Source organism: Pipistrellus hanaki (assembly GCF_964339955.1).
Source record: "Pipistrellus hanaki genome assembly, chromosome: X".
NCBI lineage: Eukaryota > Metazoa > Chordata > Mammalia > Chiroptera > Vespertilionidae > Pipistrellus > Pipistrellus hanaki.
This window is the reverse complement of record NC_140524.1, coordinates 76309908-76443826: the sequence shown is the minus strand read 5'-3', so window position 1 is coordinate 76443826 and position 133919 is coordinate 76309908. Positions and strand designations below refer to the sequence as shown.

The 133919-nt window shown below is 37.9% G+C and overlaps 2 protein-coding genes and 3 pseudogenes across 7 annotated transcripts; 3 read left to right on the top strand and 2 right to left on the bottom strand.

Moving 5' to 3' along the window:
* Positions 1–23780: 23780 nt before the first annotated feature.
* Positions 23781–100066, bottom strand: LOC311614653 (putative P2Y purinoceptor 10). Its single transcript, XM_084869743.1, has 2 exons — positions 99984–100066; positions 23781–25211 (listed from the first exon to the last, which is right to left on the bottom strand). The coding sequence occupies exon 2, from the start codon at positions 25164–25166 to the stop codon at positions 24216–24218; it is 951 nt and encodes a 316-aa protein (XP_084725869.1). The 5' UTR covers positions 25167–25211; positions 99984–100066; the 3' UTR covers positions 23781–24215.
* On the bottom strand, positions 75378–100107 carry P2RY10 (P2Y receptor family member 10). 3 transcript variants are annotated; one of them, XM_084869732.1, is made up of 3 exons: positions 99984–100107; positions 99685–99850; positions 75379–76471 (listed from the first exon to the last, which is right to left on the bottom strand). In XM_084869732.1, the coding sequence occupies exon 3, from the start codon at positions 76420–76422 to the stop codon at positions 75442–75444; it is 981 nt and encodes a 326-aa protein (XP_084725858.1). In that variant the 5' UTR covers positions 76423–76471; positions 99685–99850; positions 99984–100107; the 3' UTR covers positions 75379–75441. The 3 variants fall into 3 exon arrangements, with proteins under 3 accessions (XP_084725859.1, XP_084725858.1, XP_084725857.1); XM_084869733.1 differs by lacking the exons at positions 99685–99850; positions 99984–100107 and adding an exon at positions 85876–86023 and having other exon boundaries at positions 75378–76471; XM_084869731.1 differs by lacking the exon at positions 99685–99850 and having other exon boundaries at positions 75380–76471; positions 99984–100094.
* LOC311614860 (SPARC-like protein 1) lies at positions 85316–85936 on the top strand (annotated as a pseudogene). Its single transcript has one exon. The product of its transcript is annotated as an SPARC-like protein 1 (transcript).
* On the top strand, positions 86141–86801 carry LOC311614857 (SPARC-like protein 1; annotated as a pseudogene). Its single transcript has one exon. The product of its transcript is annotated as an SPARC-like protein 1 (transcript).
* A 22988-nt stretch (positions 100108–123095) lies between the features above and the next one.
* On the top strand, positions 123096–132242 carry LOC311614856 (large ribosomal subunit protein bL19m-like; annotated as a pseudogene). Its single transcript has 2 exons — positions 123096–123216; positions 131758–132242. The product of its transcript is annotated as a large ribosomal subunit protein bL19m-like (transcript).
* The last annotated feature ends 1677 nt before the right edge of the window (positions 132243–133919 follow it).

Sequence of the window (133919 nt, the reverse complement as noted above, 5' to 3'; positions counted from 1 at the left end):
AAACAATAATATACAACCTATTTATTTATGGAGCCCTCTGCTTAAGCTAGGTGACCTCTGGACCCTGCCATAGTTAGTGGACCATTGCAATCTAAACTGTGACCTTTTCTCACAGCTCCTAAGTTGGTGTGTTTAGGTACCAAAGTGGATATTCCTTATTTAAGGATATCCCTTAGATAGATCCCAATAAAGAAGTCAAGATGTGGTAGACTTTTACCTGGAGTATTCTTCTATGTACAAAACTCCGAACTCCTGACATTGAAATAAATACCCTGCTTTTAAAGAGGAATTTGGAGAGACTAAACTGGCCTCCCACTTCCTATTCACTCACTCTGCACTCCCCTGAGGCCCTGTAAAAAGGAAGTGTAGGTAAGCTCCCATTTCCTCTTAGTGGTCAGGGTGGATTGAGTGAAAAGAATATGGTTTCCTGTAAACTAGACCCATAGATACAGCCTCTTGAAGATGGTGTCTCAAGGAGCCTCAGAGTCTCAGAACCAACTGCCAAACTGTATTAGGCATCTAACAACCCACCACCACTACCACCAGCAGCACTGCTAGAAGATGAACAGAAGAAAGCTGAAGCAATCTTCAAGATTTGAGTAATATTTATAGATCAGAGCAAGATAATTGTTCAAATAGACCATGCGAGAAAGAAGTATGTTAGTGCAGGTCCAGACTCATGCCAGGGCATATCTATGGGGTGTATCATAGAGATAATCTGTAAGTCTTTCTGCCTCAAAATACTTCCTTGACTAATACATGAAACATCAGTCATTTGCAGGTAAGTGTTCCCTTCTTCCTGAAGTCTAGATTTTCAAATCCTGATGCTCCTAGATATATATTTATATATTCATTCATTGGTGTGAATGAATTTATTAGAATTGGGAAGATGGGTGTACATGGTGAGAGCAAGATATAAAGAAAAACTAAAAAGATCCCAGGATAGGAAAACTGAACTGCCAAAGCAATCTTTAATAATTTTGTACTAGGCTAGTTATGATGAGAACAGTCCTATGCAAGTGGGGTAAAATATAAGGGGGGGAATGTAAATTAATCAAAATCTGCATTAGGTCAGATATGTTTACAATAAAATAAAATATATTGCCCTTGTTTTGTCTTCTTATTCTCTACTCTGAGTTCTAGCATAATATGCAGGTGGTGTTGTGTTTACTAAATAATTTTTCTACTTGATTTTGGTGTGTCTAGAGTTTATTGTGATGTTCTCTCTCCTCACACAACCTTAGCATCATTCAGCAAATATTTATTGAAAACTGTTAAAAGCACACCCGTGGATCAAATATAGTGGGGAAGGGGAGAATGTGGGGAAAACTGTGATAGTGAGCTGCTGGTAAAAGAAAGGGTGTCACCTCCTAGGAGCTTTTTACAATCTAGATAAGACATTATGCAATTGTCGCAAATATAAGGCAACGTGTATGTAATAAGGGCCTAATAATATCATAGCTAGTGCTGCAACATTTCACAGAGGAAGTCAGAGTTCCTGGAGGACTGAGATAATGAGTGAAATTTCAGGATCGAAGTCAGGCAAGTCTTCCAGGAGAAGGAGAGTTTGTGCTGGATCTATTAAGAGTAGATACTGGGGGGTTGGAGGTGGAGGGTGGGATGAGGGCATGCGGCAGGGAGTAGGGAAGGCTGGGGGAAGGTCAATGGGGGGAGGGAAGGACATATATGTACTACTATAAAATAAAATTTTAAAAAGAAAAAGAAGGAAAATAAATAAAAGGAGTATAAAAAATTAAATTAAATTAAAAGAATAGCAGGATTTTGCCAGTCCTGCTTTGCTCAGTGGTTGAGCATTGACCTATGAACCAGGAGGTTACAGTTCAAACCCCAATCAGGGTGTATGCCTGGTTGACAGCTGGATCCCCAGTGTGGCGCATTGATGTTTCTATCTCTCTCCCCCTCTACCTTCCTCTCTGAAATAATAAAGATATATATTTTTAAAAGAATAGCAGGATTTTTCACTATGAGTCTGTCTCTTCTTTTTTAGTTTATTTTGTTCACGATATTTCACATATGAATGCAATCATATGATTTTTGCCTTTGTCTCTGGCAGGATTATTTCACTTAGGTAATGTTTTCTAGGTCCATCTATGCTGTCACACAGGGTAAAATTTCCTTATTTTTTTTAAGGCTAAGTAGTATTCAATTATGTAAATGTACCACAGCTTTTTATCTTGGTTATTGTAAATAATGCTGCAATGAAATCTTTATAATTTTATTAACTAGTGACACCTCAATAAATTCAATAAAAAGAAAAACAAAAAGAATAACAATTTCAGTAAATAAAGAACAGAACAGAAAGATATTCAGATTTCTAAAAACCCATAAATGTCTCTGTTTTGTACAAGCTCACCTTTCAGTATTTTCATTTACTTCCTGTCTAATTCAACCAAATAGCTTTAGGAGACAATCATCACACATTTTGAAACATAACACCTGGTGGTGAAATTTCCTGAGCTAGACTGCACGTGTTTTTCATTTTTAGGACAAAGAACTTTAGCCTGATTAAAATGAAAGGAATACCCCTATAGCAACATTGTTAAATTCCACTACAAATTGGCTAAATAATAATAGTATATTAGAGCTGAAAGGGAATAAGAGTGATGATAAAGTCTAAGCTCTCATTTTAAAGATAAAGAAGATTTTTTAAAAAGAAGTAATAAGGTTCGTGTATCATAGTAAATTAATGATAAAGTGGGGATCTAAACTCAAGTTTCTTTACTTTTAAGATAATATCATCACCAAAGTTATTTCCATCTGGCCAGTCTCAGTACACCTGTGAAATGGGTGATTTAATTATAGTTATATCATCCATGAAAGACATTGTCTTGTTACAGAGGAAAAGTCAAATACAAATAGACTTGAAAGCTACAATAAGTTCTATGATTGTCTTTACACATAAAAGACATTTTGTCTTACTTAGATCTATTTAGATTTTCAGGGGTCCTCAAACTTTTTAAAGTGGGGGCCAGATCACGGTCCCTCAGAGAGCTGGAGGGCCGGACTATATGAACTACTAATCCCTACTGTAACACCTTGGCTGCGCTCACTGCCCAAAAAACCTGGCGGGCAGGATCAGACTCCTGAAAGACAGAAGTCCAGCCCACTTAAGTTAAAGATATAGATCAAAGTGATTTCTTTATCTTTCTCAGTGGTTTAATTGTGAAATGTAAAAAAATATTAAAGTAGAAATAAAGAAAAGTTTTGAACTTTTATTATTGGTTTGAGGAGAGAATTTTTTTAAATTAATGTTTCATTATCACTTAATATTTACCTTATAATTCCAAAATTACTTTTTCAACTAGCTTCTTTGTTGTGTTGTACATCAAATATTACATGGGGCAATACAGATTATCATTAATATAGTTTTTGTAAATATATCCACAACATCAGAACTGCAATTTATCCCCACAGAATTCATGAGTTACTAACCTTCAAAGAAACAGTTTATTCACCCAAGTAAGATAAGATACATAAAAACTGTAAAATATGAAAAGACAGTTTAAGGTAATGATGGAAAATATATATAATATTTCTGTTGAACAATATTCAATTGTGTCTTTCTAAGTTAGGCTGTTCTGGTATTGAGGAAAACCACTTAAAATTACATTTTCGGCAAAGTTATAAGTACTTATAAAATTAGTGTATTAAGTATGTGTGAATCTGAAATCTTACACTAATATAAATACTTTGTGACATTTTCACAGATATGAGACTTAAGTAAACATTAAAAATTATAAAAAAGAAACCAAATAAATAAATACCATGGGTTTCCCTTTCCAATAATCCAATAAGTTTTTATAGTTTTAACTTTTATTGATTGTGATTTAATCACGTTTAGCATTTGTTTAGCACCCTATAATCTGCAAACTGCTTTATGCCTTGTTAAGTGATTATACAGAATTAATACTTTGTCATCAATAGAACATCAGAGTGCTACATTTAACAGATTAAAACATTTTTTTAAAAATTGTTACCTAAATTGTTTTCTTTGAAGAGTACTGTATTTTCCGGCATATAAGATGACTTTTGAAACGAAAAAAAGTCAACCGAAAATCGGGGGTCATCTTATACGCCGAGTATATCCTGAAAATCGTCTGGATATGCCGCTAAACGAATTTTCCAACTCGATCCTGTACCAATCACTGCAAGGCTGCTCGGACCGCCTCTCTAACTCTGGCCAATCCAAGCAGGCTTTTTATGCATGCAAATTATACATGTTCTGTACCCGAAGCTACACTGTGTTCTAGTAAAAAACCTGCTCAGATTGGCCAGAGTCAGAGAGGCGGTCTATTAAAAAAAGAACTGGTTTTGCCTCGGAAGTGGGGGGTAGTCTTATACAGCGAATATAGGCCTAAACCTATGTTTTAACTGTAAAATTAAGGGGTCGTCTTATACGCCGGGAAATACAGTAACTAGGTAAAGCAATAATATACCAATCCTTTAAGTAAGTTATTTTTTATGGAAGAGAAGGGGATTTTATAGTTCGTGATTTGGCAATATGCTAGGCATTATACTACTAGTTTTACAGACTTTATCCTATTCATCTGAACAACCCTGTGTTTTAAGTACTATTTGTTTCTTTCTATAGTTGAAAAAAAAGGCTCAGCATTGTTAAGTAACTTTCCCCAAGTTATACAGCTTTGACAGTCAGGAAATGCTGAGAATTGACTTGGAGTTTTGAAATTAAAATTTCAAGACAGAGAATATCATTGTTGATTCTCAGGCCCTAGTGGTACCTATTGGTAAATGATAATATTGAAACCTAATTATATTAATCTTTAAAAAATATGCAGACAATAAAATAAGAATTTGTAAATGTAGATTTAAGAGATTCACCAGGCCAAGAGAAAAATTCCCATAACCTTGGGATTATGGAAGTATGACATAAGAAGGATTCTCTATTTAGGGGACTCCCACATAGTCATAAGTAGACTATAAAATAACTCCCAATACCACAATTTCAAGCAGTTCCAGAATAGATAACCAAATCCACTCCTTTCTTTGACAAAGTTTTGTTATATCTGATATATTTATCTTTTTCTTTTTGGGGGGATAAGCCTCTGATTTGATCATGAAAGAAAGTGGAATGACAGAATCCCCTTTACAGAAATTTACTGAATCCAGAATGAAAGTAGAAGGAAACTGGCAGAAAGTTGTTTTTCTATTATAGACAAATAACCCAGGGTCCAAATACAAAAATCCAGTTTACTCAAGACCATATTCATTTGCAAAACCAATGTAGTAAAATTTAATTTGTTCATTAAGTTTATTCTTTAGCTAGAAAATAAAGGAAATATTAAATGGCCCAGAACACAGTGTCCAAAATAAGAAATAATTGTGTTATTATGTATTAGAACAAATTTGGGTCCCTAAAGGAGCCTAATTTGCTAATTTGTTATTTTGAAAATGTATAAAGAATCCTATATAATAAAGGGGTAATATGCAAATTGACCCTCACTCCCTCACAATATGGCTGCCTAAGACCAGACCAGCAGGGGTGTTAGTGAAGGACGACCAAACGACTGAACAAGCAGGCTGCATGGGGCGACCAGGCCAGAAGGGGGTTAGTGAGGGATGACCAGGCTGGCAGAGGGGCAGTGTAGAGTGACTAGCCAGCTGGGGACAGTGGGGGCATCCAGGCTGGGGGGGTGGGCAGCTAGTGGCAACCAGACAGGCAAGCAGGTGAGCAATTAGGAGCCAGTGGTCCAGGATTGTGAGAGGGATGTCCAACTGCCATTTAGGCCCAATTCCCAGGATCCCCCAAGGGGTCCCAAATTGGAGAGGGCGCAGCCTGGGCTGAGAGGATCCCCCCCATGCACAAATTTCATGCACTGGGCCTCTAGTATTATATAAAAGCACAGTGTAAGTGTAAATTTGCATTGAATTTCCCAATAAAAGTTAGGACTCAGGGGCATAGAGAAAAGGGGTGCTACTTGGATCAGATCAGAATACAAGGCTGGAATGGCTTTCTTGTTTCTGATTTAAGTCATAATTAGCAATAAAAATTTAGTTAAGTTATATACTTTATTAGATTCTTGGTGATAGAGGATTCAGCTGGAGTCCATAAAAATACCTTGATAGAGTCGTATTCAAATATACACATGTGGACAAAGCCCTACAGAGGAAGAAATATATTTTTCCAAACACAAACTAGAGGGTCACTTATCCCATGCAATATAATACTCAATACACGTATTTTACCCCACAAATGCCCACTCATATACCTGACATTAGGTCTGAAAAGTTATAATAGTATTTCAGGTGTTTCTTTTTGATTCTTCCCCTTCTGTGCCTTTTGCTTTGTTTTTTTTTGTTTATTTCTTTGTTTTGTAAAAGCAAACTCTATTGAGAAGGGTACCATATATAGCTTCACATTCCTTACTTAAAGATTATCAGGTAATTCTCCTCTCAGTAGAGACCCTGGAATGTTCCAGACATCAGTAAAAAAATGATTAAGAGAGATGGGAAGAGTTGTGGAGAATTATTTACCACACAACTTTGCCTTTGGCCAAATGTGCTGAAAACAATAGACTCACAGAGTTTTTAAGTAAAAGGACTCTTAGACATCTTTCTACATATCAGTTTTTAATGGTGAGCTATGCATGGACTTCAGAAGGTCCTGGAATCTCTGAAGCATTTATATTTTCTGTGTGCACTAGTATATGCACCTTAGTGGGGAGTAAGTCTACATTTTAATTTGATTACCAAAAGGGACTGGTACAAAAAAAATGTTAAGAATCACTGGACTGATGAGCACTGCTACTTTAGACTGTCTGCTAGCAGGAAGTGCAGTCAAACAGGAAGGGTACAGCAACTGAAGGTTTTCAGATAGTGATTACCCAAATGTCTACAAACCACTGATCTGTCCAACTTTCTCATTTTATAGGTGAGAAAATTGAAGCCCAGAGAGTATCAAATCTTATATAATATAGAATAATCTGAATAAAGTCAGTAGAAATTTTTAATCTAAGGAGAGATTAGCTCTCTTATTCTGTCTCTATTTTCCTTGATGATTCACTATGGGTCGAAAAGAGAGTACTCAGAGTTTTGGATGCAGCCAAGATACCATTACTTGTATTTGCAAAATACAAAAAGAGGAGAGATGGTTAGAGTACACAAATGTTGAATAACAAGCTTTTGCCATGACATTTAATGAAATTTTAAAACACAGTTTCTTCAGCTTAGAGAATATCTGAAAATGTATGAATTTTTTAGGTGTGTGTGTGGAGAGAGAGAGAGAGAGAGAGAGAGAGAGAGAGAGAGAGAGAGAGAGAGAGAGAGAGAGAGAGAGAGAGAGAGAGATTCTGTATATACATTTTACCTGGAAAAGTTTCTTTTGTCAGGTGGCCACTAAGCTCCCATCCAGGTAGCTTAGTGTTGTTCTTCGATATGCTGCTGTACCCAGACTCCCACGTGAAACCTGAGTTTGGAGTCTGCTAAGTCATCAGGCATGCAGCTAATACGGCCATATGGTTATGGGGAGACAATACTCGAACAAATGGGCCAGTGCAGGTGAGAGAGAGAGAGAGAGAGAGAGAGAGAGAGAGAGAGAGAGAGAGAGAGAGAGGGAGAGGGAGAGGGAGTGGGAGAGGGGGAGGGGGAGGGAGAGGGAGAGGGAGAGGGGGAGAGGGAGAGAGAGAGAGAGAGAGAGAGAGAGAGAGAGAGAGAGAGAGAGAGAGAGAGAAAGTGATCTTTGCTCCCCGTGGTTTTAACAGGGAACATTCCCCAAAATAACCAAGCAAACCCCAAAGCTTTTTTGGGCTTCTTAATCCAAACATCTAGCAAAAAGCACTTGAGTTGTTTCCATGTCTGGACCACCATGAAATATGCTACAATGAATATAATTGTGCATATATCTTCATGAAAAACTATTTTCAAATATTTTGGGTAGATGCCCAGAAGAGGGGTTTCTGGGTCATATGGTAACTCTATTCTTAATATTTTGAGAAAACTCCATACTGTGTTCTATAGTGACTATGCCAGCATATACTCTTACCAACAGTGAATGTGGGTTCCTTTTTCTCTACAACCTATCCAACATTTGTTATTACCTGTCTTGTTGTTAGTAGACATTCTGACAGATGTGAGGTGGTATCTCATTATAGCTTATTTTACACTAATTTTATTTATTTTTATTTTTTGACATTTATCAAAGCAATATTTTTTCTTTTCTTTTTTTACAAAATAATTAGCCATTTATATGCAATAAAAATTAATATTTCAAGAAAATGATTTTAAATATATTATTACATGTAATAAACATTAATATTTCAATAAAAATCTAAATATAATAATATTACCAAAAGTATACTAATGCAGTATAATATTACAAAAGTTGTAAGGAGTATTAAAAATCTGCAAATAACAGGATTACTTCTATTATATTCTAAAATGTTATTTTCTCTGATTCTATTTTAATTCATCAGTTTATGTTGTTAATTATATTCCACAAAGGAATGAGGTTATGTGATATGTATCTTTCTCCGACTGGCTTATTTCACTTAGCATAATGTTCTCCAGGTCCATCCATGCTGTTCCAAATGGTAAGTACAGCTCTTCTTTTTTACAGCAGCATAGTATTCCATTGTGTAGATATAACATTGTTTTTTAATCCACTCATCTGATGATGAGCACTTAGGGTGTTTCCAAATCTTACCTATTGTAAAGTATGCTGCATAGGGGTGCATGTATCCTTTCTGATTGTTGTTTCTGATTTCTTGGGATATATTCCTAGGAGTGGGATCACTGGGTCAAATGGCACTTCCATTTTCAGTTTTTTGAGGAAGCTCCATACTGTTCTCCACAGTGGCTGCACCAGTCTGCATTCCCACCAGCAGTGCACAAGGGTTCTTTTTCCCCACATCCTTGCCAGCACTTGTCCTTTGTTGATTTGTTGATGATAGCCATTCTGACAGGTGTGAGATGGTACTCATTGTTGTTTTTATTTGCATCTTTCAGATGATTAGTGACTTATAGCATGATTTCATATGTCTCTTGGCTTTCTGTACGTCCTCTTTCAAAAATTGTCTATTCAGGTCCTTTGCCCATATTTTATTGGATTATTTATCTTTCTTTTATTAAATTGTATGATTTCCCTGTAAATTTTGGAGATTAAACCCTTATCAGATATAACATTGGAAAATATATTCCCCTATGCACTGTGGGCTTTCTTGTTGTTTTGTCGATGGTTTCTTTTGCTGTGCAGAAGCTCTTTATTTTGATGTAGTTCCATTTGTTTATTTTCTCCTTAGTACTGATTGTCCTAGAAGCTGCATTAGTAAAGATATTGCTATCACATATGTCTGATATTTTGTTGTCTATGGATTCTTCTAAGATTTTTATGGTTTCCTGTATTTTGCTTAAGCCCTTTATCCATTTTGAGTTTATTTTTGTGTATGGTGTAAGTTGGTGGTCTAGTTTCATTTTTTTGCATTTATCTGACCAACTTTCCCAACACAATTTACTGAAGCTACTCTTTTGACTCCATTGTATGCTCTTGCATCCTTTGTCAAATATAAATTGAGCATAGTGGTTTAGGTCCATTTATGGGTTCTCTATTCTATTCCATTGGTCTACATGTCTGTTCTTGTGCCAGTACTAGGCAATTTTGAGAACAGTGGCTTTGTAATACAGCTTGATATCTGGTATTGAGATCTTTCCTACTTTGTACTTCTTTCTCAGGATTGCTGCAGCTTTTTGGGTTTTATTTTATTTTATTATTCCAGATGAATTTTTGGAGAGTTTGTTCTAGATCTTTGAAGTATGTCATTGGTATTTTAATGGGGATTGCATTGAATCTGTAGATTGCTTTGGGTAGTATGGACATTTTAATGATGTTGATTTTAACAATCCATGAACATGGTATATTCTTCCATTTGTTTATGTCTTCCTCTCTCTCTTCTTTTCAACATATAGTATCGAATAGTTTTCTGAGTACAGGTCTTTAACTTCCTTAGTTAAGTTTATTCCTAGGTATCTTAATTTTTTGTTGCAATGGTAAATTGTATTTTTTGTTTCTCTTTCTGTGAGTTCAACATTAATGTATAAAAAAAGCCATAGATTTATGGGTGTTGATTTTGTATCCTGCTACATTGCCAAATTCATTTATTAAGTCTAGTAGGTTTTGTTTTTGTAAATTATTTATTTCTTAAAGTATTAAGAAATAAATTCTATTTAGTCTGTGATTTTCTTATTCTTTTTCACATAGTATTACACATGTCTCCTTTTTCCTCCATTGACCTCTCACCAGCAACCCCTACACCCCAGCACATGTCCCCACCCCATCCCCCAGTGTCTGTGTCCATTACTTATGCTTATATGCATGCATATAAGTCCTTTGGTTGATCTCTTACTGCCTTCCTCCCCGCCCCCCCCCCAACCCTCTCCTGCCTTCTCACTGAAGTATGACAGTCTATTCCATGCTTCTCTATCTCTGGATCTGTTTTTGTTCATCAGTTTATATTGTTCATTATATTCCACAAAGGAGTGAGGTCATGTGATATTTATCTTTCTCTGACTGGCTTATTTCATTTAGCATAATGTTCTCCATGTCCATCCATGCTGTCATGAATGGTAAGAGTTCTTTCTTTTTTACCATGGCTTAGTACTCCATTGTGTAGATGTGCCACTGTACTTTAATACACTCATCTACTGAGGGACACTTAGACTGTTTCCTAATCTTAGCTATTGTATCTATTGTATATTGTGTGGCTATGGATATAAGGGTCCTTTCTGATGGATGTTTATTTCTTAGGATATATTCCTAGAAGTGAAATGAATTTTTTATGATATCCATTTTAAGAGATATGAGATTGTATCTCATTGTAGTTTTTATTTGCATCTCTCAGATTATTAGTGACTTTGATCATGTTTTTATATGTCCCTTAGTATTCTGTATGTCCACTTTGAAAACAGTCTAAGTCCTCTGTCCATTTTTTATGGGAGTGTTCATCTTTCTTTTATTAAGAAGTATAAGTTCTCTATACATTTTGAAGATTAGGCCCTTATTAGATATAATATTGGCAAATATGTTATTCCATGCAGTAGGCTTTCTTGTTGTTGTGTTGATGGTTTCTTTTGTTGAGGATTTTAGCATCTATGTTCATCAGGGATATTACTCTGTGATTCTTTTTCTTTGTAGTGTATTTATCTGGTTTTGGAATTACGATAATGCTGGTCCCTTAAAAAGAGTTTGGAAGTGTGCCTTCTTCTTGGATTTTATGTAATAGTTTGAGGAGTGTATGTGTCAGTTCTTATTTGAATGTTTGGTAAAACTCCCCTTGAAGCGGTCTGGACCTGGGCTTTTGTTTGGTGGGAATTTTTTAAAATTATTTTTATTATTCTTTCTATTTTATCAGTTGTTATTTTATCATTCAGGTTTTCTGATTCAGTTTTTGGAGAGTGTATTTTTTCTAGGAATTTGTCTATTTCATCCACATTGTCCAGTTTGTTGGCATATGGTTATTCATGGTATTTTCTTACAATCCTTTCTATTTCTGTGGTGTCAGTGGTTACTTATCCACTTTTGATTCTAATTTTATTTATTTGTGTCCTCTCTTTTTCTCGATGAGTCTGCCTAACAGTTTATCAATTTTGTTTATCCTTTCTAAGAACCAGCTCTTGGTTTCCTGTAATTTTTTTTTTAGTTTATATGTTCTTTATTTCTGCTCTAATCTTTATTATTTCACTCCTTTTACTTAGTCTGTGATTTTCTTATTCTTTTTCTAGTTCTTTAAGTTGTAGTGCTAAATTGTTTATTGCTATTTTTTCTTGATATTTGAAGTATGCCTATAGTGCTATGAATTTCCCTCTCAGGACTGTTTTTGCTGTGTCCCAGAGATTTGGGGTATTGTGTGTTTATTTTCATTGATTTCCAGGAAAATTTTGATTTCCTTCTTGATCATGTTGGTAACTCATTTATTGTTTAATATCATGCAATTTTGCTTCATGTGTTTGAATAATTTGGAGTGTCTTATTGTTGTTGATTTCACATAGGAAAGTCTGAAATTAAAACTTTCTTACTAAAAGCAGGTCTTGGCAGGTAGTCATATCCTGAACTTGTATCTTCCTTGACCATGGTCAATATTTATCTTAACTGAATTTGTCTATTGTCATTTTGCATGTATAATAACATATCTTTGGATGTCATAATAAGTTCCTTTTTCCAGACCCTTCAAGGCACAATCCTACACTAGAGTAGGAGATCACAAATTCTCTCATGTTATTGTTATCATGTTAATTGTTGACTTTTTACTATTCTGTAACCATCTGTGTAAAGAAGTATGTGTCTATTTGTTTTACTTTTTATCTAATCCCAGAGATGTTCCAGCTTTGCTTTTTCTCACCTTTTTAATCTAACACCAATTAATTTTATGTAACCACCTTACACCTCCTCCTTTATTTGTAATGTATACTGTAAAATAAAGTGCAAAACTGCCATTCTCTGGAGCATTTTATCAATCTGTTCAGATTTTGCTTCCAGGCAGTTGTTCCTAGTTTGGCTCAAATAAACTCATAAAAATTCTTACAGGTTTGCATGTTTCTTACATGGACAGTCTTAAGTATTTACTATCTGGCCCTTTCTAGAAAAAAAAGTTTGCCAATTCCTCAATTAAAGAGACATTCCTTTGAGTTGATAAACAACTTAAGATGTAAGCCAGTGAGGGATGTGGGGGTATAGTTTGCTTGAACAATGATCCAAATCTTGTTATTAATTATTATATTATAATCAGCTGCTTCCAAGAATATGGGAATTCTGATTTGGGAGCTGGGAGCTAGGATCTGAGAAGTACCTAGGAATTCTAGAGATTTTAGAAAAGGGATGAATGGATGGAAGGCAGAAGGAAAATTTGACTAGTGAAAAGACAAAATGAGGATATAGACTGTGAGTAGAGTGATGTAAGAGAAGATTCACTGAAATGCTAAAAGGATGTGGATGAGGAAACCTGCACCCAGGTTTCCTTTATGCGGTTTAAATTACTCTTGATTGTTGATTTTTATATTTTCAACATAATGCTTCCTGCCTTCAGTCAATTTACAAGAAAATGCAAATTTTAATTATTTGAGACTGGTAAAATATCAAACATTGAAAAGAACTTTTGGAAGATGTTCCCCACAACAATTTCATAGCCCTCTCCTCCTTGGTGCTCCAGGTACACATAGTGTACATATTTCTTGTGTTCTGCTCACTGTTCCTACCATAAGATACAGCTCTTGCAAATTTGGACCCAATACTGTGAAATTCCAAGCATGATTTGTAACTCTTCTGTTACCCCACAGCCTTATACTGCTGTTTCCCTAGCTATGGAAAGTTCTCGGCTTCTAGATATCTGTACTCTTCTCTCTGTACCCAAGCACAACTAGATCATTACTTTTTTGTTTCCCCGGGCAACTGAAAAGTAGGAAAACATATTTTGTAGATAATCCATAAAGCTGAAATCAGACAGTACTCTCTTCTAACGGAGGCTCCCTTTACCTGCAGAGTGCCTCAGATCAGACTGCTGTTTTCTTGCTACCAGGCTATAGCTGTCTTTGAAGTAGGGTGAATAGAAAGAACTACAAGCAAGGAGTGCTATGCTGGGCTCTTTCCCTAGCTCTCCCACTAAGTGTATAACCTACTTGTCCCCTACCTCCTGTATGGGGGCTGTTTATGCATCTATAAAAAGAAGGTGTTAGATTACATGATTTTTTCTGAGGCCACTTTCAACTCCACAACTTTCTGAAATGTACTAAATCTTTGAGGCTTTTTTCATCTGTGTTCTCTGGGTGGGTTTGGTTTGGAAGGGCTTCCACTAAGAGCAAATTTTTCCAGCAGTACATAGAGCCCAAGGCATACATTTACCACGCTCCACTACCATCAATCAGTTCAAGCCACAGTCTCTGCAAATTTGGCCCCAGAACTGTGAAATTCCAAGCTTGATGCATAACCCTACATTACTCCCACAGCTGTGAGTTGCTTTCTTTTTCCATTCTTGCAAGTACTCGAGTATAGGGCCTTCCTTTCCACTTCAGGTTTTACCCTTTTTTAGAATCTGAAAACCTCACATATACTTCTAGATCAGAACCACCTTCTTCCTTCCACTGTGTAGCACATTCCTTTAAAACAAAACATCTGAATTTAGGGTCTTGCTTATTGAGTAACTGCAGAAACTCTATAGTTTATACAATATATATAGTTAATTCTAATACAAGTATTTAAGTTCCTATGTAAAGGGCTAAGCTACTGAACTATGCATAATAGTCTCAGACATAACACATTTAATTTCTGGAATTGAAAATATAAGTAAGGTTTTTCTGGAGGAAAAAAAACACATTTTTCTCATTTGTCAAATAGAGATAATAACACCTGTTCCACTCTCAATCCGTAGTTATGTGTCCTCACCTTACCTAATGATGTGAATGCAAATTTAAAAATATTCAGTACTGTACCCTATCTGTATATATAAAAGCTTAAGGGACAGAATGACCAGATTACTAGATGATTGGCCAGTAGCTATGATGAGCATTGACCAACAGGGAAAAGATGCTCAATGCAGGAGTTGCCCCTTGGTGGTCAGTGCTCTCCAATAGTAAGAGTGCCACTCAGCTGAAAGATGGGTGCCAGACTCCGGACTGATGGCTGGCTAGCACAGTTGCAAAAGCACGAACCTCTCCCATGGACACTCCCCCTGCATGCCCCAGCAGTGGCAGTGGCAGGCGCATAGGGGCCAGGATGAGCTGGAGTGGAGCGGTGCCCAACCTGGGTGCAGGCTCCTCCTTGGCCACCTGTCGCTTTGCACACTACTTCATGCTGTGTGGGATTGAAGAGCTGGCAGGTAAGGCTGGGCTGCAGCTGCACAGAGGTCCACTGATCCCTGCAGGCCAGGCTGAGGGACCCCATCAGTGCACGAATCCATGCAGTGGGCCTCTAGTGTATAATAAATTCTCTCAACATTACTGTAAATGGTGGTAAAATGGATTGTCACTATTGTTGTTAAAATATTTTAAAGAGATTTTCTTGACAAATCCTGTATATGTAGGATACCACAGATAACTCTGGCCATCTTAAATCATTAGTAATTGGGATGATGAAGAGAGGAAACCTTTTAATTGGAGAAGACATCAAATTTATTAATACAAACAAAGGGCTTAGGTATTTGTTATCACAACACATACTCATGAGAGAGAATGATGAGAGAAAACCTTAATTCTCAGAAACACAAAAGGTTTCAATCTTTCCAATGTAGCCTTATTGTAGAAAAACCAAGGTATGTGGCCATATTCACCAAAAAGGTACCACAGCAAGTATCTATTCTACTTGCTTTAACTACTTGAAATATCCCCAAGTAAGACTGTGTGGTACATGTACCTGCATACACATACAAACACACACAACTGTGCTTTTGGGGGTTTATCCCCCTTTTTATTGAGTTTATTTGGGTGACATCCTATCTAATAAAAGAGTAATATGCAAATTAACCATCACTCTGCAACAAAATGGTGGTGCCAGTCCCCTCAGCCCCACCACTGGAGTGTTTGGGCCTGTCGACCCAGCAAGGGGTCCCAGAGACCAAGCAGAGAGGTGGGATTCACCCACTCTGGTAGCAGATCACCCCTCGCCACTCTACCACCTCTTGAGTGCCTGGGGCTGAGCAGTGAGGCTGGAGTGTTTGGGCCTGTGGGCCTGGCCAGGGGTTGCACAGGATCTGCCCACTCCATTAGTGGATGCTGCATCCAGGGGGAACACATAAGTGGATGGGGAGTTGACTCTGAGTCTTCTGGTGCAGGGGGACTTGATTCTGTGTCCCAGTTTGTGCTAGCCCAGACTCTGACAGCAGGGAGGAGGAAGTCCCATCCCTACACAATCAGCAAGAATCAGCCATTAGTCAGACAGCTTTCAGTGGCCTGACAGCCATCTGACAGCAGGGAGGAGGAAGTCCCACTCCTAGAGAATCAGCAGTTGGTCAGACAGCTCTTTGCCACCTGATAGCCAGGACTCTCATTCACCTGACAGCAGGGAGATGGGGCTATGTCTAAACATCTACTATTGATACAAGGTAGCTCTGCAGCCAAAAGAAGCCAGTGTTATCAACAGAAAATGTCTGAAGACCAATGTGCATCTGATCTTGAAGGCAGGCAGGCAGAGCAGTTGGGAGCCAGCAGTCCTGTATTGTGAGAGGGATGTCCGGGCCTAAATGGGCAATTGGACATCCCTCAAGAGGCCCCAGATTAGAGAGGGTACAGGCTGAGTTGAGGGACTCCCCCTCCATGCACGAATTTCATGCACCAGGCCTCTTGTTTGTTAATAAAATTATATAGGTTTCAGATGTACGATTCTATAACACATCATCTGTATACTATACTGTGTTGCCCACCTCAAGTCAAGTCTCTGTCCATCACCATTTATTTCTCCATTTCCCCTATCCCTTCTCCACCTCCCTCTTTTCCATGAGTTTTTTTCTCCTTTTCTCTCTCCTTTTTTATTTTATTTTTCTAAATCCCTCCACCCTCACCCCATGCCTTTATTTAAAACCTTCATCTCAGTACAAACTAAGCAAGAGACCTTGCATACAATATATGTTAAATAGAATGTGTGTGTCTGTGTTGAAATGACAATCCCCTTTGATAAGTAAGTTGTTCTTTGTGATTAGCATCTTAGGGAAGAGTGTGGAGCACAAGTAAGAACAGGAGGACAATAGTAGTTTAATGGGAACAGGGAAAAAGGGATAAACTCTGAAAATTGGGGGAAGAGAAACCATAGTTTTACATGGTTTCCTGGAGCACTGACCAAAGCAAAGATACAAGTGTAGCCTTCTGAAATCAGGTTTGTAGTGACTGGGAAAGTGACATGCCTCAAATGCCAGGCTTTTTCACTCAGAGTAAAGTAAAGTTAATGTAAATACTTATTTTCTGGGTAGTTGTTTTTTTTTTCTTTCTTTTTTTTAATTTTTGAAGGGAAGGTGGAACTCAGATAAAATACCCTGACTTTATTTTCTAAAAATCCCTTCCTGTCTCATGATGGTTCAATGAAGAAATAAAATTCTTGCCAGAGTGACTTTGTTAGGGCAATTTTTCTTGGATTTCTTAAATTTGATTTGCAGAAATTTACAGAAAATTCATTATGGAATTTACTTGGTTTCTCTTGTTTACCCAGACATAAAATTTCTCTTTCAGTTACTGTACTTGAAACTGAAATTTCAATATTAAAGTTGATAGTATAAGGCACTAAGTGGATTTCATATTTTGGCCTGAAGTCTTATATTTTCTCTGTGAGAGCTCAATTGGTTGACTGCTCAGAGTTCTCTAATACAGGCTTGAACCTCTGGGAAACAGAGTTTGAAGTTGTGCAGCTTCTCAAAATAAATTTCAAGAATGCTTGGTACAATGTAAAATTGTCAGCTGTAATATAAGCTCAGTACTGTGTATAATAAATCACAGAGTTTGGAAAGCATTTCTTCCTTAATTTTTTCTCATTATTTCTGATTATATAAAAAATAAAGTATCTGTATTTATAAATAATAGAATCAGGACCAGGGAAGAAACAGAAAAAAAGTTAGATCCCAAAGTTTAAAGGTCTATAAACAACATTCTCATTGGGGTAAGTTATTACCATTTTGCTAACTTTAGTCTGGGTTCAAGTTGAGGGTGTAGGAAGATCTGGTGAATTGGTTTTCTCTGTCTCCTTGTTTTTAAACTTGACTCATTGCAGTTTTCTCTATGGCCACTTGAGTCAAATTTTGAGTGTTAAACATAAAAATGAGTCAAACCAAGACATAATTACTGGTAGTAGAATACAGATATTTAAATGAAAGTTCCAATTTCCATGGAAATAGTAATATCACCCAGAGCTTATTTAAATAAGACCAAACTTAGATGTGTTCATGAGTCAGCATTTGCTATTAGATATTCAGTGTTCTACTTTTATGCACAGAAGTAGATCATTCGCATGTATTGGGAGTCAGCTCATACAAATTCTTTTGACTGTTTACAATTTTCTCATATAATTTTTATTTAATTTGAGCCATTTCTAAACACTCCTCCTGTCATCTAACATTTATTTTTTAAATTTTATTTTTATTTTTGACTATGTATTTTTAATTGATTTTTTACAGAGAGGAAGGGAGAGGGATAGAGAGATAGAAACATGGATCAGCTGCCTCCTGCAAACCCCCCACTGGGGATGTGCCCACAACCAAGGTACATGCCCTTGATCGGAATTGAACCTGGGACACTTCAGTCCGTCCGCAGGCTGACGTTCTATCCACTGAGCCAAACCAGCCATGACCTAACATTTATTTTTATTTTTTTACATATGTGTCCTTATTCCCCCATTACCCCCAACCCCCCTCTAATGCCCCACCACCCTGTTGTCTGTGTCTATTGATTACGCTCATATGCATGCACAAAAGTCCCTTGGTTGTCTTCTTCCCCTTCCTCCCCCGACCCACACCTTCTCTGAGGTTTAACATTTTTCATTTATTCTCCTCTAAATCATGTAGATCTTAAGCCAATAGGGTATATGCTAAAGGAGATGTCAGTGGAAGAGTTCGTTTCAGGTTCCAATCTGCATGCTTAACTGAAGATTGATGAAATGCAGTATTAAAATGGCATAAGAAAGATGCAATAAAAAGTCAACTTTTTAGTAGTACCAACTACACATGACATAGATTGCCATCAATACCATATTTTGCACACCTACCAGGTATCATACATTGCACTAAGGATTTTCATGTATATTTTCATTTTATCTTCATGACAATACTGGAAGGTATGGATTTTTTTTTTCTTTTTTTGCTTCAATTCCCAATGAGGAAACCAAATCACAGAAAGATAAAGCAACTCACCTAAAGTCAAATAGTTAATGGTGAAGCTGACATTTAAGCCTAGGGTTGACCAAATTTAATGCCCAAGGAAAAGTAGAAATAAATAATTATTCTCTCTTAGTAAACAAAAATTGTAAAGAGAAATTAACCTGTTTGGAAAAATTAGGTTTAATTCATCACTCTTATATTTGATCAGCTAAAGCTGATCTAACAGGAACTTTGTGTTTTGCATGTAGTTAAGATAAGAATCATGTCCTGTCTTGGTAATATTCTTATGTGAATGGGATTAAAAAATTTTAACTGAAAAATTAGATTTATTAGAATGTTAGAGTTGAAAGGGAGCTCAGAATGGCTGTACTACACCCCCTTATTTTAAAAATAAAGAAACCAAAGCCTATAGAGGAACAGTGACATTTCAAAGGTTTCAAAGCTAGTAAGTGACAATCTTTGACAATTTTTGTTTCACAATGCTGGTATAGATATATAGAATAAAACTCTATTTAGCCTCCTGGTGCTTTGTTATTTTAAAAAATATGTTTTTATTTATTTCAGAGATACTAAAGGATGGGGAAAGCGATACAAAATTAATGATGAGAGAGAATCAGTGGTTGGCTGTTTCCTGCATACCTCACACTGGGGATCAAGCCACATCCTGGGCATGTGCCTTGACCTGGAATAAAACCATGACCTCCTGGCTCATTGGTCAATACTTAACCACTGAACAACACTTTTCTTGCTGCTTTCTTATTTTTTTTTAATTAATAGAAGTTGAATAATTGGAAAACAAAAATTTAACAATTTAAATAACAACATCCCACTTCTAGTAATATAGCCTAAGAAACTTGAAACACTAATCAGAAAGAACATATGCACCCCTATGTTCATGGAAGTAAAAATTATAATAGCTAAGACCTGGAAACAGCCCAAGTGTTTACCAGTAGATCAGTGGATAAAAAAACTGTGGTACATTTACATAATGGAATACTCTGAAGATGAAAAGAGAAGGATCTCTTACCTTTTAAGACAGCATGGAGGGACATGGAGAGTGTTATGCTAAATGAAATAAGCCAGTCAGAGAATGGTATCACATGATCTTACTCTTATATGGAATCTAATGAACAAAATAAACTGATGAATAAAATAGATTCAGAGACACAGAAACTTGGAGCAGACTGTCAAATATCAGAGGGAAGGCAAGGGTGGGTGGGAAGAAATCAACCAAAGGAGATATATATATATATATATATATATATATATATATATATATATATATATATTTAATGATAAATTTAATTTATAATATATATTTAAATTATAATATATATTTAAATTATAATATATATTATCATTTAAATAATAAAATAAAAATAGAGTGTTGGAGAAAATGGCAGAACAATAGACAGATGTGTTCTGAGCCTTGTCCTGGAGCACATGTGTCAAACACAAGGCCCGCGGGCCAAATCCAGCCCGCCAGGCCTTGCAATGTGGCCCGCACCGCACTGTCATCACTGCACTCCGCTGTCAGTTTATGACATTGTCAGTTTATGACTGTTCAGTAAACCATTCGGCACGCGATTTAGGCTGGATTTTAGATTTTGGCCCCTTCTCTGATTGAGTTCGACACCCTTATGACCTGGAGGAAAAAGAAAGAATAGCTGAGGGTCGCATGGGGAGTGTTTGATAGCAAGTTAAGGGACAGCTAAACTCCAGGAGAAGGTGGGAGACAGCTACATGGGGTTCTCCTGACCTGGCAGCCCACACTGTGGCTGGGTCCCCTCCCAGAGCTATGGGCTCTGATGCGAAAACTGTGCCATCTTAAAAGGGAAAGTGGATCTTATCAGAAGCTGGAAAATTCACAACTGCAGCAACCACTGAACAGCTGGGAGCCCCAGAACAACTGTTCCCAATTGGCGCAAACACTCGGATTCAAAGGAGCTCTTCATTCCACCACAGAAAGGTCAGATTTCACCTGGGATAAGGTGAAGTCTCTGGTCCAGGCGGGAGAGAGAAATGCGCACTTTGTGGGACCTGGAGGACAAGGGAAGTCTGTGACTAGAAAAGTCTGAGGCTGTTGGGGCTGGCATGATCCGTGAATGTGGAAGGGGGTCCTCAGAGCTGCTAACAGAAGGGATCTCTTAAAAGCAACACATTTCGATCTGATGGAAAAGGACAGCCTATGAATTTCAAAGTTGTGCAGGCTGTGTAGACTTGCGTGCAGACCCATTGTTTGTACACTTGGGCTTTTCCCTCTTCATTTCCTTACTTCTGATTACTAAGCCCAATATATAGGACCACCCAGTTGGGGACACCCTGGGAAACTGCAGGGGGGAATTGTTTTTCTGGAACCTGGGAATTGGAGAGGAGAGAGACCATCAGAGAGCCAGCTCTGAGGCAGCCCATCTATACAAACTGGTATTGAGTGCCACAGGGAAAGAAGGCTATAGAGGCCATAGAGACCTGCAAGTCAATCCACAAACATTGCCACCCAGGGTCTGAATCACAAATTGATTCTTGTGTAATCAAAAATAAAGGAATACGAGAAATTAAGACAACACCTGCTTAAAAATCACGACTGGCTTACAACACTGAGGAGCAGTGGAATGCTGGGAACTGCAATACTGTCTGGACTTGGAAACAGGCTTGTCAAACAGAACAATAGAAGTAGTGAATGCCCTTCACTACTACACATTTTATTTTTTATTTTTCTATTTTTATTTTCATTTTTTGCATCTTTTACTTAAGAAATTATTTTTTCTTTTTTTCCTCACTTGATTTTATCTTTTTAATTATTACATTTTTATTTTCAATCAGTATCATTACTACTACTATTTTACCTTTTTTTTCTTTAAAGTGTCATTTTATTTTCTGATTAGTGTTCTACATTCTATTTTCATCTTTCCTTTAGCATCATTTTACCTTATCTCCACTCTACCTTTATGCCATCTCTCTCTTCCTAACCTTTCCCCTCTTGTTGTCCTGTTTATCTTAACCCTTTCCTGCTTTAGATTTTCCCTATTTTTTCTGTTTACCCCCTGCTAAAAGTTCACCCTAATTATATAGGGAATTTCCAATTTCCTCCTACAAGTCCATACACACCTCTCTCTTTGCTATCTTAACTATCCAAAAAATTATTTTTCCCTCTGTCCTTTTTTTGTTTTCTGCTTGAATGTTGATTATATTGAATTTTTATGCTTTTTTTGTGATACTGTTTTGTTTATTCTTTTTTTGTTTTGTTTTGTTTTTGTTTGCTTTGCTTTTGTTTGTTTTTTACTTCTGTCTTCTCTTGCCTCACTTGATATTAGTTGGTGTTGTAGTTTTTATTAATCCCCAGGTATTTGTTGCTGGCATTTTCTAGAATTAGTGGTTGTTCTATTGGAGTTTTCTTCCCATATATATAGTTCGTTCCCCTTTTCTCTCTTAGTCTTATTCTTATCTCTTACTTTTCTCCATTTTCCCAATTTCATTTTGACACTCCTATTTTCCTTTCTTTTTACTCTTCTTCTTTTTATCTTATCCCCTAATTTGCCTTTCTCTGGTGGTCACCATTACTGGAGGTTATTAATATTGTGAATACATTTCTTTTAAGTGTCTTGTGTGTTGTACTTGGTTGTGTTATATTCTGTGCCTTTAAATAAATGCAGGAGAGAGAGAACTACATAACCAGATATCTGGAGCAGAGATACCATGGGGACACAAAGAAACAACCCACATATGAAAAACAAAACAAAACAAAAAAACACACACAAAAAAAAACAAGTGTCACTAGAAAAGGAAGTAAAAGAAATGGAGGAAATCAGCCTATCAGAGAAAGAATTCATAGAAATGATCATAAGGTGGCTGTAAAGAATGGCAGACAAATTCGACAATATGTGTAAGAACGAAGAGGAAATTAAGAAGAACCAATAAGAAATGAAAAATTAATATTAAAAAATGGTATGGTGAATACTTAAACTAGTAACAGTCATTTATTATCATTATCAAGTATTATGCACTATACAGAAATGTATGTTCCATGCTTTTATATAACTGGTAGCACATAGGGTTGTTTACAACATCATTACAACAAACATATGATTAATGCATTGCACTATGACATTATGATAGCTACGATATTACTAGGCAATAAGAATTTTTCAACCTCATTATAATCTATGGGACCAACATCATATGTGCTTAATCGTTGACTGAAACATTGTTACTCATTGCATGAATATAATTTTATAAAAGTAATCACTGCTTTTTAAAATACTATTTTAATAAAAACTGATGTATAAAATTTTAAGTTTCAAAATTTCCAATGGGAGTGATTTGTATTACAAAATAATTTCACCACAGTAATTATTAAAATGGTAATTTTCCATTTATAGTAAGACTCAATTCACCATTATTTTCTTTACACATACCTGTAAGAAAAGAGGTCCATCTGAAAAACTCTACGCATGTGTGTGTCTTCATTGTTTAAATCTATCAAGCAATATTTTGACCAAGGTGGTACTTAAGTGAATTAATCCAGGCAGACCATGGCACAATTGATTTTAATGAACAAATTAAACAAAATGTTTTCTGAATGAGTGTCAATATAAAAAAGCATGCATCACATCACACATACTCAAGCAAAGAACTCTCTTTGCAAACCCTGAAACTCTGAACTTTGTATAATATGTTAGAACACAAGTTTATTTTGTGTTTAACGTGTATGTGTTTTGTGTGAATGTCTTGATATTTTTGAGATATTTGGGATTTATCTGAATTGTTTCTTTCTCCAAGAGGAAAAAGTAAGTCTCATAGACATTTTAAATTATAAAAGTATCAATTCTCATAACTTCTATTAGTATAAACCTGTCCTTTTTAGCCTACATTGCTTAAGAGTTATGTTATTTTCTAAATAAAGCTAGGATCATATTGTTTTCATGTACATTTTAAAACATTTCAAAATTCACCTATATCTACCTATTTCCAATTTACATTTTGTTGCTGTGTGTGTGTATTATTTTTTTTTTCTTGTTTGATTTTGGTAGGAGAAGGTGAAAAGACTATACCCATTGCTGAGGAACAGTTGGACAATTCATTCAGTTGCTTATTACTTTCTGTAAAGAAAAATGTTTTCAAAAAAAAAAAAGAAAAATTTGTTTCTGTTTGGACAGAATATATAGACATGAGTAGTTCCTTCAAAAGAGTAATTTTGAGAATAAAGGGGTGCATGTTTTGTTAAGGCAGTCAACATCATTTTAGAAAAAAATATTCAAGGTGACATAGCTAAGCTGACAGATCATATAGATCATTCTTGCTAATTGTTTGATTATGTTGTCTTGGAATCATGCAAAAATTAGAGGGAGATAATTTGAAGATCTTTCTTCTTGTGATGAATCTCCAAAACACTGTCATTGCATCTCACACATGACTTAAAAACAGGCCATCATGTTCTGAAAACCTATCACGAAATTCTGAAGTCATAAAATAATATACAATTGGATCAAGACAGCAATTCAGATTTGCAAGACACAAGAAAATTATATGGAAACATAGAATACTCTTGATAAAGGAGCAGTTTGAAAATACATGTTGCTTCACCATCATAAAAAGTGGGAAGTTGAGGTGGTAAGGGGCAAAGCACACAATGAACACCACTGCACACATCAGGACCATCCGCAAAGCTTTTTTTCTCTCTTTGGTATTCTGAGGAGGAACTTGGAATTCCCGTAAAGATTTTCTGGTTTTCCATGTACAATAAGTAATAATGATAACAGGTAATATAAATCCTCCAAGTTCAGCTACAGTTACCATGCCAATGGAAGAAGCCATGCTAATGGGTTGAAGCCTTAAACCAGCAAAGCAGGATTCAGTATTGTTGGCTAAGCCAGTACCTCTCAGAATTGGAAGTGGCAAACAGGCAGTGCCTACGATGGCCCAGATGACAGCACTGATGCCCACATCATACCTACGCTTCCAGACTCTGGCCCTGAATGGCTTGAGGAGAAAGAAGCACCTCTGAAGGCTGATGCAGGTCAGGAAGCAAATGCTGGCGTACATGTTGAGATATTTCAGGTAGAAGCACAGCAGGCAAAGGGTCCTCTGGAAAGGCCACTGGTGGCTGATGTAGTAGTAAATCCGGAGGGGTAAGGAGAGCACATGAGCTAGGTCAGCCACAGAGAGGTTGATCATGAAAATGATGGCTTTATTTTTCTTGCTGATGAAGCGGCACAGAACCCACAAGGCTGCACTGTTAGCCAGAAGACCAGGGATGAATATGAAGATGTAGGTGGTTGCATACAGGGTATCTTGAAATGGCATTTGAATGTCAGTGCACTTTGCTCTTGTACTGTTTGTGCTGTTACCTACCATCTTAAGGATTTATGTTCCTTCCTTAAGAAAAGCATCAGATGATTTCTGCCCAAAATAGAGTAAAAATAGCATCAAAGGCATGTCAGTTTATATTTGGGTATACAAATATATTTGTTTCCTACTAAAGAAGTATTCAAGTGTCAACTTTCATAAATTTAGATCTTTTCTACATAAACTAAAAATAGCATGCCACTCTATAAATGGATAAGTATTTTGGAATATAGTTACAGTAATCAAAAGGATCATTATTTTAGAAATAAATTCAGTCATATTTTTCCCTTTGTAATCAAAGGGAATAACCAAATTTGTAGAAATTACCAATAAACAAGACATCAAGAAATATCTCCCAAATGTGCATTCCAACTGTCGGTGGGGTTCCACATTTCAGCTTTACAGTTGTCTCCATTTGTATTTAAATTGGGAATCTAGCTTATTTCCCTATCATCAACTCTGGAAGAAATTAATCAGTTTTAACTGCAATTTTATTGAGGATTAGGTAATTGCTGAGGTGAATTTATGCAACTTTGGAAATGAAACATAGGATAAAAGCCTAGGGAATGGCCCTAGCCAGTGGATGGAGCATCAACCTTCAGACTGAAGGGTCCCAGGTTCCATTTCAACCAAGGGCACATGCCTGGGTTGTGTGCTTGATCCCGGGGGGGGGGGGGGGGGGGGTGAGCTGGAGGTAGCCAACCAATCAATGATTCTATTTCATCACTGTTGTTTTTATCTCTCTCTCTCCTCCCTTCCTCTCTAAAATCAATAAAGAAATATATTTTTTAAAAGCCTAGAGAATGGCTGCCAGGTTGGGGATGATAGGGGCTTGGAAAAGATGTTGCAATTCAGATTACTTTTGCCTCTTTCAGAATTTGGTTGAAGGTAAAATTAGTTCTGCTTACTAATCATGACACATTCTGGAAGCTTCTGTAATTTTAAAGATCTGTGTTTACTTACAGAATTATAGTAGCTTCAGACATTCACATATATTGAGACTATTCTTGCAACCATTTCAAGACACTACCAGACTACTGAAGAACTAGAGGGTATCTGGTGGTAGATGTAATAAAAGGGGCTATTTTCTACTTCAACCCAGAGGGCAAGCACAGTAAAAAGATATCAATATGGATGATTAAATTTTAAAATATTTTAAAGTGTAGTTGGCATACAATATTATATTAGTTTCAGGTGTACAACAAAGAGATTAGACATTTATGCACTCTGAAAAATGTCATACCCATCTGGCATCATACATAGTTATTACAATATTATTGACTATATTCCCTATGCTATACTTTACATCCCTATGACTATTCTGTAACTACCAATATGTACTTATTTATCCTTTCACCTTTCCATCCATCCCTCCCAACTCCCCTCTCATTCGGTGACCCTCAGTTTGTTTTCTGTATTTGTGAATTTGTTTATATTTTGTTTATTAGATTCCATATATAAGTGAAATCATACAGCATTTGTATTTCTCTAACTTATTTCACTTAGCAAAACACCTTCTAGGTCCATCCATGTTGTTACAAATAGTAAGATTTCACTCTTTTTATGTTTTTATGGCTGAGTAATATTTCATAAATAACTTATTCATTCACTGATCAATGGATACTAAGGCTGCTTTCATATCTTGTCTTTTGTAAATAATGACAAAATGAACATTGAAGTGCATATGTCTTTTTTTTTCATTTTTAAATAAATACCCAGAAATAAAATTGCTGGGTATTATGGTAGTTCTATTTTTAGTATTTTTAGGAACCTGTATACTTTTACCCATAGTGGCTGCCCCAACTTAAAATCCAACCAACAGTACAGTAGTTTTCACATTTCTCACCAACGCTTGTCTTTTGTTGACTTTTTTATTATTAGCTATTTTGACAGGTGTGAAATGATATTTCACTGTGGTTTTCATTTTCATTATGATTTATGATACTGAATATATATATATATATATATATATATATATATATATATTATGCAAATTGTCCGGGATGCCATAATATTATGACTGCTCAGGTGGAGGTTGCACATGCAGGTGGGCAGGATGGGACTGCGTGTGCAGTGAGGCAAACCATGGATAGAGCAGGCCTGGAGAGAAGAGGGCCTGCCAGCCATGGCATGCTGGCTGTCCCACTTCTGCATGTTAGCTGCAGAGAAAACACCTTTTCTGACCACTCAATGGCTAAGCTCTCGGTACATCACTCACAGTGTTCTTGGTAACTTGGGTAATAAGAATCCAATAGGTGTTCTAGGGTTTTCCCACCTCACTCTTGAAGGAAAAAATGAATGTCTGATGTTGGAGGGGCTAAGAAGTGTTATATTCTGCTCTAACCTGTTTGGCTCAGTGGATAGAGCCTTGGCCTGCAGACCACAGAGTCTGGGTTTGATTCCGGTCAAGGGAATGTACCTAGGTTTCAGGATCCTTCCTGACCAGGGCCCAAGTCAGGGCTCATGCAGGAGTCTACCAATCAAAGTGCCCCTCTCACACTGATGCTTCTCTCTGTCTTTCCCTCTCTCTTCCACGCTTTCTAAAAATCAATGGAAAAATATCCTCAGGTGAGGAAAGAAAGAAATAAAAACAATGAAAGAAAAAGAAAGAAAGAAAGAAAGAAAGAAAGGAAGAAAGAAAGAAAGAAAGAAAGAAAAGAGAAAGAAGAAAGAAGAAAGAAGGGAAGAAATATCTTCTATGAGAGAGACATCTTGAAAATGCCTAAAGAAAATTTGTCATTTTATTTATTTATTTATTTATTTATTTATTTATTGTGGTGAAGGGACTGGACTCCATGTTGATGAAAACACCTTGGCAGCTGCAGCAGCTGGCAGTGGCAGCAGCAGCAGGCTGGTGGGGGCGTCGTTGCCTTCCCCTGATCATCCTGGTTGCCTCCCATGGGGAGCGGGTCTAAGCTGATAGTAGGACATCCCTAAGGGCTCCCAGACTGTGAGAAGGGGCAGGCTAAGCTGAAAACATCTGAAATATGAAAGACAACAATCCTGTCTCCTCTCAAATCTTCCCTTAATTCTGATTAGACATTCATTTCCAAAATGGCATTGTCTTTCTTCTTTTCTGGATCAGAACATTATTGCTTTTGGCAAAAAAAAAAACAAACAAAAAAACCACATTATACTATTGCTTATTTAGCCTTGAAAGTGGCTGTTTAACAACCTAAATGTTTGATATTTTTTAGGAAATGACATATGTATCTTATTTAGAAAAAAATGACATTTTAATGTTGCCTTGTATTTTTAATTGTATGCAAAAGCAGTTTGCTACACATTTTATGTAATTAATGGGAAATTGAGACAGACTCAACTTTAACTACTGAAAGCAACATGGAGTCTGGAAAAGTGCCTATTCACCTCCCAACACAGCCAATTAAAATGTTTTAAGATTCAGTTAACCCCTCCTCCCCCCCAAAAAAGTTAACCCACACTCAGCTCACACAATACCAGACAGCTTATTTGATGCTTTTGCACTGACTACACGATACTTTCAGAGACTATATTTACTATATTTATTTCAGTAAAACAATCAACTCATTTAAATAAACAACTACTTTGAATGTCATTGTGACTGAGTTGGTTATTTTTGCTGAATTGACCAGTTTCTCTAGCTGACACTGTCTTTTTTTGTGTAGTGTTTATCCAGTTAATTAACTAAAATAATTGATCTCATGTTCTATATATTTAGTCTAAAGAAAACATATATAAGCTTGAACCATAATTATTTTTGAAATAAAATTTAGGGAATAGTTAATATACATGAAGTCTTCCCTGATTATCTTTGGTTTTGTTATAATAACAATAAATCACCGAATGACTCCTTATGCAAGGGGCTATACTAAGTACTTTATATGCACTCTGTCAGTAAATCTCTCACAAAAATCCTATGCAATAGTAAAGTATTACCACCATTTTACAGATGTGGAAACTGAAGCCCCAAGAAAGGCAAGGCTCACTTATTCCAAGAAGCCTTCTTTGAACTCTCCAAACCATAGGTCAATCATATGGACTCATAGTATTCATATTTCTGATCTTCTTTAGTGTACTTAATATACCTAGCATGTTGTGGTTATTCACTTTTTCATAGAGTCTATTCTGTTGCCCTAAATAGATTGCAATCTCATACATATAACAAAACTCATTATTATGTCTTCCTTTACTCCATAAAAAGTGTCTTGACATAATTAGTATCCAGTAAGTGTTTGTTGAATGAATGACTGGATGCTTGATGAATGGATAAATCAAGGTGGAAAAGTTCCTTTGAGGAGAATGAGTGTCTGGGAAATTAGAATTTAACTGTGATGTTTGCTTTGACCACCAGGTGTCATAAGTATACCAAAGTTCAAATATCTTAATATTTAACACATAATTTGTTTTAAAATTCATTTAAGGGAGTAACCATACTAAAGGAGAGAAATATCAACAACCTCCTGTGTAACTGCAGAAGAATCCTTTAAAGCATACTTTAAAGAGTTTGGAGTTTTTCAGCCTTCATACTTTCTCATATAGTTCTTTGAGGTTGATTTATAAATCTATTATAGATTATTAGAGTATTAGAGCTGCTAAAGTTCATCAAGATCTCCTGATCTTGCTACTTTTTGTAGCTGATGAAATAAAGGCCAAAAATAACAAAGAAGTTAAAATTTCCAAATTCACACAGAGAATTACTGCCAAAGGTTGAACAATTAATCTCTTGCCTCCCTCTACAGAGCAATGTTTAGGTTTAAAAAAAAAAATAGCGTAATATGAAAAACATATTTTTGTAATTATATAATGATAATATAAACTTTCAGAAATAAACCTATGCCAGATTTTAGAATACTAACCTTGACAGTGAACTGTTACAAGAGGGATTAGTTCTTTCCAAATATTCCAGGACAAATGTAGTGTTTTTAAAAACAGAATGAGTATTCATAGTCTCTAATGACACGATTATGTAAAACTCTGCTTAAAACTCTTAGATTAGGTTGTTTTTAAGTTTTCATTATTCCTTCACATGAGGAATAGCATTTCACATTAGAAAATAGATATAAGCACAAACAAACCAAAATATATACATATCTATCACCAATTGATAGCATTTTTGTGTATAGCATTCTACTTTTGTTTAAACCTATAGACCTACTAGAAGCCTGGTGCACGGCATTAGTACACTCAGGTGGGGAGTGAGGAGTGTGTCCCTCAGCCCGGCCTGTGCCTTTGGCAGTCCAGGAGCCCTTGGGGGATGTCCGACTGACAGCTTAGGCCTGCTTCCCATGGGAGGGGGGTGAGGGAGAGTGAGCCTAAGCCAGCAGTAGGACATCCTGAGTGTTGTCACCACCGCTACTGGATTTAATTGAGATTTACAGAACATTTTAACCCAAAGAAGCAGAATATACATTTCTCTCAAGTGCACATAGAATATTCTCAAAGATAGTGAGGACATAAAAAATAAGTCTTAACAAATTCAAGAAGGTTGAAATAATATCAAGAAAGTTGAATTAATTCTAACCACACTGGTATCATACTAGATATCAATTATAATAAAAAACAAATAACAACATGGAAACTAAATAACATGTTATTAAATAGTGAATGGGTTAACGATGAGATCAATGAAGAACTCAAAAGTTACCTAGGAAAAAATGAAAATGAACACACAAAAACCCCAAATTTATGGGACACAGGGAAAGCAATCCTGAGAATTAATTTCATAGTACTACAGGCTTACCTAAGAAACAAGAAAAAGTTATTATGAGCAATCTAACCCCATACCTAAAAGAACTAGAAAAAAAAAAACAATGACAGAGAGAGTAGAATGAAAGAAATAAAGACTAGAGTATAAATAAATGACATAGACTAAAATAAAACACACACACACACACACACACACACACACACACACATACACACAATAAAAAAGATCAATGAAACTAAGAGCTGGTTCTTTGAAAATATAATATAAACAAGATTGATAGATATTTAGCCAGACTCACCAAGAGAAAAAGGGAGAAGACTCAAATAAATAAAGTCGGAAATGAAAGAGAAGTAACAATTGATACCACAGATATAACAAGGATTGTAAGAGAATACTATGGACAATTATATGCCTACAAATTGGACAACCTGAGTGAAATGAATAAATTTCGACAAACATAAAAGTTTCCAAAACTGAATGAGAAAGAATTAGAAAATCTGAATAGATCATTGTGCACAATTAATGAAATTGAAGCAGTAACAAAACACTTCTAGCAAATTAAAGTCCTGGGTCTGATGGCTTCACAGGGAAATTTTATTAACCATTCAAAAAAGAACTAATTTTTATCTTTCTCAAACTACTTCAAAAAATTCTACAGGAGAGAAGACTTCTAAGTTCTTGTTACGAGGCCATCATTATCCTATTTCCAAAATCAGATAAAGACACTACAAAGAAAGAAAATTATAGGCCAGTATCTTCAATTAACATACATGCTAAAATCCTCGACAAAATATTAGCAAACTAGATCCAGCTATACATTAAAAAAGATCATACACTATGATTAAGTGGGTTTTATTCCAGGAATGCAAGGATGGTACAATATTTGCAAATTAATAAATGTGATGCATCACATTAAAATTTTTGAAATATAATAAAAACAAATAAACTGATGAACAAAATAGACCCAGAGACATGGAAACATAAAATGCACTGGCAAATCTTAGAGGGAAGAGATTACCAAAGAATTTATATGTATACATGCATATTCCATAGGCAAACACAATAGTGTGGTGAAGCCTAGTTTGGGGCAGGTGATTAGTGGAGACAGGTTAAAGGGGGGAAATGGAGTACATTTGAAATTCTCTCAACAATAAAAATAAAATTTTAAAAAGTAATAAAATCACATTATCATATCAATAGATGCATAAAAAACATTTGATAAAATCCAGCACCTGTTTATGATAAAACTCTCAGTAAACTGGGAATCGAGGAATCAAACCTCAACACAATGAAGGCCATATATGACAAACCCACATCCAACTTTATATTCCATGCACAAAGGCTAAAAATGTTTATGTTAATATCAAGAACAGACTTGGATGTTCACTTTCACCACTCCTATTCAACATAGTTCTAGAAGTCTTAGCCACAGAAATCAGAAAAATGAATAAAAGAAATCTAAATTTGAAAGGAGGAAATAAAACTTTCATTATTCACAGATGGCATAATATTATACTTAGAAAACCCTAAAGATTTCACCAAAAAACTACTAGACCTAACAAATGAATCCAGTAAATTAGCAGGATACAAAATTAATATTTAGAAATAGGTGGCATTCTTATACACCAATAATGAACGGTAAGAAATATACATTGAGGAAATAATCCCATTTACTATTACAATAAAAAATAAGTTCCCTAGGAATAAATTTAACCAAGGATGTATACTTGTACTTGGAAAATTATAATACACTGAGGAACAAAACAGAGGAAGATATAAACAAGTAGAAGTATATACCGTGTTCATGGATTAGGAGAATCAACATCATAAAAATGTCCATATTTAACCAAGGATGTATACTTGTACTTGGAAAATTATAAGACACTGAGGAACAAAGCAAAGGAAGATACAAACAAGTAGAAGTATATACCGTGTTCATGGATTGGGAGAATCAACATCACAAAAATGTCCATATTACCCAAATCAGATTCAACACAATGCCCATTAAAATACCAATGGCATATATTACAAATCTAGAAAAATATTCCAAAATTTATATTGAACCAAAAATGATCCTGAATAGCCTCAACAATATTGAGAAAGAACAAAGTTGGATGTATAAGAATACCTGATATCAAACTATCCTATGAGGCCATTGTAATGAAAATATCCTGGTACTGGCATAGGAATAGGTATATATTATAGATCAAGGGAACAAAACAAAGAACTAGAAAGAAACTCACATCCTTATGGTCATTTAGTATTTGACAAAAGAGGCAAGCACATACAGTGGAATAAAGACAGTCTCTTCAGCAAATGGTGATGGGAAAATTGGACGGGTAAATGCAAATAAATGAAACTAGACGATCAACTTATACCACCCACAAAAATAAACTCAAAATGGATAAAAGACTTAAATGGAAGTTTTGAAAACATAAATCTTTTAGAAGAAACATAGAGAATAAAATCTCAGACATTTCTCATAGCAATATTTTTTTGCCTACATATCTCCTCAGACAAGGGGACAACAAAAATACATAAACAAATATGATTACATCAAACTTAAAAGCTTCTACACAGCAAAAGAAACCATCAACTAAATAAAAAGGGAAACCCCCTGAATGGGAGAACGTATTTGCCAATGATACATCTGTTAAGGTTTTAATTCCCGAAAAATATTAAAAAAAAAACATATATAACTCAATACCAGGAAGACAAAACAAAACAATGCCAAAAACAAAACAAACAAACAAACAAAAAACATCACAATTTAAAAATGGGCAAAGTAATAGAATAGACACTTTTCCAAAGAGGTCATACTGATGGCCAATAGACATATGAAAAAAAAAGCTCAATGTTACTAATCATCATATATGCAAAATGAAACTACAATGAAATATCACCTCACACCTGTCAGAATGGCTATCATCAATAAACCAACAAAGAAGAAGTGCTGGCAAGTATGTGAAGAAAAGGGAACCCTAGTACACAGCTGATGGGAATGCAGACTGGTAGAGTTGCTGTGGAAAAAGAGTATGGAGTTTCATCAAAAAATTAAAAATTAAACTGCCCTTTTACCCAGTGATCCCACTTCTAGGAATATATCTTAAGAATCCTGAAACACCAGTCAGAAATAATGTATGCATCCCTATTTATTGCAGCATTACTTACAATAGCCAATATCTAGAAACAGCCCAAGTGCCCTTCAGTAGATGGGTGTATAAAAAACAAAAACAAACTGTGGTACATTTACAGAATGGAATACTACTTGGATATAAAACAAATAAAAGGAAATATTACTGAGAGCTTGGATGAAGCTGGAGATTATTACTCTAAATGAAATAAGCCAGTCAAAGACAAATATCGTATGATTTCACTTATATGTAGAATCTAATGGACAAAATAAACTGGCAAACAAAATAGAAACAGAGACATGTATGCATGAAACAGATTTACAGGAGTCAGATGGGTAGGGTGTTGGGGGACTAGATGAAAGAAGGTGAAGGGATTAAGCAAAAAAATTATATATATATATATATATATATATATATATATATATATATATATATATATATATATGATGGCCAGAGGGAAAAAGGAGTGGAGGTGGAGGCAGGTAGAGGTAGGCAAAAGAGGAAAATGGGTTTGGGAAGAGAATTTCCTTAGGGTGATTGGTGCAAGATCCAAAGTGTAGATGATTTTTTATTTAGTTGTACTCTTAAAACTTGTATGGTTTTGTGAACCAATATCACCCTACTAAATTCAATTAAGAAAACAATTTTACCTATACACACAAAAAATGACTTTAATTTATGTAAATAGCTACCAAATATTAACAATAATAAAACAATTCAAAAAATTGGCAAAGGACATAAAAAGAGAATTCACTGAAGAGCATATTAAAAAGTATTCAAGAGCAAAAGCCTTAAAAAAAAAAAATGTGATTTGGAACTACAATGAGACACCACAACTTATCGAATGTAGTAAAAAAGTAATATGCAAATTGACCATATTTCCGCTACACCCACAAGTCACGCCCACCAGCCAATCAGAGTGAGTATGCAAATAAACCCAACCAAGATGGCTACAGCCACAGAGAGCAAGAGGGAGGCTTGGGTATCCCACATAATGGAAGAAGCCAAGCTTTCCGCCTGCCCTTGCTGGCCTAAGCCTCCGCTCAATACTAAAAGTTTCAATTATAGAAGATAAACAAATTCCAACAGAAATGGCTGTAGCCGCAGAACAAGCAGGAGGCTTGGCTCTGCTCCAGGCTACAAAGTTTTAATTGTAGAAGATAAATAAGTCCCAGATACCAGGGCCTCTGTTTGGGTCACCAGGGGGCGTGGCCTGCCTGCAAACCACCACAGGCCCCTTTCCCAGGCCATCCCACACTCCAAGGGAACCCCCACCCTGATTTGGGACACTCTTCAGGGCAAACCAGCCGGCCCCCACCCATGCACTAGGCCTCTATCCTATCTAATAAAAGAGTAATATGCAGATTGACCATCACTCCAAGACACAAGATGGCTGACCCCATGTGGTCAAAGATCCTGCCCCCATGTGGACACAAGATGGCCATCACAAGATGGCCAGCAGGGGAGGGCAGTTGGGAGGGACTAGGCCTGCAAGGGAGGGCAGTTAGGGGTGACCAAGCTGGCAGAAGAGGAAATTTGGGGGTGACTGGGCCTGCAGGGAAGGGCAGTTGGGCAGGACCCAGGCCTGCAGGGGAGAGCAGTTGCGGGGGACCAGGCCTGCAGGGGAAGGCAGTGAGGGGTGAACAGGTCTGAAGGGGAGGGCAGTTAGGGGCAAACAGGCTGGCAGGCGAGCAGTTAGGTATCAATCAGGCTGGCAGTTTAATGGTTAGGGGGTGATCAGGCTGGCAGGCAGAAGTGGTTAGGGGCAATCAGGAAGGCAGGCAGGCGAGCAGTTGGGAGCCAGCAGTCCTGGATTGTGAGAGGGATGTCCTACTGCCCGTTTAGGCCCAATCGCACCAGGAGTGGGCCTAAACGGGCAATCAGATATCCTTGAGGGGTCCCAGATTGGAGAAGGTGCAGGCTAGATTGATGGACACCCCCCATCCCTGCATGAATTTTGTCCACTGGGCCTATAATCTTTTAGAATGTACTATAACAGAAAAAAAAAGGGCCAACAACAACAAGTACTGAGTAGGATTAAGAACTGGATCTATTATGGTTACTGTTAGGAATGATAAATTATACATGTATTCTAAAAAACACTTTTGCAGTTTTTATAAAACTTAATATTCACTTACTGTATAACCTAGATATTCCACTCTGGTACCTAGGCCAATACTGAAGGGAAATAAAAATGTGTCTATTTATAAAAAAACGTGTACATCAATTTTTATAGCAACTTTATTTGTAATATCCCCAAATGAAAAGAACCCAAATGCCTTTCAGTGGGTAAATGAATAAAATAAAATAAAAAAAAACCTGTGGTATATCTGTAAAATGGAATAATACTCAGCAATCAAAATGAACCAACTATTGGCACAAAGACATTCTGCTGTTTCCAAATCTTAGCTATGCTGAATCGTGCTGCTATGAACATGGAGGTGCATCTATCCTTTCTAATTGGTGTTTCTAATTTCTTGGAACATTCCTAAAAGTGGGATCACTGGGTCAAATGGGAGTTCCATTTTTAGTTTTTTGAGGAAACTCCATACTGTTCTCCACAGTGGCTGCACCAGTCTGCATTCCCACCAGCAGTGCACGAGGGTTCCTTTTTGTATGCATCTTCATCGGCAATTGTCCTTTGTTGATTTGTTGATGATAGCCATTCTGACAGGTGTGAGATGGTACCACATTGTTGTTTTGATTTGCATCACTGGGATGATTAGTAACTTTGAGCATGTCTTCATATGTCTTTTGGCCTTCCTTCTGTCTTCTTTTGAAAAGTATCTATTTAGGTCTGTTGCCCATTTTTTGATTGGTTTGTTTATCTTCTTTTTGTCAAGTTGTATGAGTTCCCTGTAAATGGTGGATATTAAACACTTATCAGATATATCGTTCGCAAATATGTTCTCCCATTTAGTGGGTTTTCTTGCTGTTATGTTGATGGTTCCTTTTGCTGTGTAGAAGCTTTTTATTTTGATGTAGTCCCATTTGTTTATTTTCTCTTCAGTTTCCATTGTCCTAGGAGCTGTGTCTGTGAAGCTACTGCTTTGGCATGTATCTGAGATTTTGCTTTCTGTGGATTCCTCTAGAATTTTTATTGTTTCCTGAGTTATGTTTATATCCTTTATCCAGTTTGAGTTTATTTTTGTGTATGGTGTAAATTGGTGGTCTAGTTTCATTTTATTGCATGTATCTGTCCAATTTTCCCAACACCATTTATTGAAGAGAATGTCTTGACTCCATTGTATACTCTTGCCTTCTTTGTCAAATATTAATGGGGCATAGTACTTTGGGTTGATTTCTGGGTTCTCTATTCTATTCCATTGATCTATATGTCTGTTCTTGTGCCAGTACCAGGCAGTTTTGAGAACAGTGGCTTTGTAATACAGCTTGATATCTGGTAATGCATTCCCTCATATTTTGTTCTTCTTTCTTAGGATTGCTGTGGCTATTCGGGGTCTTTTATTATTCCAGATGAATTTTTGGAGAGTTTGTTCTTGATCTTTGAAGTTTGCTATTGTATTTTAATGGGGAGTGCATTGAATCTATAGATTGCTTTGGGTAGTATGGACATTTTAATGATTCTGATTCTACCAATCCATGAAACAAGTGCCCATCAGCATATGAGTGGATTAAAAAACTGAAGTCATCTACACAATGGAATACTATGCTGTGGTAAAAAAAAAAAAAAAAAAAAAAAAAAAAAAAAAAAAAGGAATTCTTACCATTTGCAACAGCTTGGATGGAACTGGAGAATATTATGGTAAGCAAAATAAGCCAGTCAGAGAAAGATAAATATCACATTATCTCACTAAGTGGAATGTAATGAACAACATAAACTGATGAACAAAAACAGATCCAGAGACAGAGAAGCATTGATCAGACCATCAAACTTCAGAGGGAAGGTAGGGGAGGGTGGGAGTAAGGGGGAGAGATCAACCAAAGGACTTGTATGTATGCGTATAAGCCTAACTAATGGACACAGACACCAGGGGGATGAAGGCATGAGTGGAGGGGATGGGGGACAATGGGAGGATAAAGACACATATATAAGACCTTAATCAATAAAGAAAAAATTTAAAAAGACATTATGCTAATTGAAAAAATCCAATCTGAAAAGTTTACCTTTATATAATACTAGAGGCTCAGTGCACAAAATTCGTGCATGGGTAGGTTCCCTAGCGACTGCCTGCTGCTGGCTGGGGCCTCCCATCCCTGCCTGCCAGATGCCCACTGAGGCCTTCCTTTGTTCTGTGCAACACCCTGGTGGTCAGCACATGTCATAGAGACCAATTAAACTCCTGGTAGGTCGAACTCTACTTTGCATATTAGACTCTCTCTCTCTCTCTCTCTCTCTCTCTCTCTCTCTCTCTCTATATATATATATATATATATATATATATATATATATATATATATATACTAGTGGACTGGTGCATGAAACTCATGCACGTTAAAAGGGAATTCATTAGAGGAAATACTTTAATATTGCTATTTGTCCTTTCTCTATAATGGAAGTGTCAGAAATGAAAGAAAATTAGTAAAATGTATATGAAAATCTCCCTCCTGTCAGAGTCTGGCCGCGCCACAGGACCTAAGGTCCAGTCCCCGCCCACCACCCACACATGCTTTAAAAATGCAAGAGACCCAAACCGTCAAGCCCCTCCAGGTTGGGGACACAACCTTAGGTCCCCTTGCCCAGCATTGGGTGGAGGGTGGAATCTCAGGTGCCTTGTCAAGCCCCGCTGGGTTGTGGAGGTGTGCAGCCTCAGGTCCCCTGGTCTGGTGCCAGGGCTGGGGGCACGGCCTGATGCCCCTCATCCCAGCCAGGCATCATGCAGCCCAAGTCCCTGCTGTTCGGTCATGGCGTTACAGCATCCCAGCTAATTTGCATATCCCTCTATTATATAGATACATTCTCAAAATGACATAATTATAGAGATGGGGAACAATATATTAGCAATTGCCTGAGTGTTAGGGATAAGAGGAATTGTAAGGTAAAGATGTAGCATAAAGATGTTTTTGTTTGTTTTTAATGGTGGGTCAAGGAACAATTCTGAATCTTGATTTTGGTGGAGGTTACACAGATATAAACATGCTATATAATTTCATAGAAATATATATAGATAGATGATAGATGATAGATAGATAGATAGATAGATAGATAGATAAATACTCACACACGTCCATGTAAAAATAGGTAGAATCTAAATGAGGTGTTTGGTTTCTCTCTTAAGGAAAGACACCTGTAATACTATCAACAATTAAAAGTATATTTTAAAAATATAATCTAAATGAGGTCTGTAGTTTAGTTAATAGTATTATAGTAATGTCAGTTTCATACAATGTGTTATAGTTTTGTAAGATATTATCTTTGAGAAAAGCTTCATCAAAAGTACACAGGGTTCTCTATGGTATTTTTATAATTTCTTGTAAGTATAAAAATATTTCAAAACAAAAGGTAAGAAAAACACTTTTTTCTGAGATGTGCTAAAGCACAATTGCTTGGCCCCATGAGGAAACCAATCAAAAAGAACTTCTTTCTTTCTTTTTTTCTTTTTTTTCCCCCCTATGTATAACACACTTTGGAGAAAGTTATCTTATGGTCTACCAAACCCTGACTTCCCATACCATTCATTCTTATGAATGTTGATCCACAATTAAGAAATAGGTTTGACAAACAAATTGCTCTCTGACTTTGGCAAATATAATTACAAATTCTTCAGCAGCCTCTCATGGGAAAAAAGAAAATGTGCTTATTCTGCAGCCATTGAACTGAATCTCCTCTCAGAGCCAGCTCTCAGGCAAGACATTCAGGAAATTTGATGGGAAATGCAAACCAATTTCATAGCCCACAAAAATTTAGAAACATTTGAAGTATGGTAGTAGAAACTGCTGTTTGGATTCTGTACTTATTTGTTTGATAAAACAATAAAAAGTTATTTTGATTTTCTTTACTTCTGTATGCTATCCCAATACCCATTGATGATATTGTAGTTTGAATGTCCCGTTGATTGTGATCTCTCTGGTCATTGAAGCATATTATTCTGGGACCCAGGACAGATCAATGATCCTAACTTGTCTCAGTAGCTACAGATAGTGTATTCCTGTTGACTCAGTGATCCCAGAATCTGGACAGCACAATTATTCTAAATTGCCCAAGTGGTCCCAGATAATGTGTTTCTGTTGATTCAGTGATTTGTAGACCCAAAATCTCTGTAATTGCTTTGTGCAAACAGGTTCCTCATTCCAGACCCAAAGATGTAATCGACACCTTTGTGATATTCTGCCAATATAAGCCAGATGTGGCAAGCTGTTTGGGGCTTCGGAATTTGGAGCTTTAGCCCCTTGTATGCTGCCGGTTTTTAATAAATGACTCCATAATTCGAGTTTTTTGGTTTTTTTTAGGTGTCCTTTGTGAGATGGGGTTACACTACAACACATTGCTCTAGTCTAAAGCCAGAAAAGAAATGTTAACCCCATGATTGGCACTGCTCATACTGTAGGCTCTTCATAGTTATGTTCATAGCTTATTGGCTAGGTATGGAACATGTATATTATACTCTTCAGGTTAATAAATAGGCATAGTGTACGAAATCAGCAAACTTCCCTTTCCATTACCCTGTATTGTCTTCCCTTTTCCTCCCATTGTCCTCTTTTCAATAAACTAGTATTTTCTGAAATGCCAGTCTTCCTTGTTAGAAAAAAATCTAGCAGCTGGCTGATAAATCAAGATCATGAACTCATTCGCTATATTGTATTTACCTTAGCCTTTACCACTCTCAGGAGCATTTATAGTTCAAAAACTAAGAATTTGGTGAGACAGTAAGTAACTTCTGGAAATAAATTACTAGTAATTTTATTTCTGGTTGGAGGCAGACACACATTAAAGTTAGGAGACACTACAGGTTGGGGTGCCTTCTCCTAGTCCTGAAATAAAAGGCTTAAGGCCCAGGGGTCTTCAAACTACGGCCCGCGGGCCACATGCGGCCCGCAGAGGAGTCTGATCCGGCCCGCCAGGTTTTTTGGGCAGTGAGCGCAGCCAAGGTGTTACAGTAGGAATTAGTAATTCATATAGTCCGGCCCTCCAGCTCTCTGAGGGACCGTGATCTGGCCCCCACTTTAAAAAGTTTGAGGACCCCTGCAAGCAGTAGCCAGTTTGTAAATCTAATCCTAGTAGTATGTTATCCTTTAATACCCCCAGAAATTATATGCAAGTATTATTTCCCAATCTTAACCAAAAACTTTGACCAAGTGGAAAACTGTCTCAAGCTCTAGTGAGTAATTCTTCACTCTTCCAGAACAGTCACATTCACAGCTGCTGAAAGCAAGACCTCAGTAAATTCAGCCAACAGAAAACCCTCCCTCATCCTAGGACTCTACAGTTCAGTAAATTCCTAGTCCTTACTAAGAAGCAGCTTTAGGCTAATCTTTGCTATTAGGGGTACAAAGAGGATTAATTTCCTCCCTCCTCCTACCAAGCCTGAGAAGCTGGTTAAATAATTAGCTTCCTCCTCATTTAACTTGCTAGGAGGGTGAGGGAAGGGGAGCAGATTGGGAAGAAAAAAAATCAATCGAGAGCTTCCAAGTCTGCTTAGGAGGTCTTTTCCTCATATGCCTGACAAAACACAATTTCTGGGGAAGATCAGTCCAAGGAACACTGCTGATCTCAGCTCTTCTGGAAATTCCCAAAGCTCTGCAGCTGCATTGCCTGCCTGGGTTTCATACACTTTCCCAGTTTCAGCCGCTTTGGAAATGCTTTGATGGAGGAAAAGCCCCACCTATACGTGTGGTCAAAAAGATTAGACAGAGCTGCTTTCAATATCCAATATTATGGTGCCATTTGGCAATCATAATATGGAGTTAGTGCCATCCTGTGAGTCGTGTTCATGTAGTCTGCAGCTGTCAGTTACATTTTGTTCCTGGAAAATAAATCTAGTAGTACATACAATAAAGTCTTTATCCTGATATTTCACTGTAAAAATCTTTACTGAGCCATCCTTTACTAAAAGGGAACTTAATATCTTCAACTGTTAAATCTGGGAAATTTAATATATATAAAATATACTGAAGTTACCAATATGAATAGATCTCACTGATATCTTAGATGATTGCACTAACTTCTATACATATTCTGAATAATCTTACATTCTTACGAATCAAACCCCAAATGTAGAATTAGCAGAGCTATATAAAAGGCAACAACTTTTTATTATTTTAAGTAAGGAAAATGGAAGAAATTCCTTCTAACAAAGACAGCGCAACACTTGGATCCTCTTCTTAAAATATTTCCCATGTTCTGAAATTAAAAATATGTCCAAGAAAATGTTTATCATAAATTGAGAATCTGCCCCTCTGAGATTTGACAGCTGTGCTAGGTTCTTGAGCTTGATAAAAATCCTTTTGTGCTATTTGAAGCTCTCATGTCGCACCACAGAACATATGCATGGGAAATGTCCCAATCAAAGGAAACATATCAAGTCTCATCTTATGAAAAGATTTAGGCATTTAAATGTATTTACCATTTGTATGCTGCTTAATTTGGTTGACAAAACCCTGAATTTAATTTTTTTTCCCTCACCACTGCTCACACTAACAGAAATGTGTTTGATCAACCACTATTCTAAATTTAACCTCAATTAATTAGGAACAATGTTTAATTTAAGTCAGGTTCCTGGTTTATTTCAATTGGATATTAAGTTGTGGAGAAAGGAGCTTTCCATCTAGACAGCCACATTTCCTTATACATTGCATGCAGCAGTTAAGGTGAACAGTTTAATCATTTAAACATATAAATAGATATTATCTCACATTCTTCACAATAACATATCCATTAAAAAGTAAAATATTAGCAGATTCAGGATTTCATTTTCGGTGAAGGCAGTTGAAACTCACATTGTCACTTTCAATTAAGAGAGAGTTTTAAGTTCTATTTTTTTAATATATTTTATTGATTTTGTACAGAAAGGAAGGGAGATAGAGAGTTAGAAACATCGATGAGAGAGAGTCATCGATCAGCTGCCTCTTGCACACCCCCCACTGGGGATATGCCCGCAGCCAAGGTATATGCTCTTGACTGGAATCGAACCCGGGACCTTTCAGTCCCCAAGCCGATGCTCTATCCATTGAGTCAAATCGGTTTCGGCTTAAGTTCTATTTTTTAATGTATGAAGAGAAAGCCAAGAATCTTACACTGTCTACCCAGATATCCTGTAGAGAACTGCAGGCTTGTACAACTAGCTACAAGAGGAAATAACATAGTTTATTCAGCAAAACAGGAAGAAAAAAAAAAAAGGCAAAATCATTTACCTCTAATGAGAGGTAGAACTGTTCGTCAACATCACTCATTGTTTAAGAAAGCATTCTCTTTAGAGGATATTGTGGGCAAAGAAAATTAAAAGTTTGAGAAATTCATTGTATTAACGTAAGAAATGTTGAAACCTGTGAAAAAAATTTTTGAATTTATTTGAGCCAAACTGTTGACAAATGCCGAGAACCAGAATCTCAATGGGTTGAGTTAATGCTCCCGAGAATGGCAGTTTTGCACCTTGTTTTATATATTACAATATGATAGATCCTCCCTTCCCCCAACTGATGGACGGAGAAAGATGTAAACTCCATCTGCAGCACGGACATTCCTGAACACCTAACCAAGCACCTTATATGGACTGTACATTGAACCACCAATTAGCACCTCCCAAATACCTGAAGGCCCCGCGCCCCAATTCCTAAGTTCGTAAGTGCCTAATCATGTGCCTTATATGAAACCACCAATCAATGTGTGCCAAGTACCCTAAGCCCCATCCCTTCCCTTTCCTCCCCTCAAAAGGTGTGTTCACCCCAGCACATGTGCTCTCTTCCTTTGCAAGGCAGCCTGGCAGGGGTCCTTCTCCTCTAATAAAGCCTGTGTCCTGGTCTCCGGCCCTCTGTCTCATCTTTCACAATCAAAAGAGGAGATCTTTGGTGATAGATTAGAAAGGTGGGAGAAATCAAAGCAGGGAAACCTCTGGGATTGGTTAAAGAATAAAATGATAGACATACTTCTTTTACTTAGGTGGGTGCAGGATAGCTAACAGTCAATAATGAACTCAAGAATATAGTCCCAGAAGTTGGATTGTTGTAGTGTAACTCCCGTCTTACAAAGGACGCCTCAAAAAGTCAAATAATGGAGTCATTTATTAAAGGCCGGCGGCATACGAGGGGCTAAAGCTCCAAATCTCACAGCCCCGAACAGCTTGCCACATCTGGCTTATATTAGAAGAATATCACAAAAGTATTGATTACATCTTTGGATGGAACCTGTTTCTCAAAAAGCATTTTTACAGAAGTGAAACTTAGCATGATAGTTATCTAAAGTATCTATGAATCACTGAATCAATAGAAACATTATCTGGGACCACCTGGGCAACTTGGAATAATTGTGCTGTCCAGGTTCTGGGACTACTGAGTCAACAGAAATGCACTATCTGTAGCTATTGAGGCAATCTACACTAATAAAAGAGAAACATGTAAATCACATCACTCCACTATGCCCAACAGCCAATCAGAATGAGTATGCAACAACATGGCAGCAGCCCCACCCCCAGCCACTCTGGGCCTATGGGAGTGGGGGAAGTCAGGCGCCGCCAGTGCCTGAGGAGACCAAGAAGCCACCTGCCCCGTGATCCCAGGCTACAACCAGCCGCCCACCCCATACCCACCTGCCCCATGTCCGCCTGCTCCACATCCTGGGCGAGACAGAGAAACCGGGGCCCAGTGCCTGAGGCTGGCTGCAGCCCGGAAGATGAAGAAGCCATCTGCCCTGTGATCCCAGGCCACAGCCAGCTGGAGAAGTTGCCCCCACTGCATCTGAGGGAAGATGGAGAAGCTGCTCACCTGCGGTCCAGGCACCAGCACCTGTGGCTGGCTGTGGCCTGGGAGATGGAGAGGCCACCCACCCTGCAGTCCTAGGTGCCAGCACTTGCGGCTGCAGCACAGGCAAAGCCACCTGCCCACCATCCCCTGTCTGCAGCCAGCTTGGCCACCTATGGTTGACCAGAGGGAGGTGCCTGTGGTTGTGTGGAGGAGAGAATCCTGGGTCCTGGGTGCAGGGCCGAGGCAGAGGTGGTTAGGGGCAATCAAGTCAGCAGGGGAGCAGTTAGAGACCATTAGGCTGGCAGGCAGAAGCAGTTAGGGACAATCAAGCAGGCAGGGGAGCAGATAGGAGCCCAGCAGTTCTAGATTGTGAGAGAGGGTTGTCCAACTTCCGGTTATCCCACGAGGGGTCCCAGATTGGAGAGGGTGCAGGCCAGACTGAGGGACACCCTCCCTGCCACCCATACCCCTTTCCCCTGGCATGGATTTTGTGCACCGGGCTTCTAGTTTAAGATAATTTGTGCTCTTCTGATTCCAGGACCACTGTGTCAACCAAAACTCAGTTATCTGTCCTGGCTCCCAGAAGAATATGCTTTGATGACCAGTAAGATCACAATCAATGGGGTATTCAAATCACCATCAATGGAGTATTGGGATAGCATACATAAGTTCAGAAAATAAAAATAACTTTTAAATGAGTACAGAACCCAAAATAGCAAGGGTAAAATATTAAACAGCAATTTTTAAAAAAAATATATTTTATTGATTTTGTACAGAGAGGAAGGGAGAGAGATGATAGAGAGTTAGAAACATCGATGAGAGAGAGTCATCGATCAGCTGCCTCTTGCACACCCCCTACTGGGGATATGCCCGCAACCAAGGTACATGCCCTTGACCGGAATCGAACCCGGGTCCCTTAAGTCCCCAAGCCGACGCTCTATCCATTGAGCCAAACCAGTCTCCGCTAAACAGCAATTTTTACCCAAGTATGGTTGCTACCATATTTCAGGATCACTGGGTCAAATGGGAGTTCCATTTTTTATTATTTAAGAAAACTCCATGCTATTGTCCATAGTGGCTTCACCAATCTACATTCTCACCAGCAGTGAACTAGTGTTCCCTTTTCTCTGCATCCTCGCCAGCACTTGTTTGCTGATTTTTTTTTTCATGATAGCTTGTGTATGACAGGTGTGAGGTCATATCTCATTGTGTTTTTAATTTGCACTTCTCTGATGATTAGTGACTTTGAGCATTTTTTCATATGTCTCTTGGCCATTTATATACCCTCTTTAAAGAAATGTCCATTCAGGTCCCCTTCCCATTTTTAAATTGGATTGTTTGTGTTTCTTTTGTTGATTTTGATAACTACATTATATATTTTGGATATTGACCCCTTATCAGATGAATCATTGACAAATATGTTCCCCCATACAGTGGGTTCCCTTTCATTTTGATAATGGTTTATTTTGCTGTGCAGAAGCTTTTTATTTTGATGTGGTCCCATCTGTTTATCTTTTTCTTTGTTTCTCTTGCCCTAGGACCGTCAGCAAACTGCGGTTTGCAAGCCACAAGCAGTTCTTTGGCCCCTTGAGTGAGGTTCTTCCACAAAATACCACAGCCTGGGTGAGTCTATTTTGAAGAAGTTTAAGTTTAAAAAAATTTGGCTCTCAAAAGAAATTTCAATCGTTATACTGTTGATATTTGGCTCTGTTGTCTAATGAGTTTTCTGATCACTGCCATAGGAGATGTACCAATGATCCCACTTCTGGGAATATATCCATAAAACCACAAAAGACCAATCAAAATGAATATATGAACCCTTTTGTTCATAGCACCATTATTTATAATAACTAAGATTTTAAAACAACCCAAATGCTCATCAGTAGATGAGTGGATAAAAAGCTTAGGGACATTTACTCAATGGAGTATTATGCAACTGTAAAAAAGAGGGATCTCTTACCCTTTGGGACAACATAGATAGACCTGGAGACTACTAAACTAAGTAAAATACATCAATCTGAGAAAGACAAAAATCACATGATCTCATTTATTATGGAATCTAGTGAACAAAATTAATTGACCAACAAAATAAGATCATAAGCATGGAGGCATGGAACAGACTGACATACTTTGATGTGGGTGTGGAGGGACAATAGGAGATAAACCAAGTACTTATATACTTACATGCATAGCCCATGGTCATGGGCAATAGGGTGGTGAATACCTATGGGTGGTGGGTAGGAGCTGGGAGGAGGGGGTGAAGGAGACAGGGAATGGGAGACATCTGTAATCCTACCAAGAATTATATATTATGCATATATATATTAAACTTTTAAAATTAACTTAATAACAATGGGGGATTTGTAGTCACTGCACTGCCTGTGCTTTGAAGGGACTGGACAAAAGAAAATTACTTCAAGATTCCAATGATATGTTGTCATAGATGAAAAAGACAATGGACAGGCTCAGTTAAGATAAAGATTGACTTTTGTTAGGGAAGATACTGGCCTAGGACATTTAAAAATCTACCCACCATAACCTGCTTTTTAGTGTTAAAAAGCTTTAATTTCAGACCATCCTTTGTGGTTACTTTAGGTCTCTGAGTTTGCAAGGCTGTGACCCAGGCCTTCCCTGAGTTAGTTGGGTTAGCATGCGGTGCCTTTTTATCTGTCATCAAGAGTTTCCATGAGTTGTACACTTCAATCAGGAACAGAGTATCTGACTTTAATTTGGCATGTATTACCATATTTTTTCAGTTTAGTCTGAAAGTTTAAAGTACAAAAAGACAGTTTAACTGTTAGAATTTTACTTTTTTTTTCAAAAATATAATGAGCTATAATATTTGTTAAATGTAATTTCTTTAAAATGCTTTATAACCTGGCCGGCATGGCTCAGTGGTTGAGCATCGACCTATGAACCAGGAGGTCATGGTTTGATTCCTGGTCAGGGTGCAGGCCTGGGTTTGAGGTTCAATCCCCAGTGTGGGACATGTAGGAGGCAAACAATCAATGATTCTCTCTCATCATTGATGCTTCTATCTCTTTCTTTCTCTCCACAATCAATAAAAATATATTTTAAAGAATAAAAAATGCTTTATATTGTTAAAATTTAATATCTTTAAAATGCTGATCAGTTTAAAAAGAGAACATTAAACATTACTCTGTACAATTATTCCCCATTGTCTATCCAAGTGTTTTGTTCCTTACCACGACCTCTTCCTGCTTCACAATCTTGTAAAAAATTCACTTTTTTAAATTTTAATTGAGTTTATTGGGGTGATATTGGTTAATAAAATTATATAGGTTTCAAGTATACAATTCTATAATACATCATCTATATATTCTATTGTGTGCTCACCACATAAAGTCAAGTTCTTTCTGTGGTAGGCAGTTATATAGAAATGACCAGAGGCCAGGTACAGAAGGTCACCAGGACGGAAATCCACTTGTGCCTACCAACTGTCAAAACAAAGACCGTGCTCCCAGGGAAACTTTTCCTTCCCTAGCATATCACTGGTCATGAGGATTGGACCCTCCTCTTGTTAGTGTGGGTAGCTAGTTATTAATAAAGGAAGGGGGGAAAGGGAATCAGATATTATTAAGCATAATAAACTAGGGAGCACAAGCCTGCTTGCTTAACCAGGTAGGTATAGCTTCACACACTCCCCAGGGGACCGCTGGTCTTTTCTACACAGATAACTGGGGGAAGGGATAAAACACTAAAGGAGAAGGTAACTCCCTGTAGTAGCCAAGATGGTGACCATAGAGGCCTTTCAATCTATCCTGGAGATAGGATCAGATTGGATAAGAGACACAAATCGTAAGATGTAGGAAATAGATTAGCTAGGAATTAGATGTCTCAGAAGCCTGGAAAAGCTTGAGAAGTTGATTGGTTATTTTGAAAAATGGCCTAATCCTTCCCAAACCTGAGATAGTATAATCCCATTTTAACAAAGAAGTCTCCCGCCCTCTCTCTTTCTCTCTCTCTCTCTTGCCTGGTAATGTTGCCGAAATAATTAGTGAGCCAGATTTCCCCATTGCTTGTTAAGTAGGTTCTTGGGGTATAGCTGAAATAAGCCTTTTCAAAAGCCCCCACAGGAGAATAAAATATGGTTAAATATTTTATTTGTGTGGAGTTATATTGCTCAGGATGCAAAGTCCCATGTCCCTTACACCAGTCCTGAAAGAGGTGCAGCTGGTATTTCAGTACAGCCAAAAGCAAAGACAGTGTTGAGATCTTCCATTCCATGTTGTAGCTGTGTCCAGTTCAATATCAGGCTACTTAAAGCCCATTATTCCATTGTGTGGAGTCCACATAGCCATATACCATGTGGGCAAAATCAGGGAGTGCACCCTCTGCAACAGTAGTCCCAAGAGAGCTAGAGGGCCAAGACCCAAGAGACAGCACTCCTTTGTCCAGGAGTTTAAATATTCAGGTTTCATGCCCTTGCAGTGGTCATGCCTATTCTGGCCCTGACTAGTTCTCAGGTGTAACTGTTAGATAAGCACCTTACCATATCACTTACACATTACTAGGCACACACTAACTTGCCTTTTACAAGTCCTTTTATCCATCAATTGACAGGGAACTGACTCAAAGAGTGTAAAATTACAGCTTTCTAGCAAAGCTATCTAAATGGTATGCCTATATTATTTAGTCTTCCATTTACTCCTTTCCTATTAAATAATAACCAGGTTATTATAATGGAATCATTCCAGATTATAATAATGATATCAGTAACACACACTCACTTTGTACACCTATACATTTTGTAGCAGCCATGTGGGCCTAGCAGCCACCTGAAGCCTGTGGCAGACCATGTGGGTCCAAAGAACTAAGCTTTAATATGGCACAGAGTCTGTGGACATTGGTCCTATTTATGGATCTAATGAAGGCAAGGTTAGACTTTTTCCGTGGTAGGATGGATGGAGATAAGATATTGGGAACCCAGAGGCACTCCTTTGATTTTGCATCTGACACAACAAATAAATCTTACTATGACACAATCTCCCATATGTGGGCTCCTAGAATGTTCTCTTTGAGGTCCTGTGAAAGAACATAATTTCCATTGCCAAGATGCTGATCTTTCCTCCTCTGACATGTTACTAGTCCTTCAATAGACTCCCTTGGAGGAGGAACATGGTGTCAAACAGTGGCCTCCTGCAACTTCCATGTGAGTCCTTGCATGATCATTCCCTGAAGCATTAATCCCTAGGGATAACATCTAGGCTTCAGTTGTGTTTCAGCTCCAGTTCCAGGAAAGCAGCAAAACCAGATGAGCAAAGCTACGGCTGACATCAGGATCAACTGCATTGGCAAATGACCCCCTTCCCTGAAACCGACCAATCAGCAGAGACCATGACTCTGAAAGGAAACAACTCGAAATCTGATAAATATTCTACTGGGATCCTCTGACCTCCAGATAAATACCCTCAAGACAGAGGACATAATGTAGTTCTCTCTGTGGAGCATGCCCATGCCTTTTCTCACTTCCTTCCACCAGGTGCATTTTCCTTGCCTCTTTCTTTTAAAACTCCAGCTCACTTATTCTACCCCTGTGACATCCTATATTAACATTCTCTTTTACTTTGAGGCTTGCCTCTGAACCCTTTCTTAGCCAAAATTCAAGTACAAAGGTTTCTAAACCAAGATCTGATCTGACTCCACTGGTCCATCACCTGGTGTAATTTCAGTGCTAACATTTCCTTTACCCATTATTTCCTCTTTATGCTCTTCTATCTTTTCCCATCCCACTTTCCCTCTGGTAATTGCCATAATTTTATCTGTGTCTATGAGATTTTGTTGTTGTTTTCTTAATCCTTTCAACTCTTTCAGTCAAACCCCCAACACCCCTCTCCTCTGGCAGCAGTAAGTACGTTCTCTGTAGCTATGAGTCAGTTTCTACTTTGTTCATTTTGGCCATTAAATTCCATATATAAGTAAAATTATATGGCATTCCTCTTTCTCTGATTGGCTTATTTCACTTAGTACCGTGGTCGGCAAACTGCGACTTGTGAGCCATATGTGGCTCTTTGGCCCCTTGAGTGTGGCTCTTCCACAAAATACTGTGACCTGGGCGAGTTTATTTTGAAGAAGTGGTGTTAGAAAAAGTTTAAGTTTAAAAAATTTGGCTCTCAAAAGAAATTTCAAACTTTGACTTATTGTAATAATACTTTACAGGTCCATTCATGCTGTCTCAAAAGGTAAGATTTCATTCTTTTTTACAGCCAAATAGTATCCCATTGTGGAATAGAACATAGTCTTTTTAATCCACTAATAGATTGATGGGCACATGACCTGCTTCCAAATTTTGGCTATTGTAAAATGCTGCAATGAACATAAGGGTGCATGTATTGTTTTGAATCAGTGTTTTGTGTTCCTTTGCATATCTTCCTAGAAGTAAAATTGCTGGGTTATAGGCAGTTCCATTTTTAATTTTTTGAGGAAACTCTATACGGTTTTTCATAGTGACTAAACTGATCTGCATTCCTACCAACAGTGCAGGAGGAGTCCCTTTTCTCCACATCTTTGCCAGCACTTCTTTGTTTTGTTGATACAATCATTCTGACAGGCATTAGGTGATGTCTCTTTGTGGTTTTAATTTTCATTTCTCTGATGATTACTGACTTTGTACATATTTTCATATGTCTATTGGCCATCTGTATGTCCTCTTTGGAGAAGTGTTTATTCTGTGTCTTTTCTCATTTTAAAATAGGGTTGCTTATCTTAGTGTTCAGTTGTGTAAGTTATTTATAAATTTTAGAAATTATCTCCTTAACACATGTCTTCTTAGAGAATATGTTATCCCATTCAGTGAGTTATTATTATTTTTGATAATTGTTTTATTTGCTACAGAATACTTGTTTATTGTTTCTTTTGTTTCCCTTGTCCGAGGAGATACATCAGAAAAAGTATCACTATGAGAAATGTCTGAGATTTTACTGCTTATGCTTTCATCTAGAATTTTATGATTTTGAGTCTTACATTTAAGTCTTTAACCCATTTTTTTAGTGTTTTCTTGTGTGTGGTATCAGAAAGTTGTCTAGTTTTATTTTTTGCACATATATGCCCAATTTCCCAACACCATTTATTGAATAGACTGTTTTTATTACATTGTATGTTTGCTACTCCTTTGTATAATATTATTAATTGAATATAAAGGCATAGGTTTATTTTTAAGCTCTCTGTTTCATTCCATTTACCTATATGCCTGTTCTTTTGCCAGTACTAGCCTGTTTTTATTACAATGGCCTTATAGTATAATTTGTTATCAGGTAGTGTGATACCTCCAACCTTCTGTTCTTTTTTCTCAATATTTCTGTGGCTATTCAAAGTCTTCTGTGATTCTAAATACATTCTTGGAATATTTGTTCTAGTTGTTTGAAATACGCCATTGATATCTTGGTGGGAATCACATTTAATCTGTAGATTGTTTTTGGTAGTGTGCACATGCTATTGACCTTAATCATTTCAATTAATGATTACAATATATGCTTCAATTTATTTGTATGTCTTTCAGATTTTTTTCTTCAGTCTTATCATTTTCCTAGTGCAAGTGTTTTACATCCTTACTTAAATGTATTCCTATGTTTTTGTTTTATTTTGATGCAATTGTATGTGGGATTGTCGTCTGAGTTTCCCTTTCTGATAGTTCATTAATGGTTTATAAAAATGCAACTGATTTCTGGATATTTATTTTCTTTCCTGTTATTTTACTGAATTCATTTATCAGTTCTACTAGTTTCTTGATCACATGTTTACAGTTCACTATGTACAGCATCATCTCATCTGCAAGTAAATCAGAGCTTTACTTTCTGAGGGAATTCATTTATATTAATCTGAAGTGTATCAGGAGGTTATTGTATAGCATGTTAAAGTTACAGAAGATGCTCTACTTCACCAATAGACCCCATGGATGCAATGGCTGTTATTTCTACCTAATTAAATGGAATGTCATGTGTCTTTACTTTGATTCTTTAAAATATAGTGATTGAGGAAAACAAGATGGTAGCATAGGTAAACATCTAAACTGCTGCCTCACACAACAATTTCAAAACTACAACATAAAGACAAAATGTCTATCACCCAGAACCACAGAAAAGCTGGCTTAGTGGAAGTTCTACAACTAGAAGGAAAAAGAAAAGAGCATTGAGCCATGTACAAGCCCTGAAAAGCTGAGGTACTGAGGCGCGTGGATTAGACTGGTGGCTGGTGACTGGGTGGACTGCTTTTTTCAACCTGAAGGGAGAAAAGCTCCCAAGTACTCTGAACTACAGTTTCTGGGGAGACACTGGGGACCCAAACTCCTATGGGGAGAAGCTGGACTGTCTGCCATCGGGTCGGAAAGTGAGAATGGCTTTCTTGAAGAGGTGCACACAGCAATCATTGTTTACTGCACTGAGGCGTGGGACTCGGGGACTTGGAAATGCAGAGATTCAAAGAGGGCTGACGGGCAGCCATAGCTGTTTGCCATGCCCTAGCCTAGTGACTCCCTGAGACTCCACCCCGCACTATCCACAAACCCACCCAAGCACCTCACAGAGGCTTTTGCATATAAATGGCCTGCACTATCTCAGCTTAACCCAACAAACTGCAGCTCTGGTCATATAGCCCCAAAACTTCCCAACCCCAAGAAAAAAAGAGAAAACCATAGTTTTCACTGTAGTTCCTACTGGGTGGCCTCAGACAGTAAATGACCTGCACCCCATTTGAGATCCGGGAACCAGTGTACCTAGTGGTCAGTGTGAAATGACACCAGATTTCAACTCCTCACATCCATAACTGACACATTCAAGAGGCAAACTCAGTGAGCACCAAAGCCCCATTGAAACAGTCCTGCCCCATAAGTGTGTCTCCAGCACAGCAGTTCTTCCATTATAGACCCCACGGGTCCTCACAGCCAATTGGCCTGGAGGTCAATTCCAACAGCAATCAAGGCTTAACTACACCAAGACTTTTCACTCAGTCCACAAAGGGGCACACCAAGAGTGTTCATCTTAGGTAATAGAAGAGGCTGAACAACTGGGTTCTATAGGTCACCTACCACAGAAAAACACTCCATCAACACAGGGAAGCAACAAAATGCAGAGACAAATATGTCACGAATGAAAGAAATAAAGGAAAGCAAACTACTGTGCGATAGAGAGTTCAAAACCACATTTATAAGGTTACTCAAGAATCTTCTAAAAACCATTGAGAAACTTGATTAGACCTCCAAGGAGCTTAGTGAGACCTTCAATGACCTTAATGAGAATGCAAAAAAAAAAAAAAAAAATGGAAAAGGACTAGTCAGAAATTAAACATACACTGTCTAAAATAAAGAATATACAGAAATTCAACTGTAAATCAAAGGACCCCAAGAGTCAAGCCAAAGATCTGAAATATGAGAAAACAAAAAACACCCAACCAGTAAAACAAAAAGAATCAAAAAATATGAAGATATTTTGAGCCTCTAGGATAACTTTAAGCATACCAACATCAGAATTATTGGGGTTCCAGAAGAAAAGAGAGAGCAAAATATTGAAAACCTATTAGAAGAAATAATGACAGAAAACTTACCCCACCTGGTGAAAGAAATAGACTTACAAGTCCAGGAAGTGCACAGAAACCCAAACAAGAGGAATCCAAAGAGGACCACACCAAGACACATCATAATTAAAATGCCAAGGGCAAAAGACAGAGAGAATATTGAAAGCAGCAAGAGAAAAGCAGTTAGTTACCTATAAGGGAGTACCCATACGACTGTCAGCTGATTTTTCAACAGAAACTATGCATATCAGAAGGGAATGGCAAGAAATATTCAAAGTGATGAACAGCAAAAACTTACAACCAAGATTACTCTACCCAGCAAAGATATCATTCAGAATTGAAGGTCAAATAAAGAGCTTCAAAGACAAGAAAAAGCTTTCTGGATTAATCACCACCAAACCAGGATTATATGAAATTCTGAAGGGTGTTCTTTAAGAAGAGGAAGAAGAAAAAGGTAAAGATAAAAAATATGAACAACATAATGACAACAAATACATACCTACCAACAAGTGAATCTAAAAATAAAGTGAATAAAAAATCTCATGAACAGATGGACTGATGAATATAATAGAATCAGGGACATAGAAAGGGAGTGGACTGACAATTCTCAGGAGGAATGGGGTCTGAGGGGTGCGGGAAGAGATTGGACAAAAATCTTGCACCTATAGATGAAGACAATGGCAGGGGTAAGGGCATGGGGTGGGGTGGGGAATCAGGTGGAGGGGAGCTATGGGGGGAATAAAAAAGAGGAACACCTGTAATAATCTGAACAATAAAGATTTATTCAAACAATAAAATATAGTGATTGAAAAAATGCACTGATATTCCTACTATATCCATAGCTACCTTACTCTATCATCATCTTTCTTCTTATTTCTTTTATTTTTGTGTATATGTATGTATGCATGCATGTGAGTAAAATATAATACTTAAGCTGGCTATCCTATCTAATAAAAGAGGAATATGCAAATTAACTGTCACTCCAACACACAAGATGGCTGCCCCCATGTGGACACAAGATGGCCTCCACAAGATGGCCAGCAGGGAAGGGCAGTTGGGAGGGTCCAGGCCTGCAGAGGAGGGAAGTTGGGCGTGACTGGGCCTGCAGTGGAGGACAGTTAGGGGTGACCAGGCCTGCCTGGGATGGCAGTTAGGGGCAAATAGGCTGACAGGGGAGCAGTTAGGCATCAATCAGGCTGACAGGGAAGTGGTTAGGGGTAATCAGGCTAGCAGGCAGGTGAGCAGTTAGGAATCAGAAGTCCTGGATTGTGAGAGGGATGTCCCAGATTGAAGAGGGTGCAGGCTGGGCTAAGGGACACCTCCCCTCCCCCATGGGTGAATTTCGTGCACCAGGCCTCTAGTATGAAATAAATGTTTCCAAGACATATTGAAGTGTATAGACCATATTGATATGCTTTATATTATTGTGCGTTTCAAGTGTTATAGGGTGGTAATAATAGGATTTGTCTTGAAAAATCAGTGAAAACCTATGGAATCACCAAAATGGAATAATTTAAAGTTACCAGAAAGACTATGCTTTATAATGTCTCCTATAAAGATGGCTAAAAAAATTTTGAAACATTATGTTGGGTTAAGTTTGCTCCCTCCATATACTTGTCTTTGAAAGTGCTAATTTTATTATATTTAATTATTAACACAATATTGGGACTGTGTTGTTTGAGTAATATTGGAAAAGGTTGTAAGGGAGATAAAATTTTTAAAAATGGAAAATTACTCAGAAAGAAATGGTAAGGATTCCAAAAAAAACCTTTCAGGATTTCATGACCTTAATATTAATTGGTCCCAATTAGACAGATTCACTAATAGCCATTCAACAAACTTTTGTCTGAGGACATGATTAAATGCATGACAAAGCTTTAAAAATCACTGGATGAAATATTTTTGGAACAGGTCTGATAAATTTCCCACCAAAATGTTAGTTTTGCTATTGATGTAGCTATACTTTTAGGGTGAAAATTTTTAAGTGGTTCTCCGGAACCATCTTTTGCTTTGCAAATTTTCTTTTCTGCATTATTTGGACCTGTTTATATGCAATAAAAACCAAATTATCATAATATGGTTACAAGCCATGAAAGATCAATAAAATTTAGCATAGAAGAGTAATGAAACAAACCCAGGGCTGCTGCATATTGTCATACAGTACAAAAGAGTTACTATCCATGTTGTGCATGGAAGCTGAAATCTAAGCCAAGTAGTGCTCCTAAGAGCAGTCATGCTTTACCTGGAGGATGATGTATAGTTTTCTAATTCACAGAGCAAGCCTTTCAACCATAGAACTATATTAGACTGAAAGAGATACTTTTTTCCTAATTTTTAGAAGAACCAGATGGGATAAAGATGGCCCTATTCAAATTCTTTCTAATAATCTTCTGAAACTAATATAGAAATAGGGGATTTTAATGATTTCATTAAAATAATTTTAATAAAAGGAAACCAGTCAGGATAATTTTAATAATCCAAGCATGAGTTGATAAAGATTTAAAGTTGAGAAGTGTCCTGAACAGGCCATGAGCAATTAAAAATTGTAATTGAGAATAAAAACTCAGTACAAAGAATTGAGTTATGTTATTGGAAAGGAAAAGGCTGACTTGTTCCATCAAAACGATGTATTCAGGAGATCAGCTACTTTAATATAAAGAGCAGATGTGATAATCCTTTTGTAGTATCTTCTGACAATGTGACTAAATAGCCAACTAGGTTTACCTTGCTCCCACCTTAATTTCTAGGGCATTTAGAACTGAATTTAGTGTTTTAAATTTCTTGTCCCCTTCATCAATTACAATTTTCTTTTTTTTTTTCATGTAAATCAGGAGATCTTAATCTTGATTCAAAAGATGGATTTCAATAGACTCATAAAACTCTTAAAATATATATGTACTACTATTCGTAATACTTTAAATAATAAATATTTTAAAAATTGTGGTAAAACTATTAATGAGTTTTTATCGTTAATTTAATGTTTATTTTAACTGTCACACTTAGAATATTTCTATTAAACTGCCTTCAAGTTTATTTTGGGGAAATGTGTAAGAGACAGATGAATAGATGATATATGATATATACATAGACATAAGTAAACTGATTGGGATTCATCATTCCAAGAGTCAAATAAATTGAAATAACAGTTAAACTAGACACAGATTTAGTACCCAGAAATTTAGTTTAAACTGGAAGGGAAATGAGTGATGAGAATTACATGTTTTTTAAAAAGCCTCATAGCACATGATAGAGCAGTAATTCCATATCAGTTACACAGGATAATTGTTACCAGTGTTCTGAGAAGAAAAATGTCCTGAACTCCTATAACCTGCTTGGTGTGAGTAAACAAGATTTGGTAAGGTGTGTGTTAAAATACCACAAAGGAATAAGATGGAAGACTACTTCACTGTGTCCCTGTAAACTGTGGCAGATCAGATTGGAGGTTACTATAGGAAGGAATGGACTTGAGAAATGTTACAAAAGAAGAAACAACTGTATTTTGTGTCCAACTGATTGGGGAACTGAAAGAGATGGGGAGATCAATGGTTATAAGTTGAGCCTCTGTCAATGATGTTATCATAAAAAGAAATAGAGCAATGTTCATCTATTCAACATGTATTTATTAAGCAACTAGTACTTACAATGCACTGTGCTCAGTGGTACAGTGATGAATAAGTCATGACCCTTGTTCTCAACAATTTTTTTTAACATATTGGGATTTTTGTTCCTCCACAACTTTTTAGACTTTTGGACATGGAAGGAAGAAGTGGAAAAACTAAAAGACAGTTTACCTAATAATCAAAAGTTAATTTGTCCATATAAATGCATTGGGGATATATAAATTGACATTGTAAAATGGTCATCTTTTCTCCAATTTGAATGATTCTTCCCTTTAATATATCTTTATCTGAACCCACCCTGCTTCTTTCTTTCACAATTTTGTGAATGAAAAACAACTTATTTCTGTAAAACAGGCAAACAAGTTCCAGTATTGTTCACCTATTGAGAAGCGGCGGTGAGAGAGATAGACTTGTAGCCTCCTTTAAAAAACATTTACTTGTTCTTGGCACCATTAAATAATGAAAATTACTGTGCGGATAAATTTGTTACATTGAAAAACGTATTATACTCATTGAAATGTTTGATTAGAAGCAGTTGAGCTATCTTTCATGGTGTTTTAACTAGACCAGAACAAGCTAATCTATTCTAATCTCTCTAACATATTTCTGTGAAACTGAACTGTGAGCATCCTGTTTTCAGTCTTCAGTTTTTGATGAGCTTTCAAGACACGTGTAGTTGTTTTTCAAACTTATTGCATTGTCTCCGACACAAGTTTTTCTTTTCTTTTTAAATAACTTTAAAATTATTTTTAAAAACTAAGCTATAGTTTTTCATGGAATGCTAAAGCTTTCATATATGTGTACAAAATATTAATCTAGGTTTTAAATAATTTATTTTAGAATGAGGATTTATTTAATTATTACCTGGGTGGTAGGTCCTCTTAAAATGCAAAAGTTGTTAATTTGCTTTACTGTTGTTTCTTGGAAAACTAGCTAAGATAAATCTGTTTCTGTACAAATATATTTAATTTGTTAAATAATTTTATAAATATTTATTGAATACCTACAATATACAATAAATTTTGGGTGGTGGATTAATATGGAGATGTAAATCACAGGGTCCTTGAAATAACTAAAAATCTAGTTCTACATTGAAAAATCAAAGCGCATACACTATCTCATGTAATCTTAGAGCAACCTCATATGAATATTAGTATCCCCATTTTACTGATGAAGAATATGAGGCTTAAAAAACTTCCTGAAATACTTTTTTCAAGGTTATACAACTCTGGTAGCTTAGCCAAGATTTCAAATCATTTCCTTCTAAAACTTCTGTTCTTTCCACTAAATTATACTGCTTCTTGCATGAGAATACTTTGGTTTTTCCATGCTTTATATAATATTAAACATACAATTTTGCATAGAGTAATCAATCATATGCTGGCTAATTTATTAATAAGCTACATAGGAAAGCTCACACTGGTATGTGAACCAAAGACAGCCATTTTTGGTTACATGCCAGCTGCATAAGCCTCTTTTAATTTCTTTGTGAAAGGCTCCTTTAATCTATTTTAAAAAGAAGAGAGGGAAGATCCTATCAGATGGCTCTCTAGGTGTCCCATGAGCACTTTCAAGCACTTTTGTGTGAGGGACACCCAGGACATGAACTGACCTATAGAGTTATTTTGCCCTCTCTTATTAAGTCACTTCTAGAGTCAAAATTTTCTAAGCCTAAGCACTTTGGTATGTGCTGGCTATTCAATGGTGTATAAAAATACAGTTTTTTACTTCAAAGGATATGCAATTTAATCAGATTAAGGATACTTCCCTTTTATATCAATTGTACTTGGTAAAGCTTAAAAATTATCAGTCTATTTTATAAATAATTATGTGATTTCCCTGGTCTGGAGTATTAGCAGGATATGGACCTCTTTTTAAGAGCAGTTAAGTCATGCAGCAGTGATTTTTGTGTCATTAAAATGTTTCTCCTTAGTTCCCAAAATGCCAAGAGTTGGCAGTCCAGCTCTCCAAATGAAAACTTTAATTTCAATTAAAGACCACCTAACTTGGGTAACATTTTAAGTTGTGATTTGTGAGTTCCTTGAGGGTAAGAATCCTATCTAATTCATTCCTAGGAGGTACGCAGTGCCTTGTATAAAGTAAGCATTTATAAATGAGGAATAAATGAACAAAATCCTTCATGTATCAACATAAATAGAATTTAAGTTTTGAATGAGAAGAAAATTAGCATATACACACCCTGAGAGTAAAGTTAGTGATCAATTCAGAGGAAGAGGAAGTTGAAATAAAAATAATCTCCTTTGCATTTTGACGAGTTTAATTTTGGTTTGTTAAAATATTGTAAAACTTCTTTAAGCTCCACTAACCATCTGTGACTCCAAAACTTTCCTATGTGGCCTATTCAGAGTACATGCTCAGTATCCCAGTAACCTTGGGGTGCCCAAAGGAGGTGTGTGTGTGTGTGTGTGTGTGTGTGTGTGTGTGTGTGTTTCCTTCAGAAGTATACTGAAAGGCCTCAAATGGACCACAATAAAACATATTAGAAAACATCAAATTCATCATTTTCATGCCTACATTTTACCTGGCTCTTGTTCTAAGAATCTAAAGGGGTCGCTGAGTATACAAAAAATAAAAATAAATAAGAGAAAGAAAATAAGTTTCTTCAATTTCATATATTGCTTATAAACTTGTGACCACAATTAGAAGGGCTCCATAAGGGTCTTTCAGAAAAAATATCATTATTTCCTCCAGTATGAAATTCAGAAGGGAAGTGATAATTTATGATTCTTATGATAGTATGTAACTGAATATATCTGTTTTCACACATTTATTATCTAAATATATGTCAGAACTTTTTGTAAATATCTCTCAATATCCTTTTTTGCAATTGGCACGATTTTGATATTTACAGATGAACATTAATAGATAAACACTTGAAATTGGTTTTGATGATTGGGAACACTAACATTCAGCCACAGTTAAACTAAATACCCTCCAACTAACACAGATGCATTATTCTCATTAGTAGATCTGGATTACAAGAAAAGTACTCAATTGTTATTATACTAGAGGTCCAATGCATGGATTCATGCACATTGAAAGGAAATTAATTAGAAGATGGCTAGTAGGGCAAGGCTGGGCAAGTCGGGCCAGACATGCCCTGGAGCCAACCTTCTGCGGTCCCTTGCACGTGAGGTGGCTCCAGGGCACCAAGGGTGTTTGTGGACTGAGCAGTGTCCCTCTGGCAGGTGGGGTCCCTCTACCTGGCCTGTGGGGATTGGGCCAAAACTGGCAATCTGACATCCCCCGAGGGGTCTTGGAGTGCAAAAGGACACTCTGCAAAGTTGCTGTTGCTGGACAGCTCCTGTATTGAGCATCTGCTCCCTGGTGGTCATTGCATGTCATAGCTATTGGACGGACAGTTGACTGGTCAGATGGTCACTTAGGCTTTTATATATATATACTAGAGGCTTGGTGCATGAAATTAGTGCACAGGTAGGGTCCCTAGACCTGGCTGGCAATCCCCACCTCCTCCTTCCCTTGCTACCTGCACACCAGCACAACATGGTTCCCCCCACCTCCCAACCTCCTCATCTAGCCAGAGTTCCCCAGTCCTCTCAATCCCAATTCATCCTGCCTCAGTCTCCCAGTCCCCTCAGCCCCACCTCATCCAGCCAGAGTCTCCCAGTCCCCTCAGCCACATCTCACCCAGTCCCTGTAGCATCTAGCCTCATTCAGCCTCAGTTTCCCAGTCCCTCAGCCCAGCAGGGGAAGGCAGTTGGGGGTAATTGAGACAGCAAGAGAGAGCAGTTGGGAATGATCAGGCCAGCAGGGGAGCAGTTAGGCATCAATCAGGCAGGCAGGGGAGTGGTTAGAGGCTATCAGGTTGGCAGGCAGAGTTGTTAGGGGCAATCAGGCAGTCAGGCAGATGAGTGGTTAGGAGACAGCAGACCCAGATTGTGAGAGGTATGTCTGACAACCAGTTTAGGCCCGATTCTGCAGTTGGACATCCCCTGAGGGATCCCAGGTTGGAAAGGGTTCAGGCTGGGCTGAGGCACACCCCCTCCTCATGCACAAATTTCATGCACCAGGCCTCTAGTATAACATTAATAGAATGAAAGACAAAAACTCTATGATTACTTCAATAGATATGTTAATTTCAACATTCATTTCTGATAAAAAATATCAACAAGATGGAAATAGAAGGAACATACCTCAATTTAATAATGGCCCACAGGTAAACATTATACTTGATAGTGATAGGCTGGAAATATTTCCTCTTAGATAAGGAACAAGACAAGGGTGCTGACTTTCAGCACTTTTTTTCATATTGTTTTAATTGCTTAAGGTATTACATATTGGTCATTATCCCCCCCATTGCACACCCCCGCTCATGCCCTCACCCCTGGTGTCTGTGTCCATTAGTTAGGTTTATATGCATTCATTCAAGTCCTTTGGTTCATCTCTCACCCTTACTCCCACCCTCCCCTACCTTCTTTCTGAGGTTTGAGCATCTGATAGATGCTTCTCTGCCTCTGGACCTGTTTTTGTTCATCATTTTATGTTGTTCATTATAGTCCACAAATGAGTGAGATCATGTGATATTTATCTCTCTCTGAATGGCTCATTTCACTTAGCATAATGTTCTCCAGGTCCATCCACACTGTTGCAAATGGTAGGAGATCCTTCTTTTTTACAGCAGCATAGAATTCCATTGTGTAGATGTACCACAGTTTTTTAAAACACTCATCTGCTAATGTGCACTTAGGCTGTTTCCAAAGCTTAGCTATGGTAAATTGTGCTGCTATGAACATAGGGGTGAATATATCCTTTCTGAATGGTGTTTCATTTTTTTATATATCTCTCCAATTTTTCCAACACCATTTACTGACTGTCTTCACTCCATTGTATGCTCTTGTTTCCTTTGCCAAATATTAATTGAGCATAGTGGTTAGGGTCGATTTCTAAGGGGACTGGGGGACTGAGGCGAGATATATTCCTAGAAGTGGGAACACTGGGTCAAATGGGAGTTCCATTTTTAGTTTTTTCAGGAAACTCCATACTATTCTCCACAGTAGATGCACCAGTCTGCATTCCCACAAGCAGTGCAAAAGAGTTCCTTTTTCTCTGCATCCTGGCCAGCACTTGTCCTTTGTTGATTTGTTGATGATTGCCACTGACAGGTGTGCCATGGTACCTCATTGTTGTTTTGATTTGCATCTTTCAGATGATTAGTGACTTTGAGCATGTTTTCATATGTCTCTTGGCCTTCCTTATGCCCTCTTTCACAAAGTATCTATTTAGGTCCATTGCCCATTTTTTTGATAAAGTTATTTATCTTCCTTTTGTTAAGTTGTATGAGTTCCCTGTAAATGGAGATTAAACCATTATCGAGAATAACATTGGCAAATATATTTTCCCATGCAGTGGGATTTCTTGTTGTTTTGTTGATGGTTTCTTTTGCTTTGCAGAGGCTTTTTATTTTGATGTAGTCCCACTTGTTTATTTCTCTGTAGTGCCCTAGGACAGTGGTCTGCAAACTGATTAGTCAACAGAGCCAAATATCAACAGTACAATGATTGAAATTCCTTTTGAGAGCCAAATTTTTAAAACTTAAACTTCTTCAAAATAGACTCACCCAGGCTGTGGCATTTTGTGGAAGAGCCACACTTAAGGCGCCAAAGAGCTGCATGTGGCTCGTGAGCCTCAGTTTGCCAATCTCGGCTCTAAGAGCTGTATTGGCGAAGATATTGCTTTGGCATATATCTGAGGTTTTGCTGCCTGTGGATTCCTATAAGATTTTTATGATTTCCCGGTCTTACCTTTATCCATTCTGAGTTTATTTTTTGTGTATGGTGTAAGTTGGTGGTCTGGTTTCATTTTTTTGCATATATCTCTCCAATTTTTCCAACACCATTTACTGACGAGACTGTCTTCACTCCATTGTATGCTCTTGTTTCCTTTGCCAAATATTAATTGAACATAATGGTTAAGGTCGATTTCTGGCTTCTCTATTCTATCCTATTGGTCTCTATGTGTTTCTTGTGCCAGTACCAGGCAGTTTTGAGGACAGTGGCTTTGTAATACAGCTTGGTACTAATATCCCTCCTACATTGTTCTTCTTTCTCAGGATTGCTGCAGCTATCTGGGGCCTTTTTTTATTCCAGATAAATTTTTAGAGCGTTCGTTCTAGGTCTTTGAAATATGCCATTAGTATTTTAATGAGGAGTGCATTGAATCTATAAATTGTTTTGGGTAGTATGGATATTTGGGTAGTATGGATTCTACCAATCCATTAACACAGTATGTTCTATCATCTGTTTATATCTTCCTCTATCTCTTTTTTCAGTGTCCTGCAGTTTTCTGATTAGAGATTTTTTACCTCCTTAGTTAAGTTTATTCCTAGGTATCTTAATTTTTGTTTTGTGCAATGGTAAAGGGATTGGTTTTTTAATCTATCTTTCTGTATAAGTACCGCGTGCTAACCGATTGCGCCACTGGAGCTCCTAATCTATCTTTCTGTAAGTTCACTATTGGTGTATAAAAATGTCATAGATTTCTTGGCATTAATTTTGTATCCTGCTACATTGCCAAATTCATTTATTAAGTCTAATAATTTTTTGATGGAATCTTTAAGGTTTTCTGTATATACTAGTATCATGTCATCTGCAAATAAGGACACTTTTACTTCTTCTTTTCCAATTTGGATGCCTTTTATCTCCTCTTCTTGTCTGATTGCTGTGGCTAGCACTTCCAGTATTATGTCGAACAGGAGTGGTGACAGGAACCTGTCTTGTTCCTGTTCTTAGGGGAAGTGGTTTTAGTTTTTGCACATTAAGTATAATGTTGACTGTAGGTTTGTCATATAAGGCTTTTAATATGTTGAAGTATGATCCCTCTATTCCCACTTTGGTGAATGTTTTTATCAGAAAAGGGTGTTGGACTTTGTCAAATGTCTTTTCTGCATCAATTGATATGATTATGTGATTTTTGTCTCTCAATTTGTTTATATTATGTATCACATTTATTGATTTCTAGTTATTGTACTGTCCTTGCATCCCTAAAATAAAATCCACTTTTCACAGTGTATGATCTTTCTAATGTAATGCTGGATCCAGTTTGCTAGAATTTTGTTGAGGATTTTAGCATCTATATTCATCAGGGATATTAGCCTGTAATTCTCTTTCTTTGTAGTTTCTTTATCTGGATTTAGGATTAGGGCAATGCTAACTTCATAGAAAGAACCTGGAAGTGTGCGTTCCTTTTGAATTTTTTCAAATAGAGACGGATTGATTTTAGTTTTTCTTTGAATGTTTAGGAAAACTCCCCTGTGAATCCATCCCATCTAGGACTTTTGTTTGCTGGAAGCTTTTTGATTACTGTTTCAATTTGTTCAGTAGTTATTGGCCTATTCAGGTTTTTTAATTCTTCCTGATTGAGTTTTGGAAGGTTGTATTTTTCTAGGAATATATCCATTTCATAGAGGTTGTGCAGTTTGTTGGTATAGAATTATTCTTAGTATTTTTTTTTTACAATCCTTTGTATATTTATGGGGTCAGTTGTCCTTTAATTTCAGATTTTTCATTTTTGGGTCTCTCTCTTTGATTCTTGGTGAGCTTGGCTAGAGGTTCATCAACTTCATTTATCCTTTCAAAAAACCAGCTCTTGGTTTCATTGATCTTTTCAATTGTTTTTTGTTTGTTTCTTTGTCTTTTTTGGTCTCTATGTCATTTATTTCTGCTCTTATATTTGTTATTCCCTTCCTTCTGGCTTCTGTGGGCTTTTCTTGTTGCTCTCTTGTTCTAAATCTTTAAGCTGCAAGGTTAGATAAGTCATTACCATCTTTTCTTCTTTTTTGAGGTAGGCCTGTAGAGCTATAAACTTCCCTCTTAGGAATGCTTTTATTGTGTCCCATAGATTTTTGATTGTTGTGCTTTCATTCTCATTTGTTTCCAGGGTGCTTTTTATTTCTTCTTTGATATCTTTTCTAACCCAATCATTGTTTAATAGCATGCTATTTAGACCCAAGTGTTTGATTTTTTCATTGTTTTTATTGTAGTTTATTTTTTTATTTTTTTGGCCATTGTGATATGAGAAGATGCTTGTAATAATTTATAACTTCATGAATTTGAAGAGATTTTGCCTGTGTCCTAATATGTGGTCTATCTTTGAAAATGCCCAGGATTCACTTGGGGGGAAAATGTATATTCTATAGCTTTGGGATGAAATGTTCTGAAGATGTTAATTAAGTCCATCTGATCTGCTGAGTCATTTAGGCTTTCTGTTTCTTTGCTGACTTTTTGTTTAGAGGATTTATCCAGTTGTGTCAATGGGGTATTAAAGTCCCCCACTATGATTGTATTGCTGTTGATCTCTCTCTTGATATCTTCCAGAAGTTGTTTTATGTATTTGGGTGCTCCTGTATTGGGTGCATACATGTTTACCAGAGTTATATCCTTTTGTTGAATTGATCCCTTTAGTATTATGAAGTTGACCTCCTTATCTCTTGTTATTGCCTTTAATTTGAGTTCTATTTTGTCAGATATAAGTATTGCAACCCAAGCTTTTTTCTCATTTCCATTTGCCTGGAAAAAAAAATCCATTCCTTCACTGTCAGTCTGTGTGAATATTTTGTTCTTAGGTGGGTGCCTTGCAGACAGCAAATATATGGGTCATATTTTCTTGTCCATTCAGCTACCCTGTGTCTTTTGATTGCAGCATTTAATGCATTTACATCTAATGTTCTTATTGATAAGTACTTGTTTGTAGACATTTTTATTCTTTATGTTTGTGTGTCTTATTGTCTTTCTGTTTCTTTTTTTTTTTTTGTACCAGTCCCTTTAGCATTTCTTGCATTGCTGGCTAGATGGTAATAAACTCTCTTAGTCTTTTTTTGTCGGTGAAGCTCCTGATTCCACCTTTAATTTTGAATGATAACCTTGCTGAGTAGATTATTCTGGGATTCAGTCCCTTGCTTTGCATCACTTCATATATTTTATTTCATTCACTTCTGGCCTGGTGTGTTTCTGTTGAGAAATCAGTTGATATTCTAATGGGATATCCCTTGTAGGTAACTTTCTGTCTCTCTCTGCAGCCTTTAAGGTTCTAACTTTGTCGTTAATGTTTGCCAATTGAATTATGAGGTGTCTTGGTATTGGTCTTTTGGGGTTCATCTTTTTTTAAAATATATTTTATTGATTCTTTACATAGAGGAAGGGAGAGGGATAGAGAGCTAGAAACATTGATGAGAGAGTCACATCGACCAGCTGCCTCCTGCACAGACTCCACCGGGGATGTGCCAGCAACCAAGGTACATGCTCTTGATCAGAATCGAGCCTGGGACCTTCCAGTCCATAGGCTGACACTCTATTCACTGAGCCAAACTGGTTCTGGCATTGTTTGGGATTCTATGTGCTTCGTGGACTTGTGTGAATTTTTTCTCACCAAACATCAAGGAAGTTTCCTGTCATTATTTTTCTAACAGGTTTTTTATTCTTTGCTCCACTTCCTCTCCTTCTGATACCCCTATTATGCAGATATTGTTTCATTTCATGTTGTCCTAAAGCTCCCTTAGGTTCTCCTCCTGCTTTTCAAATTTTCTTTCCAGTTGCTGCTGTGTTTGTGTGATTTTTCCTACCTTGTCTTCTAATTTGTTGATACAGTCGTCAGCTTCTTCTATTCTATTGTTTAAGCCTTCCATTGTGTTCTTTATTGCAGCTATGTCATTATTCATTTCCTCAGTTCTTCTTTATGTTGACAACATTCTCATTCAGTTTCTTATAATTCTCATTGAGTTGTGTATATTTCTTATCCAGCCGTTTGAGCATCCTTATAACCATTAATCTCAATTATTTCTCTGACATGTTATTTGCTTTGATTTCATTTAATTCCCTTTCTGGTGATTCCTCTGTTTCTTTCCTTTGGGGATTATTTTTATTTGTTTATTTATTTTTTTGTTTTTTGTTTCCCCTCCCCATGCTTTGCTGTAAAGTTTTAATTGTTTCTGCATCCTAGATCTAACTGCTTTGCTACCTAGGTACTTTGGGCGGGGTGCTAGAGGTGCAGTCTCTCAGGTCTCCTGAGCTTGGTGATCTAGCTGAGCTCCCTACTTGAGCTATTTGGATTCCCTTAATGTATTTGGATCTTGAATGTTAGTTTCTTATTCGTGGATGAAGTCTTGTCACGGATTGGCAATGTGATGACCCCTGGCTTCATTGTGTAAGCTGATTTTGATGTGATCATGGTTCCAGTTCTTGTGGAAAAGGTTGTCTGAGGTCTCACTGGTATGTGCTCACTGTGGGTTCACAGAGTCCACGACCTGAGAGGAAGGAGTCTTGGTGCTTGTGGCTCAGGTACTGTGACGTTGGCTGGTGTGCTGTGACTCTTGCTGGATTAGCATCACTTTGAATCTCACTACAAGGGTCCCAGAGCCAATGACAGTGGGGGTGGGTGTCTTGTACTCTGTGATTGAGGCAGGTTCAGGATCCAGCAGCTGGGGATGTGGGAATCTCGGCGACTATGGCTGAAACAATGCAACCTTGTCCAGGGAAGCAAGCCCTCAGTAACTCATCAAGCTGTCCAGAAGTAGGTAGCTGGGAGGGGAATGTCTTGGATCCTGCTGAGGGAGCTGTGTACCTTTGGTTGGAGATACACATACCCAGTGGCAGCTCACAGAGAGTCCCTGGAGCAGTATTCAAGGGGTGTGTGCTCATGGAGCCCACACGCTAGATCAGAGCAATTGTGGTGTGCCACTGGACCTGTGGAGGGAGAAGTCCCAGTTTCTGCTTCAGGGGATGTGCACTCTTGGTTGGATACACGCACCCAGTGGCTGCTTACAGAGGCGCCAATGAGCTGTATGTTGGAGACTGGATGCCAGCAGCTGGGGTTGTGCCTTGCAGTGGCTCAGAGAAGCACACAGGGGCCGCCTAGCAGGGGAATGGGCTCAGGGGTCTTGCATGCTGGATCAGATTGGAGGCCGGCAGCCAAGGAGGGGGAAGTCTGAGTTTTTGCTGCCAAGGCCTTGTTCCCTTGGTTGGATACAAGTGCACCTAATGGTGGCTCACAGAGGCACCTGAGAGTCACCTGCTGGGGCAGCAGCCTCAGTGGGTCTACATGCTGAAACCACACAACTGCAGTGTTTATGGTTAGGCAGCCAGTAAAGGAGAAGATTGCATTTCTACTGCAGGGGCTGTGTGCCTTTGTTTGGATATGAGCACACCCAGCAGGGGCTCAAGGAGGCACCCAGGAGCCGCCTATAGAGGCAGGAGGCTCAGTATGCCTGTGTGCTGGAAAGGAGCAACTGCAGTGTCTTGGGGCAAGCAACCAGGGAGGGGAAGTCCCAATTTTTGCTGCCTTGCTCTCTTGGTTGAATTCACATGTGCCCCGTGGGGGCTTACAGAGTCACCCAGGAGATGCCTGTCAGTGTTGTAGGGTTCAGGAGTCCTGCTCACTGAAAAGGCACAACTGTGGTGTCTGGCAGCGGGTAGCTATGGAGGAGGAAGACTCAGTTTTTGCTGCTGCGGCCTTGTACCCTTTGTTGGATTTTTCTATTGCATTCAGCGGCAGCTCCCAGTGGCACCTGGGAGCCGTTTGCCAGGGCAGCGTACTCAGAGGGGCCCTCCCACTGAAGCCACGTGACAGTGGTGTCTCTGTATAAGCAGGTGGGAAGGTGAAAGACCAAGTTACTGTTGCTGGCACTGTGCACCCTTGTTTGGATATAAGCGTACCCAGCAGGGGCTCACAGAAGCACCCAAGAGCTGCCTTTGGGGTGGTGGGGCTCAGGAGGCCTGCACAATAGAAAGGTGCAAATGTGGTGTCCAGAGGTTGGCAGCTGTGGAGTGGAAAGACTCAGTTGTTGCTGCTGGGGCCTTGTGCCCTTGGTTGGATTCATGTGCGCCCAGTGGCAGCTCACAGAGGCACCTGGGGCCGTTTGTCAGGGTAGTGCACTAGAGGTGCCCCTGCACTGAAGCCACGTGATGCAGTGTCTGTGGGCAGGCAGCCAGGAGAGGAAGAAGTCCAAATTTCTACTGCTGGGGCTGTGCACCCTTGTTTGGATATGAGCGTGCTGAGTGGGGCTTCACAGAAGCTTACAGGAGCCACCTGCCAGGTGCTAGGGTTCAAGAATCCTGTGGACTAGAAAAGTGCAACTGTGGTGGCCAATGGTCAGCATTTGTGGAGTGGGAAGACTCAGTTTTTGCTGCCGGGGCCTTGCGCCCTTGGTTGGATTTATGCTTCCCCAGTGGCGGCTCACAGAGGCACTGGGGCCCTTTGCCAGAGTGGTGCACTCACACACTGAGAGTGCTGCTGAAGCCACATGACCATTGTGTCTGTGGGTAGGCAGCTGGGAGGGGAGGAAGTCAGAATTTCTACTCCTGGGGCTGTGCACCCTTGTTTCGATATGAGCACACCCAGCGGGGACTCACAGAGGCACACACCCAAGAGCAGCTTGTGGGGCGGAGGGCTCAGAAACCCTGCACATTGGAAAAGTGCAACTGTGGTGTCAGGATGTTGGCAGTTGTGGAGTGAGAAGACTGTTTTTGCTGCCTGCGGCCTTGAACCCTTGGTTGGATTCATGTGCATCCAATGGCAGCTCACAGAGGCACCATGGGTCCTTTGTCAGGGTGGCACACTCACGCACTAAGAGGGGCCCTTGCGCTGAAGCTACGTGACCGTGGTGTTGGTGGGCAGGCAGCTAGGAAGGGGGGATTCAGAATTTCTGTGTGCCCTTGTTTGGATATGAGTACGCCTAGCAGGGGCTCACAGCGGTACCCAAGAGTGGCCTGTGGGGCGGTGGGCTCAGGAAGCCTGCATGCTGGAAAGGTGCGACTGAGGTGACCAGAAGTTAAATAGCTGGGGAGGGGGAAGTCGCACTTACTGCTTCAGGAGCTATGCACCTTTGGAGGTGGACATCCTAGCATCTGCGGGTCTGTAGGTGGGGCAGCAGGATTTTGGCTGGAGTGGCTTCAGGGTTGAAGGTAGTGTCCAAGGCCTGTCTGAGTGGTGGTGCTGATGAGTTCCTAGAAGAGGCCCCTCTGCCCTTCAAGATGGTGTGGGCATTGTGCCTGAGCCCTGAAGCTGCGGAGTGCCTATAGAAGTGGTTGGTGCTCCCTGTCCCAGAGAGCCTGGTCTGTCAACCCCTGCTACTCCTGCCGTATTTAACTGTCCCTCACTCATACACACACACACACACACACACACACACACACACACCACTCTCCTTTCACCCCCTCACTCACACCCTCTCCTTCACCTTCATCCTGCTAGCTGCCCTATTCACTTCTCTAATTATTTATTTTATAACTAAAAATTTATACTTTTCAACTCCCTTCACCTATTTTGCCTTAGCTTTTAATCCAAGCCTGTGGCAATGACAAATCAGACTGCAGATATCCAAAAAATAAAATTTTTAAAATTAACATGGCCCAAAACTTCCAAACCCCAGCCCTCATTTGATTCTCCTAATAGGAAGCTGTTACTTGCAAGTGCTTTACAGAAATGAGAAGATTTAACTACAAAATATTAACTTTAAAAATGGTCAAAATGCAGTTGTCTTTGGGTACCGAAATTAATATTTTGCATGCAAAAATTAGAAAAAGGCTAACTCTTAAATTTAAGTGAATGAATATATACAAAGCATATCTTGATTTGGAAATTGGCTATTCTGATCTGTTCCAATTATTTCACCTCCTGCTTTCTGAGAGCAAGGCAAAAGAATTACTAAATAAAGTCTGCTGTGTAACTGCAGATGATTCTGTTTTTGTTGTCGAAAGCCAGGTCACCATAAGAAAGATTGCAGAAAACTAAAATTGGATTTACAAAGAGTAAATGAACTCTAGTGAAAATATGGATGTTCTGAGGACTGTGAGAAGGTGTTTCCCTTTCTCCTTATTAATACTTTAGGATAAATTGAAATTATCATAAAAGGGAAATTACTAAAGCCCTTGTAGATACTGGGGCTATTTTATCTGTTCTTAACGCTACCCAACTAACTTTCCTTCTCCCTCAATGTAAGGCTTCTGTGCAAATCTAAGCAACCAATGGCTCTTTTAAAATCAGAACCTGTTCTCTTTCAACTAGGGCATTTTATGGGGCAATACATATTTTACTGGTCAAATCAGGCCCAATTCACCTGATAAGGAGAGATTCAGGTCAAGGGCACATGCCTGGGTTGTGGGCTTGATCCCCAGCAGGGGGCGTGTCAGAGGCAGTCAATCAATGATTCTCTCTCATTGATGTTCCTATCTTTCTCTCCCTCACCATCTCTGAAATCAATAAAAAAATATATTTTTTAAATCTTGCATTTTCTCTGGGAAAAAATAGTAATTTGATTTGTGTGTATGGTGTTCGTATATATGTTCTTTGTGTGATATTATTTGTCTGTGTATTATGTGTGGTAATTTTTTAGCCTCCAGATGGCATTACTTGGATATATTATTCTATTGTCATAATTTAAAAATGATTAAATGCTATAAATTAAGCAGAATTCTGTGGTCTGGACAAAATATTTAATATTAAAAGTGGTTTAAATTTGAATAATAAAAAAATATATTTTTATTTTTAGTCTTTTAGAGTTATTACCTTAAAATATGTTTTTACTTAGATTTACAAAGAGTTTATGATACAATCTTTTGGTTAAGTATATCTGAAACCTCCCCAAAGTTTGAATTTTAAGAGACTTTTAACTGAGAGGATGACTTTTAGTCATTCCAATGGGCCCTGGAATGCCTCAAGGGTTTATTCTCTCATCTTAAAAAATATTTTTAAACTAAATTGGGCCTATTTAATATATTTGCAATTACATGGGAAGTTTGCCAAATAAAAATTAATAATAACTCCAAAATACATATATTTTGTTAAAATGGATGTTATAGAAATTTTGATCTTCAGAAAGGAACTTGCAAGGATTTAGAGCCAAGTTCAAACAGGAAATTCAGTGGTAGCAGGTATTCAGTCAGCAACACCAGGGAAGCCAAAAGTGATGATTTCCTGTGGAGGGAGTCCAGCAGTGATACTCCGGATATTTGTGCTCCATATTGGGAGTTTATGAATTATTTCCAATGCTCAATGAATACTTCCAAAAAGGCATATGTAACGTTTTAAATGTTTACATGTTATTTGTTTTCTATATGCTGACATTACGTATTGTAACTAAATATATATAGACCTTATATTATTTTCATGCCATTTCACAGTAATTATTTACCAAGAAATTATTGTCTTGGAATGTTATATCGTATAGAAAAGCAAAGTTTTTTTTATCAATTATATTACAATAAAATCTATAACCATGCCACTTTAAGTTTTGTCACTCATAGAAAGAAATTGTTTTACTCTGATGCATATGTTATGTCTTTAGAAAAATCCATGAAAAGGACCCTGACCTCAAGTTACAGGCTCTTAAGCAGGTCATATATTTTACCAGGATGGAGATTTATAGAACTCTAAAGAATAACTAAATTCATTTTTAAAAATACTGGCAAATAACCAGGATAAACAAAAATAGTTATGGGACTAAATGAATTATTATTCTTATGACTCTGTTTTAAATATTGATGATTTTTCAATGTTTTGTTTCTCCCAATATAAGGAACTAAAAAGTAGATATTCTGCATTAAAGGAACTGATAAATTAGCAACATTTCATCTCACAGTATTCCCAAAAGACAAAGATTCAAAGACCACAATTTACAAGTGGGAGGTTTTTGTCCATTGGGAAAGACATTAATGAAAGACTCTCTACAACAGTGTTAAAGAGACTTTACCTTATCAGGTGCCTAACCACAGATAGACATTTGCCCCTGTCTCTGACACTGGCCTTCATCTCAAGGATGAGAAGCTACCAGCCTTGAAGAAGGCAGGTAGCTATTCCAAGACTTCAACAAGGCCTGTATGCTCACAAATTAATGATGCTCAAACTTTGTTCTTATATCACCTAATTGTTATTGATTGGATGTATATAAAGTGATTTTTATTATTTTTCTTATGGTTTCCTAGTGGAAAAATATCTGTCTCTCCAGACCCCTTCCCTTATTAGACATGAAAAATTTTAACTTAGGTACCTGTAAATCTTTCCCACCTACTAAACTAATATTCTGATTATCAGCTATGATAATGAATGAATGCTTTGTTGGGCATACACTGGACTTCTATTATCAATATAAGCTCTGGTACATTACATTTTTTTCTGGCTATATTTATTATAAAGGACCCATCTTAGACAAACACCTTCAAGAACACCTCCCTAATAATTCCTCTAGAAGAATTATATATGGATCTACTCTAAATGAGTATTTTAGATGAGTAATGTCTAAATATAGGAATGGATGAAACTAACTGCCCAGAAGTAAAATTAGAGTTTCTAGATGATAAAATAGTAGAAAGTTTTAACTCATCTAACCAAACATATCATAAAGTACAAGTTACAGTGGATGAAGGAAAAAAACATATAACTAGCTTAATAAAAATAATAATTCATGTAAGGGGTTTTTCAGTTGGCTGGGATGCTTGTTTGCTTTGGACCCTTCCTTGTTTAGTGTTAGACATTTTTTTCTGTTCCTAATCAATGTTACTGGTTTAATATTGTAGCTTTTGTTCCTGGCATATAAATGTTATACTGGATGCATAAAAACAAAACTTAAGACAAGGAGCAAAATTACTTGGATAATAATGGCTCAAAATTTAGAAATAACACAGAATACATTTTAAACAAGGACATATAGGCTCTGCCTCCCATTTACCTCCCATTTACCTGCCTTTTATTTTAAACTAGTGGCCCTGTGCATGGATTCATGCACAATGAAAGGAAATTAATTAGAAGAAATATTTTTAAATAGCCAGTGCGTGTCGGACATACAGCTGGTCACTTAGTTATATATATATATATATATATATATATATATATATATATATATATATATATATATGGTAGATAGATAGATAGATAGATAGACAGATAGATAGATAGATAGATAGATGATAGATAGATGATAGATGATAAATGATAGATAGATAGATGATAGGTAGGTAGATGGATAGATAGATGACAGGTAGATAGATAGATAGATAGATGATAGATAGATAGATGATAGATAGATAGATAGATAGATAGATAGATAGATAGATAGATGATAGATAGATGATAGATAGATAGATAGATAGATAGATAGATAGATAGATAGATAGATAGGGGTCCCAGAGTACGAGAGTGCACTTTGCAAAGTTGCTGTCATACATGAACACAAACACAAGTGTGCAGTAAACCAAATTCGGGGCCAACAGTGCCCCAGCAGCAACTAACCCATGGCCCAAGGTGGAATCGCACAGCCCAGCAAGGAATTGGGCTCTGTCCTCTCTGGTTCTGGGGTGTGTCACCAGAGAAACTGCCACTTCCAAGTCACTTAGCAGCTCCTACATTGAGCGTCTGCCCCCTGGTGGTCATTTCACATAATAAAACAGAAAACATAGTTAAACAAAGTCATAATTGAAGTTATTTTATTTTTAGCCAATCATTGATGAACCGCTCTCCCTGCTCATGAGGCGGGAACGGGTCACAGAACTGCTATGGCGGGAGAGTTGGTCACGAAACTCTGAGGCCATGAAATAATAGAGAATTGGATCCAAAAGGCAGCAAATACTTGCAAGGCATAGACAAAACGGGTGAAAATACAGCGTGCTTTTGACAATGGAACAACTGCTAATAATATTTTCTTTTGCCATGGCGTAAAAAATAAAGTTAATATGATAGGGAGTGAAGCATATGAAGAAGACTGCAGCACACATGAAAACCATACGCAATGCTTTCTGCCTCTCACTGATTCCCTGGAAAGCCATTGGCTGTCTCAAGGATATGGTGGTTTTCCAGGTACACCATGTGATGATGATGACTGGAATCACAAATCCTGCCAGCTCAGCAACTGTGATCATCCCAACAAAAGACACTATATTCATTTTATTGTATCCAAGATCAGCAAAGCAGGATTCAGTATTGTTGGCTAAGTTTGCGCTTCTGTAGATGGGAAATGGCAAACAGGCAGTGCCCACAATGACCCAGATGACAGCACTGATGCCCACATCATACCTACGCTTCCAGACTCTGGCCCTGAATGGCTTGAGGAGAAAGAAGCACCTCTGAAGGCTGATGCAGGTCAGGAAGCAAATGCTGGCGTACATGTTGAGATATTTCAGGTAGAAGCACAGCAGGCAAAGGGTCCTCTGGAAAGGCCACTGGTGGCTGATGTAGTAGTAAATCCGGAGGGGTAAGGAGAGCACATGAGCTAGGTCAGCCACAGAGAGGTTGATCATGAAAATGATGGCTTTATTTTTCTTGCTGATGAAGCGGCACAGAACCCACAAGGCCGCACTGTTAGCCAGAAGACCAGGGATGAATATGAGGATGTAGGTGGTTGCATAGAGAGTGGACTGAAATGTCACATTGGCACTGCACTTAGGCTCAGCATCGATAGCACTGTTGTTATACATCTTGAATATTTCAGTATATTCATTAAGGTAAGTCGTAGAGTTATAATCCCTGCCCAAACCAAAGGAAAAAAAAGTTTAATGGTTATCCAGTTCTTTCACTCAAGATTTATTTTCACATTTAAAAAGACATAGAATATTATAATTAGAAGAAGCTTGTTTGCAGATGAATAAACAAATACTCAAGGAAAATATACTATTGATCTAACATCACCCAATGAATCAGTGGAATTGCCCCCAGACTGCTTTCCCAAATATTGAAAGTTGTCTTTTGCAGGCAAGGATGTCCTGAAATAGTCAGTCTATTGTTCTCACCACAGCAAAACAGGTGTGACATTTGAGTTTGTTTCTTTTGTGTCCAAATTTATCTTGCAAAAGCCTTGGTTAAAGTGAATACTGCTCAGTCATTCTCATTTGTAATGATAGAAATCTAGCCTCACCTTTATGTCCCTTTGCCTCTCCTTTGTCTGCTACCTTGCCCATTGGACATTGACTTTCTATCTTGACACCATAATACTTGGAAAATGGCCCTGCTTTTCTTAGCCTGTATTTCTAGTATCCCGGCTGATTTTCAATGGTTAAGAATGTTATCTCCTCATTAGCTTATTCTATCACAATAGCTTATGGTTCTCATGCACTTTGTCTTTCTCTAGGCTTAGGTCCAATTTGAAATTTACACTTAAAATTTAGTAATAGTATATGAATTTAGGAGCTGAACTGGGATATTTCCCCTTATGTGGTCTGGAAGAGAAGAGAGTAATTCTTTGTGTAATGGAATTCTGTATTGGTGTAACATCATGAACATGACAGATTATCTAACAGTCAGAGTAAACATTGATTAAGGCACCAGCAAAACAGGCCACCAAAATCATTTCTTGGAAACAATTTAAAAGTTAATGTTGGTTTTTTTTTTTCATTGAAGTAATCATCATAAGGAGTAAAAGACCTTTGGACTTCTTTAATCTTTTTTATGATTTAGTATGGTTTCTATTCTGTATCATGTATAGGGCCTGGGAAATATAGACTATTTAGGACTTCTCAAAGTCTGGCTGTGGATTTATTGGGTTTATGCAGGCTGTCTGCAAATAAGAATGGCTAAAAAACAGCAAACTTAATATTTTACTTTACCTGTCTTATAAAATTTTAGACTGGAGAGGAACTTTGAAAATCATTTAATTCAATCTGCACATAATACCAGTAGAAGAAGCAAGGCCCAGGTCATTAAAGCCACAAAGCCAATGAACAGAGATCTGGGAATTCTAATAAGAGGAAAATATGCCCAAAGTTTATACACATTCTTTTCTTCATCATTCCTTTTTCTTTCAAAGAAAAATTTCACAAACATAGCTTCTTTCCAATTTGCAAGAATGTTTATTACAGTTAGAGCTAGAAGTGGAAGAAATAATGCAGTGAGGTTATTCTTCAGGTGAAGTAAGGTTTATTGTTGTTATTGTTTTTATGTTGTTTTGATTACTTTAAGTTTATAAAAAGGGAGTGGACAAATGTCTATTCAGGCCCTCTGCCCATTTTATTTATTTATTTATTTATTTATTTATTTATTTATTTATTTATTTAAATTCTCGCCTAAGGATATTTTTCCATTGATTTTTAGAGAGAATGGAAGAGAGAGGGAAAAACAGAGAAAAACATCAATGTGAGAGAAAGATATCAATTGGCTGCTTCCTGCATGAGCCTTGAGCAAGGCCCGAGCCAGGAAGGATCCTGCAATCAACGTACTTGCCTTTGACTGGAATGGAACCATGGACCCTTCAGTCTGTAGGCCAACACTATATCCCCCAAACCAGCCAGGACCTTTTTAAATGGATTGTTTGTTTGTTTTGGTTTTGAGTTGTATGAGTTTTTATAAATTTTAGATATTAACCCCTTATCAGATTTATCATTGGCAAATATCTTCTCCCAGTTGGTAGGTTGTCTTTTCATTTTATTGATGGTTTCTTTGCTGTACAAAACCTTTCTGGTTTGACCCTGCTAATTCTGCCACCAACATAGTTACTGCGATATTATTGACATATTCTCTATACTGTACTTTATAACCCCATGACTATTTTGTTTTTTGCTTGCTTTTTTTTTCCTATGACTATTTGTGACTAACAATTGTACTTCTTAATCCCTTCACCTATTTGACCCAGTCCCCTAAACCTCTTCCCCTCTAACAACTGTCAGTCTGTTATTTTGAATTAGTATTTTGGGTTTCTTTGGATATACACTGAGTGCCCAGATTATTATGATCTCTGAAGGCATAATAATCTGGCCACTCAGTGTATATCCTATATAACAAAAGACTAATATGCAAATTGTCCCATCCACCAGGAGTTTGACCAGCAGGCAGGCCGGCCAACTGCCCATGTCCCCCAACCCTGGCCAGGCTGGCTGGACCCCACCCATGTATGAATTCATGCACCGGGCCTCTAATATATATACACACACTGAGTGGCCAGACTATTATGTGTTCAGAGATCATAATAATCTGGCCACTCAGTGTATACCCAGAAGTGAAATTGCTGGGTCATAAGACAGTTCCATTTTTATTTTTTTGAGGATTCTCCATACTATTTTCCATAATGACTGCACCCATCTACATACCCACCAACAGTCCATGAGGATTCCCTTTCTCCACTCTTTCACAACACTTGTTTGTTGATTTATTGATTACAGACATTTGTATAGGTGTGAGGTGATGTCTCATTGTGGCTTTAATTTGCTTTTCTTTGCTAATTAGTTATATTGAGCAACTTTTCATATGTCTATTGGTCATCTCTATGTCCTCTTTGGAAAGATGTCTAATAAAGTCCTCTGGACATTTTCTAATTGGATTGTTTGATTTTTAGGTGTTGAGTTGCATGAGTCTTTTTATCAACTTTTTATATTAACCCATTATTGGAAGTATAATTGGTTAATATATTCCCACATTCAATAGGTTGAAATTTAGTTTTTGTTAATGGTATCTTTTACTGTGCAAAATTTTTTAGTTTGCTGTAGTCACAATTGTTTATTTTTTTCTCTTTTGTTTCTCTTGCCAAAAGGTTATATATCAGAAAGAATATTACTAAGAGCAATGTCAGAAAGTTTACTGCCTATGTTTTTTATCTAGGAGTATATTGTTTGGGGTCTAACATGTAAGGTTTTATTTCATTTGAATTTATTCTTGTATATGGTATAAGCAGGTGGTTTAGTTTTATTTTATTTTTTTTTTTTACCTATCTGTTCAGTTTTCCTAACACCATTTTTCTTTTCCTTTTTTTGTTTATTTAAATCATTTTTATTTTTCAATTATAGTTGATATACAATATCATATTAATTTCAGATATAATCTCCAGAGATTAGACATTATATAACTCACTAAGTGATCATCACAATAAATCAGATACAATACATAGTTATTCCTGTCTTAATCCCATTGTATATTCTTGCCTCCTTTTTCATATATTAATTGACCATATATATGTAAGTTTACTTCTAGGCTGTCTATTCTATTTCATTGTTCTATATTCTTGTTTTGATCCCAGTACCATGCCGTTTGTATTACTATAGCCTTGTAACATAGGTTTATATCAGGTAGCATGATAACTCCAACTTTGTTCTTCTTTCTCAAGATTGTTGTGGCTATTCAGCATCTTTTGTGGTTGCATATACATTTATAATTAATGGTTGTATTTCTGTGAAAAATTCCATTTTTATTTTTATAGAGATTGCTTTAAATCTATAGATTGCTCTGGGAAGTATGACCATTTTAACTGTTAATTTTTTCTATCCATCAGCACATTATAAGCTTCCATTTATTTGTATGTTTTTATTTATTGTCTTATAATTTTCTGAGTATATGACTTTTACTTCCTTGGTTAAATTTATTAAGTATTTTATTTTTTAATCTGCTTTTATTGATTTCAGGGAGAGAGATATGTAAATATCAATGATGAGAGAGGATCATTGAGTGACTGCCTCCTGCATGTCCCCCTACTGAGGACTAAGCCCAAAACCCAGGCATGTGCCTTGACTTGGAATTAAAAACCGTGACTTCCTGGTTCATGGGTCGATGCTCAACCACTGGATCACACTGGCTGGGCAGATATTTATTTTAATTTTTACACAATTTTAAGTGAGATTGTAAGTGAGATTGCTGTCCTAATCTCTCTTTTTAATGGTTTATTATTAGAGTATAAAATGCAACTATCCTGCTACTTTACTGAGTTCATTTATCAGTTCTATAGTGTTTTGATGAAATCTTTAGGGTAAGTTATAAATAATCATGGGGTGTAAAATACAGCATATGGACTATAATCAATAGTCTCTCTATATAAAACGCTATACAACCAACCCAATGGCCAACTAGCCGGTAGACACAATGCGCACTGACCACCAAGGGACAGATGCTCAATGCAGGAGCTGCCGAATGACAGCAACTTTGCAGAGTGCCCTCTCGTACTCTAGGAACCCTCAGAGGATGTTGGATTGCTGGTTTCTGCCTGATCTCCACAGGCCAGGCTGAAGGACCCCATCTACGGAGGGACCTTGATGGCCACCTTCTAATTAATTTTTTTTCAATGTGCACGAATCTGTGCACCAGGCCTCTAGTATTGTTATAACTATGTATGATGTTAAGAGTGTACTAGACTTATTGGGATCCCTTTATAAATTTTTAAATGTCTAACCACTATGCTATAAAACTAAAAATTATATAAAACAATATTAATATTAATTATAATTAAAAAATAAAATTAAAATGTCATTAACAAGACAGGACAGGCCTGCTTTTAGATTCTCCTTGTAAGTAGCAGATTGCCTTTTATATTTTTTAAGTCCTGCTCCAGGAAATTGGCTAAAAGAACAGGATCCCAAGTGATTAATTAACAGATAAAAGAGGGCCCACATTATTAGCTACCATTACTCTAAATAGTGCTTTTCATTTTTCTGTCCCTTGTACTAGTATTCCATTCTTTCTATTTGGACTATCTTTGCTATGTTCTACAAAATCATGCAGTCTTCTTGCTTATGAATGCATGACTTAGAAAAGAGGGTTAAGGAATAATCACAGGTAAAAGACAGAAAATACCAGTAATTACCATAGTTTGACTATTGGTGATATACCACAGAATCTGCAATAACATTTTGTATATGTATTATCTAATTAAATTCTCACAGCTCTCCTCAGAGGTGGGTACTATTACTATTGTCATCATGTAGATGAGGAAATTAAAGTTCAGAGAGGTTCAGTAAATTTCCTGAGGTAACAAAATGATAAAAATGAAATTTACTATCACACCTGACTTGATCTAAAGTCTACAGTATGCTATTTCCACTACACCACTTGCCTCTTTTTCCTCAGGTAATAGATATGGGGTTCATCATAACACTTGAAGGGTACATTATGTCAGAACTCTTTTATTTTTTTTGTATACTGGCTAAGATTTTTTTTTTATTATTGATTATGGTCCCACATAATTGTCTTTATTCCCCCATTCCCATCCCAAATCCCTCCCTAGATATGCCCCCCATCCCCCTCCCCACTCACTACAGACTGATTCAGAACTCTTTTAATAACAGAGAACCTTATTATCTTACTAGAGGCCCAGTGCACAAAATTTGTGCATGGGGGGTGAGAGTGGGCTTCCCCTCAGCCCAGCCTGCACACTCTCCAATTTGGGACTCCTCAGGGGATGTCTGACTGCTGGTTTAGGCCCAATCTTCAGGATCGAGCCTAAACTGGCAGTGAGACATCCCTCTCACAATCCAGGACCACTGGCTCCTAACTACTCACCTGGCTGCCTGCCTGATTGCCCCTAACTGCCCCTCTGCCAGCCTAGTCTCCCCCAACTGCCCCCGCCAGCCTGGTCACCCCTTACTGTCCTTCCTGTCAGCCTGGTCGCCCCCAACTGCCCCCCCCATGGGCCTGGTCGCCCCACGCAGACTGTTGTTCGATCATTTAGTCGCTCTTCACTGACCCCCCCTGACTGCCTGCTCATCCCATGCAGCTTGTTGCTCCATCGTTTGATTGTCCCTCACTGACCCCCCTGCTGGCCTGGTCACCCCACCCAGCCTGCTGTTCAGTCATTTGGTCACCCCTCACTAACCCCCTTGCTGGCCTGGTCGCCCCATGTAACCTGTTCATTCATCCATTTGGCTGCCATTACTCTAGTTATGCTATCAAGAAATAACTAAACCCTGTCCCCACCCATTAAGCCAATCCCTCCTCACGACCCACTTTGACTTAAGTATTTGCACTGTTTCTTCTCTCATCTATCATCTATGCAGAGGCTGTGAGAGAGCAACAGAAGATGCATCAAATGCATTTCAATTAAAAAGAAAATAAGAACAGCTTGCACACACCCAAATCACACCTCTACTTCTGCTTTTACAGATATGGGTATTTGTTTCTGCTTCACTGGTATACTAGTTTCACTTACTAAAGAGACATATTCTATGATACTTTTGTATTAAATAATGGAGCTCTATCAGGCCAAAACAGCAAGCTAGAGGTCAAGTTTACACATTACTTTTTTTGTAGGTTCTTATACCTCTGCAGTTAATATTTTATTGTGAGTTTAGAGATTTGCATGGCCTGCTTTGTAAAATCTCTTCTCTTCTTCAGACTGAAAGGGAAGTAGGAAGGTTTCCCCCCCCAAACATTTTTGGTGACAATTATATGTAAAATCCCCATAGTATGGATATGCTGGTGAAATTTGTTTGTGGTAAGGCAGACACATAAACTCTTAGAGAAGAAAGATTTAGCTTGCTGTGGACAATCTGTGAAATTTCTAAAATTTAAGAGAGAAGAATAAACTAAGCCTTTAACAGGAAAATGCTGAATGGCTAAAGTTGGAGTATGTGCCTTCTCTATGTCTCTGCCTCTGCCTTTTTCTATCTTTGGTGCTGGTTCTATTGTTGACTATTTCTGGTTTGACTTTGCCCATTGTGTTGCCAGTCTATCTCCTCTTCAATCTAGATATATTTTTTTTGTTTCCTGTTTTAGAATGAAGTGTGATATTGGTGACTCACTCTTAAGTCTGAGTTCCCTTTTTCCATATGTGCATTACTCTCCTCTCAGACAATCAAGCTGGAAACTGAGAATTTAAACAATCCCTATCACTACATTTTACCCACACCCAATCAGAAACCAAGTGATTCTCTCTCCTTAAAAACCCTTAAATTCATATCAATTCCATGTGTACTTTATAGCCATCCTAATCCAGGCCACAGTCATCATTCCTCTTGTCTATTGTGACAGATGCCTTAGTAAACCCCATGTATCCCAATTTTGACCTGTGTAATTCATTCCCCATACGATATCTAACACTAACATTAATTATGACTACTATTTATTGAGGACTGCCATTTATTTATAGCCTAAGCACTTTTCACATATCATATAATCAATCTTCATAGAAGCCTTATTTTTATTTCCATATTACAAATGAGAAAACTGAGACTAAGGGAGGTTAAATAAGTTGCACTAAAGTAAAAAGAGAGAGAGAGAGAGAGAGAGAGAGAGAGAGAGAGAGAGAGAGAGAGAGAGAGAATATTATAGTGATGGTGTATTGAAATTGGAACCCTTTTCATACTCTCTTACCTTTATCATGGTAATTACCACACTAATTGAGGTTCTGTTAAGAGGTGTTTAATTAAATTTTGCACTTCTTGATGATAGGACTATGTCATTGCTTGGCCTATTCTTATCCTTTCCACATTGTGCCCCAGGTGATTTTTCTTTGAAATGTTTTATCATTCTCCTGCCTAAATCCTTCACTGATTCTCTGTTTCATTAAAGGCAAACTTCTCACTTTGGCCTTAATGCCATACCAATATGGCTCTTTTTCCCTTTGACATCACCTCATGCCATTCTCTTTCTCATCCTCTATGTTTTAACTTTAACTTTTTAGAACAATTCAAGTTTTTGTTCCTGACTAAGTCCTCTGCACATGATACTCCTTCTATCAGGAATTATCTTCCTGTAGATCTTCAGATGTTTGACTCCTTTTAATCTCAGTTTTCCAGTCAGAGAGACTTTCACTGTCAGTTCTATCTAGGTAGTTCTACACATAATTATATATATTCTTACTCTTCATAGCACCAATTATAATTTAGATTTTTTACATGGTTATTAGCTATTTCTCCAACTGTGCTCTTAGTTCCATTAGTGCCATAACAAGATCTGTTCAGTTCATCATCATATAGGCAAGACATAGCCTGCTACTTAGTAAGCACTCAAAGAAAATTAGTATAATTGAATTGAATTACATACAGGATAGCTTAAAGTCCCTATTTGGAAGCATTAGGCAATATATATATACACATACACATACATACATACACACATACCCTAATATGTCAACAAATACATTTTTTCTGCCTTTTTCTTTTCAAAAAATTTATTTTCTAATGGGTTATTATCATTACACATACTTTACAACTTGTAAAAGTCATGCCTGAGTGTTCTACCCAAGAAAAACAGAGTCTGCAGTGTGGGAGAGAGACTAAGCATATAGGGACCATGGTGGCTGTCATTTCAGCTCTCTCTCCTGAGCCACAAACCCCAGTCTCTCTTCACAGGACACTGTTCCACTCCACCCTCTCTCCAGTGGAGCACAGGAAAAATGCAAGTTTCCTATCTGATCATTCCCAGCCAAATGCTGACTACTTAAGTTCTACCCAAGAGGCTGAAGTGTTAGTAATGCCTGACAACATTATGGTGCCCATTTTAAAGTTTTAAGATGCAGAAAATTAAAAGTAAATTATAGTATCTATATGAGACCATTTTAAAATAAGAATGAAAAACTTTGGTATGACAGTCAAAAGAGAAAACCATGACCAGGACCAGAGTTACAACCAATAACTGGGATTACAGGATCAAGAGGAAAGTAAAAGGGGCTTAAGTGAGAATATGGATTATAGACCAATTGTGGGTACATTAGACCAAGATATGAGTGAGCCTCAAAAGAAAAAAGAAAAAAACTCCTAAAGAACATTGATTCTCTTGTTCCTGATTTTAGTTCCATTGTAGATTCTGATCAACAAGAAAGTATCATAAAGACAGAGGGAAACCAAAAACAGCCCGTAAATGATACACATCTTCAGTTTAACAGGAGCAGAAAATTTGGCAAAGACCTGAGTGATCAAGAAAACCAAAAGCATGATCCAAACATTTCCAATGGAGAAGAGGATGGGAGGAAAGATTAAGGTGAAGTTGGTACCCACATTAATCATCAAGAAAATGAGAGAGAATTTCACAAGGAGCATTCTAACAGGGAGAAGACTGTATTAAATATGATGATATTTTGGAATAGTGCAACCAATCAACTCAAGTAAGAAAAAATTTTTAAAAAGATGGATTTGGGAACAAGAAGGTGATAACTCCAATGAAGAAATAGAAGAAGAAACTGCATCAAAAATCAATAAGCACAATCAAGATACTGAATGGCAGAGCAGAGAGGGAGAACCTACCCTTGAGATCATCAGCAACCTTGAGGAGACGGAGAGAAAATTTCTGAGGCTTTCCTTGTAGATGGTGATGATGGCCCCAAACATAGTGCAAGTGACAACTACTTCATGCCAAGGGAGGTCTTCCAAGAGGTTAAAAGAGTTCATTCCAATTACTATCACATAAAATATGACAAGCAAATAAAAATAGAACATTAGCAGAGAGCTTACTGAATGAAGATGAAAGTTTAAGTAAAGGCTCTATGAGGTGTACAATGTATAATATTGTGTGAACTTCCAGTGTTAAAGAGGACACATATGTAATGCTGACCAACAGGGAAATTCCACTGTGTTTGCTAAGATGCAATGATTTGATTGCCTACAAAACTCCTTAACCAAGTTTGTGACACTGACCTATGCTAGCTCCTGTCATCTGTTTGTTAATAGGTACAGACTGGAGGAGATAAAAAAAAAGGGGGGGGCGGGGGCACCAACTACAGCTGGATTATTTTGGAGCCTAAAAATCTATTTCTGCTTGTACGGATTTTGCAGTGACTCAGTTTCCTCTAAGAATATCCTCATGCAACTGTATGAGCCTAATCCTAAATATGCTGGATATTTAAATAAGAAGCAGAGAAATAAACTCAAGAAAATATACCTTGATGAAAAGAGATTCTTAGCTGTGGATCATTTCATCTACCTTCTCTTAAGGGACTAGAAAAAAAAAACTACAACATGTATATGTATCCTGTTCACTGGCAATTTATTAAACTTGACCAACATCCTATGGGCAGAGTCTTGACACATTTCAAGTAGTTCCTTTGTGAGCATCTCTGGTGTCCATGGAACACTGAATAACTTACTTATTTGATAAGTGTGATCACAGCAAGGATAAGCACATCACCCTGAAGGAATGGGGCCACTGCTTTGAAATTAGAGAAAAAAGATAAAAATCATTTGTTTTTTATTTTTTTAATTTGTCTTTGTTGTTGAAAATATTACAGATGTTCCATTTCTTTCCCCATTGACCCCCTTACACCCTGCCCCCACCATTCCTCCCAGGCTATTGTCTATGTCCAAGGGTTATGCATATCTATACACATAAAACCCTAATATGCAACTAGATTGAATGGCAGAACACTGGAACAACCGGTTGCTATCATGTGCACTGACCACCAAGGGAACATGGTGGGTGTCGGCAGCAGGTGGCAGAGTGTGGAATATGGCAGGCATCAGCAGTGGTGGGATGGTGGAGCAGATGAGTGGGGGTGCCAGACAAAGGTGGGATGCTGGTCGCTGTCATTGGGGCAAGCCTCTGGTGGATACTGAAAATTCTTTGCATCTGCACGACTTGGTTGCACTGGGTGCTCTTACCCACTGCCGGTGCCCAGAGCTGGCCCCCCAATCACTCAGCAACGTCAGCAGGTGTGAGTGGCAGCTGCCAACCCCAATTGCCCTTCAGGGTCGTCCACCTCCCCCTGCTTCTGAGAGGTGATGGGGCCAGCAGTTGTCGCTCGCACCCATTGCGGGTGACAACCCTGCTCGCACCCACAGCCAGCACCAGAGCTGCCATTCACACCTGCCGCTGGTGCCTGGCGCTAGTTCCAATGCCCCTAAAGGCTTCTCCACCTCCCTGTGCTCCTGAGGGGTGATCAGGGCAGCAGCTGCTGCTCATACCCAGTTGACGACGCTGGCCTGCTCACACTGCTGCTGGCACCAGCCCTAATCACTCAGCACGGCACCATCAGCAGTTGAGCAGGGCTAGCACTGTCCGTGTGTGGGAGCAACAGCAGGAATGGGGCTGCAGGCAGAGAGGGGACTGGGGGCTGCAGCAAGAGGAGCTGTCTGGGAGTGCAGAGGATGGGTCCAGACCTGCCCTTGTGCCCACCGCAGCCTCACAGCTCAGGGTTCCTTTCAAAGTGCACAAGTTTGTGCACTGGGCCCTAGTATGCATATGAGATCAAAAATTAAATAAACTTTCCAATATCCTCCTCTGTTCTGACCACTTCTTTTTTTTTCTATTTAGCTTTTTATTTATTTTCTTTTTTATTTTTATTAATTTCTTTATTGATTAAGGTATCACATATTTGTCCTCAACCCTCCATTCCAATCCCCCACCCCCACCTCTCATGTCCCCACCCCACTATTGACCTTGACCACTGGTTAGGCTCATATGTGTGCACATGAGTTCTTTGGTTGATCTCTCCCTTTATCCCCACCCTCCCTTTGAGGTCCAGCAGTCTGACCCATGGCTCCTTATCTCTGGGTCTGTTCTTGTTCATCATTCTATGTTGTTCACCATTTCCCCTAGATGAGTGAGATCATGTCCTACTGGAAATATACTTAAAAGAATCAAAAATGAGATAAACAATAATCGTTATGCTGAAAGGTATATGAATCAGTCTGTAGTGAGTTTCTTTCTTTTTTTCTTTTTTTTTTTTAAATATATTTTATTGATTTTGTACAGAGAGGAAGGGAGAGAGATAGAGAGTTAGAAACATCGATGAGAGAGAGTCATCGATCAGCTGCCTCTTGCACACCCCCAACTGGGGATATGCCAGCAACCAAGGTACATGCCCTTGACCGGAATCGAACCCGGGACCCTTCAGTCCCCAAGCCGACGCTCTATCCATTGAGCCAAACCGGTCTCGGCAGTAGTGAGTTTCTTTCTGACCACTTCTGAAATACATGCAGCCACAATACTTGTAGATCTATATTTAGAAAAAGGTTTGCATATCTGAGAAGGAAATGAGAGTAACTGCTTGATAACAGTATATGCACCAGGCATTTAACATTAACTTTGGAAATGTTAAAATAAAATTTTAAAATCCGCTTGGCTGGTGTTGCTCAGTGGTTGAGCTTTGACTCAGGAACCAAGAGATCGCAGTTCAATTCCAGGTCAGGGCATATGCCTGGGTATCGATCCCAAGAGGGAGGTGTACAAAAGGCAGCCAATCAATGATATTTCTCACACTGATGTTTCTATCTCTCTATCCTTCTCCCCTCCTCTCTCTCTAAAAATCAATTAAAGCATTTAAAACTAAATTAAATTAAGTAAATACATGCAAAATACAGTATGGTATTCATAAACAGAGTTTGACATATTGCTCTGAATCCATTTATGAGATATGCCCATTTTATCCACAATATCATGTACACATCAAGAAAATGGAATAATGGTTGAAACCGGTTTGGCTAAGTGGATAGAGCGTCAGCCTGCGGACTGAAAGGTCCCAGGTTCGATTCTGGTCAAGAGCAGGTACCTTGGTTGTGGGCATATCCCCAGTAGGGGGTGTGCAAGAGGCAGCTGATCAATGATTCTATCTCATCAATGTTTCTAACTCTCTATCCCTCTCTCTTCCTCTCTGTGAAAAATCAATAAAATATATTTTTTAAAAGAAAAGGAAATAATGTTGTTTTTTTTGTGAATGTGTATTACTTTCAATGTCTTTTTATCTTTATTGTTGAAAGTATTACATTATGCCCTCCTTCCCCCCTCCCCCCCCATTGACTCCTTCTTGTCCACCCCCCTTACCCCCACCCCAGGCCTTCACCACCCTATTGTCTGTATCCATGGGTTATGCATATATGCATACAAATTCTTTGATTGATCTTTTCCCACCCACCCACCTCCGCCTTCCCTCTGAAATTTGACAATCTGTTCCACGCTTCTATGTCTCTGGATCTACTTTGTTCAATGTCTTAATACTCTAATAAAAATTCATAAAAATAAAAAGCCATGCCTGTAGAACCCCGAGAGAAATAAAAAAAAATACTCAATTTAAGAATCACAAGTGTCAGACATATCTTATGATTAGAAATTAGCACAACCCAATGTCTCACAGAACCATTAACACTTTTATATGAAACTCGAGGAGAGGGTAGTACTTCTAATCTCCTTCCAAAACCATTTCAACCCCTTATTTGTTTATTTATTTATTTAGTTGTTATTCTATAAAGAGAATACCTTTCTCATCTCATCAGCAAATGACTTCCTACTTACCTATGATGGGACCTGGAATGAGAGTGAGATGGCTGCATCTGTAGTCCCTAAAGCTCTCAGTGGATGAAAAGTACATACAGAGGAAAAATAAGTTTCCCTACTTACTTTCTCCCATTGCTTTTTAAGGACTCTGGCTGCCTTGGAAGCCATCTCTTAACACAAATTTAATAAGCACCACATTTTGCATTTTTCCAAATCCCTTTCAGATCTGTAGCTTATAACATTCAACCACCCTGACAATCTGATCCAATTAGCCCCTTCCTTCTTCTAAACTTTATAAATGTGTTCTCACTGCCAAACTTTATGAATTTCTTACTTTTCAAATCATTTTCTTTCTCTAACATAATCACTGAGTTGCACAGCAAATTTCAGCATACTAATTTGTACCATACACTCTCAGAGACCTTAAATTTTTAAATCTCTCCATTTTTGCAAGTCTGACCTAGCACCCTCCCATTTTTTACTTCCTGCTCTGCCCAGCCTAGATTTAGTGGTCAATTTAAATACTCTCACACAAGAACCCTTAACTTCCTTGTTCACAATTCTTCTGCTGCACCAGCTTGGCAAGGCCTTAGTCCAAGATCATGTTCATAATCCACTTTTTTACTATCTAAATTGCTAAATACCCATTAAAAATATCAGGCTCTATTTGGAATGCTCAAATTAGAAATTTATTATTTCCAGTCTAAGATTTGTGTTGGTTTTATTTTTTTTTTGTTCCAGCCTTTTTTTTTACACACTTCTGATTAGTATCTTTGCCTGTTCTCATAGCAGCCATTCAGCACCTTCACAATTTACTAAAGCTTCATCTTCTCTCCTATTTTCCCATCACCCAACTTTGCAGAGGGTACTTATTAAATCAGAGAAAATTGAGGTTGTTGAGTGAGAAACAACTCAATTTTATTTATTGTCCTCTGCCAAAACATAATCTACAGCTACATTCTTCTTACTTCCCAATACAGCTGCTTTTCCTGTTGCTAAAGATAAATTCCCATGCTTTTAATCCATTTTATTTAAAATTAATTATTTAATTTTACTCATAGATCTTCATGCTCTCCTCTACTCTCAGTCATATCTTTTCATCTGGTCTGGGCATCTTATTCCAGCTTTTTGACACTTTTTCTTCCTAAATAAACTCGAGTTATTTACACTGATTGTTTACTTTTTTATCTCATGCTTTCTTTTATATCTGTATGTCCTTTAAATGTTTGTCATCCCTAGGTTTTCATCACCTCTTTTTATTCAACACTCTTATACTGAGCAACATCATCCACTTTTATGGCTTCAATTTCAAGCCATATCTTGATGTCTCTCACGTCTCTATGCCCATTATATTAAACCTATATTCCCAAATTCCAACTGAGACTTCCTATTTGAGTATCTCCCAGGAATCTCTAAATGAATATGTCCAAAATAAAACTCATCATACTCCTTGATTTTTAATATATCCACCACCATCTATCCAGTTACAAGACCCAAAATCCTTAGAATAATTCCAGGCCTCCTCTTCTCTTTCATTCAATCAACCATGTTTTTTCTTTCTTCCTCTTCCTCTGAATTCTCCATCTCTCTGAATTATTAAAACACTTGTAAACCTGTATCTCTCCTCTCTCTCACCTTTCTCTCTCCTCTCTCTTTAGATTAAAATACTAATTAACTGATCTATCTGACTCAAGTATTTCCCTCCTAAAATCTGTCACTAGTCTGCTACCAAAATCATGTATCAAAAGTGCAAATCTGGCCTACCATGCCCACCACAGAAATTTCTTTTAACAGTATACTCACTGCATTATATTGTATTTTCCCATTTGTATCTCTGTATTTCTGACTCATCTATGATAATTTTGAAGGCAAAAACCATGTCTTACTCATTTTTAAGACTGTAGAACCTAGCAGGATGAGTGGCACATAGTCATTCAGTAGATATCCTTAACCTAATAAATAGTCTGTCTTATGATAACTCCTATATTGCTAACTATATGGATCTCTCCATAGTGGACTGTGAGCTTGTGAAGTCAGGGGCCATGCCCTAAATTTATTTATCATTCTCCTTCTCCCTAACATTAGAACAGGGTTTTAGGTGTAGATTAGAGAAGTTAGACAATCATATACATTACTAGTACAAAGTGTCCCATCAATATTTCCAGTACCCAACTGGCACCATACTTAGTTATCACAATATTGTCCACTACATTTCCTATGCTTTAATTTGCAAATCCCTGACAATTTTATAACTACCAATTTTACTTATCAATCCCTCCATCTTTTCACCTTTTTCACCAGTCCTCCAACCCCTCTTCTCTCTGGCAACCACCAGTCTGCTGTCTGTGTCTATGAGTCTACTTTAATTTTGTTTGTTCATTTATTTTTTAACTAGATGATCTTTAAAGTCCATCTAACTCTAACTTGCCAAGACTTTGTGCACATGGCTCCTCTCAACCCCTGACATTAATACCACCAGCACATAGCCATCATTGATATAGCAAGCTGACAATTCACTCTTCACAAAGTTGTTGTTATTATTATTATTATTATTATTATTATTATTATTATTATACTAGAAACCCAGTGCATGAGATTTGTCCACTGGAGGGTGGGGGGTCCTTCAGTCCTGCCTGTACTCTGTCACCGTCCAGGATTGGGGATGTCTGCCTGCCAGTTTAGGCCTGATCCCTGGCAGTCAGACATCCTTCTCTCAGTCCAGAGCTCTTGCAATCCGGTACCCCTTGCTCCTTACCTGCCTGCCTGCAGCAGAGGCAGGAGAGGCTCCCTGCCACTGGGCTTTCCAGTACTGAGCCCGGCTTCTGGATGATTGGTGCTCCCCTTATGGGAGCTCACTGACCACCAGGGGGAAGCTCCTGTGTTGAGTGTCTGCCCCCTGGTGGTCAGTGAGCATCATAGCAACCAGTAATCCCAATGTTTGGTCAGTTTGCATATTACACTTTTATTGTATAGTAGGATCTATAACTTCTCTTAATTATTATTAAAGTATATCCTATGTAATAAAAAAGTAATGTGCAAATTAACCATCACTCCGCTATGCACACAAGCCACACCTGCCAGCCAATCAGAGTGAGTATGCAAATTAACCTCAACCAAGATGGCTATGGGCACAGAGAGCAGGAGGGAGGCTTGGGTTTCCCTGGCAATAGAAGAAGCCAAGCTTTCCACACACCCTGGTGGGCCCAGTCCTCCACTCAAGGGTACAAAGTTTCAATTACAGAAGGTAAATAAATTCCAACAGAAATGGAGGCAGCCACGGACCTGGAAGAGCAGGAGGCTAGGGTTGCCCCCAGTGACCGAGAAAGCCAAGCTTCTGCAGCCCTGGCAGGCTCAGGCCTTCACTTCAGGCTACAAAGTTTCAATTATAGAAGATACATAAGTTCCAACAGAAATGGCTGCCACCAGGGAGCAAGCAGGAGGCTTGGCTCCACTTCAGGCTACAAGATTTCAATTGTAGAAGATAAATAAATTCCAGATACCAGGGCCTCCACTTGGGTCACTGGGGGGCGTGGCTGGTCTGAAAACCACTATAGGCCTCTCGCCCAGGCCACCCCACACCCCAAGGGAACCCACTCCTTGAATCAGAACACCCTTTGGAGCAAACCTGCTGGCCCCCATCCATGCACCAGGCCTCTATCCTGTCTAATAAAAGAGTAATATGCAGATTGACCATCACTCCAACACACAATATGGCTGCCCCCATATGATCAAAGATCCTGCCCCCATGTGGACACAAGATGGCCACCACAAGATGGTCAGCAAAGGAGGGCAGTTGGGAGTTACCAGGCCTGCAAGGGAGGGCAGTTGTGGGCGATCAGGCAAGCAGGGGAGGGCAGTTGAGAGGCACCAGGCCTGCAAAGGAGGGCAGTTGGGAGGGACCCAGGCCTGCAAAGGAGGGTAGTTGGAGGCAATCAAGCCTGCAGGGGAGGGCAATTAGGGGTGACCAGGCAGATAGAAAAGGGAAGTTGGGCGGAAACAGGCTGGCAGGGGAGCAGTTAGATATCAATCAGGCTGGCAGGGACGTGGTTAGGGGGTGATCAGGCTGGCAGGCAGAAGTGGTTAAGGGCAATCAGGAAGGCAGGCAGGCAAGAAGTTGGGAGCCAGCCATTCTGAATTGTGATAGGGATGTCCCAGATTGAAGAGGGTGCAGGCTGGCTGAGGGACACCTATCCCCACCATGTTCATGAATTTCATGCACCAGGCCTCTAGAATTATAAATAATATGGTCAGAAGACATCCCCATTTAAAGAGGCTCAAAAAGTGACTTAATTACCTGTAGACATAAGGTTATCAAATGACAGAATAAATAGGGTAAAACCTAGATCTCTGGCATCAGGGTGAATGGTCTTTTTCTAGTACAACTTTGCAAAGCTTTACCCAACAGTTCCCCCTCTTTTCATTCCTTATTATGTCACTAATACTACCAAATACAGATGTTTGTCAAATTTGCTTATCTTATTTTCTTTGATGATAGTACCAATATGTGGACTTATCAGTTTGGGGGGAAAAGGAAAATTAAATAGGGAAATATTGTTGATGGGGGCTCTTCTCACTCCCTAGGAGACAAATTTTTACAATTTTGTAAACTAAATTGCTTTAAAATTTTTTTCTTCTTCTTTGAACAAAACAAAAAAATCTCACATGAATTCCTCAAGGCAGTCTGACGCCCATGAACATGGTGTCCTTCATTCAATCACTCACAAATGTAAATAAAAAAGAGCAACTGAAATTTGGAAATCTACTGTTTCCTGAATTAATTAAAATCAACTCTAAATAACCTATGAACATTTGAATATATTATGTAGCCTACATACATCCTTCTATAAATTCAAAGAAATTAAAATTATTTTTATCCTTGAAATGAATTAAGATAAATTAGACTATTTAGAAACTAACACCTCGAAGTTTGAATTACACTTGCTTGCATGTAACTTTATCAGATTTATAAAAAATTTTGAAAGGCCTAATTAGGTATCATTTTGGCAGTTGGGGCAGCATTTTGAGAATAGAAAGAATTATGACATTTGGGAAAATATGGGGCCATATCTTGATGCAGTTATCAGCTCTCTAGCTTGAAACAACTCACATCATATCTCTGGGCTTCAGTTTCCTCATTTATAAAAAAAGTAACAATTTTCATGTCTGGTACACAGTAGACATTAAATAAATGTTAGTTCATTTCACCTTTACTTGTAAAAAGTAATATCCATGGGCCTTTGGTGAATTCTATACTTTTCTAGGTTTAGCAAATGCCTCAAAAAGTAGAGTTATGAGAGATGGCTAGCAGTACTAAAGCAATAATTCTTAAAGTTTAAGGGTTGAAAGCATGTGTTACTTTAAAAAAATAATATTTCTTATTATAGAAAATATATCTAGAAATCAAAATACTTTTCCTAAAATACAAACTGATTAAAATAAAGGTCTACAAAATATTTTTGGCTGCACTTGGAAGACTTCAATTTGATGGAGTAGGTTTTTCTAGAAGTTCTTGTGAAATATTTTTATGTTTTTCAAAGGAAAGTTTGGTTTTAAAAGATTAAGAAATACTGTTTGGATGACATTGTCATTGTGGAAATCAGATTTCAGAATCATTCCCCTTATTTGTTGTTTGATTTTATCATTTGAAAAAAAAAAAGAATTTACTTGCAAAACACTTGCCAATGGGCTAAAAGTTGAGGATCTCATAGTAAAATTATTCTGAAAAGAGTATAAGGGTCCTTGGCAAAAGTTAATGATACAGGCTATATTTCCAAAATATTCTCTCTAGCTAATTTCTATAATATGGTTTTGTTATTTATCACTTTATGATATATAGCTCTTCTAAGGTGCCTAAGTGTGTGGAGTCAAATCATTGTATTGCTAGGAAGGAAATTAAAGATTTTTTATTTCAAGCTTTTCATCTTATAGATTATAATATTGAAATCCAGAGAAATAAAGGAATTTGCTCAAGGCCACACAGTGAGTCAGTAGGAGGACTTGAGCTAGAATCAATACTTCTTGGCTCTCTGTATATTGACCCATCTACTTCATCACTCAGCACTGATACATGTAAACCAAACTAGATGAAATGTCTTGCAAAATCCATGATTTAGATCACATGTGTCAAACACAAGGCCCGCGGGCCAAATCCAGCCCGCCAGGCCTTGTAATGTGGCCCGCACCGCGCTGTCATCACTGCACTTCGCTGTCAGTTTATGACATTGTCAGTTTATTACTGTTCAGTAAACCATTCGGCCCGCGATTTAGGCTGGATTTTAGATTTTGGCCCCTTCTCTGATTGAGTTCGACACCCCTAATTTAGATTGTAATTAGACTTTTGACCAAATATTTTTAAAATAAAGTATAGGTTAACTTCCAGTAATTGCCCTGATTATTAGAATTCTTAGAAAGGGTGGTTTCGCAACAGGCAAATTTGTTTTCTTTGTTAGAGCTGTGACAGAAGACTAGATTTCCCTGCCTCTTAAGATACCAGCTGAATGAGTGCTGAAAGCTGATAAACCTGTCTTGTTCTTGATCTGAAAGAAATTGCTTGTGGATTTTGCCCATTGAGTATGATGTTGGCTGTGGGTATGTTATATATGGCCTTTATTACATTAAGGTATATTCTCTCTATTCCAAATTTGCTGAGAGTTTTTATCATAAATGGGTATTGGATATGGTCTTATGTTTTTACTGCCTCTGTTGGTATAATCATGTGATTTTTATCCTGCATTTTGTTTATGTGCTGCATCACATTTATTGATTTGTGAATATTGTACCACCTTCCCATACCATACACAAGAATAAATTCAAAATAGTTTAAAGACTAACCTGTTATACCCCAAACCATAAAAATCTCAGAAGAAAACATAGGCAGTAAAATTTCAAACATTTCTCATAGCAATATTTTTCTAATATTTCCTCAGACAAGGGAAAAAATAAACATATGGAGCTACATCAAACTAAAAAGTTTTTGCACAATGAAGGAAACCAGCAACAAAATGAAATGACAACCTATTGAATAGGAGAACATATTCAGCAATGATACATCATATAAGGGATTAATATTCAAAATTTACAAAGAATTTGTGAAACTAAACACCAGCCTGGCTAGTGTGGTTCAGTGGTTGAGTGTCTACCCAGGACATTGGTTCAGTCCTGGGTAGACTGGGATCAGGGCACATGCTTGGGTTGTGGGCTTGATCCCAATATGGAGTGGTCAAGAGGCAGCCGATTAATGATGTTTCTCTCTCATCGATGTTTCTGTCTCTCTGTCCCTCTCACTTCCTCTCTGAGAATCAATACAAATTTTAAAAATAAAAAATAGTTCTAGAATGGGTGACAAACTTAATATTTAAAACTATACACACATATACAATGGGGGAAAGGAGACTCATGAAATACTTTAAACAATAAAGAATTTTAATAATAAAAACAATTACACACACACACACACACACACAAAAAAAAAAAAAAAAAAAAAAAAAAAACAGGCAAAGAACCTGAATACAGTTCTTCAAAGAAGGCATATAAATGTCCAATAAACATATTAAAATATGTTCAACATCACAATTCATCAAAGAAATGCCAACTAAAACCACAATGAAATATCACCTTACACCTGTCAGAATGGCTATCATTAACAAATCAACAAACAACAAGTGCTGGCAAGGATGTGGAGAAAAGGGAACCCTCATGTACTGTTGGTGGAAATGCATATGGGTATAGCCACTGTGGAAAACACTATGGTGTTGAGTTTTTCTCAAAAAATTAAATGGAATTGCCTTATGACCCAGTGTTTCCACTTCTGGGAATTTATCCAAAGAAACCCAAAACACTAATTTAAAAAATATATGTACCCCTATGTTCATTGCAGCATTATTTACAGTAGCCAAGATTTGGAAGCAGCCCAAGTGTCCATCAATAGATGAGTGGATTAAAAAAACTGTGTTCTATTTATCCAATGAAATACTATTCAGCTCTTTAAAAAAGGACATTTTACATTTTACAATAGGATAGATGGACCTTGAGAGTATTATGCTAAGTGAAATAAGCCAGTAAGAGAAAGACAAATCTGATTTCACTCATATGTGTAATCTAATAAACAAAATGAACTAAGAAGTAAAATAAAGGCAGACTCATAGATAGAGAGCAGGCTGACAGCTATTGTGGTGGGGTAGCTTGGAGGGGGTGAGGAGATTGAGCAAAGAAGATGAAAAAGAAATGATAAAAAAACAACTCATGGACACAGACAACAGTGTGGTGATTGCTGTGGGAGGAGGATTAGGGGAACATGGAGGAGGGTATAAATGGTGATGGACAGAGACTTGGCTTGGATGGTAAACACAAAATATAGTGTACAGATGATGTGTTGCATAATGTACACCTAAAATCTGTACAATTTTGTTAACCAGTGGCACCCCAATAAATTCAGTTAAAAATAAATAAAACAAAATAAATAATAAACCAATGGACTTAACTCTGATACAGATGTATGAAGGCCCCCCTAAAACCATCTAGAAGTATGCTCACTTTTGTGACATCACATGCTCCATCACTGCCAGAATTTGAGCAGACTATATAACTTGAACTCAACAACTTGCCCAAAAGAGCCCAAAAATGGAACTACTTTTGACCAAAAAAGGACCTGTGTTCAACAGAAACCATTACAAAGACAATTACCGTGAATGCATGACCTGATTATGTATATGCTGTAGGCTATTTCCTGCCTCAGTATAGCAGGATATCACGTTTTTAGCAGTGAATAATTTTACTGTGTCACAATTGCTAAGGGATAAACTCAATTAATAGGAATGGTCATGACACCCCATCCATTTTTTTTTTTATTATTAATTTCAGAGAGGCAGGGAGAGGGAAAGAGAGAAAAAAACATCAATGATGAGAGGGAATCATTGATTGGCTGCCTCCTACATGCCCCCTACTGGGGATTGAGCTTGCAACCCAGACATGTGCCCTTGACAGGAATGGAGCACAGGACCCTCCAGTCCACAGGCTGATGCTCCATCCACTGGGCCAAACCGGCTAGGGCCACCCCATCTATTTTAACAACCAAAATAAAAATGTCCCACTTGCAGGATCATTGGTACTGAGACTACCCCCCACTCCAAATAAAGCACAACAGAACTTGTTATTCTATTCAGCATGAAATGATCCTGATACCAACTGCTGTGACACAGTCTACCTATAAGGACTCCACAACTGAAAGATATTTCTTTTTACTCAGTCATCTTGGCTCAAAACCAAAGAGGTTGCAAGCATTCAGAGTAATGAGAACAAGAATCACTGAGAGATAGGTGTCTCTACTTGGGTCTCTGTTGTCCAGTAGGGCTGAACTTGAGTCAAAAGTCACCTTTCAAAAAAAAATGATTCTGACCAGACTGAGATCATTATACCAGAGCTTATCACCTGAGATATTACCTCCTTTGCTAACATAAAATCCAACATAGTTATAAATACATCCACAGTATTCTCTTAGAGATTCAGGCTGTTCTCAGAAGACACAGGTTCTAGTTCCAGCTCTATCACTAACTAGATGAATTAGCCTGAGTGTCTTCCTAAGTGTCTTCACTGGCTCTCATTTTTCCATCTGTATTGTGAAGAATTTGGATCTCTAAGAGCTCTTTCAGCCACCGAATCTATGATCTCAAGTTCTTTTCTTCTCTTTTGCTGTACCTATGAGAGCTAAACTTACCAAAGCAATGAGATTATACATAAAAACTTCATTATGCAGCTAGGTAAATAATACAGAACAAGAATTTAAATCCTCTTTATCTGGATGAATATGTAAAGTTGTTACAACAATCTCACCGAACACATTATTTTCTTACCACTTGTGCCAACATCCTAGGTCGATGAAGAAACAGAGAGCCCTCAGGAAAGAGTGAGCTGAATCACAGGCTTCATGCTACTGTGTTATCGTCGGTACTGGTGGCATTAACTAACTCTGTACTCTAGTCTTACTCAAGAGAAAACATCACTCTTGCTGCAAAAAATCTGAAATAAATAAACCAGGGACCATTTTAAATTTAAACAATGGTCCCACATTTGCCCCTGTCCTGCATCTTCATGCCCCCACCTATCTTCCCACACAAAACCACCAATTCCCAGATACTACACTGTAACTTACCCTGGAGACTTGCAGGGTTTAGCACTCTAGTTTCTTTGCAGGAAGCTGGGGATGAAAAATATAACTGGGTAACACGGATCTTGCTGATAGCTGACAAATTTGTTGTTGAAAGAGGAAGTTGAGTGAAGTTTGCATCTCACCACAGAAACCTTATTTGCACAAACCAAAGGTAAGTCCCTTGAGCAGATGACGCTACTAAAGGTTTGTTTTATTTCTACTTCATTGGTGCAAAGAAATTCAAAGTGCTTGGAACAAAAGACTGAAAAATAAAATTTTAAAAATGATATGTGTATCAGCCTTACTCACTGTTCCTCACATTATATCTTTCTACAACAACCCATATGCCTTTTTTTTTTTTTACTAGATTCCAGTAGGCTCCATGGCAAGATGGGATTTTGAGGCAAATCTACAGGGAGTTTACCTAAGAACAAGAAAGCTGCAATTCCTTCAAGCATGAAGAAATCTCAAGAATACAAGCCAGAACTAAGAGCAGTAGGACTAGCTTTGCTTAAATTGTTCCTTTTATCTGGAGTGTGCTTCTCTCAGTTTATCTCAAGGCTTAAAATTTAATGTGTAATTTGGTTATTTTTGTACATTTTTTACTTTCTTAGTATACTGTAAACTGCTTGAGGGCAAATATCATGGCTGACTTATCTCTGTCCCAACCAGTCCAGCAAAAGGCACTTTCATGAATGTTTGTTGAATGACAAATTAAAGGGCTGAATAAAAAAAATGAATGTTCAAATAATGCATGAATTAAAAAAATGAACAATGTTGATAACAGAGTCTTTCTACAGATTACTAAGATTTTGGTTTTTATGTATAATATCTCTGGGGATTTTATAAGTATGCAAATAAAGAAAAGTCATATACTTAGGGACTGTAGTGTGAGCCTTGCAAAGCAGCATGAACCTCTGTGAGCATGTACCACGGCCAATGGGGGGGAAAGGATTCATATGTAATACTTTCAACAATAAAGAATTTTTAAAAAAGGAACCATAGCCTGAAACTGCAAAGAGCCTTCTGGGTAATAACCATAGCAAACAAACAAAAGAAGTACTGTGTGTTAGGTTAAACAGTAGCATTTGGATTTTTGGATAAGATTAAATAAAGAAGGAAGTGGATGACAATAATTTTTTGTAAAAGGGCAAACTGGACCTGCAACATCCCCTTATAAAACCAGCACCCTTCAAGAACTAGATGGAGACATGCCTAATACTCAGAAATGTCTAATACAAAATTTAAGGGTACAAGGAATGGTAAACAGATAGTTTCAGCACTAGAAACTAAGAGTTTGAACTGATTGATGAAAAAGCCATGACTGGCAAAGGGAGAAAATACCCCTCCTGGCTGAGGAATATCAAATGGAACATGTTTTATCCTGCAACCCCCTTCTTAGTTCTGATTTCATATATTTATCCAGCCCTAATCTGTTATTAATTTAATATTCTGACTTGGCATCCTACTGAAAAGAAAATATACTGACAGGCCAACACACATTTCAGTCTATTTGGCAGTTCTGTTTCTTACTATAAATTATTAAACTGGATTTCTGGTACAAATTCATCCTTTGTGAGTTTGGACAGCATAAGCCAATTTTCCTAGGGTATGATTTTACTCTGGACAAAGAAAATTCCAGAACTTTTTAGCTTTAAAGCCAAACCCTGGGAGAGAAAGAGAAAAGGAATGCTTTTCTGACAATTAGCTATTAACACAACCTCCTACCTTCATTTCACAGACACCTTATCATTGCTGAAAAGAAAGCCTGCCTGCTTACCTCATTTCTCTCTTGCATGCAAGTATCCTCTCCTTTCATTGGCCCTAAAAAGGGAAGCAAAATTATCTCAAAAGTCAGTGAACCAATTTAGGCATAAGGAATTTCAACTCAGGTAAAGTTCTGAGTGTTAATTAAAACCAAAAGCTGATAATTTAACAATAATCTCTAATTAGCTTTTAGGAGAGAGTCTACTAGTTACTGAATATGACTGACAGCCTAGGAATCATTATCATCTCAACCCAATTAAAAAAATATCCACTTGTAATGAGTCTAAAAAACAGTACAACTGAAATAATTTATCCATAGTTCTGAACTCTTTACTTTCTCTGTGTATTCCCTCAAAGTATACTTTAACTGGTGCATCATATATTTCCTAGGCTGAGTAAAGTTTAAAAATTGGTACTTCAGTGGCTTTTCGGTCTTCTCTAACTGTAACAGTAGATAGCTATTATTGAGGACATTATTCATTAAAAAACACTGTTGTTGTTTTGGGTTTTTTGTTTGTTTGTTTGTTTTTGGAGAACCCAAGGGTAATACCTGATCATAATATTAGGAAGAACTACATTTTTCCTAAATAATTTGTTTGAATTGGTTCTTATGATAGTAATAATTGTGTTAAATGTCTCTTTTTACATGTTCTGATGAATAAACTGGAACTAATTTGTTGTCTACTGGTATCAACTTTGGATATCTTTTTATAATGTGTTTTTTTAAAAACATTTTTATTAAACTTATTGGGATAACATTGGTTAATAAAATTATATAGGTTTCAAGTGTACAATTCTATAATACATCATCTATATATTGTTTGTGTCTTCACCACCTAGTCAAGTCTCTTCCCATCACCATATATTTGACTCCTTTTACAATCTTCTACCTCCTCCCCACCCCTCTACTTTTTGGCAACCACCATACTGTTGTCTGAGTCTATGAGTTCTTATTTGTTTACTTGTTTGTTTGTTGCTTTCACATATGAATGACATTGTATGGTTCTTGACCTTTTCTGACTGACTTATTTTGCTTAGAATGTAGGACATACAAGTATATGCAATATAATACTACTCAATCATAAGAAAAGATGAAAATATTGTCATTTGCAGCAAAATGTATGGGTCATGAGAATATTTTCTCATGTTCTTATACATCTTTTCTTTATTAATTTTTCATCTTACTATTTATTTGTATTATCTTATTATAGTATGAATCCTACCAAACCACCTTTGATCTTTTCTGGAACAAGAGTGAGACAAATAATATTTTTTAAAAAGGAAACCTCAATTTCTTTTGCATTAGAAATACAATGAGTGGCCAGATTATTATTATTATCTCTGAACGTATAATAATCTGGCCACTCAGTGTATATATATATATAGGCCCGGTACATGAATTCATGCACGGGTGGGGTCCAGCCATCCTGGCCAGGGAGAAGGGACATGGGTGGTTGGCCCGCCTGTCTGCTGGTTGAAATCCTTGTGGAGAGGACAATTTGCATATTAGCCTTTTATTATATAGGATATACATTGAGTGGCCAGATTATTATGCATTCAAAGATCATAACAATCTGCCACTCAGTATAGTGAATACTAATTATTTTAGATAAACTGTCTTCAAGAGTTTTCTATATCTGCTTTTATATCCACATATTATTTCTGTACGTTTTGGAAATCATTCAACAAGCACTTAAAGAGCTATAACAATAAACAATTTTGTTGGATGATGAGTGGAAAGGGTGGGATTCAGAAGCATAAAGTATATCCCCTATCCTCCAAGATTATACTTTAAGTGACAAGTTGACCACTCATAAAATAATTAGAAAATATGGTAGAGTAAATGATTTATTATTAAATTATGATAAAGGTAAGAGTTCACTGGACCTGTGGGCTGGACCTGTTTGGAAAAGGTTGGGTGGTCTTTGCTCAATCTACAAGTTTTGTTTAAGCAGTGCCCCCAATGGGGTAAATATGTCTCACCGGAGACATGCAATGTTATTTTTAATAGTACAAGGAAAAACTTTTTAAATATTTTGAAGTTATATATTTGTTTAAGATTTTAATGTATAGCACAATTAGCACTCATATTTTTTATTTCATGGAAATTATTACTTAGTATAAGGCTAAAGCAGGTAGTTAAGATGCAAAAAGTGTGATTTAACAAACACAAACAAATAAAGGTATAGACAGCAAAAACTATGAAACATCTGAATATCTGAAATTTGATATATACCAGTTAAAGAAAGGAGAGAAAGCATGCTTTTCAGAAGAGAGAAGGAATATTCCCAAGGATATGAATGAAGAATAACATATACTATTTGTGTGATAGTGAGGGAAAACTTTTTTACGAAAGCACAAAGCATGCTAAGTAATAACAAAAAAGCTTGGACGATGGAATCATACAAAGAAGATCTTAGCTTACAGAACCGATAGGATACAGAAAACTTTTAAAGGGTTTTAAACATACTTAAGGAAGGGAGATAAAAAAAAATATCATAGTACTTTCTATTTCCTGGTCATTATTCTAGGAAATTTATAGACATCATTCCATTTAACTCTTAGAACTATCCTATGGAGTAGAGGTTAATATTATATCATATTTTAACCATGAGTTAAACAAAGCACAGAGAGGTTAATTACCCTCTGTAAGATCATACAAGAGTAAGAAAAGCAAGATTCATACTAACTCTGTCCCATAGCCTGGTGTTCTTTCTAACAGTGTCAGAAAAATTGCTGAGACATAGGTGCACAAAATAAATTGAATAGGGGCAAAACATGAGGTGGAGGGCCCTATTGGAGAATACATCAATAATTTACATTTAAGGTGATAAGAGCATGGATTAGGGTAGTGACTGTACAAATGAAGATAAAAGGTAATTTCTATTTAATTTTTTTTCTCAAAAGAGCACTTAAAATGTAATAACTAAAATGAAGGAGGAAATGAATCTTCAGTCATAGGAACAAATCAGTCTTTAAGAGATTTAATGTTTGCATATTTTTTCATTAAAACTTTTTTTGAGTCATACACTGAAGTATCTTCCTTCAATGAAAAAATACCTTACAGCTAGAAGAAGGGTTCATTTTTGTGAACCCCAGAGGTTTGTTTTGAAGACACAGGACAAAATTTTAAGCCACTCTGTGAGGAACCTGAAGTCCTAAAAAGGGAAATGGTTTACGGTTTTCTCTCACAGGATGTGAATTTCTACATAAATGTATTACAGATAATTTCCATACAAACAACTGGGTATTTGTATATACATGCAGTGAATTAACTTGGATGATGGAATCCCCCCCAATGCTTGGTGATTTATTTGATTATATCACAGTAAGTATGTAGTTAGTTAACAAAAGAAAGGAGCAAATGGAATCAGACATTAAGCCTGATTAACTAGGAAAGGGCAACTTCCAGATACTAGTAATGTTCCTCCACACCCTGCCTCCCCCCACTCCTACCCTCCCACCATGTAGGGAAGGAAGACCGGCTTTTCAATCTCCCCAGGACACAACTGGCTTCTTCCAATTAATTGCCAGGGGTGGGATAATACAGTAAGGGGGAAATTTCTTTGCTGGGCACATGTGCAGTAAGTCAAGATGGAGCAAGGAGAGGAGGTTCTTCTACTGAAGCATATATGGAGTAGGAGCCAAAATGGCAACCAACCATGAAGGTGAGGAGTCTAGCCTAGGAAAATCTAGGGAAAAGACCAAATAGGATAAGTATATGAAACCACAGAAGATGCAGGAAAGGGATTAGATAGGGGCAGGCACCAGTAAAAAGCCCACAAAGAAATGGAAAGATTGGTTAGTTTGAAAGAAAGCCAAACCAAAAAAGATTAATCAAAACCTAACAAAGGCCTGGGATTCGTTCCTTTACACATTCTCTCCCCCAAGCAGCCATGTGAGCCTGGCAGCTGTGTGGGCCAAAGTGGGACTCAAGCACAGAGTCAAGAAGAGACCCAAGCACAGCAACCCCTTGTAGCTCAGGAGCCTTAAAGCCTTGACATTGAATATCCAGATAGGGAAATGAGACACAGAGAAATCTGCATCTCTGGGTCTTGGCCCTCTTGGGCCTTATGGATGTGGGTGCAAGTCTTTAGCCCAAAAGACTGGACTATTAAGACATCAGGCATCTAGTGGTAGTCCTTTGTTTTGCTCCAATAAATCTTGTCACATCATCCTATGTTTGAGCAAGAGGAAAGGGATGAGGAAAAGGTATATCTTGTCTTAGTTTATTAAACTCCTTACTATGAGTTTTACCAACTTCATACATGTCACTAAGATTAATAGGGAAAATGGAATAATAGGAGAAGACTATATTTATGCCCCACTTTCCTTTGCTGGCTTTTTTGGTTCAGCTTTTTCTCTAAGGGATATGGTGCTTTCCCAGACCTTCTGGGTTTCTGTTGTCACAAAAGAATGTGTTCTGGGTAAATTCTTAACTAAAACAGGAAGAATTTTTAGGAACTGAGCACTGCAAAAACAAGAATATAGATTCTAAATGTCTGTAATAACCAGCAAGATATTCTTAAATCAACATTCCACAAATTAGCTATTAATCCCATTCCTCAAATCAACAGTTAGCAAGATTTTTGGTATCAGATTCCTTTACACTCTTAAAAATTATTTAGAATCCCCAGGGCTTCCATTTATGAGTTGTATCCATCAATATTTACCACATTAGACATTAAAAATTGATGTTAAAATGTTAATTTATTAATTCATTAAGTTAAAATGATAATGAATCCATTATATGTTAATAAAAATAATAGATATAATCCTGTCTAATAAAGAGGTAATATGCTAATTGACCCTCATGCCATCACAAAGGTGGCAGCATCCATAGCCAATAAGGAGAAAATATGCTAACTGACTGCCCTGCCCTCAAAGATGATGGCACCTAAAGCCTATAAGGAGGGAGTATGCTAACTGACTGCCCCACCGTCAAATATAGTAGTGCCCAATCACCTCAGCTCTGCTGGAGTGGCAGGTGTGCAGCAAGGCTGCATGCCTGCCTCCAGAGTCCCCCAGTCCCCTCAGCTACCCAGCCACCCAGGGCTGGCATGAGGTGCAGGCAAGCCTCTGATGGCGGCTGCCCACTCAACACCCAAGTCACAGGCAAGCCTCGGATATTGACTTCCTAACTGCCAAGGGCCAGCCCAAGGCACAAACAAGCTTGGGATGGTAGCTGCCCAGACACTTAGGGCCGCCTGAGGCTCAGGTAATCAGGGCGCTAACATCAGTGGCAGCAGCACAGGTGTGATGGGGGTGTCACCTTCCCCTGATCACTGGGTTGCTTCCCACCCCTAATGGCTCCTGGACTGTGAGATGGGACAGGCCAGGCTGAGAAACTCCCATCCAGTGCATGAATTTTCATGCACCGAGCTCTACTTAACTTATAAAATACTGAGAAAAGTGTCACTATTTTACTTTTTAAAAAAATATATTTTTTATTGATTTCAGAAAGGAAGGAAAGAGAGAGAGAGAGAGAGAGAGAGAGAGAGAGAGAGAGAGAGAGAGAGAGAGAGAGAGAAAGGGTGACAGAGAATCATTGCTCAGCTGTCTCCTACTTGGGATTAAGCATGCAACCTGGGCATGTGCCCTGATGGGGAATCAAATAGTGACCTCCTATTTCATGGATCTGTGCTCAACCACCGAGTCACACTGGCCATTGTTTTATAATTTTGCATACCTCTTAAATGTTCTTCTTGCTGGATGATATTTGGATGCTTCTATATGTTTTTTTCATTCAATCTGTTGTGATATATTGCTTTAGTTGTAATGTAGGAGAAAAATATCTGGGTCACATAGATATATAGATGAAAGAGGGAAGATAAGAACACATATGTAATACCTTAATCAATAAAGAAATTTTAAAAAGAAAAAGGAAAGAGCATTTTAATAATATTTTGTGTAAGTGTGCATATTTTTCTTTGATACAACACTAAAACTAGAGAAATAGTAGTGTTTTTTTTATTTAAAGGATAAGTACAATATGGATTCTGAAAGCATATCAAGAAACATTTCATATTCTTTTTCACTAAAATTAATTGATTTGTCATGTACTTTAAGTGTATCTTTTAACCATGCATTATTTGTAACAACATTTGTTAGACTTTTGGAAAATATTGTTTGAGTTTGTGCACCTGTTGATACAATTTACTACACAGAATCAAAAATGCATCACATTTGTTATTATAACCACTGGTTTCAGTAGAGAAGTCCACAAAATATAGGAAGCTGTCAAGCACATGGTGATGTGTGAAAGTTGTCCAAAGTTCTAATTTTAACTTGAAAACCCAAATTTTAACATTGGTGACAAATACTTGTCAGTTGTTTTTCTTAAAGTGACAGGTACACTTCACTCATTTTCAATAAATGTCTACCAAATACCAAAATCTGAATAAACATATTTGTGGTTTTATTTTTACATTAAATATTATTTGGTACTAGAGGCCTGGTGCACGAAATTTGTGCACAGGGCCGGGGGGTGTCCCTCAGCCCAGCCTGCACCTTCTCCAATCTGAGACTCCTCCAGGAATGTCCGACTGCCTGTTTAGGCCCAATCCCACTGGGCAGTTGGACATCCCTGCCTGTCTGACTGCTGGCTCCCAACTGCTCACCTGCCTGCCTTCCTGATGGCCCTTAACTTCTTCTGCCTGCCAGCCTGATCACCCTCTAACCATTCCCCTGCCAGCCTGATTGATGTCTAACTGCTCCCCTGTCAGCCTGCTTTCCCTCAACTTCCCTCCTCTGCTGGCCTGGTCACCCCTAACTGCCCTCCCTTGCAGGCTTGATCACCCCTAACTACCCTCCCATGCAGGCCTTGTCCCTCTCAACTGCCCTCCCCTGCTGGCCATCTTGTGGTGTCCATCTTGTTTCCACCTGGGGGCAGGCTCTTTGACCACATGGGGCAGCCATATTGTATGTTGGAGTGAGGGTCAGTCTGCATATTACTCTTTTATTAAATAGGATAGAGGCCTGGTGCATGGGTGGGGGCCAGCTGGTTTGCCCTGAAGGATGGTGGTTCCCTTTGGGCATGGGGCATGGTAATTTGCAGGCCAGCCACACGCCCTGGTGACCCAAGTGGAGGTCCTGGTATCTGGAATTTATTTACCTTCCACAATTGAAACTTTGTAGCCTAGAGGGGAGCCAAGCCTCTTGCTTTTCATGGCTGGCAGCCATTTCTTTTGGAGTTTGTATATCTTCTATAATTAAAACTGTAGTCTTAAGTGTAGGCCTGGGCTGGCCAGGGTGTGTGGAAAGCTTTGCTTCTTCCATTGCTGGGGGCAACCTTAGCCTCCCGCTCTTTCCAGCTACACAACTACCGCCATTTCTGTTTGGATTTGTTTACCTTCTATAATTGAAACTCTGTAGCCTTGAGTGGAGGCTTAGGCTGGCAAGGGCAGGCAGAAAGCTTGGCTTCCTCCATTGCCTGGGAAACCCAAGCTTCCCTTCTATTCTCTGTGGCTGTAGCCATCTTGATTGGGTTTATTTGCATACTCACTCTGATTGGCTGGTGGGTGTGGCTGGTGGGCATGGCTGGTGGGTGTAGCAGAGTGATGGTTAATTTGCATATTACTCTTTTATCAGGTAGGATTATATTTAGGTGTACAGCATAGTGCTTAAATAATTCACATACTTTACAAAGTGTTCTGTCTGGAAATATTAGACAGAACACTTTGTAAAGTATGTGAATTATTTAAGCACTATACTGTACACCAATCATAGGTATTAAAATATAATTGATTTTATTAACTGTGCTGCACTTTATAACCCCATGAGTATTTTGTAACTACCAATCTGTACTTCTCAGTCTATTCAATATTTTTCAACCAGTTCCACATCTTTCCTCCCCTCTGGCAATCATTAGTCTGTTCTCTGCCTATATGCGCCTGCTTCTATTTTGTTTATACCTTTATAATGTCCTTTAAATTCCACATATAAGTGAAAATATATGGTATTTGTCTGTCTCTCACTGACATATTTCACTTAGCATAATACCCTGTAGGCCCATCAATGTTGTTGCAAATGGAAAATGTTTATTGTTTTTTATGGCCTTGTAATATTCCATTGTATATATGTACCACTGCTTTTTATCCATTCATCTATTGATGAACACTTGGGTTTCTTCCATAACAAGGCTATTGTAAATAATGCTGCAACAAAAATAGAGGTGCATATATTCTTTCAAATTAGTGGTTTAAGTTATTTCATATATATATACCCAGAAGTGGAATCTCTGGGTCATAATGCACTTCCATTTTTAATTACTTGGGGACCCTTCATAAAATTTTCCACAGTAGCTGCACCAATTTGCATTCCCACCAACAGTACCCAAGGACCTTTTCCTTACATCCTCATCAACACTTGCCATTTGTGATAACCATTTATGGTAGCCATTCTAACAGGTTTGAGTTGATATTTCATTCATCTTTTAATTTGCATTTCTTTGACAATTATGGATGCTGAATATGTTGTCTTATGTCTATTGGTCATCTGAATATCCTATTTGGAGAAATGTCTATTCAGGGCCTGTGATATTTTTTAATTAGGTTATCTTCATGGTGGTTTTATTTTTGTTATAATGTAATGTGTTCTTTATAAAATTTGGATATTCACCCCTTAACAGATGTATCATTGGTGAATATGTTCCCCAATTTTAGGAGATTATATTTTCATTTTATTTATGGTTTCCTTTGCTGTACAAAATGTTTGGTTCAATGTAGCCCCATATGTTTATTTTGTACTTTTGATTGCCTTGTCTGGATATATATTTATATTTATGTTTATGTTTATGTTTATGTTTATGTTTATGTTTATGTTTATGTTTATATTTATGTTTATATTTATATTTATATTTATATTTATATTTATATTTATATTTATATTTATATTTTTATATTCAGAAAAATAATATTGCTGCTCACCAGCCTGCTGGGACCCAGGATCCTAGGATCTGGATCCACGACCTCACAGTGAGTGCAAGCCAGGGGGAACTTTGTTCTCCACCCCTTCCTCTGACCCCGAAACATGCTGCCAGCCTGACCCAAAGCCACCTAGCTCCCACTCCAACCCAAGCCCCAGGACCTGGTGTTAGGGAAACTGGGAGCAACACAGAGCATGCCCCAGTATAGGCCATAGGGTAGCTCTGACTGTGCAACCGAGAGCAATCATGCTTGCTCCACCATGGCTACCAGGACAGTCCTTCTGGGGCCATCCAGAACAATTCAATGGACACCTCAACCCAGGTGACAGAGGAATGTGGACTGAGTGACCCATGGCAAACCACCCCTGCTCCAAACTGAAAGGCAACCTGGAGAAACCCAGAATGCACCTTATTCAGACCACAGGGGAGCTCTGTCTGTTCTACCCAGAGAAACTTGTAACTGGTTCTCCCCGGCCCCTGGGACAGTCCTTCAGTTGATACCCAGAACAACACAGCACATGCCTCAGTCCCATTCATAGGAAAACACTGCTGGAGTGACCTGGAGCAAGCTGGTGTCTCAAACCAAGGGCCACAGGACCTTGCCACAGTGCTCTACCAGAGGCACTTTATGTTCCACCCTGCTAAGGGTGCTGGGGCTGCACAGCACATTGCATGTTAGAGGGCACTGAGTCCTCACAGGGAGTCACACATTGGAGGAACTATACATGTTCTCCCACCAGCCCAAGCATCTGAAACAGACAACTGAGGGACCAGATCTGTGGGAGAAGGGGATACAAATCAGAGCAGACAATAAAGGCATTAGACTCAAGGCAGACCCAGCCTCTGGGCTAACAATTTCTGGAACATTGCCCTGATAGGGTCTTCAACCTCTAAAAACCCAAGCAGGGTGTCCAGGGCCAAAAAGAGACAGCAAAAATAGGGAGAAAAAGAAACAGTGCTCCAAGAAAATAAAATAACTCTCCAGAAAAGGAACTTCATGAAATGTAGTCATACAATATATCAGAAAAAATTCAGAGTAAGAATCAGGCAGTTCATAAATCAGATGGATAAGAAAAACAACAACTTATGTAAGAATCAAGAGGAAATAAAAAATGATATAGCTACAATAAAAATGCAATGTAAAATTTCAAAACTAGATTAGGAGAAGTGGAGGTCAGGATTAGTGAGTTAGAAGATAGGACACAGAAACACACTCAATCAGAAAAGCAATTGGAGAAAAAAGTTGGAAAGCAGGAGTTTAAGTGAGATTTGTGATAACATGAAATGAAGTAACATATGTATAGTAGGGGTACCAGAAAGACAAGAAGAGGAGCAAGGATTAGAACACATACCTGAAGAAATAATTACAAAAAAATTCCCTGATTTGGGGAAGAAAAATGCCACACTAACATAGAGAGGTCCACACAAGATGAACCCAAAAAGTCTCACATCAAGACACATCATCATTATAATGGCAAATGTTAACAACAAAGAGAGAATCTAAAACACTGCTAGAGAGAGAAAGAGAGTTACCTATAAAGGATCTCCCTTTAGATTATTAAATGATTTCTCAACAGAAACATATCAGCCCAGAAGGTAATGGAAGTATACAAAATGATGCAAAACAAGGGACTAAATCCAAGAACACTATCCATCAAGGCCATCATTCAAAATTGGAGGGGATGATAAAAGGCTTCCTGGGGAGTAAATTTTGAGATTTAAAAACAAACCAAAAAAAGTACAATACTTTGCCTATGAGAAACAAAAGGCAGGAGTTGAACAATTCCAGGGAGCTGAGAATCCCAGCACCTTGAGGTTCCAGGCTTCCCTTTCTCACCTATCACCACCCAGACTGAGTTATGTCTGACCACACATTTACATCATAAGAGGGGAGCTCAACCACAAGTCCACACTGTGATTGAATGTTGACTCAAAAACTCTGGTGGGGACTCAATTAACTTTGATCACAGTAAGGAGACAAATATACCCCTTAGTACTTTAGAAGAAAGTGAAATTCTGAACCAATAGACCATGAACCATGGCTATTTTTAGCAGTGAGACATGCCAACATGGTGTTGGAGGAGAGCTCTACTGATACCCTGGGCCACCAGAAAAATGAACAAGTGGGTCTAAAAACAAATTAATCCTGAAACATTGCTGGAGGCAAAAATGACAATATTGAAGGTATCCTATCTCAGGCACATCATGAGAAGACAGGGTTCCTGGAAAAGACCATAATGCTGAGAAAAATAGAAGGCCAAAGGAAGAAAGAAGACCAGAGATGAGGGGGGTTGATTCCAACAAAGAAACTGCAGGCATGAGTCTGCAGGAGCTGAGCACAGCTATTAAAGGACAGGATGTGTGGTCATCATTCATAGAGTTACCAAGAATCAGAACTGATTCACTGGCACGCAACACAAGCACATTTCAACATAGCTGAACCATGAAACTTTGTATATCACAAGCGATTTTTATCTGATAACTAAAAATTTAAATGCATTTACATACAGTCAGAAGAGAGTGGGCATGAAACTAAAAGTTATTTGAAAAACAATAAAGAGTTTACACATGATAGTGTAGAAAGAAAAATAAATTAATTGAAGGGGAAATCAGGAGATTCACAGACAAAAAATAAAAAGACTAAGAGAGTTTATCACTATCAAGCCAGCAATGCAAAAAAAAAAAAAAAAATGCTACAGAAACTATTGTAAAAAAAAAAATAAGAAAGGAAGAAGGAACACAGGCATAAAGAAGAGAAATGGCGACAAACAAGTACCTATCAATAATAACCTTAAATGTAAATGGATTAAATTCTCCAATCAAAAGACATAGAGGGGCTGAATGGATAAGAAACATGACATATATATATATATATATATATATGATGTCTACAAGAGACCAACCTCAGAACAAGATACTCAAGTGAACTAAAAGTGAAGGGATGAAAACTATTTTTCAGGCAAATGGAAATGGAAAAAAAAAAAAAAGCTGTGTAGAAATACATATATCTGACAAAATAGACCTCAAAGTGGAGGCTATAAAGAAGAGATAAGAAAGGTTGAAAGGTCATTTTATAACACTAAAGGTGTTGATACAACCAGAGGATATAACTCTTGTAAACATATATGCACCCAGTATAGGAACACCCAAATACATGAGAGACAAAAAACAAAAAACTTCTGGAAGATATCAAGGGAGAGATCAACAGAAATGCAATCATAATAGGGAGTTTAGTACCCCATTGACATCATTAGATAAATCCTTTAGACAAAAAATGAGCAAAGAAACAGCAATACTTAACGACTCACTAGATCAGATGGACATAATCAACATATTCAGAATATTTCACCCCAAAGCTAAAAAATATACATTCTTCTCAAGTACACATGAAACATTTTCAAAGATAGATCATATAGCAGGACCCAGTCAAAGTCTCTTCAAATTCAAGAATATTGAAATCATATCAAGCATCTTCTCAGATCACAATGGCATAATATTAGAATTAAATTATAATAAAACAATGAAAAAAATCAAACAGAGGATAAATGGCATGTTATTAAATATCAATAATAATTTGGTGCTGAAAGATGTCAAAGAAGAAATAAAAATGATCCTGGAAACAAATGACAATAAAAAGACAACAATCCAAAATCTATGGGACATAGTGAAATCAGTCCTGAGAGTTAAGTTCATAGTAGTACAGGCCTACATAAAAAAATAAGAAAAACTGGTAATAAATTATATAACTCTACAACTTAAAGAATTCGAAAGAGAGCAATAAGAAAAGCAGAAGGAAGGAAATAATAAAGATCAGAGCACAAATTAATGAATAGAGACCACACACACACACACACACACACACACACACACACACACAATACAAACGATCAATGAACCCAAGAGCTCATTCTTTGAAAGGATGAACAAGACTGATGAAACTCTAGATAGGCTCACCAAGAAGCAAAGAGAGAGGACACAAATAAACAAAATCAGTAATGAAAGAGGCAAAATAGCAAGAGAACTCACAGAAATACAAAGGATTGTAAAAAAAAAAAATACTATGAACAACTCTACTCCAACAAACTGGACAACATCTATGAAATGGACACATTCCTAGAAAAATACAAGCTTCCAAAACTCAATCAGGAAGAATCAAAAATATAGAATACGCCAATAACTACTGATGAAATTGAAATAGTAATCAAAAAGCTTCTAGCAAACAAAAGCCCTGGACCAGATGGCTTCACAAGGGAGTTTTACCAAACATTCAAAGAACTAAAACCAATCCTTCTCAGACTATTACAAAAAATTCAAGAGGAAGGCACAATTCCAGGCTCTTTCTAAAAAGCCAGTATTACCCTAATCCCAAACCCAGATAAAGACAACACAACAAAAGAGAATTACAGGCCAATATCCCTAATGAACATAGATGCTAAAATCCTTAACAAAATTCTAGCAAACCAGATCCAGCATTTCATTAGAAAGATCATATACCATGACCAAGTGGGATTTGTTCTGGGGATGCAAGGATGGTGCAATATCCACAAATCAATAAACATGATACACCACATAAACAAATTGAGAGACTAAAATCACATAGTCTTATCAATTGATGGAGAAAAGGCATTTGACAAAAATCCAACACCCTTTCTTGATAAAAATTCTCAACAAAGTAGGAATAGAGGGATCATACATTAACACAATAAAATCCTTATATGACAAAGCTACAGCCAATATCATACTCAATGGGAAAAAACTAAAATCATTTCCTCTAAGAACAGGAATAAGACAGGGATGCCCACTCTCACCATTCCTATTCAACATAGAACTAGAAGTGCTAGTCATAGCAATCAGAAAAGAAGAAGAAATAAAAGGTATCCAAATTGGAAAAGAAGAAATAAAGCTGTCATTATTTGCAGATGACATCATATAGTTCATAGAAAACCCTAAAGATTCCATTTAAAAACTATTAGACTTAATAAATTTGGCGATGTAGCAGAATACAGAATTAACACCTAAAAATTTATTGATTTGTTTGTACACTAAAAATGAGCTCACAGAAACAAACAAATAAAAATCAATGCTATTTATCATTGCATTGGGAAAAAATTAAGATACCCAAGAATAAACTTAACTAAGGAGGTAAAAGACTTGTATTTGGAAAAACTATATGACATTGAAAAAAGAGTTAAAGGAAGACATAAACAAATGAGAGAATATACCATGTTCATGGATTGGTAGAATCGATATCATTAAAATGTCCATACCCAAAGCAATATATAGATTCAATGAAATAATCATTAAAATACCAAAGGCATATTTCACAAACCTAGAACATTCACTCCAAAAATTTATATGGAATGAAGATAGACCCCCCAAATAGCTGCCACAATATTCAGAAAGAAGAACAAAGTTAGAGGGATTATAACAGACACTTCTAATGGAAATGTCAGACATTTTATTGCATAAGTTTCCATCTAGAAATTTTATGGTTTTGACTTTTTCACTTAAGTATTTAATCCATTTTAGTTTTTTTGTATATGATGTAAGAATGTAGTCTAGTTCACTTTTTGCATGTATGTGTCTCATTTTCCCAGCACCATTTATTGAGGAGAGTGTCTTTGGTCCATTGTATGTTCTTGCCTTCATGATCAAATATTAATTAACTATGTAGTTGTGGGTTCATTCCTGAGCTCTCAATTATGTTCCTTTGAACTATATATTTGTTTTAATGCCAGCACAATGCTGTTTTGATTACTATGGTCTTGTATCAATAGAATAGTTTGATATCAGGTAGTGTGACACTTCCAACTTAGTTCTTCTTTTTCAAGATTGCTCTGGCTAGTTGGTGTCTTTCATGATTCCTTATAAAGGTATGAATAATTTGATCTAATTCTATGAATACATCATTGGTATTTTTATAGGAATGGTGATAAATCTATAGATTGCTTTGAATAGTATGAATATTTTAACAATGTTAATCCTTCTTATCCATAAGCACAGTATATGCTTCTATTTATTTGTACTTTCTTCAAATTATTTATTTGGTATCTTATAATTTTCTAAGTATAGGTCTTTTATCACCTTGGTTAAATTTATTCCTAGGTATTTTGATGTAATTATAAGTGGGATTGTTTTCTTAGTTTCCCTGTCTGTTATATCATAATTAGTGTATAAAAATGCCATTGATTTATGTGTGTTTATATTGGAATCGCATACATTATTGGATTTATCACTTCTAGTTGTTTTGTTTTTTGTTTTTTGTTTTCTTGTTTTGCAGAATATTTAGGGTTTGATGTCACCTCCAAATAATAACACTTTTAATAGTTCCTTTCCAGTTTGGGTGTCTTTTATTTCTTCTTCCTGTCTGAGTGCTGTGGTTTGGACTTTCAGTACTATGTTAAATAACTGTAGTGCAAGTGGACAAACTAAAAGGAAATGCTTTTAGTTTTTTCTCATTGAATACATTGTTAGCTGTGGGTTTATTATATATGACCTTTATTATGTTGACGGATGGTCCCTAAAAGTTTCACAAACACAAAACAAACAGTGTCTGGCCTCAGTGCATCCTGTGCCACTTGCCATGTGGTCCTGGGCTGGAGATAGTGGAAGCTGACCATGGTTCACAGCTTGGCCTTTCCCAGGCACATCCAAGCTCAGTGCAAGTAGCAACCATTTGCAGATTGCTTTATAGCTCATGCCTGGTGGCTCTATGAATGGCACAGGTGGCAATTCATCTTGGCTGGCATATCCCTGGAGACCCCCAAGTCATTGCACCCAGTAACCAGTTTCAGGCCATGACAGAGTATCAGCCAACCACCACCATGAGTTACACACTGCCTTTGCACCACAACTCCTTAATTGTAGTCACAACCAGTCCTTGCATTAAACCAGCCTGGGGATATTTCTTTCCCATTGATGTGCCAACATTGATTAAAGCTCAATTACAACATGAGGGTGCACAAAGCCTACACAGGTGTTGCACCTAGAGTGCCCAACTTTAGTGACTGGGGAGGTAGTGCCACTGGGCCACAAAGGACACCTGCTACATAAGGCCATTCTACTAAGACTTTGAGATGTACCATCTCTACCTAATACATAGAACAAACCCAGAGAGGCAGTCAAAATGAGGGTAATAAGAAACATGTCCCAAATGAAAGAACAGAACTCCAGAAAAAGAAAATCTAAATAAAATGGAGACAAGCAATCGACTAGATGCAGAGTTCAAAATACTGGTTATGAGGATGACCAATGAAATTAGGGGATGAATGGATATATTTAATGAGAACATTCTTCAACAAATAGATGGGAAACAAAAAAACAGAACTAGAAACCATAACAAAGAAGCAGTCAGAAATAAAGACTAACTTAACTGAAATTAAGAATGCATTATAAGGAGTCAACAGTGAAGCAGGTGAAGCAGAGAATCAAATCAAAGATTGGGAATATAAGGAAGCAGAAAAAAAATCAGGACAGCAAAAATAATAATAATAATAATTTAAAGAATGAAGATAGTTTAGAGGACCTCTGGGAGAAATCAACCATGCCAACATTCACATCATGAGGGTGCCAGAAGGAGAAGAGATAGAGTAAGAAATTTATTTAAAACCTCTTTGAAACAATAATGATGGAAAATCTCCCTACCTGGCAAAGAAAATAGGCATACAAGTAAACAAGGCACAAAGTCCCAAACAAGATGAACCCAGAGATGCCCACACCAAGACGCGCTGTAATTAAAGTGACGCACAGTAAAGACAAAGAGAGAATCTTAAAAGCATTATTTACACTAGCTAAGATATGGGAACAAACTGTGCTCACCAATAAATGAATATGTCATTTTATTAACCAATGTCATCTCAATAAATTCAATAACAAAGAACAAAAAGCACAAGGGATGCATATATACAATGAAATACTGCTCAGCCATAAAAATGAATGAAATCTTGTCATCTGGAACAACATGGATGTACTTGGTAGGTATTGTGTTGAGTGAAATAAGTCAGACAGAAAAAGACAAAATCCATATGAGTTCAATTATATGTGGAGTCTAAAAACAACAAAAAACAAAAAGGGATCCAAGATGGCTGCACAGGTAAACACCTAGCTGCAGCCACACACAACAATTTCAATAAAATACAACTAAAATATAAAATGGACATTACCCAGAACTACAGGAAAGTCGACTGACTGGAAATTCTACAACGAGAAGCAAGGAGAAAACCAGAAGGAAGCTCGGAGGAGCTGGAAAAGCCTAAGGTACGGAGACACGCAGCGCGCAGAGAGGACAGAGCCGGAGAGGAGGGAGGCTGAGTGCCTGGCTGGTGTTCCCTAGCGGGAAGGAGATAAAAGCTCCAGACTGTGCTGAACCCTAGACCCGACAGTGCTGAACCCCAGTTCTGGGCAAGACCCTGGGGATCCAGGCTCAAACAGAGGGAGCTGAGCTGTAAGGCGGAAACCCGGGGAACGGCGAAAGGCAGAGCCCCTGGAGACGCGCACATTGTTTGTAGAGGACAGACTGTTGACTCTGCTGCTAGATTGCCCTAGCGGGAAGGAGACAAAAGCTCTGGACTGTGCTGAGCCCCAGTTCTGACTTCTCTGAACCCCAGTTCTAGGCCAGACCCCGGGGACCCAGGCTCAAACAGAGGGAACTGGGCTGCAAGGCGGAACCCCAGTGGAGCTGCGAAAGGAGGTCCCGGAGAAGGGACGGTTGGCTGTGCCGCAGGATTGCCCTGGCAGGAAGGAGACAGGGGCTCCAGACTGCTCTGAACGCCACCTCCAACCCCACTTCCAACTGAACTGAACCCCAGTTTCGGGCTCATCGGGGGAGAGCCTAGACTGTTTGGTAGCAGGAGAAAATCGAGGGCACCTTTCTCTCAGAGGTGTTTGCAGCTGCGAGTACCAAAGGACCCTGAGGAACACTGAGACTCAGGAGCTGCTTAGGGCAGGGCTGACAGAAGCCAAGCCTGTAGGCTCCACCCTGAAACCCCGCCGCATCAGGGAAGCTGCGAAAATGCTGAAACAATGAAATAGATCACAAACGAAAGAAATGGAGGACAAAAAGCGTCTGGATATAGAGTTCAAAACCACACTTATAAGGTTGTTCAAGAATCTCCTAGAAAAGGCCGATAAAATAAACGAGACCTATGAGGATATGAAAAGGGATCAACTAGAAATAATAAGGGATCAACAAGAAATAATAAGGAATCAACAAGAAACAAAGAATACATTGTCTGAAATAAAAAATATTATACAGAGTCCTAAAAACAGAATGGAAGATCGCAAGAATCAAGTCAAAGGTTTGGAACATAAAGAGCCAGAAGACACTCCTCCGCAGAAGCAAGAAGGCAAGAGAATCCAGAAAATTGAAGATAATGTAAGAAACCTCTGGGACAACTTCAAGCCAACCAACATCAGAATTATGGGGGTCCCAGAAGGTGAGAGAGAGCAAGATATCGAAAACATACTGAAAGAAATAGTGACAGAAAACTTCCCCCACCTGGTGAAAGAATTAGACTTACAAGTCCAGGAAGCACACATAACTCCAAACAAAAGGAATCCAAAGAGGACCACACCAAGACAAATCATAATTAAAATTCCAAGAGCAAAAGACAAAGAGAGAATATTAAAAGCAGCAAGAGCAAAGCAGGTAGTTACCTATAAAGGAGCACCTATACGATTGTCAGCTGATTTCTCAACAGAAACCATGCAGGCCAGACGGGAATGGCAAGAAATATTCAAGGTGATGAATAGTAAGAACCTACAGCCAAAAATAATCTATCCAGCAAAGCTATCACTCAGAATCGAAGGCCAGATAAAGAGCTTCACTAATAAAAAAAAAAAAAGCTAAAGGAGTTCATCACCACCAAACCAGAATTATATGAACTGCTGAAGGGGTTTTTTTTTCAGAAGAGAAAGTAAATAAAGATAAAAATTATGAACAACAAATACGTAACTATCAATAAGTGAATCTAAAAACCAAGGAAATTTAAAAAAAAAACTGATGAACAATATTAACTGTTGAATATAATAGAATCAGAGGTCTGGAAGGGGCTTGAACTGACGATTCTTGGGGAAAAGGGGAGAGGGGGATGTGGGAAGAGACTGAACATAAACTGTGCACCTGTGGATGAGGACAATGGGGGGTGGGGAAAAGACAGAGGGTGGGGTGGGAACCTGGTGGAGGAGAGCAATGGAGGGGTGGGGGAAAAGAGGAACATTTGTAATAATATGAACAATAAAGATTTTTTTTTTTTAAAAAAAGGCACAATAGAAACAGACTTGTAGATACAGAGAACACTTTAATGATTTCCAGATAAAAGAGATGTTAGTGGATGGATGAAAAAGGTGAAAGCATTAAGAAGTGCAAATTGGTAGTTCAGCACAGTCATGGAGATGTAAACTACAGTATAGGAAATATAGACAATAATATTGTGATAATAATGCATGGTATCAGATGGATACTAGATTTATCAGGATGATCACTTAGCAAGTTATATAAATATCTAATCACTGGGTTGTACACCTGAAACTAATATAATATTGGGCATCACAACTATAATTGATAAATATGATCCTAGGAATAAATTTAATTCAAGGTTGCAAAAGATCTATACTCAGAATAATATGACACTGAAGAAAGAAACTGGAGAACATTGAAAGCATATACCATACTCATGGATAGAAGTAATTAACATAATTAACATGTTCATGCTATCCAAAGCAATCAATAGATTTAATGCTATTCCTACCTAAATACCAATGGCATTTTTCAAAAAACTAGAACAAATAATACAAAAATTTACATGGAACCACAAAAGGCCTTGTAATCTTGAGAAAAAAGAACTATATCGAAGGTATCACACCACTTGATATCTAACTATAATGAAGTTGATATAGTAATCAAAGAGCTGGGTACTGGCATAGATACAGACATACAGATCAATGGGGGGAAAAATAGAGAACCTGGAAACAAAACCAGATCTTAATGGTCAATTAATATATGACAAAGGAGGCAAGAATATTCAATGGAATAAAAACAGTCTGTTCAATAAATGGTGCTGGGAAAATTGGACAGATACATGCAAAAATGCAACTAGACAACCTTCTTACACTATCCTATATATTAAAAGCCTAATATGCAAATTGTAACCTCAGGCAGTTGTTCCACTGGGAGTTCAACTGAGAGTTCAACTGTTCAACCACTCGTTATGACTTGCACTGACTCTAAGGGGCAGCACGGAATATGGCAAGTGTCAGTGATGTGGCTCTTGCAGCGGGAGGCAGTGGAGGTGCTTCCAGCCCTGATGGGCCCCAATGAGAGCAAGACTGTGGTGGGATGGTGAAGCAGGTGAGGGGGCAGCACCAGGTTAAAGTGGGTGTGAGCAGGGGCCCAATGACCTCACAAATGTCCCTGCAGGTGGTGATCAACAGTGGTGGTGGAGGGCAAAGCTGCTTCCTGACTCCCAGGCACTGAGGGAGCTGAGTGGGGGGCTTGGCCCCAATCGATTGCCCCACAGGCGGGATGGTAGAACAGGTGAGAGGGAGGTGTCAGGCCAAGATGGGGTTACATGCAGGGCTGTGTGGCTGCAAGGCTGGAGTTGTGAGCTGGGGCCCAATCTCCACAGGTAACTTCAAGGGAACCTACCCATGCACAAATTTGTGCACCAGACCTCTAGTATTTAAGAATAAACTAAAAATGAATTAAAGAATTAAATGTAAGGTATGAACAAAAATAAACTGATAGAAGAAAACATAGACAATAAACTCTCTGACATTGCTCTTAGCAATATATTTTCTGATATATCTTCTAAGGCAAGGGAAGCAAAAGAAAAATGAATAAGTGATCATCAAACAAAAAGTCTGTTCCCAGCAAAGGAAACCATCAACAAAAAGAACAGAAAACCTACTTAATGAAAGAACGTATTCACCAATGATATACTAGAATCTGATAATAGATAATACCCAATGTAAAGTATTAATAACACTCAACACCAAAAATACAAACAATCCAATTAAAAATGGGCAGAAGACCTGAATAGACTATTATTAAAGAGAGCATAGAAATAACCAATAGACATATGAAAAAATGCTGGGAGGAGTCAAGATAGTGACCAGCAGAATGGCAGTGAGGACAGAATTTGAATGCGTGAGGAAGCAAAAGGGGAATGTGTGGATGTGTCTGGTGTGTGTGTGTGTGTGTGTGTGTGTGTGTGTGACACTTAGGTCCTGCAGGAGTCTTGGGGGATAGCAAACTCAGCTCTCCTAGATGGGGAGCCCCTGTTAGTGCTGCAAGCAATCCTGGAGCCACTGGCTATGGCATAGAAACCATGCCATCTTGATGGAGAAAGCTGCTGTGACTAGGAGTACAGCCTTAACCACCACCCAGACTGGCCTCAGACACCATTCTGGACCCTACAGCCACTATGGCCAAAGACATCCAGCCTCACCAGTCTCAGGCTTCCATGAGTCTCAGAGTGTACTCCCCTCCTGCCAACCTGCCACTTCAGTCACAGAACTCCTGTGACTCAGACCCTGGGTCCTGTGGTAAGTCTTGGTGTGTGCCCCTCTCACCAAACTCTCCACTTCAACAAAAGGCCCTGCATAACCCAGAGCCTGGGCACTCTGTAAAGTCTCAGTGTATGTGATCCTCATGCCAAGCCTGCCCCTTCAGCCACAGTCCCCATGTGACTCAGTGTGTAAACCATTTGGGGAGAGCGAAAATGAGGAGACAAAAAAATAACTCCCAAAGAAAAAGAAAAGAAAAGGAGGAATAGACAGAAAAGAAAGTAAATGTAAGAGAAGCATGATATATGTCAGAAAAAGAATTCAGAGTAAGAGTCGTACAGTTTCTAAACCGGCTGGATGACAAAAAAAAAACTTCCCTGATTTGGGGAAGAAAACATCACACAAGCACACAGAGGCCCAAACAATATGAACCCAAAAAGATCCACACCTCATAATTACAATGGCAAACATTAACAACTAAGGGAGACTTTTAAAGGCTGCAAGGGAGAGACAGAGAGTTACCTACATGGGATTTCACATTATATCATCAAATTATTTCTCAACAAAAACACATCAGGACAGAAAGGAGTGGAATGAAGTATACAAAGTGATGTGAAACAAGGGACTGAATCCAAGACTACTCTATCCAGCAAGGCTATCATTCAAAATTAAAGGGGAAATCAGGAGCTTCATAGTTAAAAAAAAAAGGGGGGGGGGGGCCTAAGGGAGTTTATTACTACCAAATCAGCAATCAGAGAAATGCTCAAGGGACTGTTGTAAAAAGAAGAAATAGAAAGGGAAGAAGGAACACAAGTATAAAGAATAGAAATTGCTACAAACAAGTACCTATCAATAATAGCCTTAAATGTAAATGAATTAAATGCTCCAATCAAAAGACATAGGGTGGCTGAATGGATAAGAAAACATGACCTGCCGAGACCGGTTTGGCTCAATGGATAGAGCGTCGGCTTGGGGACTGAAGGCTCCCGAGTTCGATTCCGGTCAAGGGCATGTACCTTGGTTGCGGGCATATTCCCAGTAGAGAGTGTGCAAGAGGCAGCTGATCGATGACTCTCTCTCATTGATGTTTCTAATTCTATCTCTCTCCCTTCCTCTCTGTACAAAATCAATAAAATATATTTTTTTAAAAAGAAAAGAAAACATGACCCATATATGTTATCTGCATGAGACCCACTTCAGAACAAGGGACTTACACAGACTGAAAGTGAAGAGATGGAAAAAATATTTCTCAGGCAAAAGAAAAAAAAAAGCTGTGGTAGCAATACTTCTATCTGGAAAAAAAAAGCTGTGTAGAAATACATATATCTGACAAAATAGACCTCAAAGTGAAGGCTATAAACAAGATATAAGAAAGGCCACTTCATAATACTGAAGGAATCAATAGAACAAGAGGATATAACTCTGGTAAACATATATGCACCCAATGCAATAACACCCAAATACATTTTTAAAAAAAAACAACCTGGAAGATATCAAGGGTGAGATTGACAGCAATACAATCATAGTAGGGGACTTCAATACCACATTGACATCACTGAATAAGTCCTGTAGACAAAAATCAACAAAGAAACAGCAATACTAAATGACTCACTAGATCAGATGAACGTAAGCAACTTTGTAAGGTATATGATTATCTAACCTGAAACAAATACCAAATAATATTCTATGTAAATTTTAATTAATGATTAAATAAAAAATTGGGAGAGGGTGTTGGGCAGCCACTTACATTTTACAGTACTTCCAAAGGCTGCTACTGTCTTATCTGTTTATAACGCAAAGTGACAGTTTCTTTGCTGAACTACCAAAACCACAAGGTCCTTTTATCTGGATGGGGTAGAGGAGATGTGACTACCTCAACTGTAGACACTTAACTCAGATAATAATTCTATATAACATTAAAAACCATACTTAAAAAATAAAATATAATAAGTATTTGAATAACATGTCAACAAGCCAGCAGCCAGCAGAAGCTGGAAAAGGCAAGGAACAGATTTTTCTCCTAGAGCCCCCAGATGATGCATGGCCTATAGTAACCATTGTTTCAGCCGAATGATAATGATTTCAGACTTCTTTTCTTTATAAATATGAGAAAATAAATTTATCTTCTTTAGAGCCAGTTTGTGGTAAATTCTTATGACAGGCACACATTTATAAAGATAATTTTCAATCTTTATAAAACAATTTTATGGTAAGCATAGAGAGAAGTATTATTCTTTTCCATGTTCCTCTGCCTTGAGTGATAAATACATCGTTCTTCTTTTATCTCTTTGGTAACCCAATCATTATTTAATAGCATACTATTTAGCCTCCAAGTGTTTGACATTTTTATTATTTTTAATATGTTTTTATTGCTTTCAGAGAAGGAAGAGGGAGAGAGAAATAGAAACATCCATGATGAGAGAGAATCAAGGATCAGCTGCCTCCTGCAAGTTCCCTACTGGGGATCGAGCCCAAAACCTGGGTATGTGTCCTTGATCAGGATCAAAGTTGGGTCTCTTCGGTTTGCAGGCCGATTCTCTCTCTATCCACTGAGCCAAACCGGCCAGGGCTGATTGCTTTTATAGTAGTTTATTTCTAATATTATGCCATTATGGTCTGAGAAGATGCTTGATATGATTGCAATCTTCATGAATTTGAAGAGATTTTACCTGTGTCCCAATATGTGGTCTATCTTTGAAAATGTCCCATGTGATCAAAACCAGTTTGGCTCAGTGGATAGAGTGTCAGTCTGCGGACTCAAAGGTCCTGGGTTCGATTCTGGTCAAAGGCATGTACCTTGGTTGTAGGCACATCCCCGGAAGGGGGTGTGCAAGAGGAGGCTGATGGATGTTTCTCTCTCATCGATGTTTCTGACTTCCTATTCCTCTCCTTCCTCTCTGTAAAAAAAATCAATAAAATATATTTTTTTAAAAAGAAAAGAAAATGTCCCATGTGCATTTGAGAAGAATGTATACTCCATAGCTTTGGTGTGAAATGTTCTGAAAATGTCCAATTAATTCCATCTGATCTAGTGATTCAGTAAGGGGCATTGAAGAACCAAGAAGACAAAATCTTAAGGGATGTCAAAATATAAGTGCCAGTGAACTTGTCTTTGAGGCCTCATTTTTATTTTTTTAAAGAGAAAAATAAATAATTTTTATTACTTAACAAATAATCAGCATTGTTAGGATTTGATCCCAGGTTTCTTCATCTCTAATCCAAGATCTGTTCTTCACTGCACTGGCTGCCTAAACCCAAGTACATGCGATAATAATGGCTACATTGACCAAATGTCCCTTATTTATCTTATTCCCAATATCTATAGCAACATGTTGGCTTATTTCATAACACCACACTTTGTATGTACTTTTGTTTTCTGACTTGTTCTGTCTATATTCTTGACTTTAAAGTGTGGAAAGGCATTATAACCTGAGTGTCTTGCACAGTACCTGGCACATAGTAGACATCACATAATACTTGCTGAATAAGTTCGGTTTGCAACAATTTCAAAAGATACATATTTCATACCAGAAGCTCATTGAGGTTATGACAGCTCAAGTAGCTATTAAGTAACTGGGCCATAATTTTAATAACCCTCGATTCTCTGATCCCAGAGCCTGTTCTCTTTCTTGAATACTATAAAAAAATCTATGGCTACAAGCCTCATTTGTAAAAAAAAATATATATATTTTCAACTATGTTTTTTAAGAAGTAGCATCTCAGGGGATTGGAATTCGCAATCCCCTAAAATTGGTATAGCATGTGTGCATTATATATGGTTTTCTGAAGAAAGATGTGGCTAAAAGCTATCGTTTTTTACTGTAAACAAACCAAAGAAGAGTATTAAAATTTTCTCATAAATCCAATATCTTTATATTTCTTTTATTACTGACACATTTAATTCATTCCATCTGAAGTTGAACCTCAACCAACCCCCCTCATGACTACTTTTTACAGTAAGCTCTTGTTGCTCCAGAAGTAGAAATTACAAATGTACGATAACCAGACTGTTATATACTACCCTGCACAAGCACCAAATCTTCATAATGATGCTTTATTTCACTAAATTTTTAATTAAAATACAATAAATTTTAAAGAAGGTTTTGCATTCTATTGTAGATATCAAAAAAATTGATTGTTATACTTAATATAACACTTAAATACTATAGAATATGTAAATAATTTATTGGAGAAAATTTGACTATAAAGTTGAGTAGAAGAAAGGTGGAAGAATATTCTCATTTGCCAAATTCTATACTGGTCATCCTTGAAGAGACTGGCATGCAAATTTCTTTAAAATGTATGAGGTATTGCCAAAACTTGTTTGGCTCAGTGGATAGAGCATCGGTCTGTGGACTGAAAGGTCCCAGGTTCGATTCCAGTCAAGGGCATGTACCTTGGTTGCGGCACGTCCCCGGTAGGGGTGTGCAGGAGGCGGCTGATCAATGATTTTCTCTCATTGATGTTTCTGACTCTCTGTCCCTCTCTCTTCCTCTCTGTAAGAAATCAATTTAAAATATTTTTAAATAAATAAATAAATAAATAAATAAATAAATAAAATGTATGAGGTATGTTATTATCCCTATTGCAACTCAGGAGAGTTAATGTGACTTTTCCTCAAATCCCACTTTTAGTAAATGAGAGTCTTTTCCCCTGAGTCTTAAACACTCTCGTCTAGGTAGAGAAATTTACGGAGTAGATATTAGAAGCCTTTGAAATAGTTAAAACATGTAAGTGACATAACAGAAGCAGTGTTTTAAGTTGATTATTATGATAAGCTGACATGAGGAAAATAGGAGGAATAATCTGAGGAAAGTGTTAAGAAGAGTCAGATGGCAGAAATCAGATATACATGTCTGTTTGAACAAAATTATATCAGTCATCTAATAAACATCTGAATTAAGAGAATAATAGTAGGGCTGGAAAAGAGGGAATGGTAGTGAGAGATGTATGCACTGATTAAATATAGAAGGCAAGATATATAAAGAGGGAGGAACCTGACCAGGGTGATTGTTCCTAAGAGCCTCCATCCCTTCACGCTACATTCCAAGGGGATCCATCCTGTGCCACCAGCACATCTATTCACATCAGTTTAAAGCTGTAGATCAAAGTTAAGTGAAATGATTTGGGAGGAAACATATATCTGTCAACAGGGCAGGGATAGAGCATGTGTCTGTAAAGGAAGAAAAAGCAGTGATATTTTGTTCCCATTTGTTACAAGCTCAATATCATTTACACCTCAAACATTTTCTGGCAGGAAGATAAGTCATCATCAAAAGTACAAGAGTTGCCAAAACCGATTTGGCTCAGTGGATAGAGCATCAGCCTGCTGACTGAAGGGTCCCGGGTTAGATTCCGGTCAGGGGCACGTACCTTAGTTGCGGGCACATCCCCAGTAGAGGGTGTGCAGGAGGCAGCTGATAGATGATGCTTTCTCATCGATGTTTCTAACTCCTTATCTCTCTCCCTTCCTCTCTGTAAAAAATCAATAAAATAAAATAAAAAAGTACAAGAGTTGAACTGGGTGGAACAAAGTTGGAGCAGCTGGAAAGAGAATATTGTTCAAAGACAAAGGTTGTGACTTGCAAACTGAGTGCCAGAAAATAAAAGCATCACTTTATATGGTTGGCTTGTCTTTCCCTCCCTCTTGATCTCATTTTCTTCCTTTAAATTATCCATTTCACTTTCTTCTTCCTTGGATACTGAATTTTCCTCATATCATAGTAGACTAAAAATCAACCTTTATTCTAGCAGATATTTTACTATAAATTGTGAAAAAATATGATGGGAGAACTTTGGCTCTCTGGTCCAACAAACAACTTAGAAGTTATCACTCACATCCTCACAAAAAGAAAAAAAAAAGGCTGAAAGCACTGAAAAAATGAACAACTCTTCTTAGATTAATGAGAATTGAGGTCATGGGGAAAATGGATACCTTTAATATTGGATAAACAGAAGATGGCTACACAGAATCACAGATTAACAGAACAGACACCAGAGAGCAGAAACCACCACTGAAGGCAGTACCAGGGTAAGAAATTTTAAACTATAATTTACAAGTGGCTGAATACTAAGTATGAAAAAACTTGAGAGGTTAAAGAACCCTGGGGTTGGGCACTAATGTTAGAGAAGCTCTTCATACCTTCATATAATTTACAATCAGGAGCTCTATCAGGTTCTCATTGTAAGGTTCCAATAAAAATTCTCTCATACTTTTGGCAGATGGAAGGGAGAGGTAGCTATTTGGAAATATTCCCAGATCATTTTGTTATTTTCAACAAGGCCTGCATTCAAGAGAGACTATTGTACCAGAGTCTGAACAACTGGGGCTCTTCCAGAACTTAAGCAATCTTGGGGAATGGAATTATCCAATTCTAGAACTCCTAGCATTCTATCAAACCTAAGAAGCACTTGCAAAATCCACAGTACAGATACAGAGGCTCACTACAATACTAAAACCTAATCATAGTACTAAAAAATTATTCTCCTTCCCCACACATTATAAGCACATAAATAGGGCTCCTTTGTGACAATAAGGAAATACAACTGAAAGACTGTCTGGTGTCCTTTTTTTCTAATCCCTTGGTTGTTTTAATTTTTATTAAATAAGGTATAAGAAATGCATATCTTATACCTTATACCTTATAAGAAATACATATCTTATACCTCATTTATAATAAAAGTCTGTAGAACAACAACAAAAACAAAAACAATAGGGGGATTAGAATAAAGGTCACCAGAAAAATCTACAAACTTTTATTAAATAAGGTATAAGATATGCAATTCCAGTTCTGAGCATTTAGATAAAGAAAATGAAACACTAATTCAAAAAGGTATATGCATCCTTTTGTTTACTGCAGCATTATCTACATTAGCAAAGATATGGAAGCAACCTGAGTGTTCATCAATAGATTAATAAATAAAGAATTGGAGATATAGATAGATAGATATAGATAGATGATATAGATATAGATATAGATATAGATATAGATAGATATAGATATAGATATAGATATAGATATAGATATAGATATAGATATATGCTCAATCATGCAAAAGAATAAAATATTGCCATTTGTGACAACATGTATAGACCTAGAGAATATTATGCTAAGTGAAATAAGTTAGAGAAAGACAAATACTTCTATCATTTCACTTATGTGTGAAAACTAAAACATTAAACAAATTAATGAAAAGGCACAGAAAAACTGATAGTTGTCAGAGGATTGAGTGGTGGGGGCATGAGAAAAAGGTGAATGGGATTAAAAAGTACAAACTTATTACATAAATTGTCATGGGGATATAAAATACAGTCCAGGGAATACAGTCAGTAATATCACAATAATTTTGTATGGTGACAGATAGATAGTGAACTTTTTGTGGTGATATAAATGTGAAATCTCACTACATTATACACCCAAACCAATACTGTATGTCACTATACTTTAAAAAAATCTTTATGCCCAGAAGGTTTGGCTTAATGTTTGAGTATTGACCTATGAAACAGGAGGTTACGATTAGATTCTGGTCAGGGCACATGCCCAGGCTTGGTCCCCAGTGGGGGGCATGTAGGAGGCAGCCGATTAATGATTCTATCTCTCTCTCCCTCTCTCTTCCTCTCTCTGAAATATATTTTTTTAAAAAGAGCTTTACATTCCGGAATAAATATTAGACTTAAAAATATATATTCTCAAGACTCATTATAATGACATTATAATGACACTAAAAAGTAAATATACAAAGATTTTTTAAATTTTTATTTATGCTTTTCGTTATTGATTAAAGTATTACATCACATGTGTCAAACACAAGGCCCGCGGGCCAAATCCAGCCCGCCAGGCCTTGCAATGTGGCCTGTACCGCACTGTCATCACTGCACTCCGCTGTCAGTTTATGACATTGTCAGTTTATGACTGTTCAGTAAACCATTCGGCCCGCGATTTAGGCTGGATTTTAGATTTTGGCCCCTTCTCTGATTGAGTTCGACACCCCTATATTACATAGTACTTGCTTTATGCCAAGCACAAGGAAGACAATACAGGGAAGATATACAGATAAGGAATAGCTATCTCTACCCATCAATAGCTCTCAACTAATAAGAAGTTTACAGGTTAATACAACCCAGGAGAGAGTAGAACAATGTATTCAAAAGCCTGAAAACACAAACAAAAAAACAAACAAACAATTAAACAAAAAATAAAACACAAAGTGCCAAACAGGAATATTTTACCCAGCGATTTGACTATCAGAAATGGAGAGGAGCAATCAAGGTGGCCTCCATTCAGGGGGCTGTGCAGCAGCAATGGGCCTGATCTAGAGCTTGTCATGACTAGCGTTCTTCTCCCTGCATTGGCCTCTGTCACTTGAAGGCCTACACATGGCCAGGCCAACAACAGAGCACTGGACCTTCCCAGCCCAGCACATTTCAGCTGCCTCCAAAACCAGTCATCATAGACAAGTGCCACCTCCACCCTCCACCTCTGCACCAGGAAACCAGGTTCTTGAGTCTTGAATTAATTCCTCCCAGAGGAAGAACAAACTCTCTGATATTTTCAATATTAAAAAAAAAAAATGTGTTAGAAAGAAGAAAAGAACTCCACATTTTAGAATTCTATGTTGGAAGCATTCTTTGTGTTACTACAGTTCACTGATAAGCCAATGAAAAAACAGATCAGTTTCTAGGGATTAACATCCAGAGATCAGGAACAAAACTTGGAGCTATTTTTATTCTTAGAAATATTACTAAAGGACAAAGTGTTGAGATTTGCTTTGAACTTTATAATCCTAAAATCCAGGAAATTCAAGTGGTAAAATTACAGAAATGGCTGGAATATGACTTACTATACTTACAAGATGCCATTCATGAACACATCACTTTTGATATTAATATGAAGCCAATAGTACAACAATATAGCACATAAGTTCATGTTAATCAGCTGGAAAGTAAAAATGAAGCCCAAGCTAAAACTAGGTCCAAACTCTGGGAGTGTCCAAAATTCAATATTAAAGGAATCAAATTTTATCTTTATTTAACTGAAGACCAAATGAAAGATGCTCAGAAGTAGAGTTAGACTTGGCTTGAGTTTGAATATGATACTTTAAAAATTAAAGTTGCAATATGGGATGAAATTGAAACATTGAAAGTAAATTAAGCTACTTACAGAGGATATACTGACTCTCAGATTATTTTTTAGAGACCCATTTAATTTCATATATAAGAACATAGTCATTAAATCAGCTAAGCATTCATTATTTTATGAGTGCTGTTTAAAAAAATAAAATTGGCATATTAATTTATTACTTTAAAAGGAAAAAAAAGAAATGAAGGAGAAAAACTTTCTTAGACTTCCTTCCCCACAAAAACTGTTGAGAGAGTTCATCACCAAAAGACACAACTTAAAAGAAATGGTTAAAGGAGGTCTTTAGACTTAAATGAAAGAATGCTTATTAGAAACATGAAAATATAAAACACATTGGTGATGGTAAGTATATAGTTAAATTGAAGATAAATGAATCCTATATAATAAAAGGCTAACATGTAAATAGACCAAACTGTGGAACAATAGGAACAACCAAACAACCGAACAACCAAACAACCAGTCACTATGACATGTGCTGACCACCAGAGTGCGTGTACAGAACATGTGGGCATTGGTCATGGCAAGATGGTAGAGCAGGTGAACAGGGGCTCCAGACCAAGGCAGGGCACCGATTGCTGTCATAGGGGCAAACCTCTGGTGGTTACTGAAAATTATTTGCTCCCACATGTTACAGTGCAGTCCTGTACGGTGCTCTCACCTGCTGCCAGTGATGGTCCAGCTTGTACTGTAGCTGGTGCAGGAGCCACTGCTCACACCCACTGCCGGTGCCTGGCGCTGATCCCGATCATGGCACCATCAGCAGGTGCAAGTGGTGGCTGCAAGCCCTGATTGTCCCTGTTGGTTTCTCCACCTCTCCCTGTTCCTGAGGGATGATCAGAGTAGCAGCCACTGCTCGTACTCCCTAACAGCACTCTCCCTACTCACAACCACTCCTAGTGCCAGCCCCAATTGCTCCATGGTGCCAGCATCAGGTGCGAGTAGGGCCAGCACCTGCAGGGCATGGGTGCGGCAGCTGGAGGGTGGCTGCTGACAGACAGGGAACTGGGGGCCACAGTGGGAGGGGCCAGGTGGAGGCACAGATGGGCTGAGAACTGCCACTGTGCCTACTGCAACCTTGCAGTCCACAGTTTCTTTCAAGGTGCACAAATTTGTGCACTGGGTCCCTAGTATCCTATATAATAAAGAAGTAATATGAAAATTAACCATCACTTCAACACACAAGATGGATGCCCTCATGTGGTCAAAGTTGGCCACCCCCATGTGGACACAAGATGGCTGCCACAAGATGGCCGGCAGGGGGGGGCAGTTGGGGGTGATCAAGCCAGCAGTGGAGAGCAGTTGGGAGGGACCAGGAATGCAAGAGAGGGCAGTTGGGGGCTATCAGGACTGCAGGGGAGGGCAGTTAGGGGTGACCAGGTTGTCAGAGGAGGGCAGTTAGAGGTGACTAGGCCTGCAGGGGAGAGCAGTTGGGGGTGATCAGGCTGGCAGAGGAGCAGTTAGGCATTGATCAGGCTGGCAGGAGAGTGGTTAGGGGGTGATAAGGCTGACAGGCAGAAGCAGATAGGGACCATCAGGAACGCAGGCAGGGGAGCAGTTGGGAGTCAGCAGTCCTGGATTGTGAGAGGGATGTCCGACTGCCCA

Excerpts from the sequence above, each read along its gene's own strand:
- LOC311614653 (XM_084869743.1), bottom strand. The coding sequence starts at position 25,166 with ATGGTAGGTAACAGCACAAACAGTACAAGAGCAAAGTGCACTGACATT.
- P2RY10 (XM_084869732.1), bottom strand. The coding sequence starts at position 76,422 with ATGTATAACAACAGTGCTATCGATGCTGAGCCTAAGTGCAGTGCCAAT.